The following is a 144179-nucleotide window of genomic DNA, read 5'->3' on the forward strand; positions in this document are numbered from 1 at the left end:
CAAATTTATATAACGTATGAAATAAGTAGGGCCATTCGATGCGATCGAATGCCTTCTCCGCATCTAAAGAAATCACAAGACCGTCTACTGACCGCTGTTTAGCAAACTGTATCACATTCAACAGGCGACGCATGTTATTGACAGAGTTACGTCCTACAATAAAGCCTGTTTGGTCATCCTTTATTAGAGCAGGGAGAAGGCATTCTAATCGTGTTGCTAATATTTTAGAAAGAATCTTCAGATCTACATTTAGCAGTGAAATAGGTCGATATGACGAACAGTCCTCCGCTTGCTTGCCTTTTTTCAAAATCAGGGATATATTTGCTTCTCTCAGGGACTGTGGCAAGTGGCCTTTTACAAATGAGTCATTGAGCATATTTAGCAAGGGGTCAACTAATAAATCTCTAAATTCTTTGTAAAATTCACAACTTAGCCCATCTGGTCCAGGTGCTTTTCCAGATTGCAAAGTCTTTATGGCTTCTAAAACTTCCTTTTTAGATATGGGAGCGTTAAGGGATGAGGTCTGATCCTCTGATAAAGTGGGTATGTTAAGGGTGGAAAAGAAGAGCTCTGTAGACTGTGTTGTATCCCCTTCTAATTCTGACTTATATAAATTTTCGAACCATTCTTTGAATATATTATTAATAGATAAGCTGTCCAGGAAGCGTTTACCGCTACTATCAACAATGGACAGGATAGACTGAGAGTCAGACTTTTTCTTCGTTAGATATGCCAAATATTTCCCCACTTTATCCCCATGTTCGAATATTTTCTGTTTAGCAAAACGTAATTTAACTTCTGCTTGTTTTGTTAGAAGAGAATCTAAAGCAGATCTAAGTGCAGAAATTTCCTTCATCTTACCAGGGGTTGGTTTTTTAATGTATAATCTCTCAGCATCCTTAAGCTTCGATTCTAAGATCTCTTTTTGTTTGGCTTGTCTGTGCCTTTTACTTAGTGTGTATGATATAATAAGGCCTCTAGAAAAAGCTTTGGCTGTTTCCCATAATAAAGGTGAGTCTTCAGTTGAGGCAGAGTTAATAGACATGAAAGAGTTAAACTCCTCTGTAAAATATGATATAAAATTATGATCAGCCAAAATGAATGGGTGAAATCTCCAGCTATTAGACTTAACATTCTGGTTCCCAAAAGAGTATTCGGCAAAAACTGCTGCATGGTCAGATATAGATATATTCCCTATATGACATTATATGCTGTAACATATTTTTTGGTGAAAAGAAATAATCTATCCTAGTATAAGAGCTGTGGACCCTAGAGAAAAAAGTATACTCCTGATCTGCAGGATAGCAAGCCCTCCAAATGTCTACATAGTCAAAGTCTTCACAGAGAGCCTTAACAGTTTTAGCCTGAGTTGATAATAATGGTTTACCCATTGGGAATTTATCTATAATGGGGCATAGATGACAGTTAAAGTCTCCCCCAATAAACAACGTCTTAACTCCCCACTCTGCTAATTTGGCAAATGCTGTAGTCAAAAAATCGCCCGGATGGCCAGGAGGCCAATAAATGTTCATGAAAGCAATTTCCTCCCCGTACAATAACCCCCTTACAATTAAATAGCGCCCTCTTGTGTCCTGTAAAATTTTAATTGTTAAAGATTATGTTTGTTGTTCAATGTATTATATAATGAGTGTATTTTGTATTGTATTTTTGGAGGGTTTTTTTCAGAGATTTTTTTAAAATATATTTTTTTAGTTTACCGTATGTTCTGACATTGTTTTTTAAAGATAATTTTTGTTGTTCAATTTAATATATTTCTTGCAGTTCAAAGCATCAAGTGTCTTGTATTTATCTTGTACTTACATTCATTTTTAATTTTTCTTAGATTGTTTCCTTAAATGAATGGTTGGGCTTACCTTGCATGAATTGCCCAGTTAGGACCAACATAAGATCCTTACAGAGCCCACTTTAAGCCCATATGGGCATTCACGGTTGAATCCTGGTGCAAGCCCACTTTAAACCCCTTTAGGCAGGTGGGGCCCAAATGGGTCTGGCACAAATTGCCCGGTTAAGACCCACATAAGACCCTTACAGATCCCACTTAAAACCCACCTGGGCATCCACGGCTGGCCCCCATGTGGATCCCGGGTGCAAGCCCACTTTAAACCCCTTCAGACTGGTGGGCCCCAAATGGGTTTGGCATGAATTGCCCAGTTAGGACCCACATAAGACCCTTACAGATCCCACTTAAAACCCACCTGGGCATCCACGGCTGGCCCCCATGTGGATCCCGGGTGCAAGCCCACTTTAAACCCCTTCAGACTGGTGGGCCCCAAATGGGTTTGGCATGAATTGCCCAGTTAGGACCCACATAAGACCCTTACAGATCCCACTTAAAACCCACCTGGGCATCCACGGCTGGCCCCCATGTGGATCCCGGGTGCAAGCCCACTTTAAACCCCTTCAGACTGGTGGGCCCCAAATGGGTTTGGCATGAATTGCCCAGTTAGGACCCACATAAGACCCTTACAGATCCCACTTAAAACCCACCTGGGCATCCACGGCTGGTCCCCATGTGGATCCCGGGTGCAAGCCCACTTTAAACCCCTTCAGACTGGTGGGCCCCAAATGGGTTTGGCATGAATTGCCCAGTTAGGACCCACATAAGACCCTTACAGATCCCACTTAAAACCCATCTGGGCATCCACGGCTGGCCCCCATGTGGATCCCGGGTGCAAGCCCACTTTAAACCCCTTTGGGCAGGTGGGGCCCAAATGGGTTTGGCATGAATTGCCCAGTTAGGACCCACATAAGACTCTTACAGATCCCATTTAAAGCCCATCTGTGTAGCCATGTTGCAAAGCCCACTTTGGAACCCTTTGGGCAGGTGGGGCCCAAATGGGTCTGACATGAATTGCCCAATTAAGACCCATGCAGTACCCTTACAGGTCCCACTTTTAGTACGTCTGGGCTTCCACGACTTGCCCCAATGTGGATCCCGGGTGCAAGCCCATAATGGGGCCCACATTTGCCGCCCATGAAGCCCTCATCTGGGCCCCACATGTCATTGCTGGCTGGGGAGGCATAAGTTTAAAGAAGACTGCTCGCCAATGTGTCCAAAATGTAAAACCGAGGAAGGAGATCTTAATCACTGTCTTTGGTTCTGTAGGGAGATTCAGAAGTTTTGGATTATGGTTGAACAAGAACTTAATGCTATTTTATCTATTAATATTGGTTACGGTCCAAAACACTTGTTGCTTGGAATATACGATGACATTATCGTAGACAAACATAAAAAGGCACTTTGTAAATTCTTAACATTCTGTGCAAGAAAATGCATTCTTTTAAATTGGTTAGTCGATAAAGCCCCTTCTAGGTCCCTATGGCACAGGGTTACATTGGAATATGTATCATTAGACTACTTAACCTGTGCTTCTTATAATAAAGATGTCCTCTTTCATAGAAGGTGGGACCCATTTTTGGTATATATGGGCTTAGATATATCCTCTATTCTTATTAGAGGGTTTGTTTAATGAGGTTTACATATGTGCGGCACATTGGAGCAAAAATGTCTAAGGTATGTTGTTTGTATGTTGATGTCATTCTTTATCTCATTTATTTCTTAAATTGATTTAATGAGGTGGTAAGCCCTTTTTTTTTTTTTTTTCCTCTTGTTCGATTTTAAATCTTGTTTTGAAATATTTAAAAATTAATAAATATACTTATTAAAAAAAAAACAATTTAAATTTTACAACGTACCGGTAAATAAATAAGAAATATATATTTTTTAAAAATGTCTGAAAAAAAGAAAACAAAACATCTCTCCAAAAAATACATCCAAAACAGTCATGGCGTTTGTGTTATCGATGTTCTTTTTTACCCATAGATATATGAGCAATATTACACTCGTAGCCGTGCGATATGGCTGTATATCAGCACGCTGTGATTCGTCCGTAGGTAATCACTGCGTGCTGATATACAGCCATATCGCACGGCTACGAGTGTGATATTGCGTTTATACAACAGTTCGACGGCACGATTTCGGTAAAGTTGGTTTTATATTCGCACATTCGGACTTATGATAAATTCAAACTTTCCAATAAATGTGCAATAAATTAATGTTTGTGAATTTTAAGCAGCGACATGATATTGACAACCAACGATTGTCAACTTACAACATTTTTCACAGCCGATCAAAATAGGCAAGTATTGTTTTAATGGCATATTTACTTGTGAATGTCCACTGAATGTCCAATGTAGTGTGATTAACAAGGCTATTGAATACGGATGTCTGAATGTGCGAATATAAAACCAACTTTACCCAAGTGACGGCACGAGTGTGTAAATAAATAAGAACAACAACGGAGTGTCTTTAAAACCCTCTTTTGTGCAGCACTACTTCCTTCCGCCACGGATTCATATCTCAAGTTGTCAGTTGGACCAAGCCTCCGTTACTAACTCTAAAACGTCACTTTAGAACTAGTAACGAAGGAACGTCGAGTCGCTTCATTGAAACACATTGAATTTTATACAGTATTAGAGAGAGAGAGTAGGCTATTACCTGTCTGATATATTGCATTACATTCATTCTTCAAGTCGATGTCCATAATATTATATCCATTATAAAAGTCCGTTTGAATGTCCTCTGAGGAAAGCGATCTTTGTATAACACCACAGCGCTAAAAACAACTTCCTTTGCAAAAGTTCCTTTCAATTTAAAAGTCTCTTGTGCTTCACTGACTCATTCCTCCTGTAAAGTGTTGCCGCCATCTAATGGCGTATTAATGTAACTTTCACTCAATCCATATTACTTACTAATGGACATATTTATATAAAATAATATTTATTGAACAACAAATAAGCACAATTGTACAGTTCAGTCAAACAAAGCACTAGTTATTTACAAAAAACAAAAACAAAACAAAAAACATTTACGCTTGTATGTGGGTTTTACAAATATTTAACAAATGAAAAGGATTTTAAAGAGCTTGTGACAAAACCTCTTAACTCCATTGGATCCTCAAACTGTCAATCAAACCTCATTACATTAATCCGCCTCCCCTCGTGAATGAAGTGCGCACGCAGTTTGGACATCTCCTCTATGCAATGCCAAGGTAAATAAAGATCTGATGTTTGAAAAAAAAAATTGTAAAGCGTTTTCTTTACTCAAAAAACCCTATGTTTATAAAGTTTAATGTTTTACGTATTTGAAGAGCGGAGAAGAGTCTTCGTCTGATATGTCCCGTCTAGTTGAAGCCAATATGCTAGCCTATATATAATGATGTAACATAACGTCGTTTATTATTATCAAATTTAACATAGCACAATTTGACTTGCTCTGGAACAAATAATAGATTAATAAAGACCAAAGATTGCCTGTTCTATGTACTCAAATTGAATAATGTCTCATGTTTAACCACTATAAGAGCCAGCGGCAAATCCACGAAGCACTGGCCGAGATTAAGCTGTTCTCGGCGGTTACAGAAGCACTGAACGGCCGCTGACGCCCTGGAGCTCACATCTCCGAAAACGTCAAAACAAGTTGTAAAATAGGCACTGTTATTAAATATGAGTCACATATTTCAGATCTAAACAACTACATTCTCGCCTAAAAATTATTAAAACTACAGTTTGTGGTACAACAAGTAGTATTTGTAAAAATTGCGGTTGATTTGGTCGGCCGCCATGACGGTCACTTCAAGCGGAGTGATACAAACGGTGAAAAGGTAGGAGGAGTGCTGTTATCGCTGAAATATCGCATGGCTATCAGCCAATCAGATTCGAGAACCAGACAGAACTGTTGTATAAATATATATATGACCCATATATGTGTTCCCAGTTCAAACCCATGCCAACTTGGCCCATAAATATATCATGCAAGACCCATGTATGTTTTCCCAGTTCAAACCCATGCCCACTTGACCCATAAAAATTCTATGCAGGACCCATATGTGCATTCCCAGTTCAAACCCATGCCCACTTGACCCATAAATATGCCATTCAAGACCCATATATGTATTCCCAGTTCAAACCCATGCCCACTTGGCCCATAAAATTTTTATGCAGGACCCATATGTGCATTCCCAGTTCAAACCCATGTCCACTTGGCCCATAAATATGCCATTCAAGACCCATATGTGCATTCCCAGTTCAAACCCATGTCCACTTGGCCCATAAATATGCCATTCAAGACCCATATATGTGTTCCCAGTTCAAACCCATGCCCACTTGACCCATAAATATGCCATTCAAGACCCATATGTGCATTCCCAGTTCAAACCCATGTCCACTTGGCCCATAAATATGCCATTCAAGACCCATATATGTGTTCCCAGATCAAACCCATGCCCACTTGGCCCATAAATATGTCATGCAAGACCCATATATGTGTTCCCAGTTCAAACCCATGCCCACTTGGCCCATAAAAATTCTATGCAGGACCCATATGTGCATTCTCAGTTCAAACCCATGCCCACTTGACCCATAAATATGCCATTCAAGACCCATATATGTGTTCCCAGATCAAACCCATGCCCACTTGGCCCATAAAAATTCTATGCAGGACCCATATGTGCATTCTCAGTTCAAACCCATGCCCACTTGGCCCATAAAAATTCTATGCAGGACCCATATGTGCATTCTCAGTTCAAACCCATGCCCACTTGACCCATAAATATGCCATTCAAGACCCATATATGTGTTCCCAGATCAAACCCATGCCCACTTGGCCCATAAATATGCCATGCAAGACCCATATATGTGTTCCCAGATCAAACCCATGCCCACTTGGCCCATAAAAATTCTATGCAGCACCCATATGTGCATTCCCAGTTCAAACCCATGCCCACTTGGCCCATAAATATGCCATGCAAGACCCATATATGTGTTCCCAGATCAAACCCATGCCCACTTGGCCCATAAAAATTCTATGCAGCACCCATATGTGCATTCCCAGTTCAAACCCATGCCCACTTGGCCCATAAATATGCCATGCAAGACCCATATATGTGTTCCCAGATCAAACCCATGCCCACTTGGCCCATGCCTGTCCCTTATGGGGCCCATGTAATCAGCTCATATGGGCTTCCTATGTGGGACTCGTACTACAAAACCTACATGGGACCCGCTGATTTCACCCAGCCAAAGCCCATGCCCACACAGTACCCATGGAACCCGTAGTTAACCCATCTGGGCCCCACGTGTCATTGCTGGCTGGGATTTGAATAGGAAATATACACATGATACATTTAAAATGTCTGATTCTTCAAGCACAGCTGCAGCTGAATATGAGTTTTCATTTTTATTTGATACTTTTGTACAAAGATTTTCTAAATCCCTGACTGATGTAAATAATGCTTTTTACATCAGTCAGTATGTTTCAGTCATGCATGATCCATGTTATATTTCTTCCGGATGGCTGGAGGTTGTATACAAAAATGTACAGGTCAGCCAATGTGGTTTCTTTTGGTAACAAATAAATACTTTGAGAAATTGCACAGGTTGTTTTTGATTCAGACGAAGCTTTCCTCCATGTTGGAGCACAACAGGAACGAGTCCACCAGTCTGGGCTTGATCAGCTGTTGATGGTCAGCAGGTCCGATACTGTCCGGACATTCAGCCGCAAGCCTCCTCAAAGCAGCCTGTCAAACATATACGTAATGATGAAAAGAAGTGTGTTCAAGAGTGCTATTAGTATACTTACTTTAAACTAAAAAAATAAGAAAGTATACTTTCAGTCTACTTTTTATGTACTTCTCAGAAATATACTTAAAACACACTTAAGTATACGTGACTTATACTGACAGTAAGATCTCAGTATATTTGGCCTGTACTTGTTTTGATCGAGATATACTTAAAAGTATAATGAAGTATTCTAAGTGTACTTGGTTTGTAAAAAATAAATAAATAAAAATTGAGTGTTCATCAGAGTGGTCAAAGACCTAAGGACTTTTGTCACACTTGAACTTGGAATATAACAGGGAAATGTTTATTTTGTTAATTTCTTCAAATAAAAATCAATCAGTCACAATGCAGACTGACACAGATATGGTTAGATTTGAACACATTTACAATGCAGAACAACCTTTTTATTCTGAATAAAAATCAGCATTTTCAAATCAATATCCGTCAAGGTTTTCCTTGCTGTCCACCTTACTAACTTGAATCTGGCAATTCAGTATAAAAAGAAAAACCTAAAAAAGGTGAATTTAAACTAAAAATGCTAAAACTTTACCAAAACAATGATTTTATAATGTCTAAATAGACACCTGAATGCACACTGAAGAAATAAACTGAAAAAGGACCCAGAAGATCAATTCATATAGAGCTATAAAGCCATCTAGTGGTAAGAGTCATGAAATACCATGTCATATTATGTTTCTTCCACAAGAGGTCGACAGAGACACCCAATGTGAGATTATTGAATTAATTACTTATTTTTACTTTTTACTGAGATTACTGAATTAAAAGTATTATGCATGAAATGGAGAGTTATTTTGAATTTAAGTTGAAAGAATGTGAAGAATGTGCATACATTATATTTATTATATTATTTATTGATAAAATCTAGTAGTTTAAAGGTAAATAAAAAAATGCATTAAAAAGTAGAAAAAAATATTATCAAAATGAAATGAAAAAAGGTAGAATTTTAGAATTTTTTTGGAAAAAAAATGTCATAAAAATTTGTAAACTATCAATATCAGTTCACATGTTGCACAGATGCAGTACAAAGTTTACTAGTGTTACACTTAAAGTATAGCCTACTTGAAAGTATACTTCTATACACTTAAAAAAGTGTGCCATTGTAGTCCCAAGCAGTACTGAAATTATACACTTATAAGTATACTACTAGTACATTGATATTAGTATACGTACTACATAATATATACTTATATGCTTAAAGGAGGACTCAGTAGAATTTCAATTACACAGTTTGCAAGTTAGTCGGGCCGACACCAACAACAAACGTCTAACCAATCAGCATCAGGGGTGTTTGATGGTCGAGGAGAGAGAACGAGTAAGAGGGAGATTTGAAAATAAGAGAAAAAAATGCAGAATGAGAGATGGGACAATACAAAAGAACTCAAAAGAATATCACTGGAATGAAGGTTTATGACTGGACAAGTGCTTTAGCATTTTTCAAAATCTACTGATCCCACCTTTCACTATACTTAATAAAATGAACTTGAAGTATACTTATTTTTTGTAAGGGTAACAACACATCCTCCAGTTCTGCTCAAACAGAATGTGTTTTCTGTTATTAGGATTGTATGGCTCTGGTCATGTTCAGGGACGCTAAGAAAGTTCAAAATTCATCTTTCCACATTACATTCAAGCAGTTTGTTTAAACCTTACTTTTAGGTACAGTTTACCTTAACAATGATTGATTTGAAGAACAGCTGTGCTTAATTGAACTTATCACTCATCTGCTTAACTCTACAGCCTTCTGGGATTTGACTTCTGATAACTGATAACACGGTCATGCAGGAATACTGAAGAATATTTGTACATTTACATGGCAACACATTTCAGTTCAGAATGAATATTAGTACAATTGTACATTTGAAAAAAGCTACCAGACAGGCGACGAGTACTGAATCACTGTTGTTCCTTTCGGCTGGTGAGCGACACAACTCAATGAGACGAGGAATAGCTGAGGAGAAGATACAAGATTACCATCTGCAGTCTGACAAACCTAAAGATCAGGCCACAGCATTAATAATCTCTTAATTGATAAGATACTAAACGCTAAAGAGATGCTGAGCATTATTTACTGTATGTTGTCTCATGTACAGTATTTGATTTACACATGGTTCCTCTGTGGGAACTTCAGACATCCAAGATCTGTTTTCTTCTCAGATAAGCTTGTGCAGTATTTGACACTTGCTTTGAGTTGTGTAACGATATCAGGTCTGGTTGTTTTGAGCATCGCTAAAGAGTTTTTCTCGTACCCCGGAGCTGTATGGCGGTCTGAGCGACCAGCGGGTCTCTGCTGAGACGAGCCAGTGTGACGGCAGCTTTCTGTTGAACACGCTCGCATGCGGCGCCCTCCGATGGACTGGAGGACGAGGGCTTCTCATTCAGCAACACCAACAGCTGCTCGATTCCTGAACACAGCACGTGTAACTCTCAGATGTTGTAGGACAGATAAAAACACTGACGGGTGATGTTCACATACCCTTCTCCTCCAGGACATCTGCGGTGCATTGCTCCAGAACTGACAGATTGGCAAGGATCGTCACAACCTGTCGGGATTGAAGCATCGTGTCATGTTCGTAACTAAACTCTGTGCAATGTGAGATGACATTTTATTAATGGAACCAAATTAACTCCTTTAATCGACAGCCCTAGTTTTAGCACAACACAGAACCAGTTCATTCAGGAAGAGGAACAGATCTGAGAAGGATAACTGCAGTAAACGACTGCTGTGTCTGTGAACGGAGAGATCAGCACCTGGTCTTTGGAGTACGCCGTGTCGACGCGCTGCCGGTCTCTGCAGGCCTGCAGCAGGATGTGAACGGCGTTGAGCTGCAGGAGGATTTCACAGGCCATGCTGTCGAAGAAGGTGATGTTCGCCAGCGCTCCCGAGGCCAACAGAAACACTTCGCCGCAGGACGCGCTCTCACACAGACCTGCAGACACACAAGAGGAGCGCTGAACTACCTTAAACCCAGCAGCTCCATCATGGCTTCAATTTCAGAGTTAATGGATCATTGAAATAAATCAAACTTCCCAATGTAATTTAAAACCAAGGCATTCTTCTCCGAAACACATTTCCAAGGCAAAACATATTACACTGACATGTGATGCAGTGTGGAGTGTCATGCCTTCAGCAAAATGATCCTGTAGCAGGGATGGGCAAACTCGGTCCACTGTCCTGCAGAGTTTAGCTCCAACCCTGATAGACTCACCTTTCTGTAGCTTTCTAGTAATCCTGAAGGCATTGATTAGCTGGTTCAGGTGTGTTTGATTAGGGTTGGAGCTGAACTCTGCAGGGAAGTGTCCCTCCAGGACGAGTTTGCCCATCCCTGTCCTATAGCATATGCACCCTGACAAAAACCAAGACAAAATATGATCAAAAGAGGAACAAGTGGTGTGAAGTGCAAATGAGCTGATGAAAAATCAAAGCGAGATGGAGCAGACGTCTTCCTCAATCTACTCAATTTGAAAAACATTCCTCATTTGGGAATTCTTGGATCACCAGCAGAATGAATTCTGTCAAGACAAACATGGACAACACTCCCAAATTGACAAAAAGCTGCTTGTCCCTTCAGAGAAAAGCCATGTCACACTCAGAAAACGACCTGCACACGTGTTATCGACAGAAGCTGTCTTATGACAGAACCATCAAGCCTCTCTGTGCCCTTCTGAAAGGTGAAGTGGTCAGGTTACAAACTCCTCAAGGGTACAACAAAGTGGGAAGCAAGGAAAAATAATCTGCAGGAAACCAAGATTGTTCGTGGTCGAATCAGAAGGGATTAGACACATCCTGATGAGTTCAACCCTACAGATCACCAGATCAAAGTTTCCTCTCAAACCACATTTTCTTACTTTTCTTAAATAAGACATCCTTGATGAAGTATTCAGCCTTCAAATGCGACCTCCAGAGGATGCAGCCTCCGAAATGAGACGCAGCTCCTGTCACCGAAAGGAGTGTGACTTACACACACACACACACCAACACGTTTTGTTGCATCAGATGCCTGTGTTTTGTTGGCAATCGGCGCACAAGTGCATATAATGTAAACAACACAAACGTTTTGTTCTTTTTTTTTGTATAATGATGTCCAGCTAGCAGACGATCTCTACACAAAAGCTGCACACGCTTGTGACTCTTTAGCTCCGCCCACAGCACTGACAGCAGACACGCCTCCAGGAGCTCAGCTTTTTCTGGAAAGACTCAGTTTAGTGTAACTATCTGTTATAAATATGATAAAACTAAAGACTTTTCGGAGATATGAAGGATGCATTAATACTCTATATTTACTCAAGATTAACATGAGATTGGCAGAAACTGTGTGTGTTACATTTTGAAAGTGGCTCCCTGATGTGTGCAAATATCTCTCAATATGAAAGTGATCTTAGGCTGGCTGTGTAGTTGTAACCTTCTCTTAGATCTGGGCTCTGTTTGAACTTTGAATATTGAGAGAGAACTTTGATTATTGTTTGCACTTAATAAGACTAAGAGAAAACTGTGTTATTCATTTTTATTTATACTGTTTTTATTTCTATGATCAGTTTGTGAAAGGAGTTCAGTTAGGAGGTCAAAGGTTGTAGAAGCTCATAAATCATGTACAGTAAGATCTGAAGAGACTGAAATCATACAGAAGAGAAGTCAGTCAGTTGAGTTTGTGGCTAAACCTTTTACTGTGCTTGAGTATTGTTGTCTTTTACGGCATATGATAATTCATACTTAAATTATGTTCATTACAAGATGATTAGTTGAAACATTTCAAATGCACCTGCAGAATATTTTTCCAGTCATGGTACGTGTTTTTTTCGCGTGCATATGATACGCACTTTATGGCGTGTATATGATACGCTCTTAGGATTGGGGTGGGGGTTTCGTACGTATAATACGCCATAAAGTGCGTATCATATGCACGCGAAAAACTGCGTACCATAAGCACGCCAAAACTCATTTTGGCGTATATTCTACGAGATTACAAACTCATACTATTGATACGCATTTTCGTGTGATCGGCCTCCTTTTTCCACATTTTGTTATGTTAGCCTTATTCCAAAATGGAAAATATGTCATTATAAATTCATTGTTTTCCTCAAAATTCTACAAATACCCCATAATGACAACGGGAAAGAAGTTTGTTTGAAATCCAAATTTATTAAAAATAAAACATGAAAAAATCACGTACATATTCACAGCCTTTGCTCAATACTTTGTTGACGCACCTTTGGCATCAGTTACAGCCTCAAGTCAGTATTTTCTAAGTATTTTAGTTCATACAATAATAAAATTCATTCAATCACCATGAGTTTTGTGATGTTATTGGCCATAAATACGACACGTTGTCTGCTGTAACACTGAGGTCGGGTCTATTTGGGGAAAAATCCTGGTCATTTTTTCCTCCTGATATCGGCGGATGGCCGTAGAGGAGATCGCTGAATCAGCTTGCTAAGGGGCAGCGAGACAATCTGCGCTGAAGGAGATTCTGATCTGATGCCGTGTGACTGATATAGGAGTGTGACAGGAGTCATTCTGGTTCAGCCACTTTCATTCACATGTTCTGGTCCTGCCCTGTCTTCCTTTTGGAGGCACATTTTCGTCTCATTGTCAGCCATTACCTCTGCAGATATTCACTCTGTCCAGTCACAGGTTTATTTGGGCTTCTCCTGTCTGGCCATTCTTTGCCTCCTCACTTTTCAGATTTTGTAGCCTTTCTGACTCTTTTAGCTAGGCGTTTAATTCTATTGAATGGGAAAAGCCCTCACCCTCCATCTTACACTCGCTGGATAAGAGATGTTCTTTATTTGATGAAACTAGAGAAAATGAGGTACTCTCTTCACCGACCTAGCACCATCTTCATCAAGCTTTGGCAACCCCTTCGTGAACATATCAAAACTCTCCAGCTTGACCCTGCTCTTTGTGTTTGATCCCCTTTCCCCACATCTATCACCAGTCTGGTGAAAACATGCTTACAGTGTATCACACAAACATCTGGAAGGAAATGACATGAATACAGTGTGCATTAGGCAGAATTTACACACCTCTGGTGTCTTGAATATAGACGTATAAACTTCCCTAGCGAAAAAATACATATACTAAAATGTATTTGAAATACATTTATTTTGTGTTAAGTATACTACAAATACATTTACATATTTACGTGCTTAATAAAAATACCCTGCGACTGTCTGCTAAATTGGGACGACTGAATTTGTATTTAATGAACTTTAATTGTGAATAAAACAAACTGAAGTATGTTTATGCTAAAGTTGCAAGAACACTTTAAATATTTAAAGACTGATATTATACAAAGATCATACAATCCTTATTAACAGGATATTCTGATTAAAACACTTTTTAGGCATAATATTAAGAAATGTGCACTAAAATAAAGTTGAATTATAATTTTACATCATTTAGTCTTCAGTGATATGTCACTAAATAAACATCTCAGTGGATTTGAAGTATAAATGTAATAAGTACATTTTAAAGAGATTTTGTGTAGGCTAGTCTACTGGCAGTGTACACAGGAGTTTACTTCAAATCTACTTTTACTCTTTCCCGCCTATGGCGGCATTTTAATGCCATTAATGACCGAGCGCACAATTGATGCTTGCGCGCGCAGTGCGAGAGGATAACAGATCTGCACGCGAGGAAACGGGAGCCCGCAAGCTCATTTTAAACCCGCGCGCGCGCATGACATCTCCTCTGCGCGCAGATCAAGCCCTCGCGTGCTCGGACAAGATTCGCAGCACGCGCGTCATCATTCCCCACACTCGCGCTCAATCTTCTATTTCGCTCGCGCGAACACTTTTGATTTTTGTCAGTCGTGGGGCGGGACTTTACTTATTTCAGTGTAACCTCAATTGTCATTGGTCAATTCAGTTTTTCCAGAAGTCTGTTTTGATTGGACGCCTGTTGTAAAATGATTAGACATGGCTTGGACCAGATGAAAAAAATACTATAGTAATTTATCGTAAATACTATAGTTTTTTTGAACCATAGTATAGTATAGTACTTTTATTTGCTGTGGTAATTCTATAGTTGTTGAGGGTAATATAAACAAATTACCCAAATACTATAGTTTTCTACAACTATAGGGTATATTACTACAATATACACTAGAGTTTACTGTAGTAAAAACTAAAGTAGCCTATACAGTACAGTTTATCAGTTCATCATAGTTAATACACTGTATACTGAAGCATTCATTAACAAAGTGTTGTAAATAGTATAATGTATACAGTATACTACACTTTACTATAGTATGGTCCAAAACACTTACTAGTATTATGCACGTGAGTTAAACTTTATTTATTGACTGACTGATTGATTGCATTATTATTATTATATGTCCTTATTAGATACTATATTAACTTGATTTATTATTTTTATGGAGCTGTAGCTGCTGGGGAAAAATGATAACACATAGCCTAGTAGTTCACCGCTACATTATCATTATCTGCGGTGAGTCCGACATAATGAATCCACTAACACAACACAGCGAATGCCGGTGGTAAACACTCGTGTTCTAATACTCATGCACAAGTTTTGGGAGGCGTTCCCTCGAAAGGAGAGGGGGTTGTTCTTACGCATGCGCTCATTTCAAAAACTCACTAACAGTCTTTGGTTTCTCAGTCGACGAAAAGATCCTCTTTATCACCTTTAAGTTTTTGTCCATCTAAGAATAATAAACATCACGCTGTTGGATAATTTAAACGTATATTACACTTATATTTAAATTTATATGAATATTTAATTTCTATAGGTATAATTGTTTTATTCTAGATGGACAAAAACTGTGTAATTTGTAAACAGTAAATCCCAATTGACAATCCCAATGCGTCTTGTGTTTGGTGAATTTAGGCAACAGCACCAATATATGCAGTGATAAACACTGCCATGCCTGTTATTCAGCTCTATCTAGATGAACATGCTGATATGCTTTACAATTTTCATCTTTAATTTTCTATCTATTAATGTCAATTCTATGGGCTCTGTGGTGGATTGAGGAAGTCAGAGCTAGAGAAGTCATTATCTGCTCTGATTCTGCTGCTGCTCGACAACATTTAAGAGCATGAAGATCTAAAGCTCGTCCTGTCATTGTAAATGACATCTTGAATGTGATTTTTAGGATTAGGTTTGATTGCGATATCAGTTTTATCTGGGTTCCCGGGCATGAGGGGAATGAGCAGGTGGATAACATTGAGCTTAGGAAGAGAAGAAGATGTTCATGTGTTATTGGGAGAGTGGAAATGAGAGAAAGAATTAAAGAGGACTTAAAAGCAATGGCAGATTGGGTGGGAAAAGGAAATTAGGAGTAGAATACTTTTTCTATAAACCTGACGATAAGAAAAGATGTTTCTGTACTTTGATATCCCACATGGAATTCAGTGAAACTGTGTGGATTGAGGTTGAGGCACTGTGGGTTAAAGTACACTTTATGTATAGCAGGAAAACATGTTTCTGGACTATGGGAATGTGGGAGTCTGGAAAAGGTGTGTTTTCCTGGAATGTAGAAAATATAGGGTAGAAAGAAATATATTATTTGTTAAACTAGCAGGACTTGGAGTTGAGGCTTTTTCTGTTTTATCTTTGTTTGGACACAGTAATAAACTGATCCCTGAGGAAGTTCTTCAGTTCTTCATGACACAGGACTGTGTGTGAGAATTTAGTTCAAACTTTGACCTGTGGAGGGCAGTAATACTCTTAGCAGTGTCTGCACTGCTGGAATCCTACAAGAAGAAGAAGAAGAAGAAAAAAAGATGTTTGTTTCTGTTTCTGTTTTGATTCGGAGCTTGAAGTGTCGGTGCTGAACTTCACATCAGTGAGTTTGACGGTAAGTTCAGTTATCAGCTTTATTTAATATCGTGTCATGTTGTTATATGATGTTGTTCTGTGTGTTTATATGATCGTGACACACTCTTGTTCACTGACAACAACAAACACTGACGACTCATGAATGGATGACGCCGGAAATGAAGGAACATATAACGGATCTGCGTCATTACTTTCATTACATTACTTTCTAATCTTTATCCAGATTATATCAAAACCGTAAAGATATTTCCACTGAAGATATATTTAGGTGATGTAACCTCTGTGAAATCATTTTCTTGTCTTCTGATAATTATAATGTTATATAGGGAACAAAGCAGGGTCGATTCCTTAATTTTGTTCAGGAAAAATGATTTTACTAAAGTTTACTCCTGCATATTTTGATGTATTTTGTTATTGTTGTAAATGTTGTGAATATTGTAGCTCAGATGTGTGAAATGTTCAGCTGTTTGCAAGTGTTTGTCATGTTCTGGTTTCCACAACTTTACCTCAGGAGGAGAAATCTGCCTTTATTTGAAAGAAATAAAGATTTGACATTTATCCTGATGATTATCAATATCCACTGATATGAAATATATGTGTCCCAGCTCTAGTTTAATTCATTTAATGATTCAGTTCTTTGTTGTGTTCATATTATCTTTGATGTTCACAGAGAACATCCCAAATAACAAGACTAATGTTCTCTCAAACTCATGAACAAACGTCTCTCCAGTAACTTTAATAGATGGTTTGTTATCTGTTAGATCGTGATATAATGAAAGTTATCTGTTAGTGTCAAATGTTAGATGAATGTCTCTTTTTAACTTCTACTTTATCAGGACATTCAGAAAACATTCAGATAGTAACGTTCCCTTAATGTTTCCAGAATGATCAAATGAAATATTCCTTTAGTGTTCACCTAACTAAGACACATTTTGATCGTTCAGAGAATATTTAGAAATAATGTTTTCATATCTTAGTATATCAAGACACTCTTAGAGCACATGTTGTTCACTGGGAAATGTGCTGAAATCAACACACTGTAAATTACTTGTGATTAAAGCATCTGCTAAATGCATCAGTGTAATATTAATGTAATGTTCCCAGTGTTTCCATATACAGGGAAGATGTCAGACTCTGAGACGAGGAAGAGATCTTCATCTCCAGATCCCAGCTGTGTGTCTCTGAAGAGCGATGGATCCATGAGTCTTCCTCTTAAATTCAGTGATGGAGCAGTGACCTCTGACCCCAGGTGATTATCAGCATTATTTAGCACACCTTCATTCTCTTTACAGCTGTGTGCGTTCTTTCCTCCCTTACTCCATATGATTATAATGTAAATCAGACGCTGACAGCTTCAAAAAAGACGCCAAGTGTGAACTTTGTTTATGCAATGTATTATAGAGTCGCGAGCTCAGGAGGGGGAGCACGAGCATTTAAAGGGGAAGCAGCCTGAATCGGCGCATTTATAATGATGCCCCAAAATACGCAGTTAAAAACAATTTTGTTCTAGGGCACCTTTAAAATTTGAGATATATATAATATTCGAACCCGCGTCGATCGCATCAAAAGCTACATTCATGTGCCCTACACCCTACAGCCTACACTACTACAGATGTTAAACAGTCTCCGTCTTTTTAACATTTAACTGAAAACATTCGATAGATTAATTACAGCTTACGCGCATTACATTGGACAGCTGTTGGTATTTTAAGCAACATGAGGTAAATTCCCTGTTTTGGGTTGACGCATGACTACTTACTAGCGTAAAAAGATGGGGGAGGAGTCAGCGAATGAATCATAGAAATATTGTAGAATGAGGTGTCATGATTCCACATTAAAATAAAGGTTTTAAATGTAGGCTAAAGGTGCGCTCCATTCGACCGTAAGTGAACTGCGAAATGGACTTCACAGGGTATTTTGCCATCTTAAGTTAGATTCCATTCCGAAGGGAGCGAAAATGTTCAGTTTGAAGGGAATAGACATAGGGAATAGGGGAACATCAATACATCACTTCACAGGAAGTAGAGAGGTAAAATCTCCCAACTGTCATCGCGCACCGCGTCACCAGTCAGAACTACGATGGAGCAGAGCCGTTGAGAGAGTTTTTAAACGAGTTTTTTTTGGCATCTCATCATAATTTCAAATCTATAAATCAAAATGTATTTCATTTATGAAGAAAAGGTTCAGCACCCAAGGCTCTGTCGCTATTGTCTCAGTGGTGTTCAGTGTCTTTGGGTGGATTAGGACTGTTTGTGATTTGGTCTTAGTGACTCAGGAGTCCTCTTGACTAATGTTTCACAGATTTAGGAGCTAGTTTTAGTGCTAAAATGCTTTGTGAAATACTCAAAAATTTAGGACTCCTAAAATTAGGACTGACACGGCCATTATTTTTAATAGTGTAGTCAAAAGTACCGGTACTTCAGTACCAAGTCGGTTCTGAAATTTTGAAAATGTGACGATACCCGCTTTTCTGTAGTACTGATAGAGCTGTGCCAGTATTTACGTGAATATGACACGAGTGAAGCACAAAGCTTTGTTTCCAAAAGAAATAGGCAAGTTAACAGTTAAATGTGAGATGCCATGGAAACGTTTTGGTTCATGCCGAATGACAGGGTACCTGAGTCCATATAAATTTAAGCTTTGTCGGCTTTGTATTCTGTTTTGCGAATCGCGATCTGGTCACCTGATTAGCAGAGAATTTAACAATATTCCATTAGTTATTCCACTGAATCTGTTTCTTTGCCTATTATATTCGCATTATTTACTGTGGTAAAGTAGAAAAGAAATGTAGGACGGAAACCTTTTTGCTTGCACGTCAGTTTCTATTTAACACAGTTTGTGCTCGTTATTAGACTTTATAAGGCGTGTCAAGTTTATTTATATAGTGTGTTTCACAAACGCTGGTGATTTTCACTTTCGCTTTCTCTGACAGCACTAAATCAAACATAGCCTGAATGTCTGAAGATAAAACTCGCTCTTCAGACCTTTTACAACAAGTGTCAGTTGCTTGTAACATCAGGAGATAACCAATACCATGAAAATGAAGAAATATTGGTACCGACTACTGGAATTTTGGTGACAACACTAATTTTTAAGAGTTTCTCCTAAATTGGCTACTTGGGAGCTACTTTTAGCCTTGAGATGTTTTGTGAATACGGCCCCAGGTCTCAAATGAAATTGTCCAACTAAGTTTGTTAATCATAAAAACCTGACATACCCTATGAATTTATGAACTTACCTGGTTTTGTTGGTTGTTGAGCCTTTCTATCCTAAAATTAAACTACTGTAAACAAACTGAACATGAGAAGTGTTACAGCTAGCTAGGTGTGTGACAGTGAGGAAATGGATAGCATCAGTTACTCTGAAAGCCTATCCGCCGATTATATTAAGAAATTAAAGTCCTCCTGAAATCAAAATGTAAGGTTTTTTTTTTTTAAGCTTTTAGCTTTTAGTATGAATCCACTTGTTAAGTCATGACGTAAGGAAGGCCATTTCCGGGTCCAAGCCTCGTCTCATTTCACATGAGAATGGCATCTCGACGGCCGTTTATGAGTGCTATTTTATTCATAATAAACATTAAACATTTTAAGTTAAACATTTAAAACACTTACAGTCTACACAACAGTCTCCGTGCTCACAGCATCACAGACATTAATATTTTAATGATTTATAAAAGATGAATCACTGTCTGGCCATCTGGGAGATAAAGGTTATTATTATAATTTTTGGAAGTATTACACCACAACATGTGTGAATATTAGCAGCGTTTGTTGTTTAATGACTGAGGCAAATCAGACACAATTATTGGTTAGTTAACCAATAGTTTTAAGCTCACTCTGGAGTCGTCCCCATCCCCTGGAAGTTTTCAGTTACAAGTTTATTGCGCCGAGGAATGTGGTTGCGCTGGAGAACAGAGTAGAGACACAGAAAATCTGACTTCCCTGCATTTTCACACAGACACAGACTTATGGCATTAATGTATAGACAACTGTGCTATAAACGAACCTTCTCAGGAAATGTATCCATTATTACTGTTGTTGTATTGTACCTTGTATTTACATGTTTGTGATTGTTAAATGTTATGACCTGCACGGTAACTTCAATTATGCCATGTTTGGTGTCTATGCATTCGTGTCGAGCAGATTTAAATGTTTGTGTATGAGGTATGTCCAACCTGCACAACACATAAGTGTTATAAGGATCTTTAATAGTCCTTCTGCAAAGCTCAACCAGTTTAATCTTGCTCGGTCATAAAAGACCAAGGGGAGGTGTGTGTCACCCGGAAACAACGCCTCATTGGCCCCCATCATTCCTAAGAGGTTGGCTTTGACCAGAGGTCAAAACGTTGAACAGGGCCACTCCTTCTCTTTTTTCTCCTTGCTTCTGACGACCGAATCGATCTCCTTGCGGCCGGCCTAGGCCAGGCCTGCAAGGCCTGTAGGCCTCGGCCTAAAATGAGCATGTGCTCCTCATCCAACATGGAAAAGACTGGCAATAACTTCGATAATCACCCAAGATCTCTCCTCAATGGCAGAGCCGATGCTCCTCAGCCTAAGGGCATCTTGCAAGTATCGTACATTTTAACACTAAACAGCGAGTTAGTATTAATTTGTAAGACTTACCTTGCTATTGCTGAAGAAACTGATGATTCCTTTCCAGATTGCCTTTGACATTTCATTAGCTCTAGTAACAGCATCTCTTCCGGTTCAACTCTATCATTACTCATTCTGACTTGCGTGTGTGTGTGTGTGTGTGTGTGTGTGTGTGTGTGACCCTTTATGTATGTTATGTTACGTGTTTGTTATTAGTTATGTGTTTGTGAGTTAGTTAATAAAGATTGTGCACAATACACGTTTGGTTCTGACCCCGTCTGCTAATGAATTGCCTCTTAAGTGATAGATCCGGACTACGTGCTCTGAGTAGTACAGTACAATAAGAAATATTATTTTTCATAACTTGGAAATTAACATTTCTTAGAATTAATAAACAATCAACACTGAGCGTTCACTGGACGAACAGGTTAACTGATTGTAATGTTAATTTTAATGTAGCTGCGTCCAGTTAATCTGATTAACGATTTGCATATTCATAATTAATCATAATTAATAATCATAATGAGTTATGAATAATTATTAATATTTCCCCTTTGATTAATTTTCGCTACATTGTTTTCTTGTGGTGTGAATTGAGCGTTTGGACCCGGAAGCGCTGCAGCGTGACGTCAGACTTAACAACCGAACATGTAGCCTTAAGGTTATGAATAAGCTGCTGTATTCCAAAACAATGACAAAGTTCACATTTAGGAGATAAAAGCATTCAAAACTTACAGTGTCTCACTTCTGCTAAAATGGATCACGGATTTTCATGACATACATTTCAGCTTCTCATCAAATCTTCTGTCCATCAAATGCTCTCTAGAATCTGAAGTCCCGCCCCCTCCTACACTATCAACAGCACTGGGGCTGCAGTCAGAGAATGCAGCATCTCTACAATCCAGTTATGTGTCTATGAAGAGCCGTCGATCCATAGATCACTATAGAGAATAGGGAACGATTTAGACAGTATAAATATGCTTTCTATTCAGACACGAGGGCACAGAGCGCATCATATCCATGAGTCGGCGTATGGAGGCCGCAAAGGGGGTGCTCATATCATGCTGGGTCATGATTTTAGGCCGAAAAAACTGAATTATCCGTTAAAGAATCACATCCCTGATATTACTGCTGCTTTACTGTGTATGTTGTGTTTTACTTCTGAATATGTTCAAGGTTGTTACATTTAAAATACACTTTATACTGTTGGTAGTTTAATGTACAACAGTGCATCATATTGTAAAAGACCATGTTTGTGTAGAGTTGCTGTCCTGTGAGGAAAAAACCTCAGCACTTTACAGGAATGTACTTCTCTACAGTCCACCACTGGAGATTTTACGAATGAAACTAACTCAATTTATTGTCAGGTTTAATATTAACTAACGGTCAGTAACTACAGCTGTGTCCCATATCAAAGGCTGTATCCGATGGACTCGGACCGGTCTAGCCTATGGAGGATTGTTCTTGTTGCCTAGCAACAGTGACAGCTGCCGTTGACGAGTGACAGTAACGTTTGTACTGGACTTTATTATATTCAACTGCCTAAAACCCGTCTAAATATGTTCACCACGGTCCGTTAATGTACATAATAATGAATAATATAATAAACTATATAAAATCACATTTTAGTAAGATACAAATCAACGTTTGAACCATTTTATATATACTGTATGTATTTTATATTTCTTTCATATGTTTCATTACATTATTCAAACTCAATACTTACATTTAAAGTGTAATTCAATAATTAAGGACACAGCTAAACGACTGACTTATACAAAAGATCATCTGAACTAACAGTATTGTGTTAATTACAGTGTAAATATGTGTATGAATTATTATTATTATAATATCTTTGTGTCACCAGCAGGGGGAGTCAGAGAGCAGCATCTCCTCAATCCAGTCATGTGTCTCTGAAGAGCCGTCGATCCATAGATCCTCCTGAATTCAGTGATGGAGCAGTGACCTCTGACCCCAGGTGATTATCAGCATTATTTAGTGAGTTTCCTGCTGTAGTGAAACTAGTTTGAGACACTTATTTATAAGAAAATACATGTACAATGTCAGTGTTTACTTATATAGGACAGGAATCTAAGAGACCAAAACTTCTACATAAGAGTCCAAATCAGACAAATATAAGATGCAGCACATTTCAGATGAGAGAAAATGTGACTTAAATTCCAGAAAATATGTTAAAGTTTAATGTAAATATGTGGAATATAACAGGAGTCTGTTAAACTGACACTTCTCTCTTAAATGTGTTGCTGTTCCTGTCATGATTTATTGATGAAGATGTTTTTATGTTTGTATTTTATCTCCAATCAGAGATGATCAGACTGGAGACCAGGATTCTCCTCAAGCAGTAGATGATGAACTCCAGAGAGTCAAAGAGCAGCTCAAAACCAGCATGAAGAACAAGTATGAGAGATTATTTGAGGGACTGAACCTCCAGGAGAATGAAACCCTCCTGAACAGGATCTACACACAGCTCTACATCATAGAGGGAGAGAGAGAAGGAGTGAATGAACAACATGAGGTTTTCCAGATGGAGAAAACAGCCAGAACACAACACTCACAAGACACTCCAATCTACTGCAATGACATCTTTAAAGCCTCACCTGAACCAGGACGTGAGGAGAAACACCAGATCAAGACTGTTCTTACTAAAGGCATCGCTGGAATCGGAAAAACCGTCTCTGTGCAGAAGTTCATTCTGGACTGGGCAGAGGGAAAAGCCAATCAGGATGTAGATTTCATGTTTGTGCTTCCATTTCGAGAGCTGAACTTGATCCGAGATCATCAGTACAGTCTTCACAGACTTCTGCTGGACTTTCATCCTGAACTTCAAGATCTGGACTCAAAGATTTATGAGGAGTGTAAAGTTGTGTTCATCTTTGATGGTCTGGATGAAAGCAGAATCACACTGATGTTTTCAGATGCTCAGAAAGTTTCTGATGTGACTGAGACTTCATCAGTGGGTGTGTTGATGTCAAAGCTCATGAAAGGAGATCTGCTTCCCTCTGCTCTTATCTGGATCACCTCCAGACCAGCGGCAGCCAATCAGATCCCCTCCAAATACATCAACCGTCTGACAGAGATTCAGGGATTCAATGAGCCTCAGAAGGAGGAATATTTCAGGAAGAGAATCAGTGACGAGCATCAAGCCAGCAGAATCATCTCACACATCAGAAGAGCAAGAAGCCTCCACATCATGTGCCACATACCCGTCTTCTGCTGGATCTCATCCACTGTGCTTCAGAAGCTCCTGGAAGAAGATCTGAGTGCAGAAATCCCTCAAACTCTGACTGAAATGTACATCCACTTCCTGCTGATTCAGATCAACATGAGGAATCAGAAGTATGAAGAGAGAGATCCAGAGAAACTCCTGCTGTCCAACAGAGAAGTGATTGTGAAACTTGCTGAAGTGGCTTTCAATCAGCTGATGAAGGGCAATGTGATGTTCTACGAGGAGGACCTGATTGAGAGCGGCATAGACGTCACTGACGCCTCAGTGTATTCTGGGATTTGCACTGAGATCTTTAAGGAGGAATCTGTGATTCATCAGAGGAAAGTCTACAGCTTCATTCATCTGAGCTTTCAGGAGTTTCTCGCTGCTTTCTATCTGTTTTATTCACATGTGATCAAGAACAAGAAACTACTGGATGAATTCAGAAAGTTCAGATCTGAGAAAGACTCTCTGGATGATGAAGTCTCTCTGTATGATCTACTAACATCAGCAGTAGATAAAGCCATTGAGAGTGAGAATGGACAGCTGGATCTGTTCCTGCGGTTCCTGCTGGGCGTCTCACTGGAGTCCAATCAGAGGCTCTTACAGGATCTACTGACACACACAGAGAACAGCTCAGAGAACATCAGAGGAATCACAAACTACATTCAACAGAAGATCAAACGTGAAGATCTCTCCACTGAAAGATCCATCAATCTGTTCCTCTGTCTGCTGGAAGTCAAAGATCAGTCTCTGTCCAGAGAGATTCAGGAGTTTCTGAAATCAGACAAACACTCAGAGGAGAAACTCTCTCCGTCTCACTGCTCAACAATCTCCTACATGATTCAGATGTCAGAGGAGCCGCTGGATGAGCTGAACACCATGAAATACAACACATCAGCTGAGGGGAGAAGAAGACTGATACCAGCTGTGATCAACTGCAGAAAAGCTCTGTGAGTGTTTAATCATTAACTAAAGTATCATATTTAATAATGAATCTGACAGCTTTAAAATACATGTTCCTAAATGAGAGATTTTCTCCTCAATAACAGGATCTTAAAGGGTCACAACACGCCTCTTTAATACAGCAGATAGTCACTAAAACGCCTGTTACCGCCGCGGGTAAACACAACACAGTCACGTGTGAAACTCGCTGGTGAAATCACCACCAGGTGGCGCAAAGGGACGGTCGACACCATTGATCTGTAAAGCTGGAACTGAGACATTTTCACTTGTGAATGAAGATAAAATGACATAAATTACTGCTAATATTAATAGCAATAATAATATATCATCATGACATTTAATCTTCAGTAATTATTCATCATAAATGCTTAATGTTCAGCTATTTGACGACTGTTACAGTGAACTATTACAGTGACGGCTGTGCTTGAAGTGTCTTACTTTTTACTGTACAGCACTAGCCAGTGTTTGACATTATTATATATTTAAAGAGGTGTGATTATGCCATAAAATAAATGAAACGATAGAGAAGGTGGATTACTGTGAATGGGAATATTATGAGTGATGAAGGTCTAGTTTTCTAACACATATTTACTCTGTCAGCATTGAGACTACATTAATGTCAAAATAAAAGATGTAACTTACATTTCAACAGGCTGTAAGGCCCGCCCAATCGGCCCAATGGCGGTTTCCCACAGGACGGGGAAGGTCTCTTGCGCGTTCGGTCTTTTCAGCGTGACAAAGTAGTTTAATTCCAAGTAAACTTTTATCTGACTCCATGTTATTATGACCTCGAATTTAGTTTAGAACGTCAATTGATTATTGGTCATTTGTATAATAATTTGGCTTTACATTTGAATATTCTATTTAACTCTTTACTCTTATTGTACTCGTTCATTCGGTTCTCAGTGTCGCACAGGGTCCTCGCACTGGCCATTCATTAATATGCGGGCCCACGATCACAAACTCGTCAGTCTTGGTCACTAGACAGAGGTAATTGACTATACTGTTTAGAAGGCCGCTTTCATGCTTGCTTTCTCTAAAAGTATTTGTGTAGTCCCCATAGATCTGTATACACTTGAATTAGAGTAACACTAACTCTAGTCAGAGGTCACAACCACTACTACAGTTAAGCCGACCAATATTACTTCTCTTATAGTAGCTTTGGTTTGGTTATGCCATGGTTTCCCATGTACACTTAGCTAGAGTAACATTACAATAAACAGAGGTAAGGCTCACCCTATTTAGGTTGGTCGATCAATATTTTGTTGTCCTAAACGGAAATTAACAGTCTTAAGTACACTTGAACTAATGCCAAGTGTTAGTCGGAGCTCTAAAATCACAGTTGGTGTGCCCTATGCTCCACTCAACTGGACTTTAGTCCGTTACTAACCTGACGCAGATTCGCGGTAACAATGGATACATCGGAATCCACTGAAGTCAATAATTTCAGAGTAAGTCAGAATAAATCAAATGTGACAGTTTATTAGTCAGGTAAATGTATCATGCCAATTACATAATCAATTCAAAGGTGATCTATACAAAACATCAAATGCTCAGAAATAGAGTAAGATGAATACTTGACATTAGGAAAATACACATTGCTGAGTGTCCTGGACATCTTCATCTGAATACAGAGTCGCCCCGAGCCTTTTGCAACATTTCTTTAAATACTCAGACCAAGACAAAACATCCCCCAATGTGGGGCATGAACTTACAATCAGAATTTGCATTGACTAGGGTCACAGACCTTGGGGGTTCGCACCTTGCTGTTGAACAGGAGGTAATTTAGATGAAAGACCCTGGGAAAGGGGCACACCCATGGTTGCAACTAAAGTATCTCTAAAACTCTCAAAACCTTTTAATACCTTTGGTTTACTTCCATGTAGACGAGACCATTGTACCAGTTGCACTGAGACATTTCAAACGATACCAAACATGTATAGCATTCTGTGATGATTGTTCGCATTAAACCAGATAGATTTTGGGTGAACTTTAGGTCATCTCTGCATGTAGAGAGAAGAGATGGGGGAAGAGGGTGAAGGGAGTGAAATGTAGATTAAGGCAAATGCTGAGGTGTGATTGACTCAGTGTGATTGCGTCTCGGAAGGGGATGCTAATTTTGCAAGAGAGAGTTCAAATGTTAATTTACTTTTTCTCAAAGAGTAGCCCTTTCTTGGTCCAGGCACTCTGGCATCAGTCTTACAAGGTCACACACATACATGAATTAGACACACATAAAAATATCTGCCAATGAGGGAAGAACAATAATCTTAATTTAAAGGGACAACAAGATTATTTTTCTTGCCCTTTGGCAATTTTTACTTTTCTTTCCAGAAAACAAGACTTTATATCATTTTTCTCCTGAAGTAAATGTATCTTGATTTAAGAATGTTTAGATATTTTTGCACAAAAGTCAAACATGTTCAAAACATGAATATCTCCACCCTCATTGTGAGCGTCTGTCAGAAACGCTCGGCTTATGATAAATGACGTCTGTTTTGATTGGCTGATGTCATTGCGTCTCTGTTTTGATTGGCTGATGTCATTGCGTCTCTCTGTTTTGATTGGCTGATGTCATTGCGTCTCTCTGTTTTGATTGGCTGATGTCATTGCGTCTCTGTTTTGATTGGCTGATGGCATTGCGTCTCTTTGTTTTGATTGGCTGATGTCATTGCGTCTCTGTTTTGATTGGCTGATGTCATTGCATCTCTCTGTTTTGATTGGCTGATGTCATTGAGTCTCTGTTTTGATTGGCTGATGTCATTGCGTCTCTGTTTTGATTGGCTGATGTCATTGCATCTCTCTGTTTTGATTGGCTGATGTCATTGAGTCTCTGTTTGATTGGCTGATGTCATTGCGTCTCTCCGTTTTGATTGGCTGATGTCATTGCGTCTCTCCGTTTTGATTGGCTGATGTCATTGCATCTCTCTGTTTTGATTGGCTGATGTCATTGAGTCTCTGTTTTGATTGGCTGATGTCATTGCATCTCTCTGTTTTGATTGGCTGATGTCATTGAGTCTCTGTTTTGATTGGCTGATGTCATTGCGTCTCTCCGTTTTGATTGGCTGATGTCATTGCATCTCTCTGTTTTGATTGGCTGATGTCATTGAGTCTCTGTTTTGATTGGCTGATGTCATTGCATCTCTCTGTTTTGATTGGCTGATGTCATTGAGTCTCTGTTTTGATTGGCTGATGTCATTGCGTCTCTCTGTTTTGATTGGCTGATGTCATTGAGTCTCTGTTTTGATTGGCTGATGTCATTGAGTCTCTGTTTTGATTGGCTGATGTCATTGCGTCTCTCCGTTTTGATTGGTTGATGTCATTGCGTCTCTCCGTTTTGATTGGCTGATGTCATTGCATCTCTCTGTTTTGATTGGCTGATGTCATTGAGTCTCTGTTTTGATTGGCTGATGTCATTGCATCTCTCTGTTTTGATTGGCTGATGTCATTGAGTCTCTGTTTTGATTGGCTGATGTCATTGCGTCTCTCCGTTTTGATTGGCTGATGTCATTGCGTCTCTGTTTTGATTGGCTGATGTCATTGCGTCTCTGTTTTGATTGGCTGATGTCATTGCATCTCTCTGTTTTGATTGGCTGATGTCATTGAGTCTCTGTTTTGATTGGCTGATGTCATTGCGTCTCTCCGTTTTGATTGGCTGATGTCATTGCGTCTCTGTTTTGATTGGCTGATGTCATTGCATCTCTCTGTTTTGATTGGCTGATGTCATTGAGTCTCTGTTTTGATTGGCTGATGTCATTGCGTCTCTCCGTTTTGATTGGCTGATGTCATCGCGTCTCTCTGTTTTGATTGGCTGATGTCATTGCATCTCTCTCCTCGTCTCCTCATTGCTCACCGCTGCTGTTCTGCTTTCAGAAGTGATCAGGAGGAAGTAGAAAAGAGTCGTTTTGGCAGCTTGCTTCCATCAAATACTCTTTTTGAGTGACAAGCAACTTTGTAATGATGGTAAACCCAGGAATAAGCACTAGTTGGCCACTCATTCTAGACATCTCTAAACTGTGATGTGAATCTCACTGAGTTTTAGGAATAACTCAGTCAAAAGAAAGAAGAAAAGCCCACATGTCCCAACTCTTTATTGTGTTCATCAAAATTAAAGGTGCCCTAGATTCAAAAATTGAATTTATCTTGGCATAGTTGAATAACAAGAGTTCAGTACATGGAAATGACATACAGTGAGTCTCAAACACCATTGTTTCCTCCTTCTTATATAAATCTCATTTGTTTAAAAGACCTCCGAAGAACAGGCGAATCTCAACATAACACTGACTGTTACGTAACAGTCAGGATCATTAATATGTACGCCCCCAATATTTGCATATGCCAGCTCATGTTCAAGGCATTAGACAAGGGCAGCCAGTATTAACGTCTGGATCTGTGCACAGCTGAATCATCAGACTAGGTAAGCAAGAACAACAGCGAAAAATGGCAGATGGAGCAATAATAACTGACATGATCCATGATAACATGATATTTTTAGTGATGTTTGTAAATTGTCTTTCTAAATGTTTCGTTAGCATGTTGCTAATGTACTGTTAATTGTGGTTAAAGTTACCATCGTTTCTTACTCTATTCACGGAGACAAGAGAGTAGCTATTTTCATTTTTAGACACGTGCAGACTGTATAATTCATAAACACAAAAGTTCTAGGGCACCTTTAACACAAACACAACAACAGCTAGTTCATTGGAGTAATTATACAAACAAAACAGCAAATGATTTACATTAGAATCGCAGGTTATCAGAATTATTCATGTTTGTGTCGTGGTCTATTAGAGCTGCATGATTATGACAAAAATCATAATTGTTGATTATTCCCTTAATTGTAATTGCGGTTATTAATTACAATGATCACAATTTACACTGAATGATGTTTTGAATATCTTTATGCCATTATTTGAAGCGACTGCAGGCCATATTGTTATTTCAAAACAAACAAGCTGAAAACCTTTTATTGCTTTTCTACAGCATTAAGCCTCACATGTCAAATATACATTGGTTTAGTTGCTTTAAATAAATAAAAATATAAATATGCATGGTATTGTTATACTAAAACTAAAATTAAAACACTGGGAAAAACCTTTAAGTTATCTTCTGTTATCTAACTTCAGTTATCTTACGCACACAGAATAATGTAAGTGGACTTTTTTTGTAATTGCGTCTTTGAACGATGACATAATTGTGGCATCTGTAATTATAATCAGGATTTCAAACTTGATTAATTGTGCAGCTCTATGGTCTTGAACAGTGGTTCCCAACCTTTTGTCCATGAAGCCCTCCCTCCTCCATACATATAAGAACCCCCCCCCCCCCCCCCACACACACACACACACACACAAAAGAAGGTGGAGCTTATAGAACAGCAGCAATACACTGCAAAAAATGCTTTACTTACTTAGTATTTAAATATCTAAAAAAATCAAGATGCTTTTAGATAAGTAAAATTACATAAGAGATTTTTTTCTTGTTTTCTGGGGAAAAAATCAAAATGATGTGAGATTTTGCTTAAAGCAAGCTAAATTATCTGCCAATGGGGTAAGACAATAATCTTGTTTCTGTTTGGGACAGTAACAAGAAACAAGATTTCAAACAAAAACAAGATTATTTGATTATTAAACAAGATTATTACATCCTTGCGGCATTCTAAAAAGTTGATGTTTTCATCTTGATGCACCTGGAAAACACATGAATTAAAACTATTAAAGGAAATTTATTTAATGTTTTTAAAGGGGAAGTGCATTTCTTTAGCTTTACCTTGTAGTTCACCCTCCGCCTGTGTGTGTGAGAGAAAGAGGAGGAGAGGTCACGTAGATCACCTTTTTATGTGCCTAATATTTATACATGCCATATATTTATAACGAAGAGCTGTGCACGTGCAAGTGACGGGATTTGGGGGATGAGAAGCATGTCCCATATCTGTCCTTTGTTAACGGCCACACAAATTACATTTTGGGAAATTATTGCAATGCATTTTGTGTGTAAGTCCGGGACAAAAAAAAACAGAACTGGCCGGTTCTGATTGATGGTGGATAGACTGGTGCATCTCTACTACTGGCAACAAAAATAAAGTACAGGGTATCTGCAGATATGAACAAGTTAAATTTAAGACTTTTTAAGACCTTTTTAATACCACCTTACATGAAATTTAAGATCAAACCTGCAATGGAAAAACACACACACACACACTAATATATATATATACACACATATATGTGTTAAATAATTAATTTAGATAATTGTTTAATTAAATAATTAAATAGATTTATGTGGAAATGGTGATATTTGTTAGTTTTCATTGAAAAATAGGAAGTTCAATGAACAGCATTTATTTGAAATTATATTACATGTATTTATCAAATATATTATTTATTAAAGTATTCACTAAATATAAATATTCTGTAACATTCATTCACTTTAAAGTATGACGAATTAAAGTATTAATTTTTCTATTTTTTAAATCTTACCACAAATGTTTAAATTGGATTTCCACAATAATTTAAAGCAGAAAAAACTACATTTTAAGCTTAATAATATAAATAGTGAATGTTTCTTGAGCAGCAAATCAGCATTTCTGAAGAATCATGTGACACTGAAACATATTTGTAAACAACAGAATTATAAACGATTCTAATGACGAATGTTGCATTTCCAAATGCAAATGTAAACGTCACAAACAAAGTAGCATTTACAGTGAATGGAAAATGAAAACACACAGTTACAGCAAACATGCAGCGCATCAGACTATTATTTATATAATTACATCACAGACGCTGCAAATTATATTCCCACCACCATTCATAATAAAGTTACGGAACACGTTTCAGCGCTGATTCTACTCGCATTTGGCGCGTTGACCCATTTTAACTCTTTTAGGGTCCGTTCATATGTCGCGTCTAAAAACGCATGGAAAACGCGTCGGCGCCGCTTTCTCCTTTCCAAAGCGCTCGGGCGCTGCGGTAGCGTCTGCCGTTACTAAACAACCATGAGCCGCGCTCTCCATGACGAGCTTGTTTCAGCAAAGGATATATGGATTTCCAGCACCGAAAATCACTTGCAGTAGCTCTGCCACAGCAGATTTATTTAAAAATGTGTATCCGTGTACAGATCTGATCACATATTCCTACATCTTTGCTGATCTTTGGCCTGCAGATGGCGCCACGCAGCGCTGGACCATTCCGTCGTTGACGTATTAGAAAACATAAAACATACATAAAACATTTTTGCGGAAATGCAACGAAAAATATTTAAGACCTATCCAATCTGAATTTAAGACATTTTAAAACTCTTTAAAGACCCGCGGATACCCTGAAGTAGTTTGATCCATACACACGTTTTGACTGCGTTATATAGTCTACACACCAGCCGCTGCTGGATTTTCATTTTTGCCGCGGCTTTCACAGTTGGTCTGAACAAGCTTGCATCTTTTGTGTCATAAAAAATGTGATCGGTTTATGTGATCAACAAACTGAGAGACCACATATAGAATCAAAGAAATTAATTGACAACATTTTCGGATAAGTGACCGATCATTTGGTGCATTCCTAGAAGCTATACAAAAAGGTTTTTCATATTCATGTTTGACCTCAAAGCATATAAACTCTGGCGCCCCCCAGGTTGGAAACCACTGGTCTAGAATAGGCAGGGCTGGCGCGTGACTATTCGGTTGTTAAGTCTGAGGTCACGCCGCACCGCTTCCGGGTCCTAACGCTCTATCTCATAGCTGAAGAAAACAAATGGTGATAATATATACACACACGCTGTGGTGTAATACTACAAAACAATTATAATCATAACCTTTATCTCCACACCAAAATTCCAGATATCCAGACAGTGATTCATCTTTTATAAATCGTTAAAATATTAATGTCTGTGACGCTGTGAGCACGGAGACTGTTGTGTACACTGTAAGTATTTAAAATGTCTGACTTTTTAAAATGAATGATTGATGTTTAATTTGAATAAATAGCACTCATAAATGGCCATCGATGGCATTCTCAACAGTGCCCAAGGAAGTTGACTGGAAGTTGAAGTCGGCCGCGTGCCGCCATCTTGTAGCAGAACTTCACTTGCGTTAGCATCCCATTGACTCCCATTCATTTTGGCGTCACTTTGACAGCTAATAACTTTACATCTGAGGCGTTTAAAGACTCCATTTGCCCATGATTTATTTCTAAAGATACACGACAATGTATAAAGGGCTCCGTTGCCTTCTATGTTACATTATGGCCCCGTAGAAACAGTTTTTGTAAAAATAGGCTAACGATTGCGTCATAACCACTCGACTCTCTGTCGCACAGTAGAGAAATTACCGTACAGACAGGAGGAGAAGCTCACAGCCAATAGTATGCATTAACTTAATATGGCGTACTGGCGTTACATTTTAAAATACTATACAAAATAATTAATCAGAATACTTACTCCTGCTCACTCACGCCAAAGAACTCCCCGCTCAAGCTCGCCGTCTCTGCAAGATTAACGATGGCAGTTTGCACGCACAGCTACTAGAAGATTTACATCTGTCAGACAGGTTGCTGACGTCATCAAGCTTAGTTTGAGTCTGCGCGTCAGAAACGGAAGTGCTAAAAATCGCTAAAAATGGGCTTCACTTGTCTCAATTGAGTTCCAATGGGGTCGCTGTGTCCATTTCTTTTACTGTCTATGATTCTCAAGTGAAATGAGGTTTGGACCCAGAAACAGCGTTCCCAACCCCTCGTTTACACTGCACGCGTGTGCGGCTCGTTACGGCCTCGGCAAGGTTTTGTTCCGTCTTCTGAGCAGTGTCAGCTCACACCAGAAGCATTTCAGAAGCGAAGCGGCTGGATTCGCGAGACCACTAGATTTGCCTGTCCGACGTTGTTTTCGTTGATTTTTTTCATGTTTTTAATGGCTAAATTGTTATATATTGTCCGGTTTAATTGTGTTTATTGCTATGCCATAATTTATTTTGCTGTAGCTATACAGATGAAGTTAATAATAATTTTACACTTAATATTCCAGTTATGGACAACAAAAAACAAAGAAATTTCAAGTTTTTCAACTTCGAATCTCTTGTCGTCAGTTTCTATTCGTAGTGAAGTGAAATATGAGCGGGAGTTTACTCAGGGTGATTATTTTGACTTTATTTTGTATTTGAGCTGCGCGTCTTGTACGCGGCGTCCGTCAAAAATAGGCGAGGTACCTATCTTTAGCGAAGCGGCGTGGCGAGCCGCTTCTGGGACGCTTCTCAAACGCATCGCGCCGCGGCTGGTGTAAACACGAGCATTGACTAGAGTGGCCGCGTATCAGCTCCGGTAGCCGCGTCGCAGCCGTAACGTGCCGCACACGCGTGCAGTGTAAACCCAGCCTTACGTTATAACTTAACAAGCGGATAGGAGAACTAGACAGAAAAAGAGGTATTTAGTTTTTAATTTAATTAATTTCGTTTGGAATTATTTCACTTCAATGTTATCACCCGATTAGTTATTTGAAATCTAAACTAACTTTCCTTCCTTCTACTTGGAAGGAACCCGTCCAACCAAGAGCAGCACATGATCTACATGTAATGTAGCCAATCACAGACATATCTGTTGATTTCACAATGGCCAATCAGAGGTGTTAGTACTGAACAGAAACTCCGGCGTTTTGAGCGCTGTGTGGTGTGTGGAGATTTGCTCAGCTTCATTTATTATAACAGAACTTTTACCCCTTTTCCACCGAGGCAGTTTGAGTGCTGGTTCGGAGCCAGAGCCTAGTTTCAAATCAGGTCTTTGTCTTTTGACACACAAAGCACCAGCTCCGAACCAGGAAAAGTGTTCGTGAGTAGCACAGAAACATTGCTGGAGGCGGGTTACCCTGACCAACAAGAAACTTGAGACCGCCATTTTTGAAATAGCAGCTAATCAAGCTAATAGCAGCTCGATCGTAATCTCCGTCTATATCTCCGCCTGTGTGTGTGAGAGAGAAAGAGGAGGAGAGGTCACGTAGATCACCTTTTTATGTGCCTAATATTTATACATGCCATATATTTATAACGGAGAGCTGTGCACGCGCAAGTGACGGGATTTTGGGCGTGAGAACCGTTGCTTCACCGCTACTACTGATTTGCCTTTTGTGTGTTTCTCATTGAACTAGAGACTTGTGCTTTGTGTGTTCAGTGTTAAACTGTCTTTATGTGGAAGTAGGCTACTGACAGCGTTTGCGTTTGCAGTGGTTGCGTTCTGCTTTTTCTGATGTTGCAGATTCAAAATTTCGAAAACATGCTTGTACATGCTTTTATTTTAGTGCAAGTTTATGAATAAACCAATAAATAAACCTCCAGTCTTTCACGTTCATCTCACAGATGGAGTTTAATTGTGAGTGTGAAGTGTGGGCGGCACGACGGTGTTTTGTCTCGAGCGTCAGTTGAGCTTGTGTTGCCTTTAGAGTAGGTTATTATGAAATCCTGCTGACAGTGCTGTTTTCAGTCTTTTACAGTGAATCTGACACACATCTCATCAGTGCCTCATTGAAACACGTTTATTGTGTGTAATAATGTGTATTTTGCCCAATTAATTTCTATGCACTTGTGAGAAAACTATACTTTAAATATTAATGCAGTCACTCACAGACATAAATTAATTTCCACAGAGCTATAAGATGACAATGACAATTAATAGTGAAATATATAGTAAATGTTAATATAATTTTGGGACTTTTAAACAAGTACTTAAAAGATCTTAAAGCTACAGTCCGTAAGTTTCGCCTCTCTGTCGCCATCTCTGATTGAAACCTGCAATAGCAGTGATTAGTGGAATTATCATCTTTACGTGGGTTGTGCTTCGGCACGGCTCCTCAGCGGATGAATCTAATGTTTTGAGGAGCAGCTGCAGCTATGTGTGGGGGGGCTGTCAGGAGTATTGGCAACACACCAGTGTGGATCTTCACTGTACATCGCAATTACTGATTCAACGTCTTGAATGTGTCCAAAAATAAGAAGTTTCACCAGAAAATGTCATCTGAAGAAGTAACTTCATCCACTTTTGTTCTGACAAACTCAAAAAAAGTTTTACAATAAATCGCGCTGCCAATAGTGCAAATCATTATACTTTGTTCTGGAATTGTTAATGTTAAAAACACAACTTTGCGTGACTGTGTATGTAGTTAGTATTATCGTTATTCATAACTATGGATGAAGTGAGAACATGTGCTACTGTAACCTTATTACCCAGTGAACAATTGAAATGTCTTCACCTGTCCAGCAGAAAAATAGCTTTATTACACGAGCCCGGTCACTTTCTCTTTTTTACTGGCTCTCTGCAGTCTGAAGTATTTTACTTTTTACCACAGTTGTCAGTGATGATTATGGTTTTGAACTTTCTGGATTTCAAGCCTCCATCCCAAGTTTAATCCATTCCAGCTGCTGTAAGAAGAGGCTACAAATGATGCGCTACAGGAGTATCCACCATATAGCCTACTAGCCAGGACTCCTTCCTGTTTACTGACGTGACGTAATGACACAAAGACAAACGTCAGCAAACTCGTATTTCCCATGAATTCCTGCCAGTATCAGTCAGATTATAAAACATTATTACAAGCTTACCGTTGTGAATCAAGATAAGGTAAGGAGAGAGTTTTGAACAGTGATTGTTTATGGCTTTGATCAATAATTCATTCTGGAACATTTTGGAACTTCAGTGTCTGTCAACATTTGTGGGCGGAGCCTGTGGCTAATGTGACGTCACACTGCCAGGGATCTGGAAACGGCTTGTTCTGAGACACTGCTTATGATTTATGGGGATTAAAAAGGAGTGGCTGGATTTTTATCACTATAGGGTGGTTGTGTACACACACTGCCAACACACATTTATGTCCAAACACCATGAAAAAGTTAATTTTGCATAATAGGTCCCTTTAAGAGCTCTTTTATTTTGTTAACGTAATTTTAAAGGATTTGATTTCCACATTCATGACTCAGTGTATTAATCTCTCTCTCTTCATCACTGTAAAGCTTAAACTACCGATCAAGCATTTATTCAACATGTCATCTTGAATGGTAAAAAATTGTATTGTGATTCAGTGTTCAGATCATGTCATCCTGAGGGCAGAAACCTGGAAACCCACTGTACATGTCTTTATTGATTTATTTATTTATTTTAATATTTCATCTCTTCCAGATTTTCTGGCTGTAATCTCTCAGATCAGCATTGTGAAATTGTGTCTTCAGCTCTACAATCCTCAAACTCTGTCCTGAGAGAGCTGGATCTGAGTAACAATGATCTACAGGACTCTGGTGTCAGCTTCATTTCTGATGGACTGAAGAGTCCAAACTGTCAGCTGCAGATCCTGAGGTATTTAAGAACATATAAGAGATCATTTACAGTCAGCCGATCACAGTGTTCATGTGTGTCTGTAGATGATCTGACTGTTGATGTGTGTTTGATCTGCTCTCTTTCAGACTTGCTCTCTGTAATCTCACTGCTCGGTGTTGTGACGGTTTGTCTTCAGCTCTACAATCCTCAAACTCTGTCCTGAGAGAGCTGGATCTGAGTAACAATGACCTACAGGACTCTGGTGTCAGCTTCATTTCTGATGGACTGAAGAGTCCAAACTGTCAGCTGCAGATCCTGAGGTATTTAAGAACATATAATGGAGAAAGTACAGTCAGCCGATCACAGTGTTCATGTGTGTCTGAAGATGATATGTGTGTGTGTGCGTGTGTGTGTGTGTCAGCAAATTGGGCAAAAGTCATGTACCCCCCTAGACTAGTAAACTACATTTTGTGACCTCTGTAATTATGAAACCCTGTGTACAGGCCCTGCTTCTGTTTTATCTAATGAAATATGAGGTAAATGTGTATTTCTCCAAATGTGCGCACATTGGGACTAAACGTTTTATGCACTGTGATCAAAAATAAATAGGAACAAACACGATTGAATGTAGAGGTTTGTGTCTTGTTAATCTATTTTAAAAAATCAACTACTGATTGATTTTTCATGATTTTGCATTCCTATTAGAAATTAAGAATTATTAGTGTCATTGTAAATAGTGGTGCAAATATCAAAGCTATCTAATCTGTCTAATACTTCAAAACTCAAGGTTAAATCAGAATTTTTTTTTTTTTTTTTATTGTAAATTATTTAATTTGATTGGTAACAGCCCATAGTGTCTTATTCTAATTGAATTTATTGAACAAATTTAAGAATGTAAAGATGAATCATACCATTTACATCAGTGGTCTCAAACTGCCGGCCCGCGGGCCATTTACGGCCCGCCCTCCCCCTCTATCCGGCCCGCAACTGATCTCAAAAATAAAACATAATCCGGCCGGCTAAATTATTATTATTCTCTAGTTGCCACCGGTCTGATGTGCAAAGAAAAAGTTGCCGTTCTAAGGGGCATTCACATATCGCGTCACATAAGCGGCAGCGCCGCATTCTCCTTCTTTCCAATGCGTTTTCGCTCCAGTTGCGTCTGTCGTTGCTATGCAACCATGAGCCGCGCTCTCAACCGCGTCGCTTCTATTATGAATGCGCTTGCCTAAATTACAGTAAAAGCACTCGACATTTAGTCACAAGCGTCGATTTAAACCACCGAAACGCGTCTGATGCAGCCATTAAACGTTGCCGATGTTCAAACAGCATCTTGGACAAATGCGCTGCCAGGTGTCTGTCAAGAAACAGAAGAGTGTACAAATGTATTCAGGGTAGGTATTTGTTCAGTACAGTGTTGGTCAAAATTTTAATGTTATTTAAGCTAACATGAAGTAAGGGAAAATACTTCCACTAAATATTAAAAACTAATAATGTATGACAATGAGAGATTTTTATTTTTTGGCAAAATAAAGTTGATAGGCTATATATAGCTCCAGTTTTTTGTTTATTTCTGACCCCTCCACGCCACAAGTGTTGATGGTTTTGTTCCTAAATTACTATTTTTTTTTTTTTTTTTTTTTTTTTTTTTTAAATCCATGCACCTTGTTGGATGTGAGAAGTTGCACCAGACTATTGCAATTAATAGTATATTAGTAGTATTATATTAGTATATTATATTATATTATATTATATTATTAGTAATAGTGTTATATTACACTCTGTAACAATGAGAGAGACACTGCTATTTACATTCAGTATGATAAATAAAATATTTATAGTATAGGTTTAAATATATTTTAGTAGGCAAATTTGATGTAAATCAGAAATAATGCAAAGGAAAGTAAATTTTCTGAAATGTTGCGCCTTCTTGCGCTTGAACGTTACTATGGCCCTCCTATAAGGTGTCAATCACAGAAACGGCCCCCCGCCAATTTGAGTTTGAGACCCCTGATTTACATGAATCGTACAGGATTGGGTGGGGGGAAATTGTTCTTTGTAAAGGTAAAAAAAAAAAAAAAAAAAATGCCCTCAGTGTAAATATCACAAATATGCACATTTATATATGTCAAAGCTGGAATATTCTGAAAGGATATTGCTTCAGAATACATTTATATTTACACCAAAAAAAAAAAAATATCCTGTTTTTTTTTTGTTTTTTTTCCAGACAAGCAACTGTTTTACTCTGTTTTACTACTGTTCTACTTGTGCTTGTCCTTCGGACAAATAATGACAAGGTTTAGTGTTGAGTCCTATATGTAGTTTTAATGGGCCACATTTCAGTCACCATTTCATATTGTCTGACAACAAAATAGAAAAATATATAGATGAAAGAATTTTATTGGGAATTTGGCTGTATTCAAATATGTTATGTGAGCACAAAGAGGTAGCAGCAGAGAAGCAAACAAACGTAAAGGGCTGACACTTGGCAGAATGTGAATGCAACTTAATGACATAATGAATATTCTGATTGCCGTATGACATCATCTATTGACATTTGACATTGACGAGATGATACATGGCATTGGCTAATTGATTGTTCTTGGTCCACTGGAACGCTCAGCTCCGGCTCGAAGGACCATGTAAAAGACTCTTAGGACACTGCTGAATCACAGGGGGAGCATCACAATGGGGCGTCAGTAAAAACACCTTGAGGAAATATCCATTTTAAAGGTTTATTTTCACCAATGACAGTACATAATTCATTTCATGGGTGCATCAGACTGGTTTATTTGTACACAGAACCATGTGACAATTTCTGAGCAGCAAAGACAAGGAAAGGAAGTAAACCACTTTACTGAAGCAAGCCTTCTTAAAGGTCGCTAATTTAAGTCACAGCAGGCTGCAGCTGTTGAAAGTGGACAGGGCTTCAATGACATCAACAGTCTCAGGGATTTTCAACATGGTCCGCCTGTGTGTTTTTATATATGATCTGACTGTGTATCTGTAGATGATCTGACTGGTGTGTGTCTGCAGGTTGTCTGGCTGTATGGTGACAGAGGAAGGCTGTGGTTATGTGTCTTCAGCTCTGAGATCAAACCCCTCACACCTGAGAGAGCTGGATCTGAGCTACAATCACCCAGGACAATCAGGAGTGCAGCTGCTCAACCACAAACTGGAGGATCCAAACTATAAACTGCAGATACTCAAGTATGTCAAACACTAATAATGACAAACTGAACGTGTGTGTGAATGACGCAGATCTACGTTAATGTATGTTTGTGTGTTTATAGTGTGGATCATGGAGGAGAGGTCATGATGACAGCAGGACTACGAAAGTGTAGGTCTACAAACACTCACACTCTCTCACTCACACACACACACACACACACACACAAAATGAGATGGCGTCACACATGAGTGTGTAGGCGTCATCTCTGTCACTCCGTCACAGCATCAGGTGTGTCATGAATGATGGAGAGTCTGTGCAGTTGGAGTGCAGATGTGCTGCTGGAGGTGGCTGAACGTGTGGGACATGAGAATATTGTTTCTGAATCCTGAATGAACAAAGCAGTGGTGGTTTTTCTCAAGGATGAACAACTAGATGAACAATTAGCGACAAGTATTTGAAACATGTGGAGTCATTTAGGCAACAAGTATTTATGTTTTAAGCTCACAGACTCTTAATGTTAATTCTTAATTCCTACTGAGAGTGTAAAGAAAGGAAAGACAAGGAGTTGACTTTTGAGAATGAGTGAATGGTTAAAGGTAGGGCTGTAACAATTTCTCAATTAAATTTGAATACTCGATTATTAAAAAATCCTTGATTTCAATTTGCCTGTGTCGAGTAACCAGTAAAATACCGGAAGTGGCGCTTTCCACAGATTCCATGAAATGCATTATTAGACCGTTTTCTAAGGCTGCACAATATTAAACCTGTTTAAAAATCATAATAAAGCATAATGCTACTGGAATTTACAAAGGCTGTGAATTAATTAAATAAATGTATTTGCTGCAGGTTTAATATATATGCGCTGTAATTTACATGCGTGTAGGTTATCTATGTGCGTCTCAGAGCTTCACATGAACTGTTATCATTTCCATGAGTGGCACGTCTCAAACTCAAACTAAATCGCATTGTAAAGTGTAAAAACAATCGTCAGGCCACTGGTGCCCTCTGCAGGCATTTGTTATACAACATAAAGAACATTAGTTGTACATTTCAATACATTATGTATTTTAATAGGTTTGTTCAATAAAACCATACGATTAATTACTTTTGATACTTTACATGAATCAATGATTGTTATTGCTGTTCTATATTTATTTTAAGTCATATGCGTAAGTGAGTGTGTTTTGTTGTGTAAGCACCTTTATTACCCCTTTTCCACCGAGGCAGTTTGAGTGCTGGTTCGGAGCCAAGTTTCAAATCAGTTCTTTGTCTTTCGACACATAAAGCACCAGCTCCGAACCAGAAAAAGTGTTCGTAAGTAGCACCAAAACATTGCTGGGCTAGAAGTAAGAACCCCTTGCGTCAGCAGCTGGGGCCGGGGTTACTGTGACCAACAAGAAACTTGTGACCGCCATTTTTGAAATAGCAGCTAATCGAGCTAATAGCAGCTCGATTGTAATCTCCATCAATATACAAATTACGGCGAGCTGTGTTTGGATGCCGATGTAGGTTTGCAAAGCCATGAGCATGAACAGCAGTGAAACATCCGCGATTGTTGATAGAAGGCTGTTCGAGATGCATCGGAGCAGCGCGGACCAATTCGGCGGATCTGCGGGAGTGTTTGTTGAGCATACAACTCCTTGTACTTTTGGATCATGCTCGCGGAGCTTTGATGTCATGCGCCGATCGCTTTGTGAGAAGCCAATGCATCTCAAACGAGCCTGGTGTGTTTGTGTTTGGCGCTAGCTTTGCTGTGAAATATGAGACATATACAGTGATGCAAGACCTGGCTCTGTGGTGGCTCTCTAGCCTGTGGAAAGGCAAACCGGTTTTTAGAAGGCTTGTCAGTTGAACCAACTCCGAACTGGCTCTAGCACTAGCCCTGAACTAGCACCCAGTTCGTGCTGGTGGAAAGGGGGTATATAATGATCACATTAGTAGTTGAGCTATATGTGCGACGAGCGCCGCCGTGTTTGTTTACGCCGCGGTCAGGAGAATAGATCTGTTGGATTTACAACTCGTGAATTCATCCACTTCTTTCAAAATGCACGGATGGATGTAAGTGTCTGGTGAATTGGGAGAAGAGCAGGGTAAACTTTATAGTTGCTTGCCTTAGACCATGTTCTAACCAGACGCGACGCCGCAACAAGTGATAAAAGGTATCTTTTCCATGTTAATCTGAGTTTTTGTCCTAACCTGCCATGATGGCGACACGTGAATATTCTATTTTAGAAACGGTTTCTATTTCTCCGCCACACGCTGGAACAGCAACACAAAGAAGAAGAATGATAATTTCAGCTACTGTTATGTGCTTTATTTGATGCTAAAAGCGTCTAATGTGAGTTTGAATCATTCAAGAACTCCCATTAGACGCTTCAAGAACGTTCAAACTGTGAACTCAATGCGAACAAACAAGTGTTAAATTTGACACCAAATTTTGATTTAGTTTTAGTCATAGTTTTTGACTAAAATGCCATTTAGTTTTAGTCATATTTTAGTCATCGGAAATTGTTTTAGTTTTAGTCTAGTTATAGTCGACTAAATCTACAGTAAATTTAGTCGACCAAAATCTAATTTAGATAAATTGTAATGCATTAAGCATTTGGCTAACAATACACAGATCCAATACACTGATAGATCTGATATTCCCCAAACTGTTTATGTTCACCAAACTGTACTTTGCTCCCCAAAGCGGACGGTTTTTGACTGTTCAAGTGCAAAAAGACAGAAAGAGCAAAAATCAGGACTTTTCAGGGATTGACACACTTATCATTGAGGTACTATTATAGTTTTCGTTTAAATTTTTTTTTTATTAGATTTCATTTTTAGTTTTTCTGCTTTCATTGTAACTTTAGTTAAAAGTTTTAGTAATTTGTGTTTGTCTTTTAGTTTTTGCTTTTAAATGTCTGTAAGTTTTTATTTCTGTTTGTTATTTCAATACCGCAGATTAAATGGATGATATAAAATAAGTTTACATTTTTTGTATATGTTTATTTTTTTATTTCAGTTAATGTTTATTTCAAGTAATGAAGATTTCTTTGGTTTTAGGTTTAGTTAACTATAATAACCCTTATACTAGTAAAATATATTGAATAATGTGTCAAATAATGTTCTTAATCTTACCTTCCTGTGACAGAAGATACAGTAGTTTACTCTGAATTAAATAGAAATTAAATTAAATACAGTTTATTGTGTAATAATCATAAACCATCCTGAAATACACGTGACTCTTATTCTGAAATGTCTGCAGTCTGCACTGTAGCTGCTCATGAGGGTGATAAATATGCATTCTTACAACCGTCTAAAACATGCTACCATATAAACAGTGTGTAGTAAACATTGACATAATTATGGAGCGTGTTTATTATGTTTCGTGGTCCAGGCTGCACCAGTTTGTTTTTACTGCCATTTTCGGAGCTTGTGGCGACTACAAAGACCGTGTTTTTTTACAGTGTGTTCAGGGGACAGGCAGCTAGCGGATAGTGAGGAGATGTTTGCTGTATGTGACAAAAAATGTTTTGGCCTAAAAACGAGTGACATCACTTAGAGCACCTTTAATTGCGCAGCAGTCAGATGTGCTGCTGCACGAGCCTGTAGAGGGCGCAACAGCGCCGCGTTTCCCGCGGTTAGATCAGCGCGTTACACTTCAAATGTGCGCATCTTCCACACAGGACAGCAGTCCTGACTGGATATCTTCCCAAATCGTCCCTCTCTTTCATTTACGTCTCGTTTTTATTCATTGACGAAAATTAGAGTAGATTTTAGTCATAGTTTTAGTCATTCAAAACGCATTTTTATTAAGTCATTGTCTCGTTTTCGTCTGTGAAAAAATGTTGTTGAAGAAAATTGACAAATTATTCGTCAACGAAATTAACACTGGAACAAACAAGTGTATTTTATGACGAAGATTGGATCAGTCACTCCGTCTGTACTTTAAATGATGTTTAAATGGTGTAATATTTATGAATTTTACTATGTACTTGCCCATTTCATTGTGTCTGCTGTGCTCTTGCCATGAGAGCCCGCCCACACTCTCCTCTGATTGGCTGTGGTTTTGATTGATTTCATCGCTTCTCATTGTCTAGTGTGGACAGTCAAATCGCTATATGAATATTATCGCATCGCGTCTGGTTAGGACACAGTGATACTCACAGTATGTAATATGTGTCTGATATGAAAATAGTCTAATTATAATGGACAGGATTATTATTGCAGCTTCCATAGACATCAGTGTATATTTTACAAACTCTAAATGTATTGTCATTAGTACTTATGTGCATTTAAATATCTGAAACCCCGAATTACTCGAGTAATCATTAAAATAATCGAACGATTACTGGATTACCAAAATAATGGTTAGCTACAGCTCTAGTTGAAGGAGATGCTGAAGTGCAGATCTCTGAAATAAACGATGTTGTGGGGATGGAGGGCCGGAGAAGCAGGGATTGTGTAGTGACAGAATCTGGAAGCACTGAAGATCAGAATAGAGTCAGGAAGGGAAATTCATGTCGGCCTAGAGAAAAACTACTAAAATTAGGTGAGGATGAAATGAATGAGGATGAGGATGGTGTTTATCTGATGGTTCAGATCTGTCAGATATTTCCCAGGTTGTGATCAGGTTTACTCTTTAGATGAGATCCATTATTTTTTGGATGAGACTTTAGGAAAGGTTGCTGACGTGAGGAATTTCTCCAGAATCCTAATTTTCAGTTCTACATTGTCAAAGGAGGGTAGGAGAAGATAAATCGAGTATGTGAAAGAGGTTTAGATTAAAAACACACACAGTTGTTTGACTATATTACTGAGCTCATCTCATAGACTTTAATTGTTTTTCTATCAGGTTAATGATATATTTTATGCCCCAAACAAACATCACAGAAAAACACTAGATTTACAGAGAAACATGATTTGTCCAGTTTATGAGGCGTTTTTAACTAGTTATCAGTGCAGGTCACCACCAGGGGCTCATTTTCTCTCAAAGATGATTTAAGGAGCGTATCACTACATAATGTGAACATAACTGTGCATTCAGCTTTAGAGGAGTCATGTGGGAATATCTTTCTATTAATACATGAGATTTATATTTATTTAATGTTTTGGACATCATGCAGTGATGGTAATGACATGTCTTGACTCGTGACTATTAATTCAGACACAATAAAAACGCCACGCTCTCGTCCACACTAGAGTTTACAAGTGTTTTCCAAAAGCTTCTCATTCACACTGAAACATCAGAAACGTTAAATTCACTTTACTGCACATGTGTGAAACAATAAAGCTCACTGAGATGATACAGACGATCAGACATAATAAAGTTTCACTCTATTCTTCTGGCAGGATCATTTTATTGATCAGAATATCTCAGCATTCACTGAAGCGTCCTGGTCGCTCTCAACATTATATGTTTGCTCTTAAACTCAACTGCGCTCATGTTTCGCCGCAGGACAGCGATTGTGAGTGAATTTTCTGTCATGTTTGCAGGACTGTGAAATGAAGAGTGAACAAAGTAACGTATCTTTAGCAACAGTGTGAAAGTGAACAGCTCATAACAGGCACAATACCGGCGTAAACACAGATATCTGTCGGTACAGTACGCGTCACATGACTAAACATGCGTCAGTGTCTCAAATAGCTCAGTTTTCACAGTCACACTACAACACGAACACAGCTTTATCAAAATGATCCACTCGTGAGAGCGTCTTCAGAAAGCTCAGTTTTCACAGGACAGAAACACCATCTCAGTGTGGACAGAAGGACAAAACAGAGAGAAAAAGATGAGATTCAAACCAAAACATGTTAGTGTGGATGAGACCTATGGCTTCAAATCAAAGATATCTGTCCAGAGCAGAAACATGACAAGAAGAATGGAGATTATTTTGTAATGGTTTCAATTCTTATCAGATTGTTTTTGTCCGTCCGTCGCTCTGCTTATGATCACAATGTCAATCATCACAGTTTCAGACTCAGTTCAATACGGCTGTAACTCCTGAAACTGTGTGATCTTAGCAGCATGAACAATAAAACTGTCACTCAAATTCTGAATGTGTTTGTTTATAATCAATGAATGTGATTTGATTGAGTTCAGCCGCAGCACAAACTCACTGACTGAGTGAAAACTGCTGTTACGATCATCACATCTGTCTCTATCTCTTATTGCCATCATGTTCACACTGTTGTTATAGAGAAACCATTGGAGAGTGCAGAGCTCACGCTGAACAAACTCTGGAGGATTGAGCTGATTCTGACTAAACCGTTGTGTTCACATGATCAACAAACATGCCTGTGATTGGCTAGAGTGATCAACACTGCAGAAACACACAGGAAATAGAAAGCGTCGAGGCTCTTCACACACAAACACACACAGGATCGTCTGTCAGCAGGAATGAGCCGAGCCGCTGCTGCAGAAAGCCTGCTATCATTACGCTTCACATTTAAGTGTGGCTTTGGTACTTTTGACAACACTAGTCTGCTCTGTTTCAGGCCTGACAGCTTTTTCACACAGTTGTGTTTAGGGCTCCAGAAGTCTAGGACCGGCACTGCTAGTGAGGTCTGAATCTCTAGTCTCTGTTCAACAGCTTTCACTGGATTAGTGAGGACATTTGTGAATCTGGAGGACATTCTGTCAAAGCTGTAAACACACACACACACACACACACACACGCACACACACACATCTTCACTGTTGTTCTTGATGTTTCTCTCTTCTTGTGTTCAGATGCCTGTGATCTCACGCTGGATCCAAACACAGCAAACCCTCGACTCGTTCTGTCTGATGGGAACAGGAAGGTGACGCGTGTGGAAGAGGATCAGCCGTATCCTGATCATCCAGAGAGATTTAATGTGTATCTTCAGGTTCTGTGTAGAGAGAGACTGACTGGACGCTGTTACTGGGAGGCTGAATGGAGCGAGAGAGGTGCTGGAATATCAGTGACATATGAAGGAATCAGCAGGAAAGGAGGGATTGATGACTGTGAGTTTGGATACAATGACAAATCCTGGAGTCTGTCCTGCTCTGATAGAGGATTCACTGTCTGGCACAAGAAGAGAGAAACTGTTATACCTGCTGTCCGTCTATCCTCTAAGAGAGCAGGAGTGTATGTGGACGTGTCGGCCGGCTCTCTGTCCTTCTACAGAGTCTCTGACACACACACACTCACACACTTACACACACTCAACACCACATTCACTGAACCCCTCTGTGCTGGATTTTCTGTTTATTCCTCCTCAGTGTCTCTGTGTGATATTAAAGGATAGAGAGACACTCTGTAAATCCTCTTTCTGATCTTCACACACACTCATCAAATCTCACTTCATCACATTTGTATTCATTCATTTTTAATTCATGTTTTTCATTGTTCATTGTAGAAGTTACACATCTAGATCAGACACACACACTGTTCTGAATCTGGAATAAACAGAGTAATAAAGTTGCTTTAATATTCATGTTGTAAATTGTTCATCAGATTGAATAAAAGCACATTTGAGACTCATTTAATCCTGAACTGGTTTGTGAATGACTGATGTGAACTGATGACAGTATGAATGATCATGAATGTGATTCAGATCAGCAGAATGAAGAAATCCCGTCGTCTCCTGATAGTGTGAAGAAGAGAGAGAGAGAGAAAAGTGAAAGTGCAGAAACAGATGTTTAACGTTCAAACTGAGCTGAAAATGACCGTATTTCCAAAGGACTAATGGACACTGTTGATCCACTGCGTCCGTTGGGATTTGACACAAATGATGATCGTTCATGGCTGATTTCAACATCTATTTCAGCATCAGCAACATCACTAACAGTGGTTTAGTTCAATAGCAGAGCTGCTCTATTTCTCCTCAATAATAACAGCTCTGAACTCTTTAACCCTTTAAGCCCTGAAGGCATTTTTAGAGACAAACAAAAGGAAACACTCATAACTCCAAAACTATAGCAAGAAGAGTCAAAAGATCAATATCGTTTGATAGAAACCTTGTTTACATTTTTGGAAGATTTTTTTTCACGTACAAAAACTCGCTCAAGTTTAATCAAAGCCTAAAACAATTACACTTGTATTCTACTCCGTACTAGAGCTATAAAATCACACCTATTTTGTGTTGATCAAGGCAGGAGTTTTGGAAAATATGATTATTAATTATTTCATAGCTAGGTGGCGCCGGCGGGCGGTACACTGGGGTTAGAGAGATGACTCTCAGCACTCCTTAAGAGACTTAAAGGGTTAAACTACACTCTCATAACTCTCTCACAGAAGTGTTTGTTACTGCAGCCGTCTGTTTATTTTCACAAGTAAGGTGTACATTTTCAAAACTCTTTGTACTAATATCACAACAGATCATCAAAAGTGCACTTTTTCAAACATTTCAGCATATTTTCAATTGTTTTAGTACAATGCACAAAATCAGAAAGTATCCTTTTCACAACACAAAATAAGTGTTTCATCTATACAAATGTTTCATTCACAGTAACTGCCTTTCATAATGCTATTACTATCAAACTTGTGATTTGCATCTCTTCTCTTTCAGTTTAATACATTTATCTATTATTTAATCCAACTGAACTTAATGGTTAATCAATGAATCATTTGGTACACCTATAGATTTCAGTAGTCATTACCCTGGGGCATGTGTCAAAAAGTGATTTATTGCTTCCGGTACCGCCCCCTTCCGGACCACCCATGTCGTCCCCCCTCCCCACATGACCTTGTGTCCAGCTGTGTCAACACAACCTTTGACCCCGATGTCATTGACCTATGACCTCCGGATATTAGGATGAATGTAATGTTGTTTGTGTTTGTCCATCTGGCTGTTGACCTGTGACCTTCGGATATTAGGATGAATGTAATGTTGTTTGTGTTTGTCCATCTGGATGTTGATATTAGGATGAATGTAATGTTGTTTGTGTTTGTCCCGTGACCTCCGGGAGTGAATGATCGTTTGACCCGGTTGTTTGAACAGATATTTCGGGGCTGTCGCATTCCGTCACAGGGTTATATAAATAGAGGTTCAGACATTCTGCAAAAATGAGAAGAGGAGCTATGAGCTACATAGACATGGCGCATTTAAACTCACCTAGAACTCCTGATATGGATAGCGATGATGACTCGATATATGACGGGCTGGAAATGGCACCAAAAAAACATTGCAGACATACGAGTATAACAAAGTTTCTCCATGACAATACGGATGTCGTGAAAAAGGAGAATATAATGTCCAATAAGCGGGTATTTGGCTACATCTTTCATAAAGCATCCAGAGTCGTGACTCTCTACACAGCAGATACCCTCGGTGATTTTTACCGGGGGGATCCGTGTGTGGTGTTTCATGAGAAAGACTGGGTGCTGTTTTACGGCCGTGTCTGGAAGGATCTGAATGACTGCCGGGGGATGCCGTTGTACATCTCTGAGTTTGACGGTGTGGTGCCGAATACCCGGTTCCGTGTGGTCGGAGACCATTCTATGAAGAATGACGACGAATATGTCTACATTTTCTGCTGCAAAGACAAGACAAAGCTCCGTGACCCACCCCGACGCCTTGTGGAAAAGGAAGAACACGACAAACTGTACGAGATGCAGTTTTTGTTCACGTGGCGTGATCTGGATCTGCTGAGTGGCTTTTTCTCGGCGATAAACAAGATGTTCAATTGGTGCAACATACATGATGGTTACAAGAAAATTAAAGTGGCCCTGTTCCACCCAGAGAGATGCCCCCGCAGCGACATGTACGAACTGCCGGCCCCGCCCATTCACTACAGCCATTAAAAGAGCGGGTAAGTCTAACCCACCAACACTTCTCATTTATAAGCCATGGCTCGAGACATGTCTCCACAGCAGATGCACTGCTTCATCAACTCATACAAATGCGATCTCGATCATCCTGATGATAATGCTACGGATCATGTTCTAACAGAAAACACTTCTGCAACGGACACTTTGAAAGAATGGTTGGATAAATTCTGCACAGAGCTCGGATACCGCAACCTCTCCTTCCTGACGGAACTCTACGCCGACACACCTTTCGCTACTAAACAGGATTTTGACGCGACAGACGGCTGCTTTACCGATATCGGATTCAAGACCGTGAAAGCCACGATCGCAGCGCTGCTGCAGCACATCATCAGCAACAAGTTGAAGGAAGACTGTGAGGGCTGTGCCATTGATCACCCCAGCCAGCTCCAACACTCCTGCCTGTTTGAACCACCTACATTTTTCTTCGATACTCACTTTGACGAACTGACCCGCAAGCTGTTTAAACCCAGCCTTCGCCGCGCTATCGCTCACGCGCTACAACGCTGCGGACTAAAGTCGCACCCTCAACGGATTCAAGGAACAACCGGAGCTATTCTGCATGAATTAAAAGAAGAGCCGTACATCGGCAGCAGGCTGCAAGCAATCAGGGACGAGCTTGTGGACGAATCGTGCAAGAAAGCAGTCTACGACGCGGTCGATATCTGGTCGGGTAAACCCCTTACGGATGGAGAGTAACCAAGAAACCGTCAGCAGCACCACCGACACTAACAACATGGGTCTGGTATATAGCCTAAAAGATTTTATGGGAAATATGTTCAAAGAACATTACAGAAGAGAACTCGAGAGATTGCTGGAAGAAGTGATCATATTTTCAAATTCTGATGATGAAGAAGAAGATGATGATGATGATGATGAAGATAAGCGTGTAAAGAATCTCAAGAAAGTAATGAAAAATGCTCGAGGAGTGATATGTACATGGGGTAAAATGATCACCGAATGTGCCAATAACGATGAACCGCTTTCTGTTTTAAGAAACGTTCTGGATATAGTGTGTGAAGCAGAGTTGCGTTTTGCCGACATCACATGTATCTGTGCCTTTGTAACTGATGTTTGTGAGGAGTTGGTGTTAAAAGATGCTGATTTCGATGTAAATCCTTTTATTGAAACAGCGGTTGATCATTTCTTAGATTGTGATTTAAAGACATGTCGTGAATTTCTTTTCTGGTTAGAGTGTATCTAACAAAATTTTACTCTTCATACTCTGCATGTAATACCTTGTCTTTCTTATTTTATTGTCTTATTACTCGGAGATAGCTATCATATATCCTATCATGTATATTTTCTTGTTTTATTACTTTGAGATAGTTGTCATTATCATATATCCTATCATATATCCTGTAACGATTTTTAATAAAAAGTTTAACGCATACCAGCCTTTGTCTTATTCTTTTGCAAAAGGTTGAGCCGATAACATGGCAGAGCTCATGAAAGATGCTTATTATACACCTTCCAACCCCGGATCATTAGGGGGGAAAAAACGCCTAAAAGACGCGGTCTTTAAGGATAGTGGCGTCCGTCTAAGCGATAAAGAGGTTTCAGATTGGCTTGCCGGTGAGGACGCTTACACATTACACAGAACCGCGCCTGTGAAATACAAACGCAATAGAGTTGTGGTTTATGGTATCGACGCGCAGTTCCAAGCGGATCTCGTTGATATGACTGCGTATTCCAAGGATAATGATAATAATAAATATTTGTTGACTTGCATCGATGTATTTAGCAAGTATGCGTGGTGTCGTGTACTAAAGAATAAAAGCGGTGCAGAGGTCACTAAGGCGTTTGAGTCTATACTCAAAGAGCGACGTGTACCGCAGAAATTACAGACTGATCAGGGGACGGAATTTTTTAACAAGCGTTTTCAAGACTTAATGAAAAAGCATAACATCACTCATTTCGCAACGGCTACGGATTTGAAAGCTAGCGTCGTGGAGCGTTTTAATCGAACATTAAAAAGTCGTATGTGGAGATTTTTAACGGCCACAAACTCCCACCGGTACATAGATGTTTTACAAGATATTATGGAGGGGTACAACAGCAGTTATCACCGGAGTATTAGGATGCGACCTTTGGACGTCAACAAAGAAAATGAGGCGAGTGTGTTTCAAAACTTGTACGGTGATATAAAGAAGAATGAAAAGGTTTTATTTAAATATAAAGTCGGAGATCTTGTTAGGATCTCTAAAGTGAGAGGGCCATTCGCCAAAGGGTATGAGCAGAACTACACGGAGGAATTTTTCACAATATCCGCATGCATTCCTCGTCAACCACCTGTCTACAGACTATCTGATTACGACGGTGAGATCATCGACGGAGTTTTTTATGAAAAAGAGCTACAAAAGATCATTGTGAGCAAAAACAAGTCGTTTAAGGTGGAAAAGGTTTTAGGGGAGAAAAAACAGGGGAGGTCTACGCTCGTTTTAGTGAAATGGTTAGGATGGCCGTCGAAATTTAATAGCTATATTGACAAAAAAACTCTGGTGGATTTGCAAAAGCCTTAAAACGCGTAAACTCATTACGGATCGGTTCATTCATGTAAAGGCTACTATCATGGAAGATCAAGGTTTCTATGTTACGTTGCCGTGCAACGCATCTTTGGACGTCTATCCTGAAAACCGTATATCTAGTTACAGAACGAGGCTATCTACAACCATCAACTTGAAAGGAAAATGGGATGTTGCGCTTGCTGAAATTGAATATCCTAAAAGTTGGTACACCTTAAGTGATAAGGATGGGGGTTTCACGCTTTACAAGGCCCCACTCCCGACGGAAAAGGAAGGAGATAAACCGGGGGAAAAGAAAAAGATTAGAAAGATATCGGGGACTACTGTAAGGAAGGAATTAAAAATAAATGGTGGATACTACGCGACCATTTACGATGTAATCCTTGAGGTAAATAAGGTTCTTGCAAAGAACGGAGAACTGCGTTATGATGAATTGAGAAACAAGGTGTATCTAGTGGCAATACGTAACATAGCGGTAGGGTTCTATGGAAAACTCGCCACTATTTTAGGGGTGAAGCCGGATGATCCTCTCGGACGTGCGGACTACCATGCTGAAGCTGATTTTACAACGAGTGTTAATACATACGCCCCTTATCAGGCTGATATTAACGCGGGTCTCTATACGATCTACGTTTACACAGACATTATCCAATATCAGGCCGTCGGGGATTCGCACGTCCCCCTTTTGAGATGCGTACATATATCGGGTGAAAACAAGGAAACGGTTAGTGTTAGATACGACAAACCTCATTACGTACCGGTCAACAAGGAGCTCATCACGGACATTGTCGTGGAATTGAAGGACGATCATAACTGCGAAATACCATTTTCTTACGGAAAAGTTGTTGTAAAACTTCACTTTAAACCGTCGAAACATTCTATTCTTTAAAATGAATTATTATAACCCCCGTGAGACGAACGCTGCGGAATATGTCAATTATTACCGAAATCAGGCCGGCGGAGGTCTGCCAGGATACGCAGGGGGCGGAGTTATGTATGGGGCCGGTCTTGGTGGATTGTTCAGAGGTTTGTTTAGGATGGCCATACCATTTCTCAAAAGAGGGTTCAGCATTGCCAAACCTCACCTAAAATCGGCAGCCAAAAATATAGTGACAGACGTAGTCTCGAACGCTCTGTCGAGATCAAATAACGACGACTCTAAACCGCAAGGCGGATCAGGCTTGATGGTAATGGCACGAAAGAGTCTATCTAAACCTCCGGGTATAAGGAGGCGTGGTCGTACCGTGACAAAAAAGAAGAAAACAGCCCGTTCCTTCAAGAAGTTAGCAGTCGGTAGTAGAAAGCGTAAGAAGTCTGTGAAGCGTAACGTATCAGTTAAGCGAACCATTTTCTAACATGGCCTTACTACACCGCATGTCAGGCGAGTGCATCAAGTCTGAATTGGACCTATTCACGGTCCCGCTAACGCAAACTGTTATTGAGAAAAACAGCTATTTAGAAGTTCCTCCATTATCGGCTATATCGGACTCTGCTCCGTTGGAGTTTTTTATCGCCGGAACCGGCGAGGATTATTTGGACCTAAATAACACCTTGGTGTATCTACGGCTTAAAATCACAGCCCCTGATGGCAGCGACCTAGCGGACGACGCAAAGGTCGGTCTAATAAATTACCCCGGAGCAACTATATTTTCGCAAGTCGACGTCAGTCTTGGTGATCGGCTGATATCTCAGAGTTCGAGTACCTATCCATACCGGGCCATAATCGAGAGCCTCATTAATTACGGTAAAGATGCGCTGGAATCACTCTTCTCCGCGGGGCTGTTTTACAAAGATACAGCCGGTCAGATGGACGTGGCGGATCCCGCGGGCGCTAACGCCGGCTTGACAAAAAGAGCTCGATACACAAGCGAAAGCAAGACTGTCGAGCTACTTGCGCCGATTCACAGCGACATTTTCTTTCAAGAAAAATTAATGCTGAACGGCGTTGACATTAAAATTCGCATGATCAGAGGCAAGGATGAATTCTGTCTGATGAAAACTGGTGACCCCGCTTACAAATTAAAAATCATGACTGCGTCACTGTTTGTCAAGAAAGTGTCCGTATCACCATCCGTTAGACTAGGACACGCGCAGGCCTTACTCGGGGCTACGGCCAAGTACCCTATAGACAGGGTATGCCTAAAAAATTTCTCCATACCGGCCGGCAGCCGTGTTTCAAATCAAGAAAATTTGTTTTTAGGAACACTGCCAAAATCTTTAGTTCTGGCTATGGTTGATAACGATTCATTCACTGGAAACTATGGGAAAAACCCCTTTGCATTTAAACATTATGACTTGGAGTACCTGGCAGTCTACGTCGACGGACAGCAATTCCCTGCAAAGCCGCTGCAACCCGATTTTGCAGCGGGGCTGGCGGTACGTGAATTTTACCAGCTGGCTATGGCAACGGGTAGACATCTTAAAAACCAACCGTTATCTATCGACCGCGATGATTTTCTGAACGGATACGCGCTTTACGCCTTTAACCTCACACCTGATGAAGACTGCGGTCAGCACATCTCCCTCGTCAAGTCGGGTAACATCAGACTCGAAGCCCGTTTCAAAAACCCACTGCCGCGCACTATTAATTTAATAGTTTACGCAGTTTTTGACAGCATCGTGGAGCTCTCTAACCGCAGACAGGTTCTGGTCGATTACTATTGAAATGAACACGGTACAACTCACCGCCGTCATGGAAAAAATCATGTGCAAACCACATTTTATCGGTGTTCTACCGTGTGATCAACTCCCTACGGTACCGATAACGAACTTACCTGCAATGACGATAATTAATACGGATCCGGCCCACATGCCGGGCGAACACTGGACCGCTGTTTATTTGGATGAGGACGGACCTAGTTGTTTTTTCGATAGTTATGGCAACCCTCCGGACAGTGATCTCTTTCCACCCACCATCAAAACATTTCTAACAACCAACTCCGCTACCACCCTATATTCAGCCAGACGAGTCCAAGATTTTACATCGGATGCGTGCGGACAGCACTGCGTGTTTTTTCTGTACCACATGGCCAGAGGTGTCGACTATGACAATGTGCTGAGGCTCTACAGCGACGATTATATTAAAAATGATAAAATGGTCAGGCTCTTTGTGAAAAGATTAAGGCCGAATGTTTGTAATGAAAAATTAAGTCTGTGTATTCAATGTGTACAATCTTGTAATACTTCTACGGACTGTGGTTGATTGATCAAATTAACAATGTGATTGTTTAGTATATAAACGAATAAAAACGCTTAAACGGGAATCTTTCTCTTGTCTTTTATTTTACATGCAAACATCCGGTACATGAACAGTGCATTTAGTTATTCCAATATTAACAAAATAAAGAAACCTTAAAATTCTAACCACTGTCCACGATCGAAAGAATGCGACTTAAACGATGAATCCTCTGATCGCGGAGACGATGAGTGGGGGAATTTTTTCTTTTTTGGCTTTTTAGCTTGGGGACCATACTCAGTGCCGTCGGCGCGTGGTTTACTCTTTAAAGAATTAATCGTTTGTCTAACATGATGATTCGGCACTGTAGAAAATGGAATGTTTAATTCCCCAAATGCTTGTAGAAACTTGGTCCATCCTACGGGTCTTTGGTCATCCCGTACCTTGTGCGGAGCAGTGATATTTTTTATCAAATCAAACATGTGTGACCCCGGTATAACTTTACCCTTGAACACAAACTCCCCCGACTCGTTCCAATCGCTGATCTCTTTAGCTTTAGACATTTTGTCTAATATGTAGCGCGTATTTTTCGCGCTCCTTGATGGTACATTCTTCAGAACTTCGGTCGCGACATCTTCCACATTGCCGTTGTGGCCATCGTCGGTAGGACCGCGGTCGTCTTTATGGGTGGGCTCGGAATGAGGTAGTGAAAGGGTTAAAACGCTACTCTCACGATTGCCTTGTTTAACGAGTGCCAAAAACCTGCTCAGGGTGTTTGTATAGAGTTTGGCTTTTTCGTATTGATTCAAATCAGACCTCTGTAGAATACTTCTTATGGTTGTATCCAGATCGTTCTCAACGGTCTGTTGAATATTCTCACGAACATTTTCATTTCTCAGCTTTTCCAGTTGGTGTTGAGGCACTAAATACATCTTCTCGGCGTATTCCATCGTCAGCCCTGTCTAGACGCTATTAAGCTTGAAATAAAGGGCACAGCGACACTCAGGAGAGGTAAAAGAAAACCGCCAGTCTGGTTGAAAATGCGCTTCTTGGCAGATATACCAATTTTTTTATTGGTAACAAATTTAATTTCCGATTTCCTCCTCTTCAGTTTTTCGTACTGCTGACGGTTGATAGGAATCGTGCCATAGAGTATGTTAAGAGCGACTTCGCACAATGTTAAAATGAGTTCGTCGGATGCCGATTGTAAAATAAGACGGCGTTGTTTAGGCGTCGATTTATGTAGCAGTTTTAATAGCGGGAGATGTTTACAAAGTCTGGCCGACATAGCGACTGTCACGTCCTTCGTTTTTTCTGGAGATAAACCACTTGGTGGTTGGAAAGCAACCCCGTTCTGAGGCGAAATTGTTCAGGAGTTTTTGCTTTATAGTCTATCATTAGATAGCCGAAAGGTTGACTCGTAGCATCTTGATAACACTCCATGAAGTATTTGGCGTTTCCGGGGTACATCTGCCGTCCTAGCACAGCCACTTGATTGGCATCCCGCGGGTTTTTAAACAGAATTAAGTAATTTGTGTTTAAGCTAATGGTCCTGCTGGATTTACCTTGGACAAATAAGTTTTGAGTGATGTATATAACGCTGAGATTGCGGTGGTGCACAAATTGCGTAAAGGCCTTTTCGACAGACTTGTTCCCGCAGGCCACTCCCATCAAATCATCCAAAATGAGTAGGTTGGTTTTACTGACAGGTAGTAAATCATCATCATCCAGACACGGGGGAATTCCTTCCACAAATTTAATGTCATACAATTTAAGTAATTCATCGTACAATGGTTGCCAGCAATCATACAAAAAAACAATGTTTTCAATTTTTTTAGAAATCAAATTCATGCCATTTTCCAACAGTTTTTTTACAAAATAACTCTTCCCTGAATTTGAAGGTCCACTTATCACACAACTGAATGGGAACTGAAGTCTGAAATCAAAATCAGAAACATCCCGGGACCCTCTGTGCATCGTAGGTTCAGTAGCCATAAGGAAGGGTGGTGAAGTCGGACAGAAGTCTGCGCTTATTATACACCACCTTAAACCTTTTAACGACTGACTTGTTATGCAAAGTGAGCGTCTTTTTATTCCTCACAATGTTTTCAGTGTGAGCCAGGATGTATTGCGTATCATCAGACAAAGTCACATAACCGTCAACCAGACCGATAAGGCTATCCAGACAGATGGCTTGGGAATTTTTAGCGTTCAACGTTATACCCTTAGCTTTCATGCACACTTTACCTTTGGCCGTGCGATAACCGTAAGATTTTGGGCCGCTGGAGCAAAACTCTGTGATATAATCACCGTCATCTATCTCATTTGTCAGCTCCCCCAAATAATCACCCAGAGGTGGCTCCCAGTCACCGTCCCTAGACACAAAAATGACGCTGTCTGTGTCGGAGTACAAGAGACGGTCGCCTAGTTTACGGCTGCTTTACCGATATCGGATTCAAGACCGTGAAAGCCACGATCGCAGCGCTGCTGCAGCACATCATCAGCAACAAGTTGAAGGAAGACTGTGAGGGCTGTGCCATTGATCACCCCAGCCAGCTCCAACACTCCTGCCTGTTTGAACCACCTACATTTTTCTTCGATACTCACTTTGACGAACTGACCCGCAAGCTGTTTAAACCCAGCCTTCGCCGCGCTATCGCTCACGCGCTACAACGCTGCGGACTAAAGTCGCACCCTCAACGGATTCAAGGAACAACCGGAGCTATTCTGCATGAATTAAAAGAAGAGCCGTACATCGGCAGCAGGCTGCAAGCAATCAGGGACGAGCTTGTGGACGAATCGTGCAAGAAAGCAGTCTACGACGCGGTCGATATCTGGTCGGGTAAACCCCTTACGGATGGAGAGTAACCAAGAAACCGTCAGCAGCACCACCGACACTAACAACATGGGTCTGGTATATAGCCTAAAAGATTTTATGGGAAATATGTTCAAAGAACATTACAGAAGAGAACTCGAGAGATTGCTGGAAGAAGTGATCATATTTTCAAATTCTGATGATGAAGAAGAAGAAATGATGATGATGATGATGAAGATAAGCGTGTAAAGAATCTCAAGAAAGTAATGAAAAATGCTCGAGGAGTGATATGTACATGGGGTAAAATGATCACCGAATGTGCCAATAACGATGAACCGCTTTCTGTTTTAAGAAACGTTCTGGATATAGTGTGTGAAGCAGAGTTGCGTTTTGCCGACATCACATGTATCTGTGCCTTTGTAACTGATGTTTGTGAGGAGTTGGTGTTAAAAGATGCTGATTTCGATGTAAATCCTTTTATTGAAACAGCGGTTGATCATTTCTTAGATTGTGATTTAAAGACATGTCGTGAATTTCTTTTCTGGTTAGAGTGTATCTAACAAAATTTTACTCTTCATACTCTGCATGTAATACCTTGTCTTTCTTATTTTATTGTCTTATTACTCGGAGATAGCTATCATATATCCTATCATGTATATTTTCTTGTTTTATTACTTTGAGATAGTTGTCATTATCATATATATCCTATCATATATTCTGTAACGATTTTTAATAAAAAGTTTAACGCATACCAGCCTTTGTCTTATTCTTTTGCAAAAGGTTGAGCCGATAACATGGCAGAGCTCATGAAAGATGCTTATTATACACCTTCCAACCCCGGATCATTAGGGGGGAAAAAACGCCTAAAAGACGCGGTCTTTAAGGATAGTGGCGTCCGTCTAAGCGATAAAGAGGTTTCAGATTGGCTTGCCGGTGAGGACGCTTACACATTACACAGAACCGCGCCTGTGAAATACAAACGCAATAGAGTTGTGGTTTATGGTATCGACGCGCAGTTCCAAGCGGATCTCGTTGATATGACTGCGTATTCCAAGGATAATGATAATAATAAATATTTGTTGACTTGCATCGATGTATTTAGCAAGTATGCGTGGTGTCGTGTACTAAAGAATAAAAGCGGTGCAGAGGTCACTAAGGCGTTTGAGTCTATACTCAAAGAGCGACGTGTACCGCAGAAATTACAGACTGATCAGGGGACGGAATTTTTTAACAAGCGTTTTCAAGACTTAATGAAAAAGCATAACATCACTCATTTCGCAACGGCTACGGATTTGAAAGCTAGCGTCGTGGAGCGTTTTAATCGAACATTAAAAAGTCGTATGTGGAGATTTTTAACGGCCACAAACTCCCACCGGTACATAGATGTTTTACAAGATATTATGGAGGGGTACAACAGCAGTTATCACCGGAGTATTAGGATGCGACCTTTGGACGTCAACAAAGAAAATGAGGCGAGTGTGTTTCAAAACTTGTACGGTGATATAAAGAAGAATGAAAAGGTTTTATTTAAATATAAAGTCGGAGATCTTGTTAGGATCTCTAAAGTGAGAGGGCCATTCGCCAAAGGGTATGAGCAGAACTACACGGAGGAATTTTTCACAATATCCGCATGCATTCCTCGTCAACCACCTGTCTACAGACTATCTGATTACGACGGTGAGATCATCGACGGAGTTTTTTATGAAAAAGAGCTACAAAAGATCATTGTGAGCAAAAACAAGTCGTTTAAGGTGGAAAAGGTTTTAGGGGAGAAAAAACAGGGGAGGTCTACGCTCGTTTTAGTGAAATGGTTAGGATGGCCGTCGAAATTTAATAGCTATATTGACAAAAAAACTCTGGTGGATTTGCAAAAGCCTTAAAACGCGTAAACTCATTACGGATCGGTTCATTCATGTAAAGGCTACTATCATGGAAGATCAAGGTTTCTATGTTACGTTGCCGTGCAACGCATCTTTGGACGTCTATCCTGAAAACCGTATATCTAGTTACAGAACGAGGCTATCTACAACCATCAACTTGAAAGGAAAATGGGATGTTGCGCTTGCTGAAATTGAATATCCTAAAAGTTGGTACACCTTAAGTGATAAGGATGGGGGTTTCACGCTTTACAAGGCCCCACTCCCGACGGAAAAGGAAGGAGATAAACCGGGGGAAAAGAAAAAGATTAGAAAGATATCGGGGACTACTGTAAGGAAGGAATTAAAAATAAATGGTGGATACTACGCGACCATTTACGATGTAATCCTTGGGGTAAATAAGGTTCTTGCAAAGAACGGAGAACTGCGTTATGATGAATTGAGAAACAAGGTGTATCTAGTGGCAATACGTAACATAGCGGTAGGGTTCTATGGAAAACTCGCCACTATTTTAGGGGTGAAGCCGGATGATCCTCTCGGACGTGCGGACTACCATGCTGAAGCTGATTTTACAACGAGTGTTAATACATACGCCCCTTATCAGGCTGATATTAACGCGGGTCTCTATACGATCTACGTTTACACAGACATTATCCAATATCAGGCCGTCGGGGATTCGCACGTCCCCCTTTTGAGATGCGTACATATATCGGGTGAAAACAAGGAAACGGTTAGTGTTAGATACGACAAACCTCATTACGTACCGGTCAACAAGGAGCTCATCACGGACATTGTCGTGGAATTGAAGGACGATCATAACTGCGAAATACCATTTTCTTACGGAAAAGTTGTTGTAAAACTTCACTTTAAACCGTCGAAACATTCTATTCTTTAAAATGAATTATTATAACCCCCGTGAGACGAACGCTGCGGAATATGTCAATTATTACCGAAATCAGGCCGGCGGAGGTCTGCCAGGATACGCAGGGGGCGGAGTTATGTATGGGGCCGGTCTTGGTGGATTGTTCAGAGGTTTGTTTAGGATGGCCATACCATTTCTCAAAAGAGGGTTCAGCATTGCCAAACCTCACCTAAAATCGGCAGCCAAAAATATAGTGACAGACGTAGTCTCGAACGCTCTGTCGAGATCAAATAACGACGACTCTAAACCGCAAGGCGGATCAGGCTTGATGGTAATGGCACGAAAGAGTCTATCTAAACCTCCGGGTATAAGGAGGCGTGGTCGTACCGTGACAAAAAAGAAGAAAACAGCCCGTTCCTTCAAGAAGTTAGCAGTCGGTAGTAGAAAGCGTAAGAAGTCTGTGAAGCGTAACGTATCAGTTAAGCGAACCATTTTCTAACATGGCCTTACTACACCGCATGTCAGGCGAGTGCATCAAGTCTGAATTGGACCTATTCACGGTCCCGCTAACGCAAACTGTTATTGAGAAAAACAGCTATTTAGAAGTTCCTCCATTATCGGCTATATCGGACTCTGCTCCGTTGGAGTTTTTTATCGCCGGAACCGGCGAGGATTATTTGGACCTAAATAACACCTTGGTGTATCTACGGCTTAAAATCACAGCCCCTGATGGCAGCGACCTAGCGGACGACGCAAAGGTCGGTCTAATAAATTACCCCGGAGCAACTATATTTTCGCAAGTCGACGTCAGTCTTGGTGATCGGCTGATATCTCAGAGTTCGAGTACCTATCCATACCGGGCCATAATCGAGAGCCTCATTAATTACGGTAAAGATGCGCTGGAATCACTCTTCTCCGCGGGGCTGTTTTACAAAGATACAGCCGGTCAGATGGACGTGGCGGATCCCGCGGGCGCTAACGCCGGCTTGACAAAAAGAGCTCGATACACAAGCGAAAGCAAGACTGTCGAGCTACTTGCGCCGATTCACAGCGACATTTTCTTTCAAGAAAAATTAATGCTGAACGGCGTTGACATTAAAATTCGCATGATCAGAGGCAAGGATGAATTCTGTCTGATGAAAACTGGTGACCCCGCTTACAAATTAAAAATCATGACTGCGTCACTGTTTGTCAAGAAAGTGTCCGTATCACCATCCGTTAGACTAGGACACGCGCAGGCCTTACTCGGGGCTACGGCCAAGTACCCTATAGACAGGGTATGCCTAAAAAATTTCTCCATACCGGCCGGCAGCCGTGTTTCAAATCAAGAAAATTTGTTTTTAGGAACACTGCCAAAATCTTTAGTTCTGGCTATGGTTGATAACGATTCATTCACTGGAAACTATGGGAAAAACCCCTTTGCATTTAAACATTATGACTTGGAGTACCTGGCAGTCTACGTCGACGGACAGCAATTCCCTGCAAAGCCGCTGCAACCCGATTTTGCAGCGGGGCTGGCGGTACGTGAATTTTACCAGCTGGCTATGGCAACGGGTAGACATCTTAAAAACCAACCGTTATCTATCGACCGCGATGATTTTCTGAACGGATACGCGCTTTACGCCTTTAACCTCACACCTGATGAAGACTGCGGTCAGCACATCTCCCTCGTCAAGTCGGGTAACATCAGACTCGAAGCCCGTTTCAAAAACCCACTGCCGCGCACTATTAATTTAATAGTTTACGCAGTTTTTGACAGCATCGTGGAGCTCTCTAACCGCAGACAGGTTCTGGTCGATTACTATTGAAATGAACACGGTACAACTCACCGCCGTCATGGAAAAAATCATGTGCAAACCACATTTTATCGGTGTTCTACCGTGTGATCAACTCCCTACGGTACCGATAACGAACTTACCTGCAATGACGATAATTAATACGGATCCGGCCCACATGCCGGGCGAACACTGGACCGCTGTTTATTTGGATGAGGACGGACCTAGTTGTTTTTTCGATAGTTATGGCAACCCTCCGGACAGTGATCTCTTTCCACCCACCATCAAAACATTTCTAACAACCAACTCCGCTACCACCCTATATTCAGCCAGACGAGTCCAAGATTTTACATCGGATGCGTGCGGACAGCACTGCGTGTTTTTTCTGTACCACATGGCCAGAGGTGTCGACTATGACAATGTGCTGAGGCTCTACAGCGACGATTATATTAAAAATGATAAAATGGTCAGGCTCTTTGTGAAAAGATTAAGGCCGAATGTTTGTAATGAAAAATTAAGTCTGTGTATTCAATGTGTACAATCTTGTAATACTTCTACGGACTGTGGTTGATTGATCAAATTAACAATGTGATTGTTTAGTATATAAACGAATAAAAACGCTTAAACGGGAATCTTTCTCTTGTCTTTTATTTTACATGCAAACATCCGGTACATGAACAGTGCATTTAGTTATTCCAATATTAACAAAATAAAGAAACCTTAAAATTCTAACCACTGTCCACGATCGAAAGAATGCGACTTAAACGATGAATCCTCTGATCGCGGAGACGATGAGTGGGGGAATTTTTTCTTTTTTGGCTTTTTAGCTTGGGGACCATACTCAGTGCCGTCGGCGCGTGGTTTACTCTTTAAAGAATTAATCGTTTGTCTAACATGATGATTCGGCACTGTAGAAAATGGAATGTTTAATTCCCCAAATGCTTGTAGAAACTTGGTCCATCCTACGGGTCTTTGGTCATCCCGTACCTTGTGCGGAGCAGTGATATTTTTTATCAAATCAAACATGTGTGACCCCGGTATAACTTTACCCTTGAACACAAACTCCCCCGACTCGTTCCAATCGCTGATCTCTTTAGCTTTAGACATTTTGTCTAATATGTAGCGCGTATTTTTCGCGCTCCTTGATGGTACATTCTTCAGAACTTCGGTCGCGACATCTTCCACATTGCCGTTGTGGCCATCGTCGGTAGGACCGCGGTCGTCTTTATGGGTGGGCTCGGAATGAGGTAGTGAAAGGGTTAAAACGCTACTCTCACGATTGCCTTGTTTAACGAGTGCCAAAAACCTGCTCAGGGTGTTTGTATAGAGTTTGGCTTTTTCGTATTGATTCAAATCAGACCTCTGTAGAATACTTCTTATGGTTGTATCCAGATCGTTCTCAACGGTCTGTTGAATATTCTCACGAACATTTTCATTTCTCAGCTTTTCCAGTTGGTGTTGAGGCACTAAATACATCTTCTCGGCGTATTCCATCGTCAGCCCTGTCTAGACGCTATTAAGCTTGAAATAAAGGGCACAGCGACACTCAGGAGAGGTAAAAGAAAACCGCCAGTCTGGTTGAAAATGCGCTTCTTGGCAGATATACCAATTTTTTTATTGGTAACAAATTTAATTTCCGATTTCCTCCTCTTCAGTTTTTCGTACTGCTGACGGTTGATAGGAATCGTGCCATAGAGTATGTTAAGAGCGACTTCGCACAATGTTAAAATGAGTTCGTCGGATGCCGATTGTAAAATAAGACGGCGTTGTTTAGGCGTCGATTTATGTAGCAGTTTTAATAGCGGGAGATGTTTACAAAGTCTGGCCGACATAGCGACTGTCACGTCCTTCGTTTTTTCTGGAGATAAACCACTTGGTGGTTGGAAAGCAACCCCGTTCTGAGGCGAAATTGTTCAGGAGTTTTTGCTTTATAGTCTATCATTAGATAGCCGAAAGGTTGACTCGTAGCATCTTGATAACACTCCATGAAGTATTTGGCGTTTCCGGGGTACATCTGCCGTCCTAGCACAGCCACTTGATTGGCATCCCGCGGGTTTTTAAACAGAATTAAGTAATTTGTGTTTAAGCTAATGGTCCTGCTGGATTTACCTTGGACAAATAAGTTTTGAGTGATGTATATAACGCTGAGATTGCGGTGGTGCACAAATTGCGTAAAGGCCTTTTCGACAGACTTGTTCCCGCAGGCCACTCCCATCAAATCATCCAAAATGAGTAGGTTGGTTTTACTGACAGGTAGTAAATCATCATCATCCAGACACGGGGGAATTCCTTCCACAAATTTAATGTCATACAATTTAAGTAATTCATCGTACAATGGTTGCCAGCAATCATACAAAAAAACAATGTTTTCAATTTTTTTAGAAATCAAATTCATGCCATTTTCCAACAGTTTTTTTACAAAATAACTCTTCCCTGAATTTGAAGGTCCACTTATCACACAACTGAATGGGAACTGAAGTCTGAAATCAAAATCAGAAACATCCCGGGACCCTCTGTGCATCGTAGGTTCAGTAGCCATAAGGAAGGGTGGTGAAGTCGGACAGAAGTCTGCGCTTATTATACACCACCTTAAACCTTTTAACGACTGACTTGTTATGCAAAGTGAGCGTCTTTTTATTCCTCACAATGTTTTCAGTGTGAGCCAGGATGTATTGCGTATCATCAGACAAAGTCACATAACCGTCAACCAGACCGATAAGGCTATCCAGACAGATGGCTTGGGAATTTTTAGCGTTCAACGTTATACCCTTAGCTTTCATGCACACTTTACCTTTGGCCGTGCGATAACCGTAAGATTTTGGGCCGCTGGAGCAAAACTCTGTGATATAATCACCGTCATCTATCTCATTTGTCAGCTCCCCCAAATAATCACCCAGAGGTGGCTCCCAGTCACCGTCCCTAGACACAAAAATGACGCTGTCTGTGTCGGAGTACAAGAGACGGTCGCCTAGTTTGTCCATGAGTTGGTACAATTCCAACCGAGCGTGCGCGGTTGTAAACGCACCTACAAATACATTAATGTCACGAGTCTCAACAACGTCTCCCTTTTTAGGACGATGTTGGACAAGCGCTACGTCGTCCGAGACAAAAGTGAAATATGTCATGGTCTCGGTTTCGCCAAAAACTATTCTGGTGAAAAGTTCGGGATCGTTCACGAGCGTGGTTTGAGGTAGCCCCTCCCTCATCGAGAACCTCCCCCAAAGGCTGTTTAACAGTAATTTGTTGATGGACCTCTGTGCGGGGTTATGATTGATATGTTCAGGATCAAGTTGTATCCCCTCTTTTTCAAAATAACTCTGAATGTAAGTCTCTTTGTCACTGTCTGTGACAACGTTTGACGGGTACCCCGATGCTTGTTGTTTCAACCGCAAAAACGTCTTTACGTATTCGCTAAACAATGTGTCTGATTGTTGCGGAAAGTGCCATACCTCGTCTATTTTCGCGACGACGTACCCCTTCTCGATGGCTTTTAAAAGTTCGATACTGACCCAACACCCCTCGAGCGCCCTCTCCTCGTCGTTGTGGTCGCAGTTTGTTGTTTGGTTTTGATCGCAAGCGCATGTGCGACATAACGGGAACATCAGTTTACCGTTGCATCTGTAAGGGAGAACAGGATGCAATAATTTGCGCGGAGGGTAGACGGTAGCTTTTATTAAACCGTAATAATTTTCGATAGGTTCAAAATCTTTGAAAATGATTTGAGGATGACCGATCGGATAGCTTTTTCTAGCCTGACAAAACGGGTATAAACTGGTAAAATCCAAGTAACTTATTTTCTCAGTTTCGCGCGTTTTGTGGTAGAGTTTATATGCGTTCGTACGTCCGCCGAACAACGCCTCTCGCGGCTTCAACCTCTCTGGGGCGGAATAAGTGCTCATAAATTCCATCACAGCAGGGTCAGTCTTTTTCATCTTGTCCCATTCGCATTCCCAGATCACTTCCATCTGTAAACCGTATGCGTTCTGCAGAATTTCAACCTTGTCGTCAAACCTGTCTCCTGAGAACCCCATAGGTTACACCCGACAGGGGGTGTCTCTGATGAGGTTCAAAGCGACACGAATGTCCATGGTAAAAACATCCGTTGTATTCCAACCCATGCCTAGTCCCATTTTGCTCAAAGTAGCCGTCTAAAAAATAACGACCGACCGACACTTCGCCGTGGTTTAAAGCGTGATGAATGTCGACGTTTCGAGTCTTTTTTACAAACTCTAACCATTCGATCGATGCGCTCGAGTACGTCTTACTCTGTTGAACGTATGCATTGTTATGCGTCAGAGCCAGCGTATCTTTTTCGAGATAGTGTGTTTTGAAGACTCCCATACTACAGCTTGCTAACGTCGTGAATCCGAATGGATCGAGCTTGGTGCACTCTATGAATGCCTCGCGGTATTTCATACACCCTTCGCGCAGCAAAACGACGTCATTCACGCCGTAATCGTACAACTCGTTCTTAAAGTTAAACACTTTATCAGTAGTTGTGCCGTACCACGCGTCAAACTTTGCCTGATCCTTATCGGACATGTTATCGTAGTTGTAGTACTTCTTGTCAGGGTAGGGGCCGACATAACTCTCATTTTCGACTCTGTTGAAAAGATGTGGGAAGTAGCCTTTTTCTACGGTGCTCAGGTTTAACGCAGAAGGCATCTTTGAGAGGGCCATTGGGATAAATGCATAGCTGTCAATATACCGCTGGTCAAAAGCGTCATCATACATGAAGATTAATTTACATCCCTGCATTATGACGTCGAGCTTAAGACCCGCTTTGCAAAAATACTCCAGAATTAGAAAGGAGTCGAATCTAGACGCGTAATGGGCAATGAAACAGTACCCTTTATATCTGGGTTGCCTGAATCGGGTGATTAGCTTCGCGATGCAGTCGACGCCTTCGGCTACAAATCTCTTTCCGTTAAAAGTGATTGCGCAAACAAAATTGGCGACGTGTTTCCCATTTTCATAACGAGTTTCGAAATCGTAGAAAATGTAATTTGTGGAGGGTTGCTTGGGTGTAAGAGGCTGTATGAAACAGTTATGTACACCGAGAGGTTGAAGAACTTCGTGACAATGTACACATCGATGAGGGGCGCATTCGTGCGGTTTTCTAGCAACAGTGTATCGCCTGTTGCATAGTTTGCAATATTTTATAACATCGCACGGAGGATTACCTCCATCTGGGGTAGGTTTTTTATGCATTTCGTAGCAGTAAGCGGAGTTACAGAAACGCAGGCAATCGGGACAGTGCACCGGTTTTTTAGGGAATCTGTGACATTCGGGGTCATGACACACGTTACATACGTAGTTACAATGATGATCTCTGCGATTTGTGTAACCTTTATAACAAAATTCACACACGTAATCAGCGCCTATGAATGCCGTCAAATTCAGTATCATGTAGTAATGAGCGTCATGCAGATAGAGGCATACTGTTTTAGGATGAGGTTCATCCTGATTTTTGAATGTTTCTATCGTACCGGCGGTCGGTCTGTAAAAAACGACGATTTTGATACCTAACAGGGTTTCGAACGACGCTATGTTGTCCAGTCCAATTTTATTGTGGATGGAGAACCCCGCATTGTTGTGGATAATGGTCGCCATTCTTTCTAGTTCGCTCTCGGGTAACTGGGGGTTGAGAAAATGAGCGAGACAGATGGAGAAACATAGATTATTCGAGATGTTTAACGGGCAGAATAACGACATTTTTTTACGCTTAATCACCTCGTGACAAGCCAAATCGGTGAGTTTGCGACGTACCCGACCACCGCCTTGTCTGTTAATGGCTATGTTCGCATCAATCTCGACCGAGTCATCCGTCAATATCTGGTCGTCACTCTGTAAAACTTTTTCAAATTGATCCAGAAACATACCGACGTCATAATTACTCCCTGATGTTAAAACAGTATTAATGGGAGTTCTCAAAGAAGGAGCGGACATGGATAAATTGATAACACACCCGTCTCCACCAATATCTTCGCGCAAACGTCACTATATCGCTGAAGGTATTGTGTAAAAAATTATGATATGAGGCCAAATCATTAGAGTTGATTTCTCTCAGATTCATCGTCCTACGCAATTGTACGCTGTTGAAGCGTGGTCTTGGTAAAACATGATATCCGTTTACGGAACCACCGTGTCTAATCAGTGCGTCAATGTCGGGACGTTGTGTCTGAGGTCTATCGGTAATACTACTGGACGGGAGTTCAACAGCCTGATTACCTGTTGGGCGAGCTGAGTTGTCAGACGTTGGCTGATCAGAATTTTCGGTACCGGTAGGGGTAGCATCACCGATAGATGATGGAGGGATATTGCCGCCGCTATCTGTGGAGAGTGTAGGATCATTACATTTTGAGCCATTATTTAGACCAGCACCATCTTGTACGTTGGGTATGGAGTTGTCATTTAATAAACTCTGTAATCGATCACACAGGTCAACGGTGTGTGATTGTGCTACAAACATTTCTAAATCATCCAAATTATAAGAACGTTGTAACGAAACATCATTTAAAGACATTTCTACAGATTCTGGATACATATTTAACATCTGTCGTAATCTATCACACCTTTGGTCAGAGTTATCAGTATGCAAGTCAAGCTCACGCTGTAACAGCTCTGTGAGAGAATGGTCTGGTTGACAGGAATGCATTTTGTCTCCACAAAAACATTTCTCATCGGCCATTTTAATATTTATTTTGTTCAAAAACAGTAATGGTATCAAAACGGTTTGCTACAAAATATAAAAACATTCAGACGGAAATTTTAAAATTCATAACAGGTGAAAGAATATACAAATCATAGTGTAATAAAACAGACAAACATTCAATTGTGAAAATGTCTGATCTCTTGTACACCTCTGTGAGTTGCACATAGAAGATCCACCATCAGTCTTTTCTCTCTCAGATTTTCATTACCGTTAGATAGTACACACCCGAACCCTCTCTCATTCATTGTCATCTGCTCATTTAAAAGGCGGATAATATCATCCAAACGGGTTTCAATTCCATCCATACGCGTGTGTATTGCCAGCACTTCGGTAAGGGTATGATTGAGCGTTGCTTCAATGCGCTCACTGCGCTGGTGACCTCGAGATGAACTATTGCTCGAAGCCACTGACACGTTGCCGTCTTCTCCTTCTTCTTCTTGATCTTCTTGGTCTTGTTCTTGTTCATGTGTGTGTTCGTGTGCAGGTTCTTGGTCTTGTTCTACTGGTTCTTCTTGTGATGGATACGGGGTTTGGCCGCCTCTCGTTGGTGCGTCATCTTCGCTTGCCCATGACGCCTGGTCCCAAGCATTTAGCTGTGAATCAGACCATCTTAGTACACTCGCCGACGTTTGTCTTTCTGTAAAAATAGCAGATAACGTCAAGATTTTCACCTATACTTCATATTTTCAGGATTATTTCAGTCAATGAACCTAAAATAATGAATAATGTTCTTTACCGTCATTTACCGAGGGTATATGTATCCTCATAGGGGTGACGACACCAATGATTCTTTTCTTTGCGGGTGGTTCGTAGTCATCACCCTGAAGATCTTCATCTGAAGTAAGGTCTATTGCGTCTGCGTTAGATATTACAACGTCATTGTTTCTTGATGACGGCGTTATAGGCGGGGTACCATTTCTTAATACGATCTCACTGGGGGTGGCGCCCTGGTCCTGCCTTTCGGCCCCTCCTTGCTCTTGTGTGAGATCTATAAAGCCTGGTTGTGTGACTAGCTGGATTAATTCTAAATTAAAACAAAACATATTATCACATATTTCAATTACTTTCAAAATAGATATGAAAATTTGACATGCTGATTTGACATAAACATTACTAAAACCATATCACATGAGAGCATATATTTACCATTGTCTGAGGTTTCTGCAACAAATGCCTGGTCTGATACTGCAAATAAGACAAATGCCAATTGTAATTTTTATGATTTACATATTACGTGAGAACATGTATTTACCCGGTTCTGCGCCGCCTATGTTAAATGTTGGTGTTGTTACTGTAAAATAAGACAGATGACATTTGTAATTTTGTAATTTACATGAACAGAAGTAAAAGTAATAATGTTTACTCACAAAAGTCAATTGAATCAAAAGCATTCAGTTCGATGTTTGAACCTACGGGGCAAATAGACCTGTTAAAACGGTTGATTCAATGTCAGACTAATTTCACATATTTATGCATATTATTATTATTATTAAGAACTAGCACAACATATGCAGAAATGCCTGTATTTAGCATCCAAAACCAGAATTAAATTTACTGGGAATCAAACAGGTGGCAAAATGGCTCCATCTTGTGCCCAAAAAGTGAATAGCACTCCCGAAAAACATTAAACATTTACATATCATGTTAAAGCATGTACAGTAATCCAAAATACAATATAATATGTTTACTTTTAAAAATGTAGAAATACCAAGAACACAGCACATGCAGAAATGCCTGTATTTAGCATCCAAAACCAGAATTAAATTTACTGGGAATCAAACAGGTGGCAAAATGGCTCCATCTTGTAGCCAAAAAAAAAAAAACATTAAACATGTACATATCATGTTAAAGCATGTACAGTAATCCAAAATACAATATAATATGTTTACTTTTAAAAAATGTAGAAATACCAAGAACACAGCACATGCAGAAATGCCTGTATTTAGCATCCAAAACCAGAATTAAATTTACTGGGAATCAAACAGGTGGCAAAATGGCTCCATCTTGTAGCCAAAAAAAAAAAACATTAAACATGTACATATCATGTTAAAGCATGTACAGTAATCCAAAATACAATATAATATGTTTACTTTTAAAAAATGTAGAAATACCAAGAACACAGCACATGCAGAAATGCCTGTATTTAGCATCCAAAACCAGAATTAAATTTACTGGGAATCAAACAGGTGGCAAAATGGCTCCATCTTGTAGCCAAAAAAAAAAACATTAAACATTACATATCATGTTAAAGCATGTACAGTAATCCAAAATACAATATAATATGTTTACTTTTAAAAAATGTAGAAATACCAAGAACACAGCACATGCAGAAATGCCTGTATTTAGCATCCAAAACCAGAATTAAATTTACTGGGAATCAAACAGGTGGCAAAATGGCTCCATCTTGTAGCCAAAAAAAAACATTAAACATTGTACATTACGTTTAAAACATTTGTGTAAAATCACATCAAACACCACTATTTATGTTTGAATCGTACTAAAACCGTAACAGAAACTGATCAGAACCAAAAATCATTACTTAAAACCAAGTTGATAACGGCATAACCCGGAACAGGAAAACGGCATTGACCGTAAATAAAAGTCTGCGCATGCAGTTATGTTTTAATTATTTGATCATGATATATTTGTAATGTAGAAAAATACAATCACGCTATATTGAGGACAAAAGTAAAAAGCTTTTAAAAATTCCTATATCGCAAATCCTCGTAAAGTAAAAATGAACGATGCAATTTCAACACACTAGTGATGGGTTTTCGCGAACGAGTCGGCTTGAGCCGGCTCTTTTACGTGATCGGGAGCCCTATATGAAGAGCCGCTATTTTAAAAATAAACTATAGAAACCATTATGTAATGAATGATTTTAATTTTATTTCGACTAATAATTAAAGAACAACACAAAAAAATATAAAAATGAACGATATTCCGGCTCTTTCGCAGCCGGCTCGTTTGATCAGCTTGAAAAGAGCCAACACATACAACACACCAAGACAGCAAAATTAAAAGAAATATTCTTACCTCGTAACATTTTCTTCTGGACAACGAAGTAGCTTCTGGAAGACTTCTGGCAGAGTTTCAATAAAGATGTGAAAAGACTGTGAAAGTCGGACTCGGATGACCCGCTTTTAACCCCAGCTGGGGCTGTAGGGGTGGGCGACCCCGTGTTGCGTCACGAAATTACTCAAATAATGAAAACATTTGACAGAGTTTTTCATATAACTATAAACAAGCATATATATATATATATATATATATATATATATAAGATAGATAGATAGATAGATAGATAGATATTACCAAATTCAAAATTCAAAATTACAAATAACTTATAATTGTGATTGCTTATAGTATTATAATTTACTGTTTTTATATAATGGCAGATCCGTTGGGAGATTGATCACAGAGCCTATATATATATATATATATATATATATATATATATATATATATATATATATATATATATATATATATATTGTTAAAAATAGATCAGATTATACCTAACATTACGTTTCGCTCAGACTGTCCTTTTCATCAGTGTCCAAAAGATGGCGCCAGAGGTCCGTGCAAAACTCTCTTGGTAGACCAGCTGGGTTCACGTGTCTCATGTGAGAACAGCGCTATGTAAATATCTCAGCGGTGTTAAACAGTTGTATTGGGATGTTTGTGGTAACAAACCATAAACATTTTGTCCTATTGTATTGGGATGTTTGTGGTAACAAACCATAAACATTTCTCGGCATCCTTAAACATACAACCATTGTATTGGGATTATTGTTCTAAAAAGCCATAAACATTTTCGGCATCCTTGAACAGACAAGCATTGTATTGGGATGAATATGAGGCGGTCTATTGGAACGATGTGTGTGTGTGTGTGTGTGTGTGTGTGTGTGTGCGCGTGTGCGTGTGTGAGAGAGAGCGAGAGAGAGAGAGAGAGAGAGAGAGAGAGAGGCGAATTATAAGTATTAAAACTTCATGATGTTTAAAGGAATTACATTTCCTGATCCCTGGAAATGTAAGATATTATTATTTTCATCCAGCTAAAACTATATTATTATTATTTAGTAAGATGTGTAAGATATTTTTTATATTTTCATCTAGCTAAAACTATATTATTTAGTAAGATGTTTGATTATTATTATTCAGTGTAATGTGTGTAAATCTCATCCCTAATGTTCAGCCCTAATAGGGTATGTCCATCACATAGAGACTTTATATCTGGAATCATTTTAAATCAAATCACTCAATATTCCTAGCTCATTTTTAAACATACAGAGATTTATTTTAAGCATCACCCTTATAGGAAGATTTATTAAAACTTTAAAGATTTTTAAGAACATATTTAAACATTTTGAACAGTTTCTCTGGAAAAGGTAACAGACTAAGTGTCCCATAGAATGCAGCATGGACCATTGTTGTCACTGCCTGGCTGGGTGTGAGCTGCTCACTTGGAAAGACAGAGAGAGAGTGGGAGAGGGTTTGGATTGTTCCAATGTTGTTCATTATTCAGTTTAATATATTATATAAATATATTTTCATTTATTTTAAATAGATCTGTATTACGTGTGTGACGAGAGAGAATGTCCACATACAAAAGCCCCTGTGACGGAATGCGACAGCCCCGAAATATCTGTTCAAACAACCGGGTCAAACGATCATTCACTCCCGGAGGTCACGGGTCAACATCCAGATGGACAAACACAAACAACATTACATTCATCCTAATATCCGAAGGTCATAGGTCAATGACATCGGGGTCAAAGGTTGTGTTGACACAGCTGGACACAAGGTCATGTGGGGAGGGGGGACGACATGGGTGGTCCGGAAGGGGGCGGTACCGGAAGCAATAAATCACTTTTTGACACATGCCCCAGGGTAATGACTACTGATTTCTATAGATATTGATTTTATAGGCATAGTTTTATAGAACATATTTGCAGTTTACGTTATGGATAACCAAATGTAACGAATTCTTTTCACATTATAAGCAATTTATCTCAGATTTACCTAGATGATAACCACAATTTTCAAAGTGTGTGTGTTTGTGTGTATGCGTGTGTGTGTGTGTGTGCGCGTGTGTGTGTGTGTGTGTGTGTGTGTGTGTGTGTATGCGTGTGTGTGTGTGTGTGTGTGTGTGTGTGTGTGTGTGTGTGTGTGTGTGTGTGTGTGTGTGTGTGTTTGCGTGTGTGTGTGTGTGTGTGTGTGTGTGTTTGCGTGTGTGTGTGTGTGTGTGTGTGTGTGTGTGTGTGTGTGTGTGTGTGTGTTTGCGTGTGTGTGTGTGTGTGTGTGTGTGTGTTTGCGTGTGTATGCATGTGCGTCTGTGGTCCTGGTAAACACTGCGTTGTGAACCAAATGTTCCCATGAGGAAAACAGCTTATAAATCTTATGAAATTAAATTTTTATAAAATGTAAAACTGCAGAAAGTTTTCTGTGATTGGTAGGTTTATGGGTAGGGGATAGAATATACCATTTATAAAGTAAAAATCATTATGTCTATGGAAAGTCCCCATAAAACATGGCAAACCAACATCATTTGACATTATAGAATGCCATGTGATGCTGTAAAAAGAGGCATTACCATGGCAGAGAGTGACACATTACTGTAACTCACCCTCCATCAGTAAAGATCAACTACAGTATAGATTCAGTCATGTGGTACAGTGAGAACTTGCAAGAGCTGCAAATCTGGTGCTGTCCATGAGGATGAGATGCTGCCGCATCAGACTTTCAGATACTCTGTTGATCAAACGCCTGTGAAATTTGTTCAGTTTATGTCTCAGTTGTTGAATCTTTTTGTTTGTACTGAAGGGGTGGATTCTGGAATCCACTGCCGCTTCAATATATATCTTTTAAGTTATTAATCTCATTTATATTTCTGTTAAATTATTTGAATGACTTCTTCAATGTATGTTAAAGCATCTATTTTCCTCTGTACCTCTCACTGAGAAAAGAACATGTTATCAGTATGTTTTGGGAAAGTTTCCTGCTCAGAGCAGATCTCAGATCAACTTCAGCCTTGAAGAAGCTGTGAATCATGTGTATCTGTGTATGTGCGCTAAGTGTTTTGTGCAGGTCCCTTTGTACTGGACAACTGGCATTCTGCTTGAGACCAGCAGACACCACATCATGACAACAAAAGGACATCCGGTACCTAAATCCAGGGTCCCCCTCGTCATCACCTTGACGAATGGAGATATGCTTCTTAATATCTGTCCACGTGTGGAAAATTTCTAATCTTGTCTATCTTCTCTTAACCAATCAGAATTATTTTTACCTTAGTAATGACGTAGTTAGTTGACTCTGTTAGAGTATAATTGTTGTGGAAATGTGAATATACACAGAGCGGCCTACGAACTCTTTGTGAGACTTGAAGCTGGCTTCTGCTGATGAAACTGCAAACTATTCTTCATTAAATTTTTCTTCAATTTATTAATTTTTTTAAACTTTGACTCCAGGTCTTTATTCAACATATCTGGTCTCAAGGGTCCTAAACTGTTTTTCCCCAGCAGTACAAATATTTACATGTTAAAAAAAAATTGCTGGAAAAACAGTTGAAAGTGAAAAACTCAAAAAAAACAAACAAAAAAAACAACTCAAAAAAATAAAAATAAAAGATGCTGCTTTGCAACAAAAATATGTGACAAATAACATCAAGTGTGCATTTACTTGTTGGACTATAACGATAATTTGTCGTGATATCCAGGAAAATATTTTTATTAGGCCACAGATACATTTGTAGAGGTTTGTTTCAAGTTGTCAACACTATGCAGTAGCCTGTAGTCAGACATGGGCAGTATTTCAATTAAACGTATTTTAAATATGTATTTAATTACTTTAGTGTATTTTGTAATTTGTATTTTGCAGGTGTGGAAAAAATAAAATGTAGTTTGTAACAAAATATTTTGAGGGAGTGTATTTAGAGTATTTCAAATACTTAAATACTTAAGAAAAATCACCATATGCTTATCACCATGATTTTGCCATATTTTCGGTCTGATGTTGGCAATGGCAATGTCCAGGTTAGATGCACGAAAATCACGTGACACCCTTAACAGCTCTGGGGTCTCATTTATAAAACTCTGCGTAGGATCCCTACTAAAAGTGTACGCGCAAAAGCTAGATTCTGCGTACGCACAAAAAAAATCAGATTTACGCCAGAACCTGCGCACAAATCCTTTTATAAATCCCAGTCAGCGGAAGATTGTGTGTACGTGCATCTCCACCCTGTCTCCTCCCCGAAATCACCATATATGGAGCTTACGACGCCTAGTTTTACTATGCATAACCTCATCTGCATATCATTTCCATACATATTCCCATCCACGTGACATCCACGGTTAACACCGTCAAAGGTACAAGACATTGGAAAATATTAGTTATGGACTATAAATGCCATTTGTGCCACACATTATATTGATAAAGATCATCCAGTATCCTCTTTATGTTTTAGAATAAATATATCAAAATATCCATAAAAACAAAATTGTATAAAATACTTCAGATAAAGGTTTTAGAATAGAGTTGATTCATTCATTTCCACTGGCCAAATAGTATTTTAATAGTTTTAAACAATTCAAATCAAATGTATGCAGTTTTGCTGATGAGGTGAACATATCTTTTAGGAAGTTTATAGGCTATTTTTAGTGGAAACAGATCGGCCTACTTATTTATTGCAGTGTAAATACAATTGTCTGACTCAGCGCGTCACTGACAAAGTATTTTAAAAAGAAAACATGCAAATCTTACCGTTTTCCTCAAATTATATTCTTCAAATGGTAATTGTTTGAAGATCCTTCACACGACATCAACACCTCCTGCAGCTGTGGCTGTACAGTAAGATATCATTGGACCTATTTAAACTGGACAACGGACCGTTCGACCACCGAATCCAGCAGTGTCTTCCATAATATCGAAGTTAAGTGTGCATCACTGATCGTCATTCTCAAAAAAATATTTTGTCATAACATCTGCAGTTTAGAGGAATTATTGTGCTCCCAGCGCTCCTCGCTGTCATAAAACAGCGTGTACTGGAAAAGTGATCGAAAGTAGCACATCTACTATCTCAATTCATATCACTTTTGTCTCCAGAATGTGGCTCAAAGTTTGCTTAAAGGTGCGCACATTCTCCCGTCAAGTATGTTTTTATAGATCACAACCTTTGCGCGGGAACTGGCGTACGCACGCTTCCAGCCCCGTTTTGTGCGTACGCACGCTTTATAAATGAGACCCCTGGACCGGGCTCCCTCCAAGAACTGAACAAGTTTTGAACACAGAAGAAGTGGCGCTGCCGCGCTGCTCCTCTTAAAAACGGCATTAAGGTAAAGTGTTTTGTGAAAAATATACAGTCTACACACATATTGCACACTGAATGGCATTATAGAGAAAACTGTGCCTTATGAGATTGTTGTAAGCTCGTTACTCCACTGAAATCTCCATGCTAAGCAAGCGTTCACAATATAAAATCCATCTTCAGTTTTACACGTTTTTAAACGTATTACATATGAGAAATATTGATATTCCTTCGGATTTTGTATAAAATAATCATCAATCCCATTGTTTTTCAATAATTGCGCACGCAGCGCGATTCTACTATGGAAAAGGCATACGCGGTCAGGGCAGGTAGAGTGTCGTGTGTAAAACAAACCCACACATATTATGATTAATGTGTACCTTGTAAAATGTTTTTTACAATGTTTTATCATTCATGTAAAATGTGTACCTTGAATGCAATGTAAGTCGCTTTGGATAAAAGCGTCTGCCAAATGCATAAATGTAAATGATTAATCATATATATTATGATTAAAATGGAATTTTGATTTTGTGACAAACATTCTCAGTCGGTTATTTTTTCCCCCTGGAGTACTAGCCCATTTTCTGCAGTAATGTTAGTTCTCCACTGATAAGAGCTAATGAGCTGATTACCTAGTGAGGTAGGGGTCTTGGGAGAATATATATATTTACCACTCTCAAAATCTATTTTAAAGGTCAGGCGATAGGCCTACTGTAGTAGGCTTAAAGACATTCATTTAATGTACATTCAGTAAAGCAATATGGTGTGAATTTTCCTGTATTAATTATGAAGAAGTAATTGATTTAAAGTGAATAGATTTCACTAAATGTTTTATTAATAGAGCTTATTCTTTGGTGTGTAGTAATTTGAGTTATGGCTGTGTAAATTGCAACTGATAATCTAACAATAATATTTTTTACCATTTAGTTTGAAATGCAAGACATCCGAGATGAGTAAAGATCACAACCCATCAGAACTGTGCCAGGCTGCCACAGCAACAGATGAAGGTACCACAGGGATAAAGTGTGCCATATTGGATGGGACATTCTTCAAAATAGTATCTCATATTCCAAGTGGAAAGATAGAAGCTGAGTGTCAGCTGTGCACAACCAAAAAAGTAATCATATGTGGCTCGCATCAAGCAACATCAAACTTTAAGACACATTTGAGACGGAAGCATCCTGAGAAATTAAGGGAATTTGACGATTACAAAAAGGAATGTACCGGTGGACAACAAAAGAGAGCCAAAAAATCGTTGACACAGACTACTCTGTTTGGTCACGTTGGCCTATCAGTACCACAAAGTAAAATTGACTCCCTTGTGACATCCTTTATTGTCAAAGGAATGTACCCATTAGCCACGGTTGAACAGAAAGAATTTACAGACTTAGTGCAGGGACTTTGCCCGGGTGCTGGTGTCATGTCCAGAAGAACTCTCCGAAGACGAATTGATGATGAATTTACTGCAAAGACAACAAACCTGAAGGAGACACTTAAAACCTTAAAGCATGTTTGTACAACTGCTGATATCTGGTCAACAAAAAAGACCAGTTATATGGGTGTAACTGTACACTGGATACATAGAGATACACTTGAAAGAGAATCAGCTGCTCTTGCGTGCAGACGCTTTCCCAGCCCTCATACATACAGCCGTATAGCAGAGCTTTTGGAGGAAATTCACACAGAGTATGGACTGACTACAGAAATGATTGTGGCTACAGTTACTGATAATGCCTCCAACTTCGTAAAGGCATTTGAAGAGTTTAATATCTGTATACTGTCGGATGGACAAGATGAAATTGAAGAGCAGGAACGTGATCTGTCCTACGTCATCATAGATCCCGAAGAAGAAGAAATGTCAGGGTGTTCTATAATTTTACCACCTCACATCAGGTGTGCCACACACACACTGAGTTTGGTCTCAACAACTGATGCTAAGAAATCAATCAAAGAGCATCCAGCTCTCTCTAGACTGAATCACTCAACCATGACAAAGTGCTCAGCCCTATGGACTGCATCTGGCAGACCAAAGAGTGCTGAGATGCTAAGCCAACTGATTGACCAGCAACTCAAGACACCTTGCATTTGCAGGTGGAATTCTCTGTATGACTGCTTGAGTCAGTTGGCATGTCTTCATGAGAAGCTTCCTGGGATCATGACTGCCTTGCAACTTCCCTTGTTTCAGAGAAGTGGAACTTGACTTCATTGATGAATATTGCAGAGTGCTGAAGCCTATTGCTATTTCGATAGATCGCCTTCAAGGGCAAAATGCATGTTTCTGTGGTGAGATTTTACCGACTCTCTTTGCTGTCCGAGCTAAATTACAAGACCTGCAAGCTTCAAACCTGCGGTACTGCTCACACATTTTGCAAGCTACCTTAGCTGGCTTTGAGAGGAGGTTCAGCAACTTCCTGCAGCTGAAGACGGATGTAAACGAAGCCATCCTTGCTACAGTAACACATCCATTTTTCAAGATGAGGTGGTTGCCTTTGAGACTAACATGTGAGAAGAAGAGGATACATCAACTCATTCTGCACGCAGCTGAAGAGCTTGGTCTTCTGTCATAGAGTGATGCTGCATCAACAAGCACCACTGAGAAGAATGAAGATGAATTCTTTGTCTTCTCTGATCAAGGTAAGGAGAAAATGTATCCACTTCAGAAGGCTTGTAGCAAACAGCAATTTCAGGTGTTAATCATTAAATGAGAAGTTATTCATATGTCATATTGTTACCTTGTGTATGAAAGTATATGAATAACAATGTTTGTTTTTTCTGATTCTATTGTCTTCACTCTCAACAGGAATCGACAACCAGATGGACACAGAGGTCTTACCTAGCCACAGCAAAGCAGAGTTAGAGACCCTTCACTTCCTGGAGGACCCCAGAAAGGACCTGGCTTCACTGGACTCGCATCCACTAATCAAGCTGCTCTTTGTGAGATTCAACACCACTCTGCCATCATCAGCACCAGTTGAGCGTCTCTTTTCTTTTGCAGGCATGGTCTACCGCCCTCATAGAAGGGGATTAACTCCTGAATTATTGGAGAAGTTGGTTGTACTTAAAAACAACTAGCCTAAATGACAATGGTTTAGTTTTCTCTTTTGTAGCATAGTTGTGTTATTGCTACTATTTTGGGATAAAATTAAAATTATATGGCCAAGACATAGAAAGAGTTTCTTGTTTTAAGTTTTTAGGGGTATGGTTTGATGAGAAACTTACATTTAAAATGCATATTGAGAAAATTATTGATAAATGCCAGAAAGTTAAGAATGTTATGAGGTGTTTAGTGGGTAAGGACTGGGGGGCTGAAAGGTTGGCATTGAAAAGTATATATACTGGATTAATGCGATCAGTGCTTGATTATGGTTGTATAGTATTTCAATCTGCTGCTACAAGCAGGTTGAAGGAATTGGACAAAATTCAATATAAGGCATTAAGGTTATTAACAGGGGCTATAAGATCCACTCCAACTGCAGCATTGCAGATTGAAACAGGGGAAATGCCCTTAGAACTTAGGAGAGTGCAACTGTCTCTGAATTATTTGGTCAGTATTAAAGGACATGTTATAGACCATCCAGCAAAAGACGTGATAAAACCATGTTGGGAAAAAGAAAAGTCTGAAATCAAGAGTTTTGGGTGGATGATACTTAGAGTGGCGGGAGAAATGGAAATAAATGAGATGGCCATTAGTCCAACTGTTCCATGGTCAGTAATTCCCCAGTGGTTATTACCACAGCCCAAAGTGGACATGTCACTGCTAGAGAAGAGGGACAAGGACCAAGGGGATGGCTATAATGCTCGAATGGTGCAGACATATATTCAATCTCATTATTTTAGTTATGTCTTGATTTATTCAGATGTATCTAAAAATATAGAAAACAGAGTAGGCGTGGCATTCACAGTTATAGATTTTAATGTCAAAGTTAACAGAAGAATCTCAGATAATCTATCAGTATACACTGGAGAAATGATTGCAATTTTATTGGCACTACAATGGGTTGAAGAAAATAGACCATTGAGGACACTTATATGTTCTGACTCAAGTTCATCATTAATGACACTAGAAAGTGGTCAATCTGAGAGCAGATCTGACGTATTGATCGAGATCCTTCAAACATTATACAGGATTCAGATGATGGGTTTAGAAGTATCTTTCTGTTGGGTACCTGCTCATATAGGAGTAAAGGGGAATGAATTAGCAGATGAATGTGCTAAGGAAGCCACAGGAAAATCAGATATAGATATAAAAGTAAATTATAGTAAGGCTGAGATTAAGTTTTTAATCAAACAACATGTGAAAAATAGATGGCAGAAACAATTGGAGGATGAAAGAACAGGAAGATGGCTTTATAACATCCAAAGAATTGTTGGTAAAGGCAGAATAACAAGGAGAAATAGAAAAGAAGAATCAATTATATCTAGACTTAGATTTGGACATACAGCACTTAACAGTACTCTAAATAAAATAGGGAAACACCAGACAGGAGCATGTGAGTATTGTAATCAAGAAGAAACAGTGGAACATGTTATAATGAAATGTCCAAAATATAATAGTGAAAGGAGAGTATTGATTTTTAATTTAAAAAGAATTAAGATGAAGTTTAATTTGACAAATTTATTGCAAAGGAACTCACATGAGGAGTGTATTGATTTTTTATTACTATATTTAAAAATGACTGATTTAGATAAAAGATTATAGGTGTTTAGAAGTTGATAGGTAAAGGTCCTTGCGTTCTTGGTCCACACTCCTAACCAGCAGGTGGCGGTAATGCACCTTGAAGTTGTATGCCAACCGCCATAAAATCAACAAGAAGAAGAAGAAGTTTGTTTCTGTTTCGTTTTGATTGGATCTTGAAGTGTCGGTGCTGAACAAACATCAGTGAGTTTGACGGTAAGTTCAGTTATCAGCTTTATTTAATATCGTGTCATGTTGTTATATGATGTTGTTCTGTGTGTTTATATGATCGTGACACACTCTTGTTCACTGACAACAATTTTGTATTGCCAAAGCATTTAACCAACATGGAAAAATATTTAGAACAACAGAACATCTGAGTAAAGTCTATGTAGACAAAATAATAAAATAAATAAAAATAATTTTAGTAACAAAATAAAATAAATGATTATTAAAAAAAATAATAATAAATAAAGATTATAATACGGAAATCATGTAACAACTGAACTTTTTTGAACATTAAATACATTATATACATGTGTGTAGGTCTGATGGGTGTGTTTACTGGCTGTTTATTTCTGGTTGTCCCTCAGGAGATGGCAAGACGCTACAAATCTTGCAGCTATGTTGGAACATTTGGCTTCTTCGCCAAGAATGTAACATAGTTTTTGGATTGGGCTATAGGAGTTAAATTGGGGAAATATTTTATTAATTTTGGGGAAGTAGTGGTCTCTGATTTCTTGGTATTTTGGGCATTCTGTGAGGAAGTGCAGCTCCGTCTCCGTCACTCCCAGGATGCAGTGCGAGCAGAGTCTGTCCTCACGGGAGAGCCAGGTCTGTCTGCGCCGGCCCGTCTCTATGGCCAGACTGTGCTCGCTGAGTCTGTACACCGTCAGTGTTTTCCTGAGTTTCACATCACTCACTGTGCTCAGGTAGTTCGCAATAGTGTATTCTCGATTTAGTGCCCAATAGCATTCCAGTTTGTGTTGGTTTTTAATGGTGTTTGTCCAATGGGTGATGCACTTGTTTATAATTTGTGTAAGCCGAATGTGTGTGAGTGTGTGTGGGTCCTGAGGCTGGTGTGAGGTCAGTCAGTCTCAGCACCAGCTGGCACAGGGGACTCTTACTTACGCTCAGCTCTTGGTGTTTTAGGGCTTTGTAATGGGATGTGTTGGGGTTGCTTGTTTTTAGGTGTTTCCAGAATTTGATGGCTCTTTTTTGGATGTTTAGAAGGAGAGGGTATTGGCCTAATTCTGCCCTGCATCCATTGTTTGGCGTCTTTCTTTGGACTTTGAGTATTCTTTTACAGAATTCTAAATGTAGAATTTTCATCGGATGTTTTTCCCAATTTAAGAAATCAAATTTTATAGAAGGACCCCACACTTCACTGCCATATAAAACAATAGGTTCAATTATAGATTTGAAAAGTTTGAGCCAAATTTGGATTGGGATGTCAATTTTAATTGATCTTTTAATGGCACAGAAAGCCCTTTGAGCTTTCTCTTTGAGTTCATTCACAGCCAAAGTAAAGTTACCTGTTGGAGTTATTTTCAGGCCGAGGTAAGTGTATTTTTTTGTGCTTTCAATGGTTCTGTGTGATAGTGTGAATGTGTGTGTTGGTCCCTGAGATCTGGAGCGTTTCTGGAACATCATGATTCTAGTTTTTTGGAGGTTGAGTGTCCAGGACTGACAGTAATCCTCCAGCAGATTCAGGCTGTCCTGAAGCCCCTCTTTAGTGGGCGACAGGAGCACCAGGTCATCTGCGTAGAGAAGACACTTTATTTCTGTGTCATGTAAAGTGAGACCTTGAATGGGAGCGTTTTCTATTATATTGACCAACTGTTTGATATAAATGTTAAAGAGGGTGGGGCTTAAACTGCAGCCCTGTCTCACTCCACGCCCCTGGGGAAAAATTCGGTTCTCGTGTTTCCAGTTTTAACCGCACATTGGCTGGCTGTGTACATTGATTTGATCAAATCATAGAATTTTCCCCCTATTCCACTGTCAATAAGTTTTAGGTATAATCCTTCATGCCAGATTGAATCGAATGCTTTTTTGAAATCAACGAAACAAGCAAAAATTTGTCTTTTGTTTTGATGTACATATTTATCAATTAGTGTTTGTAATGTAAAAAAGTGATCGGATGTGCGACATTTTGGAAGAAAGGCAATTTGACGTTTACTCAAGGCATTGTGCTTCATAAGGAAGTCTAGGAGTCTGGTGTTCAAGATGCTGCAGAAAACCTTCCCCAGGTTACTGTTCACACAGATGCCTCGGTAGTTGTTGGGGTCTGATTTGTCACCGTTCTTGTGGATGGGGCTGATGAGGCCCTTGTTCCAGATCTCAGGGAAGAACCCGACACTCAGAACATCATTGAACAGTTTTAGCATGGCCAGTTTGAAGCTTTGGTCTGTGTGTTTCAGCATCTCGTTCAGGACGCTGTCAACACCACAGGCTTTCTTGGACTCAAGGATCCTTAATTTGTCTTCCAATTCTTTTATTGTTATGGGGAAATCTAAGGGGTTTTGATTTGCTTTAATTGATCTTTCCAAATTGTCTAGTTTATTTATTATTTCATTTTGATTAGAATTTAGAATTTCAGTTGGGCTATATAATTCTTGGAAGTGGTTTTTCCACTTCTCCCCATCTTGGATTGCCAGAATTTCTTGATTTGGTTTGTATAGTAATCTCCATTTATCCAAAATTTGTGTGAATTTATAGACTTTTCGATTTCTTCAAACTGGTTTTGCAGAAACTGTGCTTTTTTCCGACGGAGTGTGGCTTTATATTGTTTTAGTGCCATCACAGTAATGAAGGCGGAGGTCGGGATTATCTGGTTGTCTGTGTTTGATTTGATACATTTCTGAGTTTTTTTCTCAGAGCCTCACAGTCCAAATCAAACCATTTGTCAGTTTCTAAATATTTTTTCTTTGATTTAACAATTGTCAAATTACTTTTTCGTGCTGTTTTGTAGAATATGTTGTTTAGATCTTGTACTTCCTGATTGATGCCGAATTGATTTTTAGGGTATACCTGTATTTGGAATGAATGTAAGAGGGACTGAATTTCTGAAGATTCAACAGCATTGATGTAGTTAGTGGCACTGTTTCCTGTCCATTTAAATTATGTTATTTTGTTCATTTGATATGGTGTTTTAATTGGTTTGGGTGATGTTTCAGATTGCTTTATATAAAGGGTGATTTGGTTTTAATTATCCACCCGTGTATTTAAGAATCGGTAAATGACGGACGCTTTAGTTAACATCCCTCGTTATGTCGAACTAACTTCTGTTCTTGGAATACTCGATTCGTTTTGCTCTTATTGGTCCTTTCTATTCACTGTCAACTGTTTTCTATAAATATGTTTCTATTGGCTAACCTTTAATCAGCGAATGTTTGTCTTGTTCAAAGACAGCAGCACGTTACAAATAGAAACCCTTTTTCCTGTGGGATTTAGTATCATATTTGGATATTGGAATAATAAATTATTTTAAATGAATCACATGTAAACTCAATGTTTACTGTTTTCTAAGGGTTTCTTAATTTTAGACTAGTTTTCATTACAAAAGCTGTATAAAACACTCGACTGTCAGGTTAGTTGTATGTAAATATAGCCTAGGCTACTTGAAATTGCAAACAAAATTTATTAGTTCATATTAAATATGAATGCGATTGAACTTGTGGTTGTCAGTTTGTATAAGCAGACATTATGCAATGCAATATTAATCATGAATTAAAAAATGCTTTTGAGCAGGTGTAGTGAAATTTTTAATTGTCAAATTAAAAAAAAACTTTAACAGCCAAAATTAAATTTACGAAGATGTGTGTGTGTGTGTGTGTGTGTGTGCTTTGTGTAAAATAAAAATAAAATAAAATAAAAAATCTCATATAAAACATATATAAAACCCCACGTCCCGTCACACTGGTACTCAAAATTTTTTTTCAAGGTTGGCAGGTCTGCATTTACACTATTCTGACCACTAGGGGTCACCGTGGAGACGGGTGTCAGATTGTTTCGAAGCCTCGACACATTACGGCACATTTGCTTTTACTGCTTCAGTGTTTCACGAAGCCTCGCTCTGCCCATCACTACATACCAGTGCTGTTACCGTGCTCTCTCCTATTGCATCTTTGATTTTGAAATTAGCTGATGATCAATGAACTGCAGCTCTTTATTGTTGCTTTTGGTGACGTGAACTCCATGAAATCTGCATATATAGTGCGGGAACTGAAGATTGGATTTATATTCTGTTTTGCGGAGACGCATGTATGTGTAAATGCAATAATTTTTATAAATCATATAGCTATCCAATCAGAGAAAACGCATGAAGTGACCAGGTGTAAGCAGGCTCGTGACTGAAACAAACCAGGTATAAATAGGCAGAAACAAATGACATGATTGATAACAGCTGTGTGCAATATCAGTAATGAGTACGGGAAGTGGGTGATGGGAAATGGAGTCTGTGATAGTGACAATAGTCCGGGGTGGAGTGCCCTCTAGTGGCTATCAAGACCACTTCAACAGGTGATCATGACAAGTGACTTTGTGTTCATATTAGACTTGTGCCGATATTCGGTAATGCGATATATCATGATAATGAATATGCACGGTATTGTTATCGTGGGCATTTCAAAATACCATAAATAATAATTTGTTATGAATTATTAACGTTTTTATTATGCATATAAGAATACTTTCCCCATCAAACTGTATAAAATGCACAACACCGCTGTATTCTGCGTCAAATGGGACAGGCGCTCAGATGTAAACAAGCCCAGCGTGCATGAGAAGCACATGGAGGAACGAGTGAAGGAGACGCGCTGAATGAAAGTGCACGTTCACTGTCTGACAGCAGAGGGCGCTGATGGAACAGCAGAAATGCAGCGGTTACCCCAGAAACCCCACGACTCTCCAGTAACTTTAATAGATGGTTTGTTATCTGTTAGATGGTGATATAATGAAAGTTATCTGTTAGTGTCAAATGTTAGATGAATGTCTCTTTTTAACTTCTACTTTATCAGGACATTCAGAAAACATTCAAAAGTAACGTTCCCTTAATGTTTCCAGAATGATCAAATGAAATATTCCTTTAGTGTTCACCTAACTAAGACACATTTTGATCGTTCAGAGAATATTTAGAAATAATGTTTTCATAACTTAGTATAAGACACTCTTCAGAGCACATGTTGTTCACTGGGATATGTGCTGAAATGAACACACTGTAAATTACTTGTAATTAAAGCATCTGCTAAATGCAGAAATGTAATATTAATGTAATGTTCCCAGTGTTTCCATATACAGGGAAGATGTCAGACTCTGAGACGAGGAGGAGGAAGAGATCTTCATCTCCAGATCCCAGCTGTGTGTCCCTGAAGAGTGATCGATCCATGCATCATCCTCCTGTTAGATTCAGTGATGGAGCAGTGACCTCTGACCCCAGGTGAGACACTGTCCTGTACTGGAGACAATAGACTGACTTATACAATCAGCATTTGAATTAATTATATTATGTTAATTACAGTGTAAAGATGTGAATATGAATAATAATAATAATAATATAATAATATCTCAGTTATCTTCAGGAAGAGGAAGAGATCTTCATCTCCAGATCCCAGCTGTGTGTCTCTGAAGAGTGATGGATCTATGATAATTCCTCCTGTTAGATTCAGTGATGGAGCAGTGACCTCTGACCCCAGGTGATTATCAGCATTATTTAGAGTTTTGTCACTTGTTTATAAGAAAATACATGTACAATGGTCCGTGTAACGCTTCACAATTAAATTTTCAGACCATACAATGCAAATGCAAAAATGAAAAACTGAAACCAGACGTTCATTTTTGCTGTTTTTCGGTTACATCATCAATGGATATTTGCCATTTTTTCCCCCTTTTCTCAATTTCAAAATGATGACTTAAGAAACAATCATTTGAATAAATGAAACTAACCGATTGTCTATTTTTCCATTTTCTGTCTTGTAATTTGCGGCGTGGGCTGTAGCATTAGCGCGGGGGTGTGGCCGCGGACTGCTGTCGTCTCACTAATGTAACTGCTTTATTTACACTGACTGCATGTTGAGGAGTAGTTTAAAAGAATGAACATAAAGGATGATCTTTTCACTCTATCATTTTTATTATTAATATAATAACTGTGCTAAATATAGACAGTCCCGGATTGGCCATCGCGAGCAGCTGGGAAAAGTGAAATCCCGGTGGCTTGGCTGATTTGGCACATTGCCCAGCTTGTTTGTATTTACAATTACTTATTCGTTATTACTTTATTTTATTAATATACAATACCCTTGGTCAGGGGGTGCATTTTACTTGTACAACCATGAGATCCCAGTTCATTTCCAGAGGGATAGACAGCAGACGGAGGGCAGCTCGAGCAGCGCTTGCCAAGATCCTTCACGTCAATATAGCATGAAAGATAAAAAGACTACCAAGCGAAAATATACAAAACATTTATAAAAAATACACAAAACATTGTTAAGTTTTTAGCTCTTGTTTGTAATACAATATTTGTACAGTAAACATGCAGATGTTTTCTTTAGCGAGCTTCTCGTTCTCTTAAAATAACCTTAAATCCAGCACAGTTATTAACTCTGTTTATTAGCTAGATGCGGTTCGCCGAAGATGAGGCGAATCTGATCTATGTGACGCAAGTCAAGAGCACTATGATTTATTTTCAATGATTAATTTTAATAAATAAATACAAATGCTTTGATTTGGCACATTGCCCATCTTGTTTGTAGTTATTTATTGACCTATTCGGCATTATTTGTTGCCTGTGGTGTACCCAAATGATTACTGCAAGAATCCAGCATTCGATAATGAACAGAAATAAATCGTATAAGTCTATCTTGACAGCGCTATAGCTAGCCTATATAAAATATTTTTGGCTAGGCTAAAAACGAGAGCTAAAACCTAACAATTTTTTAAATGATGCTCAGTTTTTTTATATATTTTCGCTTGGTAGTATTTTTATCTTTCATATAGACCTATTGACGTGAAGGATCTTGGCAAGCCTGCCCTATCCCACTGAAAATGAACTGGGATCTCGTGGTTACTGTAGTCTACCAAGTAAAATGCACCCCCTGACCAAGGCCATAATGTATATTAACAAAACAAAGTAATAACGAACAAATAAATACAAACAAGCTGGGCAATGTGCCAAATCAGCCAAGCCACCGGGATTTCACTTTTCCCAGCTGCTCGCGATGGCCAATCCGGGACTGTCTATATTTAGCACAGTTATTATATTAATAATAAAACTGATAGAGTGAAAAGATCATCCTTTATGTTCATTCTTTTAAACTACTCCTCAACATGCAGTCAGTGTAAATAAAGCAGTTACATCAGTGAGACGACAGCAGGCCGCGGCCACACCCCGCGCTAATGCTACAGCCCACGCCGCAAATTACAAGACAGAAAATGGAAAAATAGACAATCGGTTAGTTTCATTTATTCAAATGATTGTTTAAGTCATCATTTTGCAAAAGTGAAATTGAGAAAAGGGGGAAAAAATGGCAAATATCCATTGATGATGTAACCGAAAAACAAGAAAAATGAACGTCTGGTTTCAGTTTTTCATTTTTGCATTTGCATTGTATGGTCTGAAAACTGAATTGTGAAGCGTTACACGGACCTACAATGTCAGTGTTTACTTATATAGATAAATATAATGAAATGTTCAAATATGTTACAGGTCTGAGCAGAAAGCAGAATTTTAGTTGTCATGGAAACAGTTACAGTATTTTCCAGAAAATAAATCACAACTGACTGTAAGTCTCAACGGGTGAAAAATTACATTGTTGAGAGGAAAACATGCAGATGTTAAATCTGTGCATAAGTCATATTTTATTATTATTATTATTTCAGCTATAAAGCAGCTCTACAGAAGACAGTCGTGTCAGTATTCAGCTCAGTTCAGTTCATGTTTTGTTCTCATCTGATAGTTTCAGTGTGTCATATCAATAATATTTCTGAATATTAAGTGTCTTTTAAAGCCCAAGTATCAAGACAAAACTAGGACAGGAATCTGAGAGACCAAAACTTCTACATTAAGAGTCCAAAACAGACAAATATAAGATGCAGCACATTTCAGATGAGAGAAAATGTGACTTAAATTCCAGAAAATATGTTAAAGTTTAATGTAAATATGTGGAATATAACAGGAGGCTGTTAAACTGACACTTCTCTCTTAAATGTGTTGCTGTTCCTGTCATGATTTATTGATGAAGATGTTTTTATGTTTGTATTTTCAGAGATGATCAGACTGGAGACCAGGATTCTCCTCAAGCAGTAGATGATGAACTCCAGAGAGTCAAAGAGCAGCTCAAAACCAGCATGAAGAACAAGTATGAGAGATTATTTGAGGGACTGAACCTCCAGGAGAATGAAACCCTCCTGAACAGGATCTACACACAGCTCTACATCATAGAGGGAGAGAGTGAAGGAGTGAATGAACAACATGAGGTTTTCCAGATGGAGAAAACAGCCAGAACACAACACTCACAAGACACTCCAATCGACTGCAATGACATCTTTAAAGCCTCACCTGAACCAGGACGTGAGGAGAAACACCAGATCAAGACTGTTCTTACTAAAGGCATCGCTGGAATCGGAAAAACCGTCTCTGTGCAGAAGTTCATTCTGGACTGGGCCGAGGGAAAAGCCAATCAGGATGTAGATTTCATGTTTGTGCTTCCATTTCGAGAGCTGAACTTGGTCCGAGATCATCAGTACAGTCTTCACAGACTTCTGCTGGACTTTCATCCTGAACTTCAAGATCTGGACTCAAAGATTTATGAGGAGTGTAAAGTTGTGTTCATCTTTGATGGTCTGGATGAAAGCAGAATCACACTGATGTTTTCAGACGCTCAGAAAGTTTCTGATGTGACTGAGACTTCATCAGTGGGTGTGTTGATGTCAAACCTCATGACAGGAGATCTGCTTCCCTCTGCTCTCATCTGGATCACCTCCAGACCAGCAGCAGCCAATCAGATCCCCTCCAAATACATCAACCGTCTGACAGAGATTCAGGGATTCAAGTGAGCCTCAGAAGGAGGAATATTTCAGGAAGAGAATCAGTGACGAGCATCAAGCCAGCAGAATCATCTCACACATCAGAAGAGCAAGAAGCCTCCACATCATGTGCCACATACCCGTCTTCTGCTGGATCTCATCCACTGTGCTTCAGAAGCTCCTGAAAGAAGATCTGAGTGCAGAAATCCCTCAAACTCTGACTGAAATGTACATCCACTTCCTGCTGATTCAGATCAACATGAGGAACCAGAAGTATGAAGAGAGAGATCCAGAGAAACTGCTGCAGTCCAACAGAGAAGTGATTGTGAAACTTGCTGAAGTGGCTTTCAAATCAGCTGATGAAGGGCAATGTGATGTTCTATGAGGAGGACCTGATTGAGAGCGGCATAGACGTCACTGACGCCTCAGTGTATTCTGGGATTTGCACTGAGATCTTTAAGGAGGAATCTGTGATTCATCAGAGGAAAGTCTACAGCTTCATTCATCTGAGCTTTCAGGAGTTTCTCGCTGCTTTCTATCTGTTTTATTCACATGTGATCAAGAACAAGAAACTACTGGATGAGTTCAGATTGTACAGATCTGATAAAGACTCTCTGGATGATCTACTAACATCAGCAGTAGATAAAGCCCTTGAGAGTGAGAATGGACAGCTGGATCTGTTCCTGCGGTTCCTGCTGGGCGTCTCACTGGAGTCCAATCAGAGACTCTTACAGGATCTACTGACACACACTGAGAACAGCTCAGAGAACATCAGAGAAACCACACAATACATTAAAGAGAAGATCAAAGGTGAATATGAAGATGAAGAACAAGATGAAGTTCTCTCCACTGAAAGATCCATCAATCTGTTCCTCTGTCTGCTGGAAGTCAAAGATCAGTCTCTGTCCAGAGAGATTCAGGAGTTTCTGAAATCAGACAAACACTCAGAGGAGAAACTCTCTCCGTCTCACTGCTCAACAATCTCCTACATGATTCAGATGTCAGAGGAGCCGCTGGATGAGCTGAACCCCATGAAATACAACACATCAGCTGAGGGGAGAAGAAGACTGATACCAGCTGTGATCAACTGCAGAAAAGCTCTGTGAGTGTTTAATCATTAACTAAAGTATCGTATTTAATGAATCTGACACCTTTAAAATAAATGTTCCTAAATGAGAGATTTTCTCCTCAATAACAGGATCTTAAAGGGTCACGACACGCCTCTTTAATACAGTAGATAGTCACTAAAACGCCTGTTACCGCCGCGGGTAAACACAACACAGTCACGTGTGAAACTCGCTGGTGAAATCACCACCAGGTGGCGCAAAGGGACGGTCGACACCATTGATCAGTAAAGCTGGAATTGAGACATTTTCACTTGTGAATGAAGATAAAATGACATAAATTACTGCTAATATTAATAGCAATAATAATATATCATTATGACATTTAATCTTCAGTAATTATTCATCATAAATGCTTAATGTTCAGCTATTTGACGACTGTTACAGTGAACTATTACAGTGACGGCTGTGCTTGAAGTGTCTTACTTTTTACTGTACAGCACTAGCCAGTGTTTGACATTATTATATATCTTGATCTAAGAATATTTAGATATTTTTGCACATAAAGTCAAACATGTTCAAAACATGAATATCTCCACCCTCATTGTGAGCGTCTGTCAGAAACGCTCGGCTTATGATAAATGACGTCTGTTTTGATTGGCTGGTGTCATTGCGTCTCTCTGTTTTGATTGGCTGGTGTCATTGCGTCTCTCTGTTTTGATTGGCTGATGTCATTGCGTCTCTCTGTTTTGATTGGCTGATGTCATTGCGTCTCTCTGTTTTGATTGGCTGGTGTCATTGCGTCTCTCTGTTTTGATTGGCTGGTGTCATTGCGTCTCTCTGTTTTGATTGGCTGGTGTCATTGCGTCTCTCTGTTTTGATTGGCTGATGTCATTGCGTCTCTCTCCTCGTCTCCTCATTGCTCACCGCTGCTGTTCTGCTTCCAGAAGTGATCAGGAGGAAGTAGAAAAGAGTCATTTTAGCAGCTTGCTTCCATCAAATACTCTTTTTGAGTGACAAGCAACTTTGTAATGATGGTAAACCCAGGAATAAGCACTAGTTGGCCACTCATTCTAGAGAACTCTAAACTGTGATGTGAATCTCACTGAGTTTTAGGAATAACTCAGTCAAAAGAAAGAAGAAAATCCCACATGACCAACTCTTTATTGTGCTCATCAAAATTAATACAAACACAACAACAGCTAGTTCACTGGAGTAATTATACAAACAAAACAGCAAATGATTTACATTAGAATCGCAGGTTATCAGAATTATTCATGTTTGTGTCGTGGTCTAGTAGAGCTGCATGATTATGACAAAATCATAATTGTTGATTATTCCCTTGAAATTGTAATTGTGATTATTAATTTCAATGATCAGAATTTACTCTAATTTACTTTAAGTGGTCTTTTTTTTGTAATTGCGCCTTTGAACGATGTAATTGTGGCATCCGTAACTGTAATCATGATTTCAAACTTGATTAATTGTGCAGCTCTATAGTCTAGAATAGGCAGAGCCGGCGCATGACTATAGGAGAACTAGGCAGAAAAAGAGGGATTTAGTTTAATTTAATTTATTTATTTTTTGGACATTCGTTTGGAATTATTTCAGTTCAATGTTATCACCCGATTAGTTATTCGAAATCTAAACTATCTTTCTTTAGTTGGCGCCGATAGCCTAGTGGTTAGTACGCCGACATATGGCGCAAATGTGTTCACGGCAACCCGAGTTCGATTCCCGTCTCGAGGTCCTTTGCCGATCCTGCACCCCTCTCTCTGCCCAATGTCTTCCTGTCTGCTCTCTACTGTCCTACAGGCCCATAAATATAAAAAAAAAAAACTATCTTTCTTTAATTCTACTTGGTATCAAAACCCGCCCAACCAAGAGTGGCATATGATCTACATGTAATGTAGCCAATCACAGACATCTGTTGATTTCACAATGGCCAATCAGAGGTGTTTGAGTCAGAACTGAACAAAAACTCTGGCATTTGAGCCCTGTGTGGTGTGGTATTACCCAGTCAACAATTGAAATGTCTTAACCTGTCCAGCAGAAAAATAGCCATCTCCCTTTGGTCACGCCACCTTTCAAAAGCCCTGCCGACATTTACTCTTTTACTACACGAGCCTGGTCACTTTCTCTTTTTTACTGGCTCTCTGCAGTCTGAAGTCTTTTACTTTTTACCACAGTTGTCAGTGATGATTGTCGTTTTGAACTTTCTGGATTTCAAGCCACCATTCCAAGTTATATATATATATAGAGAGAGAGAACATGAGAACAGGTTAGTTCAATTACGGTTATAACTTATAATGTCTTCTTGTTTTTATCCACTATATTAGTACAAGCCTGTTGTACCATCCGAATGATGGCCAAAACTTTACAGATGAGTTGTATAACATTAATTGTACTTCACACAAAAGATGAAGCGTCTGTTTTCACTCTAGAAGATCACTGTAAGTGCTTAAAACACAGTGCAAGTGTGCATTAAAATATTATCCATAAACTTTCTTTTTTTCTCTTTTTTTCAGTCTCTGTTTTGTATTGTCCCATTGTATTGATATTCGTTCACAAAGCAGTCCGGTGTGAAATTATTTGTGCAGACATAAACAAATTCTCATTGTATTGTGATTCAGTGTTCAGATCATGTCATCCTACGTTCCTGAGAGCAGAAAACTGGAAACCCTCTTTTTTTTTTTTTCATCTCTTCCAGATTTTCTGGCTGTTATCTCTCAGATCAGGATTGTGAAATTGTGTCTTCAGCTCTACAATCCTCAAACTCTGTCCTGAGAGAGCTGGATCTGAGTAACAATGATCTACAGGACTCTGGTGTCAGCTTCATTTCTGATGGACTGAAGAGTCCAAACTGTCAGCTGCAGATCCTGAGGTATTTAAGAACATATAATGGATAAAGTACAGTCAGCCGATCACAGTGTTCATGTGTGTCTGTAGATGATCTGACTGTTGATGTGTGTTTGATCTGCTCTCTTTCAGACTTGCTGGCTGTAATCTCTCAGATCAGCATTGTGAAATTGTGTCTTCAGCTCTACAATCCTCAAACTCTGTCCTGAGAGAGCTGGATCTGAGTAACAATGACCTACAGGACTCTGGTGTCAACTTCATTTCTGATGGACTGAAGAGTCCAAACTGTCAGCTGCAGATCCTGAGGTATTTAATAACTTTGATTCGCTGTCGCAAAATATGTACATTGGTGTGATACACACACAGAACCAGTTTAGTAATTGGCATCGGCCGGTTTGGACAGCGGCGGGCTGGGATCCTGGAGACGGAAGGCTGCTTCAGTGTTGCCAACTTGGCGCCTTTTCAAACCCTTTTTGCGACTTGTTTTTTCCAAGAAAGCGCATTGTGATGAATACAGTGACTTGTTAACCTGATCTAACTTCCGAGACCCCGCATGAGAACAAGAACTGCCGCACGAACACGAGATCTTGCTTTCCTGCCGGATCCGGCTTACCTCTCTCTGCATCTGCTGTTCAGTGACTGGCTGAGAGTATCAGCGCATTCAGTTGAGGTTGTGCAAGTGTGCGCTCTGTCAGAGAACAAATAAAATAGATATTATTGCTTCTAACCTGAGTGATCATTTTACGTGTATACAGGGTGTGATTTGTGGGGGGGCGGGATTTCCCCACTTTTGGCCTATGTATCCCTGCCTCTGCTGAATTATTATTATTATACCAAAAATAAAAATATTTTTAAAACATCGGCAAGTAAAACGCGTTTATATGGAACTGTCTCTTTACAACCACAACAAACTTTTCAGGCGCACATTCTTTCTTCGCCTCAGTGCCAGGCACAAGTCAAACGAGTGCGGAAAAGATAGGTGAGGACGAGGGAGCTTTACTTGAACAATAGTGGACTGTGGTCAGATGAGATGATGTCAAGCTATGTCAGTAAAACTCAGAAAAATGAACATGACTGTCCAAACAGCAGTTATACTGTGCTCGCGGCGCGCACTCAAGAATTGCATGCGCAAATGTGCCGGCGCGCACTGCATAATTATTTTAATTACAGCTTAAATAAAGCACAAAAGAAACTACGAGCATGCACCATCGTTCTTCTGTTGTAAATTAAGTCATGAAATTACCAAACATGCGATTAAAGCTGCCTCAAAACTGCATGCATAGGCTATTTTTTTATATTGTTTCAAAGCTATTTTTATCCAATTTGTTGGCCATAAAACATCTTTAAATGCACATGTCTACACCAAGGAAATCAACATTTTTTCGGGGGAGCATGCCCCCGTACCCCCCTGGACTAGTAAACTACATTTTGTGACCTCTGTAATTATGAAATCCTGTGTACGGCCCTGCTTCTATTTTATCTAATGAAATATGAGGTAAATGTATTTCTCCAAATGTGCGCACTTTGGGACTAAACATTTGTGTATGCACTGTGATGTTTGTGTCTCGTTATTCTATTAAAAAAAATCAACTAATTGATTTTTGCATGATTTTGCATCACTATTAGAAATTAAGAATCATTAGTGTCATTGTAAATAGTGGTGCAAATATCAGAGCTATCTAATCTGTCTAATACTTCAAAACTCAAGGTTAAATCAAAATATTTATTGTAAAAATGTTTCTGTAACAGGCAGCTGCCAAAAATTTGTATATAGCTCCACTGTGGTTTGTGATTTACTTTCAAAAGGGAAAAAAAGACCAAAAAATAGACAAAAAAAAAAAAAAAAGGGCTGACACTTGGCAGAATGCAAATGCAACTTAATGACATAATGAATATTCTAATTGCTGTATGACGTCATCTATTGACATTTGACATTGACGAGATGATACATGGCATTGGCTAATTGATTGATCTTGGTCCTTTGGAACGCTCAGCTCCGGCTCAAAGGACCATGTAAAAGACTCTTAGGATATTGCTGAATCACAGGGGGAGCATCACAATGGGGCGTCAGTAAAAACACCTTGAGGAAATATCCATTTTAAAGGTTTATTTTCACCAATGACAGTACATAAGTAATTTCATGGGTGCATCAGACTGGTTTATTTGTACACAGCACCATGTGACAATTTCTGAGCAGTAAAGACAAGGAAAGGAAGTAAACCACTTTACTGAAGCAAGCCTTCTTAAAGGTCACTAATTGAAGTCTGCAGGCTGCAGCTGTTGAAAGTGGACAGGGCTTCAATGACATCAACAGTCTCAGGGATTTTCAACATGGTCCGCCTGTGTGTTTTTGTAGATGATCTGACTGTTGTGTGTCTGTAGATGATCTGACTGTGTGTGTGTCTGTAGGTGATCTGACTGTGTGTGTCTGTAGATGATCTGACTGTTGTGTGTCTGTGGATGATCTGACTGTGTGTGTTTTTGTATATGATCTGACTGTGTGTGTCTGTAGATGATCTGACTGTGTGTGTCTGTAGATGATCTGACTGTTGTGTATCTGTAGATGATCTGACTGTTGTGTGTCTGTAGATGATCTGACTTGTGTATCTGTAGATGATCTGACTGTTGTGTGTCTGTAGATGATCTGACTGTTGTGTATCTGTAGATGATCTGACTGTTGTGTGTCTGTAGATGATCTGACTGTTGTGTATCTGTAGATGATCTGACTGTTGTGTGTCTGTAGATGATCTGACTGTGTGTGTTTTTGTATATGATCTGACTGTGTGTGTCTGTAGATGATCTGACTGTTGTGTGTCTGTAGATGATCTGACTGTTGTGTGTCTGTAGATGATCTGACTGTGTGTGACTGTAGATTATCTGACTGTTGTGTGTCTGTAGATGATCTGACTGTTGTGTGTCTGTAGATGATCTGACTGTGTGTGTCTGTAGATGATCTGACTGTTGTGTGTCTGTAGATGATCTGACTGTTGTGTGTCTAGATGACCTGACTGTGTGTGTCTGTAGATGATCTGACTGTTGTGTGTCTGTAGATGATCTGACTGTGTGTGTCTGTAGATGATCTGACTGTGTGTGTGTCTGTAGATGATCTGACTGTTGTGTGTCTGTAGATGATCTGACTGTGTGTGTCTAGATGATCTGATTGTGTGTGTCTGTAGATGATCTGACTGTTGTGTGTCTGTAGATGATCTGACTGTGTGTGTCTGTAGATGATCTGACTGTGTGTGTCTGTAGATGATCTGACTGTTGTGTATCTGTAGATGATCTGACTGTTGTGTGTCTGTAGATGATCTGACTGTGTGTGTTTTTGTATATGATCTGACTGTGTGTGTCTGTAGATGATCTGACTGTTGTGTGTCTGTAGATGATCTGACTGTGTGTGTCTGTAGATGATCTGACTGTGTGTGTCTGTAGTTGATCTGACGTTGTGTGTCTGTAGATGATCTGACTGTTGTGTGTCTGTAGATGATCTGACTGTGTGTCTGTAGATGATCTGACTGTGTGTGTTTTTGTATATGATCTGACTGTGTTTGTCTGTAGATGATCTGACTGTTGTGTGTCTCTAGATGATCTGACTGTTGTGTGTCTGTAGATGATCTGACTGTGTGTGTTTTTGTATATGATCTGACTGTGTGTGTCTGTAGATGATCTGACTGTTGTGTGTCTGTAGATGATCTGACTGTGTGTGTCTGTAGATGATCTGACTGTGTGTGTCTGTAGATGATCTGACTGTGTGTCTGTAGATGATCTGACTGTGTGTGTCTGTAGATGATCTGACTGTGTGTGTGTCTGTAGATGATCTGACTGTGTGTGTCTGTAGATGATCTGACTGTTGTGTGTCTGTAGATGATCTGACTGTTGTGTGTCTGTAGATGATCTGACTGTGTGTGTCTGTAGATGATCTGACTGTTGTGTGTCTGTAGATGATCTGACTGTGTGTGTCTGTAGATGATCTGACTGTTGTGTGTCTGTAGATGATCTGACTGTGTGTGTCTGTAGATGATCTGACTGTTGTGTGTCTGTAGATGATCTGACTGTTGTGTGTCTGTAGATGATCTGACTGTGTGTGTCTGTAGATGATCTGACTGTTGTGTGTCTGTAGATGATCTGACTGTGTGTGTCTGTAGATGATCTGACTGTTGTGTGTCTGTAGATGATCTGACTGTGTGTGTCTGTAGTTGATCTGACTGTTGTGTGTCTGTAGATGATCTGACTGTGTGTGTCTGTAGATGATCTGACTGTTGTGTGTCTGTAGATGATCTGACTGTGTGTGTGTCTGTAGATGATCTGACTGTGTGTGTCTGTAGATGATCTGACTGTTGTGTGTCTGTAGATGATCTGACTGTTGTGTGTCTGTAGATGATCTGACTGTGTGTGTTTTTGTAGATGATCTGACTGTGTGTGTTTTTGTAGATGATCTGACTGTATGTGTCTGTAGATGATCTGACTGTTGTGTTTCTGTAGATTATCTGACTGTGTGTGTTTTTGTATATGATCTGACTGTGTGTGTCTGTAGATGATCTGACTGTTGTGTGTCTGTAGATGATCTGACTGTGTGTGTCTGTAGATGATCTGACTGTGTGTGTCTGTAGTTGATCTGACTGTGTGTGTCTGTAGATGATCTGACTGTGTGTGTCTGTAGATGATCTGACTGTTGTGTGTCTGTAGATGATCTGACTGTTGTGTGTCTGTAGATGATCTGACTGTGTGTCTGTAGATGATCTGACTGTGTGTCTGTAGATGATCTGACTGTGTGTGTTTTTGTATATGCTCTGACTGTGTGTGTCTGTAGATGATCTGACTGTTGTGTGTCTGTAGATGATCTGACTGTGTTTTTGTATATGATCTGACTGTGTGTGTCTGTAGATGATCTGACTGTTGTGTGTCTGTAGATGATCTGACTGTGTGTGTCTGTAGATGATCTGACTGTGTGTCTGTAGATGATCTGACTGTGTGTCTGTAGATGATCTGACTGTGTGTGTCTGTAGATGATCTGTGTGTGTCTGTAGATGATCTGACTGGTGTGTGTCTGTAGATGATCTGACTGTGTGTGTCTGTAGTTGATCTGACTGTTGTGTGTCTGTAGATGATCTGACTGTGTGTGTCTGTAGATGATCTGACTGTTGTGTGTCTGTAGATGATCTGACTGTGTGTGTCTGTAGATGATCTGACTGTTGTGTGTCTGTAGATGGTCTGACTGTTGTGTGTCTGTAGATGATCTGACTGTTGTGTGTCTGTAGATGATCTGACTGTTGTGTGTCTGTAGATGATCTGACTGTGTGTTTTTTTGTATATGATCTGACTGTGTGTGTCTGTAGATGATCTGACTGTTGTGTGTCTGTAGATGATCTGACTGTGTGTGTCTGTAGATGATCTGACTGTTGTGTGTCTGTAGATGATCTGACTGTGTGTGTCTGTAGTTGATCTGACTGTTGTGTGTCTGTAGATGATCTGACTGTGTGTGTCTGTAGATGATCTGACTGTTGTGTGTCTGTAGATGATCTGACTGTTGTGTGTCTGTAGATGATCTGACTGTGTGTGTTTTTGTATATGATCTGACTGTGTGTGTCTGTAGATGATCTGACTGTTGTGTGTCTGTAGATGATCTGACTGTTGTGTGTCTGTAGATGATCTGACTGTTGTTTGTCTGTAGATGATCTGACTGTGTGTCTGTAGATGATCTGGCTGTGTGTGTTTTTGTATATGATCTAACTGTGTGTGTCTGTAGATGATCTGACTGTTGTGTGTCTGTAGATGATCTGACTGTTGTGTATCTGTAGATGATCTGACTGTTGTGTGTCTGTAGATGATCTGACTGTGTGTGTTTTTGTATATGATCTGACTGTTGTGTATCTATAGATGATCTGACTGTTGTGTGTCTGTAGATGATCTGACTGTGTGTGTTTTTGTATATGATCTGACTGTGTGTGTCTGTAGATGATCTGACTGTGTGTGTCTGTAGATGATCTGACTGTTGTGTGTCTGTAGATGATCTGACTGTTGTGTGTCTGTAGATGATCTGACTGTGTGTGTCTGTAGATGATCTGACTGTTGTGTGTCTGTAGGTTGTCTGGCTGTATGGTGACAGAGGAAGGCTGTGGTTATGTGTCTTCAGCTCTGAGATCAAACCCCTCACACCTGAGAGAGCTGGATCTGAGCTACAATCACCCAGGACAATCAGGAGTGCAGCTGCTCAACCACAAACTGGAGGATCCAAACTATAAACTGCAGATACTCAAGTATGTCAAACACTAATAATGACAAACTGAACGTGTGTGTGAATGATGCAGATCTACGTTAATGTGTGTTTGTGTGTTTATAGTGTGGATCATGGAGGAGAGGTCATGATGACAGCAGGACTACGAAAGTGTAGGTCTACAAACACTCACACTCTCTCTCTCACACACACACACACACACACACACACACACACACACACACACACACACACACACACTGAGATGGCGTCACACATGAGTGTGTAGGCGTCATCTCTGTCACTCCGTCACAGCATCAGGTGCGTCATGAATGTTGGAGAGTCTGTGGAAGATGTGCTGTTGGAGGTGGCTGAACGTGAACAATTGGGTATTTAAAACATGTCATTTAGAATATTGTTTCTGTTAATTCTTAATCCTGAATAAAGAAAGGAACAAAGCGGTGGTGGTTTTTCTCCGATTAAAGAATACTCGATGAACATTTGCCCACTAGATGAAGTGGTGCAATTAGCGCATAATAAACAAGTATTTAAAACTGTGAATTAATTAAATAAATGTATGTGCAGGTTTAATATATATGTAGTAATTTCATGTGTGTATTTAGGCAGCTTCACAAGTATTTATGGCACGTTCAAACTCAAACTAAACTTAATGTTAATCAGGCGGCTCTTAATTCCTAAAGACATTAGTTGATTCCGACGTCGCTGTGGAACAGCAACACAAAGTAAAGAAAGTACTGATGTGCTTTAAGCTAAAACTAATGTGAGTTTGAAATTCTGTGTTCCCAGAGTGAAAACAACACTGACAGATGTTTTTGAGTTCAAATGTCAACTCAAGCGTATTTTATAACAAAATGGTTGTCTATACTTTAAAGATGTAGGTAATATTTATGAATTTTACTGTACTTATTTCATTGTGTCTGCTGTGTTCGATAGAGCCGCCCACACTCCTCGATTAAATTCGAATACTGGATTCAAAATAATGGTTAGCTACATTATGAAAATGCTGAAGTGCAACCTGGAGGGCCGGAGAAGCGATTTCAATTGGAAGCACTGCAGAATAGAGTCAGGAAGGGAAATTCATGTCGGCCTGAAAAACTCTAAAATTAGGTGAGGATGAAATGAATGAGGATGAGGATGAGGATGGTGTTGTATTACAAATTTAAGAATCTGTTTAAGATCTGCGGTAAAATGGCAGGACGAAGTACAGCAGGTGTCTCTATGATAATGTAAAGGTATAGGTTTGCCAGATTTATTAGACCTATGCATTTGAATGACACAGTTATGCTGATTAGATCATGGCTGGGAAATGTAGGCAATGATCTGATTCCTGTACTGCATTTGCATCCTTTTGTTTAGATTGTCCACACCTCTACTCTATGTATCCCTCCCCCTTGAATGTAATGAACTACCAAGTCACTGCCTTAGTTGATTTTGGATGACCACAGCGATGCACAGCGTGTTTCTCAATAAAGAGTAACTTCTGCTTCAAGAATAGTCTCCTGGTCTATGCTTCTGAGATTTCCAACAGTTTTGGTGCCGTACCCGGATAGAGCTACTGATTGAACTTCAAGCACAACAAAGATTACAAAAGAAAAGGCTGAATTTTCCTGTACACCCAAGGGTTGGTGTGAACTCTTCCAAAAGAAATTAAATAAATGTATTTGCGCCGCAGAGAGGAGTTAACAGACAGCAGGGTTTGGTTTAATATATATGTATCCTCTGTAGGCAGGGAATTAGCATACATGCTAATAATTGTATCCTCTGTCAGGCAGGGAAGAATTAGTTATCTAATATTTGTGTGTCCTCTGTTTTATCAGGGAAGGTGGTGTGTTCAGAATAGACTTTGCTTCATCCTCTGTTAATCAGGGAAGGTTATAACTGTTACTGTTAGTTGGTTCATTTCCAGAGAATGAATACATTAGTGGTATTAACTAGATTAACCTCTGCTCGTCAGGGAAGTGTTGAAGTGTATTGTTGTCAAACTCAATGTTGAGAAAAACTAGAAAAATCACTGAGAAAGGTGGACTGCTACCCCTTTAAAGTGTAAAAATTGTTAGGAAAGCACAATCAATAGTCAGGCAGATTGGGCAAAGAAATTTGGATTCATCCAGAAAAAGTTTGGCCATTGAAGAATGCAAAAAGGTCTTGGTGCTTGTATTTGGAAGAAAAATATGAAGGCATTTGCCACAGAGAATTTACTCTATCCATTGCACAAGAACAAATACTACATAGAAGAGCAGAACAAAAGATCATGTCTCGTCTTTCAGAAGTTAACAAGGTACAATTCCGCCACGTCGCTGCTGGAACAGCAACACAAAGTATGAGAATGATGATATCAGGTACTGTTTATGTGCTTTATTTGATGCTAAAAGCGTCTAATGTGAGTTTGAATCATTCTGTGTTCCCAGCTTTAGCTGTAATGAAAACAACACTGGCTAATTCACCTCAGATGTTGAAAATAAATAAATCGGCACAAGAACGTTCAAACTGTCAACTCAATGCGAACAAACCAGTGTATTTTATAACAAAGATTGGATCAGTCACTCCGTCTATACTTTAAATGATGTTTAAATGGTGTAATATTTATGAATTTTACTATGTACTTGCCCATTTCATTGTGTCTGCTGTGTTCTTGCCATTAGAGCCCGCCCACACTCTTACTCGAGTAACTATTAGAATAATCGAAAGATTACTGGATTACCAAAATAATGGTTAGCTACAGCTCTAGTTGAAGGAGATGCTGAAGTGCAGATCTCTGAAATAAATGATGTTGTGGGGATGGAGGGCATCGGAGAAGCAGGGATTGTTAGAAGAGTGACAGAATCTGGAACTGTGGAATTACAAATTTAAGAATCTGTTTAAGATCTGCGGATCCTACATCCTGACCATTTGGCAGGACAAGCTCAAGATACAGCAGTGCTTTTGTCTCTATGATAATGTAAAGGTATAGGTGATACTGCCAGACTGATTGGATTAGCACCTATGCATTTGAATGACACAGTTATGCTGATTAGATCATGGCTGGGAAATGTAGGCAATGATCTGATTCCTGTACTGCATTTGCATCCTTTTGTTTAGATTGTCCACACCTCTACTCTATGTATCCCTCCCCCTTGAATGTATATGAACTACCAAGTCACTGCCTTAGTTAGATTTGGATGACCACAGCGATGCACAGCGTGTTTCTCAATAAAGAGTAACTTCTGCTTCAAGAGATCCCAAAGTCTCCTGGTCTATGCTTCTGAGATTTCCAACAGTGTTTATCTGATGGTTCAGATCTGTCAGATATTTCCCAGGTTGTGATCAGGTTTACTCTTTAGATGAGATCCATTATTTTTTGGATGAGACTTTAGGAAAGGTTGCTGATGTGAGGAATTTCTCCAGAATCCTAATTTTCAGTTCTACATTGTTCAAAGGAGGGTAGGAGAAGATAAATCGAGTATGTGAAAGAGGTTTAGATTAAAAACACACACAGTTGTTTGACTATATTACTGAGCTCATCTCATAGACTTTAATTGTTTTTCTATCAGGTTAATGATATATTTTATGCCCCAAACAAACATCACAGAAAAACACTAGATTTACAGAGAAACATGATTTGTCCAGTTTATGAGGCGTTTTTAACTAGTTATTTTTTTCATTTTCTCTCAAAGATGATTTAAGGAGCGTATCACTACATAATGTGAACATAACTGTGCATTCAGCTTTAGAGGAGTCATGTGGGAATATCTGTCTATTAATACATGAGATTTATATTTATTTAATGACTGTTTTGGTCATCATGCAGTGATGGTAATGACATGTCTTGACACGTGACTATTAATTCAGACACAATAAAAACGCCACACTCTCGTCCACACTAGAGTTCACAAGTGTTTTCCAAAAGCTTCTCATTCACACTGAAACATCAGAAACGTTAAATTCACTTTACTGCACATGTGTGAAACAATAAAGCTCACTGAGATGATACAGACGATCAGACATAATGAAGTTTCACTCTATTCTTCTGGCAGGATCATTTTATTGATCAGAATATCTCAGCATTCACTGAAGCGTCCTGGTCGCTCTCAACATTATATGTTTGCTCTTAAACTCAACTGCGCTCATGTTTCGCCGCAGGACAGCGATTGTGAGTGAATTTTCTGTCATGTTTGCAGGACTGTGAAATGAAGAGTGAACAAAGTAACGTATCTTTAGCAACAGTGTGAAAGTGAACAGCTCATAACAGGCACAATACCGGCGTAAACACAGATATCTGTCGGTACAGTACGTGTCACATGACTAAACATGCGTCAGTGTCTCAAATACCTCAGTTTTCACAGTCACACTACAACACGAACACAGCTTTATCAAAATGATCCACTCGTGAGAGCGTCTTCAGAAAGCTCAGTTTTCACAGGACAGAAACACCATCTCAGTGTGGACAGAAGGGACAAAACAGAGAGAAAAAGATGAGATTCAAACCAAAACATGTTAGTGTGGATGAGACCTATGGCTTCAAATCAAAGATATCTGTCCAGAGCAGAAACATGACAAGAAGAATGGAGATTATTTTGTAATGGTTTCAATTCTTATCAGATTGTTTTTGTCCGTCCGTCGCTCTGCTTATGATCACAATGTCAATCATCACAGTTTCAGATTCAGTTCAATACGGCTGTAACTCCTGAAACTGTGTGATCTTAGCAGCATGAACAATAAAACTGTCACTCAAATTCTGAATGTGTTTGTTTATAATCAATGAATGTGATTTCGACTTGAGTTCAGCCGCAGCACAAACTCACTGACTGAGTGAAAACTGCTGTTACGATCATCAAATCTGTCTCTATCTCTTATTGCCATCATGTTCACACTGTTGTTATAGAGAAACCATTGGAGAGTGCAGAGCTCACGCTGAACAAACTCTGGAGGATTGAGCTGATTCTGACTAAACCGTTGTGTTCACATGATCAACAAACATGCCTGTGATTGGCTAGAGTGATCAACACTGCAGAAACACACAGTAAATAGAAAGCGTCGAGGCTCTTCACACACACAAACACACACAGGATCGTCTGTCAGCAGGAATGAGCCGAGCCGCTGCTGCAGAAAGCCTGCTATCATTACGCTTCACATTTAAGTGTCGCTTTGGTACTTTTGACAACACTAGTCTGCTCTGTTTCAGGCCTGAGAGCTTTTTCACACAGTTGTGTTTAGGGCTCCAGAAGTCTAGGACTGGCACTGCTAGTGAGGTCTGAATCTCTAGTCTCTGTTCAACAGCTTTCACTGGATTAGTGAGGACATTTGTGAATCTGGAGGACATTCTGTCAAAGCTGTAAACACACACACACACACACACACACACACACACACACACACATCTTCACTGTTGTTGTTATTGATGTTTCTCTCTTCTTGTGTTCAGATGCCTGTGATCTCACACTGGATCCAAACACAGCAGACACTTATCTCGTTCTGTCTGATGGGAACAGGAAGGTGACGCATGTGGAAAGAGGATCAGCCGTATCCTGATCATCCAGAGAGATTTAATGTGTATCCTCAGGTTCTGTGTAGAGAGAGACTGACTGGACGCTGTTACTGGGAGGCTGAATGGAGTGAGAGAGGTGCTGTAATATCAGTGACATATGAAGGAATCAGCAGGAAAGGATGGAGTAAAGACTGTGTGTTTGGATTAAATGACAAATCCTGGAGTCTGTCCTGCTCTGCTGGAGGATTCATTGTCTATCACAATAAGAGAGAAACTGTTATACCTGCTGTCTGTTCATCCTCTAATAGAGCAGGAGTGTATGTGGACGTGTCGGCCGGCTCTCTGTCCTTCTACAGCGTCTCTGACACACACACACTCACACACTTACACACACTCAACACCACATTCACTGAACCCCTCTGTGCTGGATTTATTGTTTATCATTATTCCTCCTCAGTGTCTCTGTGTGATATTAAAGGATCGAGAGACACTCTTTAAATCCTCTTTCTGATCTTCACACACACTCATCAAATCTCTCTTCATCACATTTGTATTCATTCATTTTTAATTCATGTTTTTCATTGTCATCTAGAAGTTACACATCTAGATCAGACACACACACTGTTCTGAATCTGGAATAAACAGAGTAATAAAGTTGCTTTAACATTCATATTGTAAATAGTTCATCAGATTGAATAAAAGCACATTTGAGACTCATTTAATCCTGAGCTGGTTTGTGAATGACTGATGTGAACTGATGACAGTATGAATGATCATGAATGTGATTCAGATCAGCAGAATGAAGAAATCCCGTCGTCTCCTGATAGTGTGCTTTATTTCTCTGTCTTCACTACAAACACTCACAGTGTCGCTGCTGAACACCGTTGGTAATTCAGTCTTTCAGGAGCTTCAGAGCTTCAATCTGCTGCCTTGATCACTAGAAAATCTCCATCAGCATCTCTTCTTCTGCTTTATTAGGTCTCCACGAGCTTTATATGACAGGAGCAACACACCAGCCTCTGAGCCGCAGCTCTCGCTGAAATATCTCCAGAAATCAACACTCACTTTTCATCTGCTCACAAATATACATCAATATACAGTGGTGTGAAAAAGTGCTTGCCCCCTTCCTGACTTTTTATTTTTTTGCATGTTTGTCACACTTTAATATTTCAGATCATCAAACAAAGATAACACAAGTAAACACAACATGTATGGCGTTATTAAATTATCCTTTGCGTGGAATCTTATTGGTTCAGAAATGAGTCATTTTCTGATCTTGTTTCAATAAAAGAGAAACTTGAATTCATGATCCCTTTAAAGGCTGAGGTTTATCATTATACACAACTTTTGTCAACTCATAGCCTGGAAAGTTGTTTCTAAACTCTTGTGTCTCCGTCTCCCTCACACTCTTAGGCTAACTCAGGGAAGAAACATTCAGCACAGACCCAGCAGAGTTTAGCTTTATTCAGCACATGCTTCTTTACCAGATTCTTAAATAGTTTTCAGCACTATATAGGCTGCAGTATCAAACATTCATTTACATTCATTTGAATAGGAAATATACACATGATACATTTAAAATGTCTGATTCTTCAAGCACAGCTGCAGCTGAATATGAGTTTTCATTTTTATTTGATACTTTTGTACAAAGATTTTCTAAATCCCTGACTGATGTAAATAATGCTTTTTACATCAGTCAGTATATTTCAGTCATGCATGATCCATGTTATATTTCTTCCGGATGGCTGGAGGTTGTATACAAAAACGTACAGGTCAGCCAATGTGGTTTCTTTTGGTAACAAATAAATACTTTGAGAAAATTGCACAGGTTGTTTTTGATTCAGACGAAGCTTTCCTCCATGTTGGAGCACAACAGGAACGAGTCCACCAGTCTGGGCTTGATCAGCTGTTGATGGTCAGCAGGTCCGATACTGTCCGGACATTCAGCCTCAAGCCTCCTCAAAGCAGCCTGTCAAACCATATACGTAATGATGAAAAGAAGTGTGTTCAAGAGTGCTATTAGTTTTAAACTGAAAAATATGAAAGTATACTTTCAGTCTACTTTTTATGCACTTCTCAGAAAACACACTTAAGTATACGTGACTTGTACTGACAGTAAGGTCTCAGTATATTTGGCCTGTACTTGTTTTGATTGAGATATTCTTAAAAGTATTATTAAGTATTCTAAGTGTACTTGGCTTGTAGTTGTGACCCAAAATTAATTTTAAAAAATAAATAAATAAAAATTGAGTCAAAGACCTAAGGACTTTTGTCACACTTGAACTTGGAATATAACAGGGGAAATGTTTATTTTTTCAATTTCTTCAAATAAAAATCAATCGGTCACAATGCAGACTGACACAGATATGGTTAGATTTGAACACATTTACAATGCAGAACAACCTTTTTATTCTGAATAAAAATCAGCATTTTCAAATCAATTTTCGTCAAGGTTTTCCCTGCTGTCCACCTTACTAACTTGAATCTGGCAATTCAGTATATAAAGAAAAACCTAAAAAAGGTGAATTTAAACTAAAAATGCTAAAACTTTACCAAAACAATGATTTTATAATGTCTAAATAGACACCTGAATGCACACTGAAGAAATAAACTGAAAAAGGACCCAGAAGATCAATTCATAAAGAGCTATAAAGCCATCTAGTGGCAAGAGTCATGAAATACCATGTCATATTATGTGTTTTCCACAAGAGGTCGACAGAGACACCCAATGTGAGATTATTAAATTAATTACATATTTTTACTTTTTACTGAGATTACTGAATTAAAAGCATTATGCATGAAATGGAGAGTTATTTTGAATTTAAGTTGAAAGAATGTGAAGAATGTGCTTACATTATATTTATTATATTATTTACTGATAAAATCTAGTAGTTTAAAGGTAAATAAAAAAAATGCATTAAAAAGTAGAAAAAAATATTATCAAAATGAAATGAAAAAAAGTAGAATTTTAGGGCTTGGGGTCATTTTGACCCGCGAGAGAATGAGGTTATAATTTGCGAGGAGAGAATGAAGGTTAAATACTTTTTCATATAGTTTTACAAAATGTAAAACTTGCATTAGTTCTAAATATTTTAGAGATGCACCGAAATTTCGGCCGCTGAAAAAAATGTCATAAAATGTGTAAACTATCAATATCAGTTCACATGTAGCACAGATGCAGTACAAAGTTTACTAGTGTTACACTTAAAGTATAGCCTACTTGAAAGTATACTTCTATACACTTAAAAAAGTGTGCCATTGTAGTCCCAAGCAGTACTGAAATTATACACTTATAAGTATACTACTAGTACATTGATATTAGTATACGTACTACATAATATATACTTATATACTTAAAGGAGGACTCAGTAGAATTTCAATTAGACAGTTTGGAAGTACACCAATAAAATGAACTTGAAGTATACTTATTTTTTGTAAGGGTAACAACACATCCTCCAGTTCTGCTCAAACAGAATGTGTTTTCTGTTATTAGGATTGTATGGCTCTGGTCATGTTCAGGAAAGTTCAAAATTCATCTTTCCACATTACATTCAAGCGGTTTGTTTAAACCTTCCTTTTAGGTACAGTTTACATTAACAATGATTGATTTGAAGAACAGCTGTGCTTAATAGAACTTATCAAACATCTGCTTAACTTTACAGCCTTCTGGGATTTGACTTCTGATAACTGATAACACGGTCATGCAGGAATACTGAAGAATACTTGTGTATTTAAATAGCAACACATTTCTGCTCAGAATGAATATTAGTACAATTTTACACATGAAATAAAAAAAGTTACCAGACAGGCGACGAGTACTGAATCACTGTTGTTCCTTTCGGCTGGTGAGCGACACAACTCAATGAGACGAGGAACAGCTGAGGAGAAGATACAAGATTACCATCTGCAGTCTGACAAACCTAAAGATCAGGCCACAGCTTTAATAATCTCTTAATTGATAAGATACAAAAAGTTAAAGAGATGCTGAGCATTATTTACTGTATGTTGTCTCATGTACAGTATTTGATTTACACATGGTTCCTCTGTGGGAACTTCAGACATCCACTCTAGCTAAGATCTGTTTTCTTCTCAGATAAGCCTGTGCAGTATTTGACACTTGCTTTGAGTTGTGTAACGGTATCAGGTCTAGTTGTTTTGAGCATCACTAAAGAGTTTTTCTCGTACCCCGGAGCTGTATGGCGGTCTGAGCGACCAGCGGGTCTCTGCTGAGACGAGCCAGTGTGACGGCAGCTTTCTGTTGAACACGCTCGCATGCGGCGCCCTCCGATGGACTGGAGGATGAGGGCTTCTCATTCAGCAACACCAGCAGCTGCTCGATTCCTGAACACAGCATGTGTAACTCTCAGATGTTGTAGGACAGATAAAAACACTGACGGGTGATGTTTAACACACATACCCTTCTCCTCCAGGACATCTGCGGTGCATTGCTCCAGAACCGACAGATTGGCAAGGATCGTCACAACCTGTCGGGATTGAAGCATCGTGTCATGTTCGTAACTAAACTCTGTGCAATGTGAGATGACATTTTATTAATGGAACCAAATTACCTCCTTTAATCGACAGCCCTAGTTTTAGCACAACACAGAACCAGGTCATTCAGGAAGTGAAGGGAAGAGGAACAGATCTGTGAAGGATAACTGCAGTAAACACTGTCTCTTCAGTCGACTGCTGTGCCTGTGAACGGAGAGATCAGCACCTGGTCTTTGGAGTACGGCGTGTCGACGCGCTGCCGGTCTCTGCAGGCCTGCAGCAGGATGTGAACGGCGTTGAGCTGCAGGAGGATTTCACAGGCCATGCTGTCGAAGAAGGTGATGTTCGCCAGCGCTGCCGAGGCCAACAGAAAGACTTCGCCGCAGGACGCGCTCTCACACAGACCTGCAGACACACAAGAGGAGCGCTGAACTACCTTAAACCCAGCAGCTCCATCACGGCTTCAGTTTCAGAGTTAATGGATCACTGAAATAAATCAAACTTTCCAATGTAATTTAAAACCAAGGCATTCATCTCCAAAACACATTTCCAAGGCAAAACATATTACACCGACATGTGATGCTTCACAGTTTTGACTTGGAGTGTCATGCCTTCAGCAAAATGATCCTGTAGCAGGGATGGGCAAACTCGGCCCACTGTCCTGCAGAGTTTAGCTCCAACCCTGATAGAGGCCATGTCCACACTAATACGTTTTCGTTTGAAAACGTATATTTTTCTCTCCGTTTTGCCCGTCCGTCCACACTGAGACGGCGTTTTAAGTCAACGAAAACATAGCTTTTGGAAAACGCTCTCCAAAGCGGATAAATTTGAAAACGCCGTCTTCACGTCGTAGTGTGGACTGTGGAAACGGAGGCTTTTGAATACGATGACGCATTTTTAGTCATGTGATGCAGTCATGACCAATTCGGCCAAGACACGTCTCCCAGTCTACATTCTCGCTTGCTTTGGCCACTTTATACTCCTGTGTTACTCGCAGCAACAATTTGGATTTCATCACTGATCTCCCTGTCTCAGAAGGAAATACCACCATCCTAGTCGTTGTGGATCGTTTCTCAAAGTCTTGCCGTCTAATTCCACTCCCAGGATTACCCACTGCCATGGAGACCACCGAAATACTCTTCAACCAAGTCTTCAGATATTTCGGAATACCAGAAGACATAGTCTCTGACCGAGGACCCCAGTTCATATCCAGAGTGTGGAGATCGTTCTACTCCCTCCTAGGTGTGGCCGTCAGCCTGACTTCCGGATACCACCCACAGTCGAACGCGCAGACGGAAAGGAAGGTACAGGAGATTGGCCGCTTCCTCCGTACCTTCTGTCATGACCGCCAGGACTCTTGGAACCAGTTCCTGGGTTGGACCGAGTACGCCCAAAACTCTCTCCGGCAGTCGACTACAGGGCTCACACCATTCCAGTGCGTACTCGGCTACCAACCCCCACTGTTCCCCTGGACTGGGGAACCCTCCAACGTACCTGCAGTGTATTAGTGGTTCCGAGAGAGCGAGAGGGTCTGGGACTCAGCACACCATCAACTGCAACGAGCCCTGAGCAGACGCAGGATGGCAGCCGACCTTCGACGCTCCAACACTCCAGTCTTCCAGCCTGGTCAGATGGTTTGGCTGTCCACCCGGGATATCAGACTGTGTCTGCCCTGCAGAAAGCTGAGTCCCAGGTTCATTGGCCCATTCCCCATCGTCAAGCAGGTCAACCCAGTCACCTATCAACTCCGACTTCCACAAGGGTATCGTATACACCCCACTTTCCACGTGTCACTACTGAAAGCTCACCACCCTTCTGTTCTTCCCACAGGACCTGACGTGGCTCCCGCCGAGCCCCCCCTTCACTCATCCTGGAGGACGGAGCTGCATATGAGGTTCATGAGATCTTGGACTCCCGGCGTCATGGTGGTCAGCTGGAGTACTTAGTGGACTGGGAAGGATACGGCCCCGAAGAACGCTCATGGGTCCCAAGAAACGACATCCTGGATCCCAGCTTACTCAAGACGTTCCACGACAGTCACCCTGAGAAAACGGCACCGCGGGGAAGAGGACGACCACCACGGCGTCGGGGTCCTCGGCCCTCTGGAGCGGGCCGTGGAGGGGGGGTACTGTCACAGACACGTCAGGTTCCAACGTCACCCAATCACAACGCACGCTGTCTCCTGAGTACTGATCACCGCCACCTGCACCTCATCACCTCACTCATCAGCAGCACTATATAACACACACGCACACAGCACTCTATGTCCGGTCTCGTTCGCATATACTTCCTGTAATGCTTACCTCAAGGACTCCTCTTCGTATACTCACCTGTCTCCAGCGTCTCTCCTTCCCTTCGTGTGCCCCGTCTGCTGTGTGGGTGTGTGTCAGCCAGCTCCAAGTAACTCCAGCGATCTCCAAGCTCCAACGTATCTCTACCTGCAACAGAAAGGACAGTAACTATTCCTCATATCATCAGTTCTATACCATCTATCACCAGTTCACTCACCTGTTTGTTGTCTCCTGCTCTACTGTGGTCAATAAAGCTACCATTACCTGTTACATCTGTGTCCGTCTCCTGTATCCCGTAACATCATCATTTGTCTCCATATTCATTGTTTAAATTAGATGGAAATACATACTCCAGCCACTGTATTTAAATTATGATAAGAAGTTGTTTTTCATCATTAAGTCTCTGTTGATCCAGTCAGTGCTGTAAAGTGTTGTTCTGATGAATCAAATAAACATGAGCTGAGAAGAGAAAGCTGCTTACAAATCTGAACTGACTCATAAAATCACATTTATATATCTGACACTTATCAATCCCACATACTTCAACATCTTTATTAATATCTATTATGAATGTTTTAATATGAGATGTAGTAAGAACACTGAGCTCACGCAGCTGTTGATCTGATGTCTCGTGATCTGATGTCTCGTGATCTCTCTGTGTGATTGAACAGATTCAGATGGAGTGGAGAAAGAAAATCACACATCCAGAAAACTGCTGGAGCCTCAGAAATCACAGAGCAGCAGAAAACAAGAAGACCGAGAGAAAAATGGAGACACAAACCAGTGAAACACAAGAGGAAAGAGAACTGAGACTTGACAGATGTGACAGTATGAAGAGACTGAAGCCATATTGTGAGTGTTTTTGTATTGCAGATTGTGCGGTTCCCTCCCTCAGCCTAGCATGATCAGATCAAGGAGAGCAGCGATAACCCCTCAGGGTAACACAACAGAACCAACACAAATATCATTCATGTTCAATATTTTAAATGTACAACATAACTTAAGAAGAATGAGTTTGATTCAAAGAGCAATATCAGAAGGTCAGATCCTGACGGGAGGACAGGAGGGTCATTAACACTTGATCATGATATTTTAGTTTTGTTAGATTTACTAATCAAACTCTTCAGACTTTCTGCACTTACAGACTATTGAAGCTTTTCACAGATGTGTGATCAAGAACAATGTCCCATAAATTCAATATATTTGTGATTTCTCGTGTCATGTGATCCAGACGAGCCTGTAAAGATTGATTCTGATGTCAAAAGTGAGGAGAGATTCTCTCATCAAAACCTTCATCACTGACGTCCATCAGCAGCTGCTGAAACCTGAACATCACCATCTTCATCATCACCATCTTCTTTACCACCATCACAAACATCATCTTCATCACTGACATCCATCAGCAAATGCTGAAGACCTGAACATCACCATCAACACCGTCTCCATCATCATCTTCATCACCACCATCATCACCATTACAATTGTCATCACCATCTTCATCATCATCACCATCTTCATCACCACCATCCTTATCATCACCACCATTTATCATCACTGTTTTCATCATCATCATCTTCATCACCACCATCACAAACATCATCATCATCATCACCATTATCTTCATCATCACCACCATCTTCATCACCACCATCTTAATCACCAGCATCTTCACCATCATCTTCATCACCACCACCATCTTCACCATCATCTTCATCATCACCACCATCTTCATCACCACCATCTTCACCATCATCTTCATCACCACCACCATCTTCATCACCATCTTTATCCTCATCTTCATCAACTTTTGAAAACGGGTTTCAAAGTGCAAGTTTGTGAAAGCGATACCGTTATCATCTCCGTGTGAACTGAAAAAACGTGAATCTGTAAAAACGTTGATGTCATGCACGTTTAATCTCTCCACATTATTTTCAACCCTGAAATAAGGTATTTTCTGTGAATGTGTGAGACTTCTGATTTATTATCCGCTACAGGGAAATAACGAGAAGAACATGAAGGAGCAGTAAACTGTAAAAATAAGCTGGATAGATGTGTGTGTTTGGAGTGAGTGCTCTGTAATGTGTATGCGCAGGCGCGTAATCTTTCTTTACAAAGTGACATCGCCATCTACCTGTCTGGCATGTGTAATACAGTGTTTTTAGTCATTTTTGTCGATCCGTGTGAACAGATAGTTTTGATAATGTTGTCATCTGTACAAAGAAAAAACATTTCTGTTTTTAGTACTTCATTGTACCCTCAGTCTGAACTCTCATTGTTCTCCATCAGTAATCAATAGTATTGATCTACTGTAAATATGTCACTGCCTCTGATGATAGTGATTGATGATGTACTGTACATAAGACAGAAAGAAAGACTCTCAGACATTCAGACTCTCTCTCACTCCTACAAACTGCTCAGCAGGAGTTTGATCGTGCGAAACTGAAGGAAACCCCAAATACACGAGGAGAACAAGCAAACTCCACACAGAAGTTTAAATAAATGTCTTTTAAGAGCCTCTGAAAAACATCAAAACACCTGTTTATGATTTAAAGTGTGTTTTTCAGAATAAACATATTTGAATGGCTTTGAATATGGAGATGCAATGGAGTTCTTGAACCAACGTAATATTTTACACATGGCATTTATAGTTCAGATCACTGGGTTGTCTTTTACAATTAATTATAAAAATATATAAAAATATATAGATTACATTGTGCAGAAGTAATACAGGGCTATGTATTATTTGATCTAATATTTGCCTGTTGTGTCAGTGATATATTAATGTTTCATGTGTTTGAAAAGATGAATCAGTATCATCATCATCAACATCTGAGAAATAAACCAAATCCAGATGTAATATTGTAAAGGAATTGATCCATTTCTCTAATAAACTGCAGTATACAGGTGCTGGTCATATAATTAGAATATCGTGAAAAAGTTCATTTTTTTATTGTAAATTATTTTAAAAAATGAAACTTTCATTTATACTAGATTCCCTACATGTAAAGTAAAACATTTCAAAACTTTTTTTTTTTTTTTTTTTAATTTTGATGATTAGAGCGTACAGCTAATGAAAGTCCAAAATCCAGTATCTCACAATATTAGAATATTTACATTTGAGTTTCATTAAATGACCATCCCTACAGTATAAATTCCGGGTATCTCTCGTTCTTTGAAACCACACTAATGGGGAAGACTGCTGACTTGGCAATGGTCCAGGAGACAATCATTGACAGCCTCCACAAAGAGAGTAAGTCACAGATGGTCATTACTGAATGTGGTGGCTGTTTACAGAGTGATGTATCAAAGCATTTTAAATGCAAAGTTGAATAGAAGGAAGAAATTGGGTAGGCAAAGGTGCACAAGCAACAGGGATGACCACAAGCTTGAGAATACTGTCAAGTAAAGCAGATTCAGACACTTGGAAGAGCTTCACAATGAGTCAAATGAAGCCGGAGTCAGCGCATCAAGAGCCACCACACTCAGACATCTTCAGGAAAAGGACTACCAAGCCGCTTCTGAAACAGAAACAACGTCAGAAGCATCTTACCTGGGCTAAGGAGAAAAAGAACTGGACAGTGAACAGTGGTCGAAAGTCCTCTTTTCAGATAAAAGTACATTTTGCATTTCATGTTGAAATCATGGTCCCAGAAACAAAAGGAAGACTGGAGAGGCACAGAATCCAAGCTGCTTGAAGTCTAGTGGGAAGTTTCTGAAGTTAGTAATGATTTGGGGGGCCGTGACGTCTGCTGGTGTTGGTCCATTGTGTTTTATCAAGTGCAAAGTCAATGCAGCCATCTTCCAGGAGATTTTGGAGCACTTTATGCTTCCATCTGCTGACAAGCTTTATGGAGATGCTGATTTCCTTTTCCAGCAGGACTTTAGCACCTGCCCACAGTGCAAAAACCACTTCCAAGTGGTGTGCTGACCATGATATTACTGTGTTTTATTGGCCAGCCAACACGCCTGACCCCTGAATCTATGGATATTTTCAAGAGAAAGATGAGAAACAGTCGATCCAACAATATACAGATGATCTGAAGGCTCAATAGTGCCTCAGCAGTGCCACAGGCTGATCACTTCCATGCCACACTTCACTGATGCTGTAATTTGTGCTAGGAGCAAGTCATTTGCTGTAATATGTGCTGCCGACCAAGTATTGAGTGTACAAATGAACATACTTTAAAGAACTTGAACTTTTTTTTTTTTTGCAAATCCATTTTTTGATTGATCTTAGGAAATATTCTAATATTTTGAGATACTGGATTTTGGACTTCCATTAGCTGTACACTCTAATCATCAAAATTTAAAAAAAAAAAAAAAAAAAAAACTTTTGAAATGTTTTACTTTACATGTAGGGAATCTAGAATATATGAAAGTTTCATTTTTAAAAATAATTTACAATTAAAAAATGAACTTTTTCACGATATTCTAATTATATGACCAGCACCTGTAGAGTGAGATCAGAGCTCCTGTAATACAGTGAAGTGTCTCCCTCTACTGGTGATCATCAGAGTTAAAGGTCCTGTTCTTCGTGATCCCATGTTTCAAACTTTAGTTAGTGTGTAATGTTGTTGTTAGAGTATAAATAAAATCTGTAAAATTTTAAAGCTCAAAGTTCAATGCCAAGCGAGATACTTTATTTAACAGAAGTTGCCTACATCGAACGGCCAGTTTGGACTACATCCCTCTACTTCCTTCTTTAATGACGTCACTAAAACAGTTTTTTGACTAACCTCCGCCCACAGGAATACACAAAAAAGGGGGCGTGGTCTTGTTGCGCTCCCACGGAGAAGAGCAAGAGTTGTGTTTGTAGAGTGTCGTCGAAACGGTGTTATTTTCATCCCGCAGTCCAATCACCTTTGTTTGGCCTTCCCAGGGACGCTGTACTTAGAGATCAATGGTTACAATTTATGTTTAACTCGGTTCCCGAAAATGATAATTGTGGTATCCTTACTGCAATAGTTAATGTTGGACTGCAGTGCACATAATGGCCACAAGAGGGGACTATGTTTATGTATATGGCTGTTTTCCGTATGAGGTACTCTTCTGAGTTCGTCGGAGTGATGAGATAGTTAGCAGGTTATCATCACTCAATGGCTGGCTGTCTAAGTGGTGTCCCCAGAATAATATAGGTTTCATAGACAATTGGAAAAGCTTTTGGGGCAGACCTGATCTGTTGAAAAGAGATGGTATTCATCCCTCCCGGGATGGTGCTGCTCTTCTATCTAGAAATTTGGCAAATAGTCTTAGAGCTGAAACATGACAAACCAGGGCCCAGATCAGGACGCAGACAAACTGGCTAAACCGACCGTCTGCTAGCCGCCTCACATCACAGAACTCAGATAATTCACAGCACATAGAAACTCTTTCACCTAGATATTATCACATAGAGACTGTGTCTGTACCTCGAACTAGTAAATACAAAAAACGTCCGAAACCTTTTAAGGGTAAAAATTTAATTGATGTTCAAAAAATGAAAATCACAGATAAATCAGATAAACAAATGATAAAGCTTGGGTTACTGAATATTAGATCTATTTCTTCAAAAGCACTTATTGTAAATGAAATTATCACAGACAATAAACTAGACTTGCTGTGTTTGACAGAAACCTGGCTAAAACCAGACGATTACATTATTTTATTTTTTTTGTAATTCAGTGTTTATTATTTTTGAGAAAACATACAGAACATTATGCAACATTATAAAGAAAACTTATTAGACCTCTATTACCCCTATACCCTCCCCCTTCCCACACCCATCCCGTTGCACTCAGGACTTAGATGGATAAACATAATACAAGATAACAGCAGAAGCAGTAGCTGCAAATTAAGTATCTAACATTTCTTTGACTGTAGATATCCAATTCTTCCAACTAGACAAAGATACAGGTTTAGCGTGAGTAGTCAGTGCAGATGACAGTTCCAGATATAGTATCTCCAGTAAAGAGTGCAGCCAATGCTTAAAGGAAAGGTCATGAGGTGGTTTCCAACGTTGAACAAGTAGTTTTTTTGCAGCAGTCATGGCAGCTAGCCAAAATTTCCGTACTTTCTCACTTAGAGGAAATTGAGAGTTGTCATTCAACAATAAAATAACCGGATCTTTGGGAAAACGAACCCTAGAAGCTTTGTACAACACATCAAGCACCATATCCCAGAATTTTTGCACGTCAGGACAGTCCCAAAGCATATGCATCAAAGTGTCCAGGCAACCAGGACCACAAAAATTACAATATGGGTGGGATGATAGGCCCATGGCATGTCGTATACGTGTAGTTAAATATGCCCTGTGAATAACTTTAAAATGAATGAATTGGTGGTTAGGGTTTGTGGATGCATGGAAAGTATTATCCCACACTGTATCCCATTCAATGATTCTATTAGAAATGTTCAGGTCCGATAACCAAGCTCTGGCTTTAGGGACCTCATCAGTGTTAAGATTTAAAAAGCAAAAATAAAAATATGAGACAATTCCTGTGCTTGGTACATTGCAAATCCAGTTCACCACAGGGTGAGTTTGCAGGTTTTTACCCCAAGGTACCTTATGGGCTTTTAACACGGCACGTAATTTAAAATATAGAAATAAAGTGTTATGTGAAATGTTAAATCTTTCAATTAAGTCTCGAAAATCCAGGATCGAATCCTCTCCTTTTATGTCATTTAACGTTAGAATACCTTTTATAGCCCAGGATGGCTGTACAAAAGGTTGTCCGCCAGAAAGTAATTTCAAATTATGCCAAATAGGAGTATGGGTATGCCATATAGTTTTAAACGAAAAACAGGCTTCTATCTTTTTAAATATTTGGAGAGTATAGGAAAGTATAGGGCCATAATATAATGAACACTTCCTAAGTGAAAGGCCTGAAAATAAAAAATCTTGCAAACGAATTGGTGAAATGCGCTCTTTAGGGGCCAAGCCCCGAAGGGGCTGTAGCCCCTATTGTAATTGTACGTTTTCTTATTATTATTATTAGGGGCTAAGCACCGAAGGTGCTATAGCCCCTATTGTATCTGTTAGTTTTATTATTAGGGGCTAAGCACCGAAGGTGCTATAGCCCCTATTGTATCTGTTAGTTTTATTAGGGCCCAAGCGAAAATTCGCGCAGGGCCCTCTTGTTCTTCTAAGGATTATTAGGGCCCAAGCGAATTAAGCGCGCAGGGCCCTCTTGTTCTTCTAAGGATTATTATTATTAGGGCCCAAGCGAATTAAGCGCGCAGGGCCCTCTTGTTCTTCTAAGGATTATTATTTTTTTTTTTTTTTTTTTTTTTTTTTTTTCCGTCTTCCGGGGCTTTTTGGGGGCCTTAACATGCTCAAAAACTCTTGAAAATTGGCACACACATTGGAATCCGCGGCCATTAGGACGCCGGAGAGGCTGGTACCCGGGCGTGGCAGGGGGGCTCGACAGCGCCCCCTTGAAAAAAGTCAGAAAATTTGGTCCATATATTGAACAAACTTGCACGTATTAGTATGAAACTCGGTACACATATAGACCTCATCGGGCCGAACAACTTTCGTGCTCTAAGTTAAACGCCACGCAAACAGGAAGTCAGCTATTAAGGGTTGTTTGAAAAACGCATGCTCTGGAATTTGATATACTCCTCCTAGACGATTAATCCGATCGCCACCAAACTCGGTCAGCATGAAGTCAAGACATTGATGATTAAAAATTGCCAGGGGATTTTTGATATCTCGAACGGTTTGGCCGTGGCGAGGCAACGAATTTATGGCGAGAAAAAGGAAACAGGAAATGTGTTATAACGTCTGCATACATATATTGATCTTTATGAAACTTCACGAGTGTGTTGCTTGTAGTAGTCCGATCACATGGATGTGACTATTGTGAGTCAAAGTTATAGCGCCACCAACTGGCAGCAGGAAGTGTATCACTTTTTGAATTGCTTTGAGATCACCCTCTTATTTTTACCTGATTTGCTTCAAACTTCATCAGTGTAATGTCAATACACAGCAGATGTAGACATATGACAGGATTTTTGATATTTGAAATATTGTTGCCATGGCAACAGGTCAAACTGTAATAATATTCTTGAGTGTTTTTGAGGCTCTTAACATGCTTCAAATTGCATGAAACTCGACACACACATCAATATTGTCAACCAGTAGACATGGACAAAGCCATAGAAATGGGTCTGGTGGAGGGGCTCAGTAGCGCCACCTTTTGACAAAAGTGGGGGGGTTAGTTTTTCCTACAGTCACCAAACTCGGTACACATATTGTTCTCATCAAGCCGGACAATTTTCTAATTTACATTCATTAGCTCCGACCAACAGGAAGTCAGCTATTTTGGTTTGAATGTTAATTTTTTGAAAAAACAGGCTATGAATTTTATACTACTGCTCCTACAGGGTTTATCCAATTTACACCAAGCTTTTTTTAACTTGTTGCTAACACATTGAAGTTGTTTAATTGCAAACGGATTTTGGATATCTCAAACGGTTTGGCCGTGGCGAGGCAACGAATTTATGGCAAGAAAAGGGAAACAAAGTGTTATAACTTCTGCATACATTAATTGATTTTGATGAAACTTCGGCTTAGTCTTCGTTGTACAAGGCTGATCACATGGATGTGACTATTGTGATTCAAAGTCATAGCGCCACCAACTGGAAGCAGAAAATGTGTCACTTTCAGCATACATTGAGATCACCCTCTTATTTTTACCTGATTTGCTTCAAAATTCATCAGAATAATGTTAAAACTTGGCACATGTAATCCTTTGAAAATGGGCAGGGAGGAGGGGCTCTATAGCGGCACCTTGTAGTGCAGTAAATGTGGAGTGAATTTGACATAGTCCTTTGATGTTTAACCGTTTTAAGTGCCTATTGCCCGCTGTGCACAGTTGCCCTGAAGCCACCGGGGTGGCGGTGCCACCGGGCTTGGGCCCGCCATCGCTGCTCGCAGCTATATTTTTTTTTTTTTTTTTTTTTTTTTTTTTCCGTCTTCCGGGGCTTTTTGGGGCCTTAACATGCTCAAAAACTCTTGAAAATTGGCACACACATTGGAATCCGCGGCCATTAGGACGCCGGAGAGGCTGGTACCCGGGCGTGGCAGGGGGGCTCGACAGCGCCCCCTTGAAAAAAGTCTGAAAACTTCGTCCATATATTGAACAAACTTGCACGTATTAGTATGAAACTCGGTACACATATAGACCTCATCGGGCCGAACAACTTTCGTGCTCTAAGTTAAACGCCACGCCAACAGGAAGTCAGCTATTAAGGGTTGTTTGAAAAACGCATGCTCTGGAATTTGATATACTCCTCCTAGACGATTAATCCGATCGCCACCAAACTCGGTCAGCATGAAGTCAAGACATTGATGATTAAAAATTGCCAGCGGATTTTGATATCTCGAACGGTTTGGCCGTGGCGAGGCAACGAATTTATGGCGAGAAAAAGGAAACAGGAAATGTGTTATAACGTCTGCATACATATATTGATCTTTATGAAACTTCACGAGTGTGTTGGTTGTAGTAGTCCGATCACATGGATGTGACTATTGTGAGTCAAAGTTATAGCGCCACCAACTGGCAGCAGGAAGTGTATCACTTTTTGAATTGCTTTGAGATCCCCCTCTTATTTTTACCTGATTTGCTTCAAACTTCATCAGTGTAATGTCAATACACAGCAGATGTAGACATATGACAGGATTTTTGATATTTGAAATATTGTTGCCATGGCAACAGGTCAAACTGTAATAATATTCTTGAGTGTTTTTGAGGCTCTTAACATGCTTCAAATTGCATGAAACTCGACACACACATCAATATTGTCAACCAGTAGACATGGACAAAGCCATAGAAATGGGCGTGGTGGAGGGGCTCAGTAGCGCCACCTTTTGACAAAAGTGGGGGGGTTAGTTTTTCCTACAGTCACCAAACTCGGTACACATATTGTTCTCATCAAGCCGGACAATTTTCTAATTTACATTCATTAGCTCCGACCAACAGGAAGTCAGCTATTTTGGTTTGAATGTTAATTTTTTGAAAAAACAGACTATGAATTTTATACTACTGCTCCTACAGGGTTTATCCAATTTACACCAAACTTTTTTTAACTTGTTGCTAACACATTGAAGTTGTTTAATTGCAAACGGATTTTGGATATCTCAAATGGTTTGGCCGTGGCGAGGCAACGAATTTATGGCAAGAAAAGGGAAACAAAGTGTTATAACTTCTGCATACATTAATTGATTTTGATGAAACTTCGGCTTAGTCTTCGTTGTACAAGGCTGATCACATGGATGTGACTATTGTGATTCAAAGTCATAGTGCCACCAATTGGAAGCAGAAAATTTGTCACTTTCAGCATACATTGAGATCACCCTCTTATTTTTACCTGATTTGCTTCAAAATTCATCAGAATAATGTTAAAACTTGGCACATGTAATACTTTGAAAATGGGCAGGGAGGAGGGGCTCTATAGCAGCACCTTGTAGTGCAGTAAATGTGGAGTGAATTTGACATAGACCTTTGATGTTTAACCGTTTTAAATGCCTATTGCCCGCTGTGCACAGTTGTCCTGAAGCCACCGGGGTGGCGGTGCCACCGGGCTTGGGCCCGCCATCGCTGCTCGCAGCTATATTTATTATTTTATTTATTTATTTTTTTTTTTTTTTTCCGTCTTCCGGGGCATTTTGGGGGCCTTAACATGCTCAAAAACTCTTGAAAATTGGCACACACATTGGAATCCGCGGCCATTAGGACGCCGGAGAGGCTGGTACCCGGGTGTGGCAGGGGGCTCGACAGCGCCCCCTTGAAAAAAGTCTGAAAATTTGGTCCATATATTAAACACGCTTGCACGTATTAGTATGAAACTCAGTACACATATAGACCTCATCGGGCCGAACAACTTTCGTGCTCTAAGTTAAACACCACGCCAACAGGAAGTCAGCTATTAAGGGTTGTTTGAAAAACGCATGCTCTGGAATTTGATATACTCCTCCTAGACGATTAATCCGATCGCCACCAAACTCGGTCAGCATGAAGTCAAGACACTGATGATTAAAAATTGCCAGGGGATTTTTGATATCTCGAACGGTTTGGCCGTGGCGAGGCAACGAATTTATGGCGAGAAAAAGGAAACAGGAAATGTGTTATAACGTCTGCATACATATATTGATCTTTATGAAACTTCACGAGTGTGTTCGTTATAGGAGTCTGATCACATGGATGTGACTATTGTGAGTCAAAGTTATAGCGCCACCAACTGGCAGCAGGAAGTGTATCACTTTTTGAAATGTTTTGAGATCACCCTCTTATTTTTACCTGATTTGCTTCAAACTTCATCAGTGTAATGTCAATACACAGCAGATGTAGACCTATGACAGGATTTTTGATATTTGAAATATTGTTGCCATGGCAACAGGTCAAACTGTAATAATATTCTTGAGTGTTTTTGAGGCTCTTAACATGCTTCAAATTGCATGAAACTCGACACACACATCAATATTGTCAACCAGTAGACATAGACAAAGCCATAGAAATGGGCGTGGTGGAGGGGCTCAGTAGCGCCATCTTTTGACAAAAGTGGGGGGGTTAGTTTTTCCTACAGTCACCAAACTCAGTACACATATTGTTCTCATCAAGCCGGACAATTTTCTAATTTACATTCATTAGCTCCGACCAACAGGAAGTCAGCTATTTTGGTTTGAATGTTAATTTTTTGAAAAAACAGGCTATGAATTTTATACTACTACTCCTACAGGGTTTATCCAATTTACACCAAGCTTTTTTTAACTTGTTGCTAACACATTGAAGTTGTTTAATTGCAAACGGATTTTGGATATCTCAAACGGTTTGGCCGTGGTGAGGCAACGAATTTATGGCAAGAAAAGGGAAACAAAGTGTTATAACTTCTGCATACATTAATTGATTTTGATGAAACTTCGGCTTAGTCTTCGTTGTACAAGGCTGATCACATGGATGTGACTATTGTGATTCAAAGTCATAGCGCCACCAACTGGAAGCAGAAAATGTGTCACTTTCAGCATACATTGAGATCACCCTCTTATTTTTACCTGATTTGCTTCAAAATTCATCAGAATAATGTTAAAACTTGGCACATGTAATCCTTTGAAAATGGGCAGGGAGGAGGGGCTCTATAGTGGCACCTTGTAGTGCAGTAAATGTGGAGTGAATTTGACATAGTCCTTTGATGTTTAACCGTTTTAAGTGCCTATTGCCCGCTGTGCACAGTTGCCCTGAAGCCACCGGGGTGGCGGTGCCACCGGGCTTGGGCCCGCCATCGCTGCTCGCAGCTATATTTAGGGCCCAAGCGAAAATTCGCGCAGGGCCCTCTTGTTTTTCTAAGGATTATTATTAGTATTATTTTTTTTTTTTTTTTTTTTATTTTTTTTTTTTTTTTTTTTTTCCGTCTTCCGGGGCTTTTTGGGGGCCTTAACATGCTCAAAAACTCTTGAAAATTGGCACACACATTGGAATCCGCGGCCAACAGGGCCGGGCAGAAGCTGGTACCCGGGCGTGGCAGGGGGGCTCAACAGCGCCCCCTTGAAAAAGGTCTGAAAATTTGGTCCATATATTAAACACGCTTGCACGTATTAGTCTGAAACTCGGTACACATATAGACCTCATCGGGCCGAACAACTTTCGTGCTCTAAGTTAAACGCCACGCCAACAGGAAGTCAGCTATTAAGGGTTGTTTGAAAAACGCATGCTCTGGAATTTGATATACTCCTCCTAGACGATTAATCCGATCGCCACCAAACTCGGTCAGCATGAAGTCAAGACACTGATGATTAAAAATTGCCAGGGGATTTTTGATATCTCGAACAGTTTGTCCGTGGCGAGGCAACGAATTTATGGCGAGAAAAAGGAAACAGGAAATGTGTTATAACGTCTGCATACATATATTGATCTTTATGAAACTTCACAAGTGTGTTCGTTATAGGAGTCTGATCACATGTATGTGACTATTGTGAGTCAAAGTTATAGCGCCACCAACTGGCAGCAGGAAGTGTATCACTTTTTGAAATGTTTTGAGATCACCCTCTTATTTTTACCTGATTTGCTTCAAACTTCATCAGTGTAATGTCAATACACAGCAGATGTAGACCTATGACAGGATTTTTGATATTTGAAATATTGTTGCCATGGCAACAGGTCAAACTGTAATAATATTCTTGAGTGTTTTTGAGGCTCTTAACATGCTTCAAATTGCATGAAACTCGACACACACATCAATATTGTCAACCAGTAGACATGGACAAAGCCATAGAAATGGGCGTGGTGGAGGGGCTCAGTAGCGCCACCTTTTGACAAAAGTGGGGGGTTTGTTTTTCCTACAGTCACCAAACTTGGTACACATATTGTTCTCATCAAGCCGGACAATTTTCTAATTTACATTCATTAGCTCCGACCAACAGGAAGTCAGCTATTTTGGTTTGAATGTTAATTTTTTGAAAAAACAGGCTATGAATTTTATACTACTACTCCTACAGGGTTTATCCAATTTACACCAAGCTTTTTTTAACTTGTTGCTAACACATTGAAGTTGTTTAATTGCAAACGGATTTTGGATATCTCAAACGGTTTGGCCGTGGCGAGGCAACGAATTTATGGCAAGAAAAGGGAAACAAAGTGTTATAACTTCTGCATACATTAATTGATTTTGATGAAACTTCGGCTTAGTCTTCGTTGTACAAGGCTGATCACATGGATGTGACTATTGTGATTCAAAGTCATAGCGCCACCAACTGGAAGCAGAAAATGTGTCACTTTCAGCATACATTGAGATCACCCTCTTATTTTTACCTGATTTGCTTCAAAATTCATCAGAATAATGTTAAAACTTGGCACATGTAATCCTTTGAAAATGGGCAGGGAGGAGGGGCTCTATAGTGGCACCTTGTAGTGCAGTAAATGTGGAGTGAATTTGACATAGTCCTTTGATGTTTAACCGTTTTAAGTGCCTATTGCCCGCTGTGCACAGTTGCCCTGAAGCCACCGGGGTGGCGGTGCCACCGGGCTTGGGCCCGCCATAGCTGCTCGCAGCTATATTTATTATTATTCTTCTTCTTCTCCAAAGTAAATCGCATTTTAGAGGGCCTAAACGTGCTCGAAAACTCATGAAACTTTGCACACGCGTCAGAAGTGGTGAAAATTTACATCTGTTATGGGTTTCGGAATTGGGCGTGGCAAAATGGCTCGATAGCGCCATCTAACGTACAGCCCCGCTCGCTACATAACACTAGGGGTTTGAAATTCGGTACACACATTTATCAGCCCAGTACCTACAAAAAATTCTCTTGGAGCGAAATCCGAAACCAAACAGGAAGTCAGATATTTTGAATTAATTCACCATTTTTTGCATTTTCCAGATGTTGTACTTTAACGAACTCCTCCTAGAGATTTAATCAGATCAATGTCATTTTTGGTCAGTCTAATCTAAAGGCCTTTGTGACGTTAAATTGCGAAGATCTAGAGTTTTCGCTGAAGGGCGTGTCCGTGGCAGCCTGACAAAGTTTGATGTTTTCGCCATGAAAAAGGAAGTTGTTGTAACTCAGACAAACAATGTCGGATCTGCCCCAAACTTCACATGCTTTATTAGAGTCCTGACCTGAAGACATCTTCATAACAATATTCAGTTACAGTCATAGCGCCACCTGGGGGCAACAGGAAATGACATGTTTTACACTGTGATTAACTCCTCATGGAGATTTAACCAGATCAACATCATATGTTGTCAGTCTAATCTTAAGACCTTAGCGATGATATATCAAAGATCTTGAGTTTTCGGTGAAGGGCGTGTCCGTGGCGGCCTGACAAAGTCTGATGTTTCGCCATGAAAGAGGAAACTGTTGTAACTCAGGCATACAATGTCCGATCTGCTCCAAACTTCACATGTGTGATAAGAGTCCTAGCCTAAAGACGTCTATATGATAATATTCAGTTAGTCATAGCGCCACCTGCTGGCAACAGGAAGTGGCATGCTTTATACTGTAATTCACTACCAGATTAACATTTCATCATGCCACGAAGTACCAGACATTCTAGAAACACGTTAAATCATGCAACACTTGGCTGAGTGCTAATGTATGCGATTAACGCCACGAAAGAAACAGGAAGTTGTTGTAACTCAGGCATACAATGTCCGATCTGCTTCAAACTTCACGTGTTCAATGATAGTCCTGGCCTGAAGACATCAACATGGCAAAATTCAGTTACGGTAAAAGCGCCACCTGTTGGCCGCAGGAAGTGTGGCATTTCGAAATGACTTTGGCATAATTCTCCTGTATTCACTCACTTAAATGCATGACGCCCACTGTTCACTGTTTTCCTGAGGCCAACGGGTGGCGGTGAGCCCGGGTGCGAGGGCCCTCTCAACGCTGCTTGCAGCTTTAATTCTTCTTCTTCTTCTTCTTCTTCTCCAAAGTAAATCGCATTTTAGAGGGCCTAAACGTGCTCGAAAACTCATGAAACTTTGCACACGCGTCAGAAGTGGTGAAAATTTACATCTGTTATGGGTTTCGGAATTGGGCGTGGCAAAATGGCTCGATAGCGCCATCTAACGTACAGCCCCGCTCGCCAAATAACACTAGGGGTTTGAAATTCGGTACACACATTTATCAGCCCAGTACCTACAAAAAATTCTCTTGGAGCGAAATCCGAAACCAAACAGGAAGTCAGATATTTTGAATTAATTCACCGTTTTTTGCATTTTCCAGATGTTGTACTTTAACGAACTCCTCCTAGAGATTTAATCAGATCAATGTAATTATTGGTCAGTCTAATCTAAAGGCCTTTGTGACGTTAAATTGCGAAGATCTAGAGTTTTCACTGAAGGGCGTGTCCGTGGCGCCCTGACAAAGTTTGATGTTTTCGCCATGAAAAAGGAAGTTGTTGTAACTCAGACAAACAATGTCGGATCTGCCCCAAACTTCACATGCTTTATTAGAGTCCTGACCTGAAGACATCTTCATAACAATATTCAGTTACAGTCATAGCGCCACCTGCAGGCAACAGGAAATGACATGTTTTACATTGTGATTAACTCCTCATGGAGATTTAACCAGATCAACATCATATGTTGTCAGTCTAATCTTAAGACCTTAGCGATGATATATCAAAGATCTTGAGTTTTCGGTGAAGGGCGTGTCCGTGGCGGCCTGACAAAGTCTGATGTTTCGCCATGAAAGAGGAAACTGTTGTAACTCAGGCATACAATGTCCGATCTGCTCCAAACTTCACATGTGTGATAAGAGTCCTAGCCTAAAGACGTCTATATGATAATATTCAGTTAGTCATAGCGCCACCTGCTGGCAACAGGAAGTGGCATGCTTTATACTGTAATTCACTACCAGATTAACATTTCATCATGCCACGAAGTACCAGACATTCTAGAAACACGTTAAATCATGCAACACTTGGCTGAGTGCTAATGTATGCGATTAACGCCACGAAAGAAACAGGAAGTTGTTGTAACTCAGGCATACAATGTCCGATCTGCTTCAAACTTCACGTGTTCAATGATAGTCCTGGCCTGAAGACATCAACATGGCAAAATTCAGTTACGGTAAAAGCGCCACCTGTTGGCCGCAGGAAGTGTGGCATTTCGAAATGACTTTGGCATAATTCTCCTGTATTCACTCACTTAAATGCATGACGCCCACTGTTCACTGTTTTCCTGAGGCCAACGGGTGGCGGTGAGCCCGGGTGCGAGGGCCCTCTCAACGCTGCTTGCAGCTTTAATTCTTCTTCTTCTTCTTCTTCTTCTTCTTCTCCAAAGTGAATCGCATTTTAGAGGGCCTGAACGTGCTCGAAAACTCACGAAACTTTGCACACGCGTCAGAAGTGGTGAAAATTTACGTCTGTTATGGGTTTCGGAATTGGGCGTGGCAAAATGGCTCTATAGCGCCATCTAACGTACAGCCCCGCTCGCTACATAACACTAGGGGTTTGAAATTCGGTACACACATTTATCAGCCCAGTACCTACAAAAAATTCTCTTGGAGCGAAATCCGAAACCAAACAGGAAGTCAGATATTTTGAATTAATTCACCGTTTTTTGCATTTTCCAGATGTTGTACTTTAACGAACTCCTCCTAGAGATTTAATCAGATCAATGTCATTTTTGGTCAGTCTAATCTAAAGGCCTTTGTGACGTTAAATTGCGAAGATCTAGAGTTTTCGCCGAAGGGCGTGTCCGTGGCAGCCTGACAAAGTTTGATGTTTTCGCCATGAAAAAGGAAGTTGTTGTAACTCAGACAAACAATGTCGGATCTGCCCCAAACTTCACATGCTTTATTAGAGTCCTGACCTGAAGACATCTTCATAACAATATTCAGTTACAGTCATAGCGCCACCTGGGGGCAACAGAAAATGTCATGTTTTACACTGTGATTAACTCCTCATGGAGATTTAACCAGATCAACATCATATGTTGTCAGTCTAATCTTAAGACCTTAGCGATGATAAATATCAAAGATCTTGAGTTTTCGGTGAAGGGCGTGTCCGTGGCGGCCTGACAAAGTCTGATGTTTCGCCATGAAAGAGGAAACTGTTGTAACTCAGGCATACAATGTCCGATCTGCTCCAAACTTCACATGTGTGATAAGAGTCCTAGCCTAAAGACGTCTATATGATAATATTCAGTTAGTCATAGCGCCACCTGCTGGCAACAGGAAGTGGCATGCTTTATACTGTAATTCACTACCAGATTAACATTTCATCATGCCACGAAGTACCAGACATTCTAGAAACACGTTAAATCATGCAACACTTGGCTGAGTGCTAATGTATGCGATTAACGCCACGAAAGAAACAGGAAGTTGTTGTAACTCAGGCATACAATGTCCGATCTGCTTCAAACTTCACGTGTTCAATGATAGTCCTGGCCTGAAGACATCAACATGGCAAAATTCAGTTACGGTCAAAGCGCCACCTGTTGGCCGCAGGAAGTGTGGCATTTCGAAATGACTTTGGCATAATTCTCCTGTATTCACTCACTTAAATGCATGACGCCCACTGTTCACTGTTTTCCTGAGGCCAACGGGTGGCGGTGAGCCCGGGTGCGAGGGCCCTCTCAACGCTGCTTGCAGCTTTAATTAGGGCCCGAGCACCGATGGTGTGAGGACCCTATTGGAATTGCTCAGCCAGTTATTCTTCTTCTCCAAAATGAATCGCATTTTTGAGGGCCTAAACGTTCTCAAAAACTCATGAAACTTTCCACACGCGTCAGAAGTGGTGAAAATTTACATCTGGTATGGGTTTCAGAATTAGGTGTGGCAAAATGGCTCGATAGCGCCACCTACAAAATTTAAATTAAGCGCCCTTCGTGCTACGTTTCACGTACAGTTATGAAATTCGGTAGACAGATGTAACAGCCCAATACCTACAAAAAAGCCCCTGGTGCAAAGTTTGTAAACCCAACAGGAAGTGAGATATTTTGAATTTTCTCTACAAAATTTTGGCAGTTTTTGCCATTTCCACATGTTGTACTTTAACGAACTCCTCCTAGAGCTTTAATCAGATCAACATCATATTGGGTCAATCTAATCTAAAGGCCTTTGAGACGTTAAATTGCGAAGATCTAGAGTTTTCGCTGAAGGGCGTGTCCGTGGCGGCCTGGCAAAGTTCAATGTTTCGCCATGAAACAGGAAGTTGTTGTAACTCGGGTATACAATGTCCAATCTGCCCCAAACTGCACATGTTTTATTAGAGTTCTGACCTGAAGACATCTATATGACAATATTCAATTACAGTCATAGCACCACCTGGGGGCAACAGGAAATTACATGTTTTACACTGTGATTAACTCCTCATAGAGATTAAACCAGAAGCACATCATATATGGCCAGTCTAATCTTAAGGCCTTTGAGATGTTAAATTGCAAAGGTCTTGAGTTTTCGTTGAAGGGCGTGTCCGTGGTGACCAACAAAGTCTGATGTTTCGCCATGTAAGGTGAATCACTTTTTTGAGGGCCGAAACATACTTGAAAACTCATGAAACTTTGCAGATGCATCAGAAGTGGTGAAAATTTACATCTGATATGGGTTTCAGAATTAAGTGTGGCAAAATGGCTCGATAGCTCCACCTAAAAAAAATCAACGAAGTGCCCCTGACACTACGTTTCACGTACAGGTATGAAATTCGGTACACACACCTAACAGCCCAATACCTACACAAAAGTCTGTTGGAGTGAAATCTGAAAACCAACAGGAAGTCAGATATTTTGAATTTTCTTTGCAAAATTTGTGCAGTTTTTGCCATTTCCAGATGTTGTACTTTAATGAACTCCTCCTAGAGCTTTAGTCAGATCAACATCATATTTGGTCAGTCTAATCTAAAGGCCTCTATAACGTTAAATTGCGAAGATCTAGAGTTTTCGCTGAAGGGTGTGGCCGTTGCGGCCTGCCAAAGTTCGATGTTTTGCCATGAAACAGGAAGTTGTTGTAACTCAGGCATACGATGTTGGATCTGCCCCAAACTTCACAAGTTTTATTAGAGTCCTGACCTGATGATATCTATATGCCAGTGTTCAGTTGCAGTCATAGCGCCACCTGCCAGCAACAGGAAATGACATGTTTTACACAGTGATTAACTCCTCAAAGACATTTAATAATAACATCATCATATATTGTCAGTCTAATCTTAAGGCCTTAGCGACATTTAATTGCAAAGATCTTGTGTTGCCATGATGTACCAAACATACTAGAAATACGTTAAATCATGAAACACTTGGCTAAGTGCAAATGTATGCGATTAAAGCCAAGAAACAGGAAGTTCTAGTAACTCATGCATACAATATCCGATCTGCTCCAAACTTCACATGTTTGATAATAGTCCTGGCCTGAGGACATCAACATGGCAATATTCGGTTACGGTCAAAGGGCCACCTGTTGGCAGCAAGAAGTGTGGCACTTTGAAATGACTTGGCTATATTTCTCCTGTATTTTCTCGCTTACATCCATGTCACCCACTGTTCACTGTTTTCCTGAGGCCAACGGGTGGTGGTTAGCCTGGGTGCGAGGGCCCTTTCATCGCTGCTTGCAGCTTTAATTAGGGGCCAAGCACCGAAGGTGCTTAGGCACCTATTGTTATTGTTGGCGTTCCGTACGCTTATTATTCTTCTTCTTCTTCTTCCGCTCTTGAAGTCTATGGCAGCCCATAGAACCGCTTGCGGGAAAGTTGTGAAATTTGGCACACAGTTAGAGGACAGAATGACCTTTGTCCATAGCAAATTTGGAGTCTCTAACTCAATCCCTCTAGCGCCACCAGCTGTCCAAAGTTGCACTTATGTTTATGCTAATAACTTTTGAACCATAAGGGCTAGAAACAAAATTCTTTTTTCCTATGATTCCTTGGGTCAAGACGAATCGATTGCATCATATGACGTCATTTTCCGTCATGAAAATTTTTCCGCCATTTTGAATTTTCTGAAAAACCTACTTTTTCGAACTCCTCCTAGGCCGTTAGTCCGATTTTCATGAAAATTGAACCAGATCATCTTCAGACCATGCTGAAAAAAAGTTATGGAATTCAAGTCGATTGCTCAAACCGTTTTCGAAAAACACACGAACGAATTGTACGTAGCGCTTGCGAAAATAGAAGTAAGGCTGTATCTCTGCAACACTTTATCATATTCAGACCAAACTTGGTACATGTCTTCACAAGCATGACCTTAGGCACCATGCAGTGTTTCGGCTCAGCGCCACCTACTGGTGCGGAGATATGAAAAATGGATATTTTTGCTTATAACTTCTGATGGGTTTGTCCAAAAATCATAAATTTGGTCTTGTTGGATTCGGGGTATCATGCCGAGTCAAATGATATCCAATTTTCCCATATCGGACATTTTGGCCGTCGGCTATTTTGAATTTCGTGCTAAAATGCTGTATTTTACGAACGCATTAGCGTATCGTTACGAAACTCGGTATGGGTCCCCAGCACAATACCCTGAAGGAGCCTGAGAAGTTTCAGCACTGCGCCACCTTGTGGTCAAAAGTTATAACAAAATTTACAGAAATGCTAATAACTTTTGACTATATTGACCGATTGTAATGGAACTTGTCTCAGTAGATTCCTTGGTTCATGCTGAGAACATAGATATCAAATTTGCCATAGTCAACTGAACTTCCTGTCCGCCATATTGTTTTTCTTTAAAAACCTACTTTTTCGAACTCCTCCTAGACCTCTGCTCCGATTTTCACCAAAATTGAACCGTCTCATCTTCAGACCATGCCGACAAAAAGTTATGGATTTCAAGTCGATAAGTCAAACTGTTTTCGTATACCGGAGCAAAGAATTTGAGATATGCTGCAAAAATTACTCTTGAAGCTGTATCTCTACAATGCTTTAACATATTCAGACCAAACTTGGTACGTGTCATCACAAGCATGACCTGAGGCAAGATACAGTGTTTCGGCGCAGCGCCACCTACTGGAGTGGAGATATGAAAAATGGTTATTTTTGCTTATAACTTCTGATGGGTTTGACCAAAATTCACAAATTTGGTATGGGTCATCAGGACAATGCCCTGAAGGAGCCTGAGAAGTTTCGGACCAGCGCCACCTTGTGGTCAAAAGTTATAACAAAATTGACAAAAATGCTAATAACTTTTTTTTCTAATTGCTCACTGCTGCTGTTGGTCTGATGCTCCCAGCCATGTTGGCTGGCTTCTTGTGCTGTTTTTGTGCTTGGCCCCGTAATTGCTGCTTGCAGCTATATTTATTATTATTATTCTTCTCCAAAGTAAATCGCATTTTAGAGGGCCTAAACGTGCTCGAAAACTCATGAAACTTTGCACACGCGTCAGAAGTGGTGAAAATTTACGTCTGTTATGGGTTTCGGAATTGGGCGTGGCAAAATGGCTCGATAGCGCCATCTAACGTACAGCCCCGCTCGCTACATAACACTAGGGGTTTGAAATTCGGTACACACATTTATCAGCCCAGTACCTACAAAAAATTCTCTTGGAGCGAAATCCGAAACCAAACAGGAAGTCAGATATTTTGAATTAATTCACCATTTTTTGCATTTTCCAGACTTTGTACTTTAACGAACTCCTCCTAGAGATTTAATCAGATCAATGTCATTTTTGGTCAGTCTAATCTAAAGGCCTTTGTGACGTTAAATTGCGAAGATCTAGAGTTTTCTCCGAAGGGTGTGTCCGTGGCGCCCTGACAAAGTTTGATGTTTTCGCCATGAAAAAGGAAGTTGTTGTAACTCAGACAAACAATGTCGGATCTGCCCCAAACTTCACATGCTTTATTAGAGTCCTGACCTGAAGACATCTTCATAACAATATTCAGTTACAGTCATAGCGCCACCTGCAGGCAACAGGAAATGACATGTTTTACACTGTGATTAACTCCTCATGGAGATTTAACCAGATCAACATCATATGTTGTCAGTCTAATCTTAAGACCTTAGCGATGATAAATATCAAAGATCTTGAGTTTTCGGTGAAGGGCGTGTCCGTGGCGGCCTGACAAAGTCTGATGTTTCGCCATGAAAGAGGAAACTGTTGTAACTCAGGCATACTATGTCCGATCTGCTCCAAACTTCACATGTGTGATAAGAGTCCTAGCCTAAAGACGTCTATATGATAATATTCAGTTAGTCATAGCGCCACCTGCTGGCAACAGGAAGTGGCATGCTTTATACTGTAATTCACTACCAGATTCACATTTCATCATGCCACGAAGTACCAGACATGCTAGAAACACGTTAAATCATGCAACACTTGGCTGAGTGCTAATGTATGCGATTAACGCCACGAAAGAAACAGGAAGTTGTTGTAACTCAGGCATACAACGTCCGATCTGCTTCAAACTTCACGTGTTCAATGATAGTCCTGGCCTGAAGACATCAACATGGCAAAATTCAGTTACGGTAAAAGCGCCACCTGTTGGCCGCAGGAAGTATGGCATTTCGAAATGACTTTGGCATAATTCTCCTGTATTCACTCACTTAAATGCATGACGCCCACTGTTCACTGTTTTCCTGAGGCCAACGGGTGGCGGTGAGCCCGGGTGCGAGGGCCCTCTCAACGCTGCTTGCAGCTTTAATTATTATTATTATTCTTCTCCAAAGTGAATCGCATTTTAGAGGGCCTAAACGTGCTCGAAAACTCACGAAACTTTGCACACACGTCAGAAGTGGTGAAAATTTACGTCTGTTATGGGTTTCGGAATTGGGCGTGGCAAAATGGCTCGATAGCGCCATCTAACGTACAGCCCTGCTCGCTACATAACACTAGGGGTTTGAAATTCGGTACACACATTTATCAGCCCAGTACCTACAAAAAATTCTCTTGGAGCGAAATCCGAAACCAAACAGGAAGTCAGATATTTTGAATTAATTCACAGTTTTTTGCATTTTCCAGACGTTGTACTTTAACGAACTCCTCCTAGAGTTTTAATCAGATCAATGTCATTTTTGGTCAGTCTAATCTAAAGGCCTTTGTGACGTTAAATTGCGAAGATCTAGAGTTTTCACTGAAGGGCGTGTCCGTGGCAGCCTGACAAAGTTTGATGTTTTCGCCATGAAACAGGAAGTTGTTGTAACTCAGACAAACAATGTCGGATCTGCCCCAAACTTCACATGCTTTATTAGAGTCCTGACCTGAAGACATCTTCATAACAATATTCAGTTACAGTCATAGCGCCACCTGCAGGCAACAGGAAATGTCATGTTTTACACTGTGATTAACTCCTCATGGAGATTTAACCAGATCAACATCATATGTTGTCAGTCTAATCTTAAGACCTTAGCAATGATAAATATCAAAGATCTTGAGTTTTCGGTGAAGGGCGTGTCCGTGGCGGACTGACAAAGTCTGATGTTTCGCCATGAAAGAGGAAACTGTTGTAACTCAGGCATACTATGTCCGATCTGCTCCAAACTTCACATGTGTGATAAGAGTCCTAGCCTAAAGACGTCTATATGATAATATTCAGTTAGTCATAGCGCCACCTGCTGGCAACAGGAAGTGGCATGCTTTATACTGTAATTCATTACCAGATTCACATTTCATCATGCCACGAAGTACCAGACATGCTAGAAACACGTTAAATCATGCAACACTTGGCTGAGTGCTAATGTATGCGATTAACGCCACGAAAGAAACAGGAAGTTGTTGTAACTCAGGCATACAATGTCCGATCTGCTTCAAACTTCACGTGTTCAATGATAGTCCTGGCCTGAAGACATCAACATGGCAAAATTCAGTTACGGTAAAAGCGCCACCTGTTGGCCGCAAGAAGTGTGGCATTTCGAAATGACTTTGGCATAATTCTCCTGTATTCACTCTCTTAAATGCATGACGCCCACTGTTCACTGTTTTCCTGAGGCCAACGGGTGGCGGTGAGCCCGGGTGCGAGGGCCCTCTCAACGCTGCTTGCAGCTTTAATTATTATTATTATTCTCCAAAGTAAATCGCATTTTAGAGGGCCTAAACGTGCTCGAAAACTCATGAAACTTTGCACACGCGTCAGAAGTGGTGAAAATTTACATCTGTTATGGATTTCGGATTTGGGCGTGGCAAAATGGCTTGATAGCGCCATCTAACGTACAGCCCCTCTCGCTACATTTCACTAGGGTTTTGAAATTCAGTACACACATTTATAAGCCCGATACCTACAAAAAAGTCTCTTGGAGCAAAATCCGAAACCGAACAGGAAGTCAGATATTTTGAATTAATTCATCGTTTTGTGCATTTTCCAGACGTTGTACTTTAACAAACTCCTCCTAGAGCTTTTATCAGATCAATGTCATATTTGGTCAGTCTAATCTAAAGGCCTTTGTGACGTTAAATTGCGAAGATCTAGAGTTTTCGCTGAAGGGCGTGTCCGTGGCGGACTGACAAAGTCTGATGTTTCGCCATGAAAGAGAATGCTGTTGTAACTCAGGCATACTATGTCTGATCTGCCCCAAACTTCACATGTGTGATAAGAGTCCCTGCCTAAAGACATTTATATGACAATATTAACTTAGCTATAGCGCAACCTGTTGGCAGCAGGAAGTGTGGCACTTTTATATGATTTTGCTATAATTTTCCTTCATTTACTTGCTTACATGCATGTCGCCCACTTTTCACTGTTTTCCTGAGGCCAACAGGTGGCGGTGAGCCCAGGTGCGAGGGCCCTTTCATCGCTGCTTGCAGCTTTAATTTTCATTGTTTTTTGTTTGTGTGTTTACATTACAGTATATTATGCTGTATACATTTTCTTTTTGTGAATGATAATGGTTACAATTTCCTTGGCAGTATGAGTGCATTGTGTGATGTCAAACCTTGGAGGCTATTTTGCCCTAAAATCCTATTTCTTTTTTTCAGTTTTATACACAATTGTATTCTGTTAGCTAGACAAAAAACAGTACAGTAACCATTGTCAGTGAAGGACTGGGCTAAGACTGAAAGGTGGACATGAGGGATATTTCAATGGTCCTCTTCCATAGTGACAAAACATCTAAACATTTTGACTGGTCCCACTTTATATTACAGTTTTTCTCCATTGGTTTGGCTCATTTCTTGAAACAGAAATTACATTCTCAAAACAACATGGACAAATCTCCAAACCCTTTGGCAATTGTTCACAACAGAATTGAATTTTTCATTCATTTCATCAAATTGCAAATGTCTAAGTACATGTCTCAATGTCTCAGTACATCTTTGCAAATGATTAAGTAAAGGTAGCCTACATTTAGCACAATTTCCAAGTGAATAGATCTTGTTGATCTAAACTGATTGTTGATTCTCAGTCTAATGGCCGTTCGCTCCAAAACGTGTCAGCATCATTTCATTGTATAAGTCATCACGTGCACAATAGTCTGTTCAATTGTCAAAATTAGTCAAGAACATAATACCATGAATACCATATATGAATTCTTGGAACATTTGATAAATTTATTACAGCAATTGACAGTCAGGTGAAACTAGAACTTGACTAACGAAGGAGGCGAGGGGGCAATATAACTATGTGTGCTGGCATATCTGAGAATGGTGTGGTCACTCACATCCCCAGACTTGGCCCATACAATACACAGAAGCTCCTCATCTTCTTGGGCCGCCTTCATTTTGATTTGAACCCTGAAAATGAGAGAGGTCTCGTAGGGCCTCACCTACCACAATATGTCATTGTATGGGACAATGTGAATTTCCACCGTGGCCCGCTCACCTGGTTCACTACTCATTCAAGGATGGTTATGGTGTTCCTACCACCTTACTCTCAATCCTATTGAGGAGTTTTTCTCTGCTTGGATGTGGAGAGTGTATGAGCATTGGGCTCAAGATCAGAGATCCCTGCTCCAAGCAATGGACACTGCGTGTGAGGATATTACAGGAGATCATTGTAGGTAAAACAACTTTCGGAGCACAGAAGTGCAACTGATGAAAATTCTTATTTTTTGGGAAAAGTAACCCTTTTACATTTTTTTACAATGAGAACTTATGTTGCAGGTGTTGTAGAAGTTACTGGCATCATCACCAAGCAGGATAGGTAAGCCCCGGAGCACAAGAGTGCGCATTGCTGTCACATCTGCTTCTTTCTGGAAGTAGACAGAAAAAAAAAAGATCAAGTTCATGATCATGAAACTTTAAAGCTACAGTAAAAATAAATTTGCTTCACCCAAAGATTTAAAGGTGCTAAAGAGGTTCTTTTTGTCGACTGAGTTTTTTAAATGAGCGCATGGGTAAGAACAACCCCCCTCCTTCACAGCTCATTTAGAGGGAACGCCTCCCAAAACTCGTGCACGAGAGTGTTTAACACCGGCATTCGCTGTGTTATTAAGCCGGGCACACATTTAACGACTAGCTAAAACATTCTGACTGAGCTCAACATACAGCGATTGTTTCCTGCTCCTGAAGCAGATTTATATACTTTCACATGGAATTTGAACACCGACTGTAATCGCAGACTGAAAGTAACTGGCTCTGACTGGACGCGTTTAAGCGCGATCAGTCATAAGTATCAATTTACATTCATAATCGGCCTTACAATCGTTAAGTGTGTGCGCGACTTAAAGCCACGCACACACTTAGTGGATTCATTATGTCGGACTCACCGCAGGTAACTCATAATCTGCAGTTGTTACTCCTGTCTCCTGACAAAAACATTGCATGTGGCGCCTGTGGAGTGTGGAATGTTACTAGAGCGCGCAGCCGCGCGTCTCTCACATGGATCGTCATGGCAGTGATTGACAAGCCAGAGGGCCAATCCGTGCACGTCTCTCACAAGGAACGTAATGGCAGTGATTGACAAGCCAGAGGGCCAATCGTTTACGCGATGATCGCGTAAACGATTGGCTGATGTTTTTAAGGCCCTACCTCGTGCACAGATGATGTATATTAATATTATTACTTTCAGTGCACCTAATAAATAGTCTTTTATCAGTTATTAAAGACAGTTTCAAGTAATATTGCAAAAATGTATAAAACAAAACATCCTCTTTAGCACCTTTAAATTCTGTCATTAATTATATTAATTCTGTCACAGAATAATAAACAAAATTAAGGCTGCAGTAAACTCACCCCTGTATTCATTTGCTGCATAAGCTCATCCAATTTCTCTCCAACGGTCCCTTTCTTGGATTTGATGATTGTGACAAAGTGTGGTGTGTAGCGATCCACAGCACCATAAAAGTTACTCTGCAGATCTGTGGTGACTATCCTGTTAAACTCCGCAAACACCTACAACACATGCAAAAAAAAAAAAAAAAAAAGACTGAGGGTTGGGACAGTGTGGACATTTGTTAATGCATGGTCAGGCCTACAGGCCAATTCTAAAGACAAACCTAAACAGAATGCAGTTTCTCATGGCTGAAAAAGGAATATGAATAAGTACTTGTCTCTCGGTAAAAAGTGCTGGCCACCGCTCCATCAAAGTTTTCACTGGAGTTTCTGCATCCACAATCTCATGTCTTCGCATTGAGAAGGTCAGGTCCATCTTTGATTCAATGAAAGTTCCATTAGGGTTCACTTCACAGGGATGTTTGCTAATGAACGCTAGTGCCACAGAATTAATACACTCTTCATTTGGATAGGCATCAAACTTGGAAATGGTTTCAGCAAGCTTTTCTAAAATACTATGCTTCATGTCTCTTGTTACATTCAGGTACGTCTGGTCTCGTAGATATTGAAGATTAGCCTTTTACTCGGTAGGCAGATAAGGGGAAAACATCATTAAGCTCAGACAGATGGGTCACTGTAAGATACCCTGCCCCACCAAAGCACAATTCATAAGAACACAAATGTTCAATGTACCAGGAGCTCAAAATCCTGCAGACCAACAGAATTTCTGTGTTGATAACAACAATGTGTGTTATTTGTCTAAACTCTGGAAGACCTGAGCAACTGCCAACAGAGACGATCATATCTGCACAGTATTTCACACCATGAACACATGCAGAGGATGCAACCAGCACTGAAGATTGCTTGCCATTTTGCTGATGCAGTGAACTCTGAAGATTCTCAGGGAAGGATGTGACCATAACTGATCTCACTTTATCAATTTCCAAAGGAGGCTTGAAGAATGTTGAGGAATCCAAATGGAAGGCCATCATTTTCTGCTGTCTTACAGCTAAGGTATGTGCTACATTCTTGAAATTGCATGTGTCACGCACAACTTTCTTGAAACATTTGTGCTTCCCTTCAAACCTCATTGTCCACACATCTACTAGAGGGCCAAAGATTTGTATCATTTGAGGATAGTGTTCAACGAAATGATGTTTGGGACGAAGTCTGTAGTTTGGAAAAGTTTTCTGCAGTAACTCATGATGTTCTGAGATTTTGCTGTCCAAGATGTGTATTAAATACGCAGTTCTATAAATATGTATTTGTGACTTCAGTACAGACAATTTTAAAACAGTGTTTCCTCTGATTACTTTCAGACAGTAATGGTGTGCCAGCATGAAAAAAATTATTGAAAAAGAAAACATTCATGTGATATTAAGATTGCTTAGTTTAACATCACTTAACATTAGTAAGTTTCTTATCATGTTAGAAGATGGCTCATTATATCAGCAGTGATATAAAGCAGTTGAGTTTGAGTAAAGAAACATTTTACAGTGCTTGTATTATATTCTTAATTTACTGAATTTAAAAATAATAGTATAATGCTACTGTGAAATCACAAAACATGATAAAAAAAAAAAATCACAAACGTCATCTCTGCATAAGCTGCAGGTTACATATAACTGTAAATGTCGCCATTTCAACAGATTTGTAAGGTTAATCATTTATAAACCAAAGCCAACAGAGGAGAATGCATCAGGGATAATGGTAAAATAGAAAACCATAATTCATATTTTAAGCGATTAAATTTTTTTTTTTTTCTATTTTTTAGTCAATCCAGGAACCGTTGTGGTACGTGATAGTTTTATATGTAAAAAAACATGTCAAACCATATTCTTCAAGATCTGGGGCCGTATTCACAAAACATTTTTCTTATCACTAAGAGTTCTCCTAAATTTCAGTAGAAGTTCTTAGCTAAGAGTTTTCTCTTAAAACCTATTCACAAAGCTGCTGAGACAAACTTTTACTAAGGAATAGAGAGAAGTCTTAAGCTAAGAGTAAAGGCG

At 39.9% G+C, this 144179-nt stretch overlaps 7 protein-coding genes and 1 pseudogene across 11 annotated transcripts; 5 read left to right on the top strand and 3 right to left on the bottom strand.

Annotated features, from left to right (window-relative positions):
* Nucleotides 1-9651: 9651 nt before the first annotated feature.
* LOC125247883 (protein inscuteable homolog) lies at nucleotides 9652-10661 on the bottom strand. The gene is made up of 3 exons (XM_048159425.1): nucleotides 10411-10661; nucleotides 10136-10202; nucleotides 9652-10064 (listed from the first exon to the last, which is right to left on the bottom strand). Exons 1-3 carry the CDS (start codon nucleotides 10507-10509, stop codon nucleotides 9889-9891), a joined length of 342 nt encoding a protein of 113 aa, XP_048015382.1. The 5' UTR covers nucleotides 10510-10661; the 3' UTR covers nucleotides 9652-9888.
* Nucleotides 10662-16411: 5750 nt separating this feature from the next.
* LOC125247878 (NACHT, LRR and PYD domains-containing protein 3-like) lies at nucleotides 16412-48194 on the top strand. Of its 4 annotated transcripts, none has more exons than XM_048159414.1 (9): nucleotides 16412-16481; nucleotides 17567-17711; nucleotides 22922-23032; nucleotides 23380-25233; nucleotides 37393-37566; nucleotides 37674-37847; nucleotides 40564-40737; nucleotides 40821-40867; nucleotides 47415-48194. In XM_048159414.1, exons 2-9 carry the CDS (start codon nucleotides 17587-17589, stop codon nucleotides 47951-47953), a joined length of 3198 nt encoding a protein of 1065 aa, XP_048015371.1. In that variant the 5' UTR covers nucleotides 16412-16481; nucleotides 17567-17586; the 3' UTR covers nucleotides 47954-48194. The 4 variants fall into 4 exon arrangements, with proteins under 4 accessions (XP_048015371.1, XP_048015372.1, XP_048015373.1 ...); XM_048159415.1 differs by having other exon boundaries at nucleotides 16430-16481; nucleotides 17582-17711; XM_048159416.1 differs by lacking the exon at nucleotides 16412-16481 and having other exon boundaries at nucleotides 22925-23032.
* Nucleotides 48195-54356: 6162 nt separating this feature from the next.
* On the top strand, nucleotides 54357-55664 carry LOC125247044 (uncharacterized protein F54H12.2-like). Its single transcript, XM_048158206.1, has one exon. It carries the CDS (start codon nucleotides 54357-54359, stop codon nucleotides 55662-55664), a length of 1308 nt encoding a protein of 435 aa, XP_048014163.1.
* Nucleotides 55665-62229: 6565 nt separating this feature from the next.
* On the top strand, nucleotides 62230-63537 carry LOC125247045 (uncharacterized protein F54H12.2-like). Its single transcript, XM_048158208.1, has one exon. It carries the CDS (start codon nucleotides 62230-62232, stop codon nucleotides 63535-63537), a length of 1308 nt encoding a protein of 435 aa, XP_048014165.1.
* Nucleotides 63538-67521: 3984 nt separating this feature from the next.
* LOC125247881 lies at nucleotides 67522-73370 on the bottom strand. 2 transcript variants are annotated; one of them, XM_048159422.1, is made up of 5 exons: nucleotides 73256-73370; nucleotides 71587-71628; nucleotides 71366-71404; nucleotides 70966-71243; nucleotides 67522-70856 (listed from the first exon to the last, which is right to left on the bottom strand). In XM_048159422.1, the coding sequence occupies exons 1-5, from the start codon at nucleotides 73263-73265 to the stop codon at nucleotides 70830-70832; spliced, it is 396 nt and encodes a 131-aa protein (XP_048015379.1). In that variant the 5' UTR covers nucleotides 73266-73370; the 3' UTR covers nucleotides 67522-70829. The 2 variants fall into 2 exon arrangements, with proteins under 2 accessions (XP_048015379.1, XP_048015378.1); XM_048159421.1 differs by having other exon boundaries at nucleotides 70956-71243; nucleotides 73256-73346.
* Nucleotides 73371-80727: 7357 nt separating this feature from the next.
* On the top strand, nucleotides 80728-83937 carry LOC125247879. The gene is made up of 2 exons (XM_048159419.1): nucleotides 80728-83418; nucleotides 83796-83937. The coding sequence occupies exon 1, from the start codon at nucleotides 81754-81756 to the stop codon at nucleotides 83224-83226; it is 1473 nt and encodes a 490-aa protein (XP_048015376.1). The 5' UTR covers nucleotides 80728-81753; the 3' UTR covers nucleotides 83227-83418; nucleotides 83796-83937.
* LOC125247876 lies at nucleotides 83679-108570 on the top strand (annotated as a pseudogene).
* A 722-nt stretch (nucleotides 108571-109292) lies between these two features.
* On the bottom strand, nucleotides 109293-112805 carry LOC125247882 (protein inscuteable homolog). The gene is made up of 5 exons (XM_048159424.1): nucleotides 112566-112805; nucleotides 112266-112332; nucleotides 112034-112189; nucleotides 111650-111726; nucleotides 109293-109817 (listed from the first exon to the last, which is right to left on the bottom strand). Exons 1-5 carry the CDS (start codon nucleotides 112662-112664, stop codon nucleotides 109689-109691), a joined length of 528 nt encoding a protein of 175 aa, XP_048015381.1. The 5' UTR covers nucleotides 112665-112805; the 3' UTR covers nucleotides 109293-109688.
* Nucleotides 112806-144179: the final 31374 nt, after the last annotated feature.

Source organism: Megalobrama amblycephala, linkage group LG15 (genome assembly GCF_018812025.1).
Source record: "Megalobrama amblycephala isolate DHTTF-2021 linkage group LG15, ASM1881202v1, whole genome shotgun sequence".
NCBI lineage: Eukaryota > Metazoa > Chordata > Actinopteri > Cypriniformes > Xenocyprididae > Megalobrama > Megalobrama amblycephala.

What these genes read in the sequence shown, in the direction of transcription:
- LOC125247883 (XM_048159425.1), bottom strand. Translation starts at nt 10,509, where the DNA reads ATGGCCTGTGAAATCCTCCTGCAGCTCAACGCCGTTCACATCCTGCTG. An exon ending in CGGCGTACTCCAAAGACCAG is followed by an intron (nt 10,203 to 10,410) that starts GTGCTGATCTCT and finishes CAATCCCGACAG; the next exon opens with GTTGTGACGATCCTTGCCAA. An exon ending in AGATGTCCTGGAGGAGAAGG is followed by an intron (nt 10,065 to 10,135) that starts GTATGTGAACAT and finishes TGCTGTGTTCAG; the next exon opens with GAATCGAGCAGCTGTTGGTG.
- LOC125247878 (XM_048159414.1), top strand. Translation starts at nt 17,587, where the DNA reads ATGTCAGACTCTGAGACGAGGAAGAGATCTTCATCTCCAGATCCCAGC. An exon ending in TGTCAGCTGCAGATCCTGAG is followed by an intron (nt 37,567 to 37,673) that starts GTATTTAAGAAC and finishes GCTCTCTTTCAG; the next exon opens with ACTTGCTCTCTGTAATCTCA. An exon ending in TGTCAGCTGCAGATCCTGAG is followed by an intron (nt 37,848 to 40,563) that starts GTATTTAAGAAC and finishes GTGTGTCTGCAG; the next exon opens with GTTGTCTGGCTGTATGGTGA.
- LOC125247044 (XM_048158206.1), top strand. Translation starts at nt 54,357, where the DNA reads ATGGCCTTACTACACCGCATGTCAGGCGAGTGCATCAAGTCTGAATTG.
- LOC125247045 (XM_048158208.1), top strand. Translation starts at nt 62,230, where the DNA reads ATGGCCTTACTACACCGCATGTCAGGCGAGTGCATCAAGTCTGAATTG.
- LOC125247881 (XM_048159421.1), bottom strand. An exon ending in TTTTGATTCAATTGACTTTT is followed by an intron (nt 71,405 to 71,586) that starts GTGAGTAAACAT and finishes TCTTATTTGCAG; the next exon opens with TATCAGACCAGGCATTTGTT. An exon ending in TGCAGAAACCTCAGACAATG is followed by an intron (nt 71,244 to 71,365) that starts GTAAATATATGC and finishes GTTTTAATTTAG; the next exon opens with AATTAATCCAGCTAGTCACA.
- LOC125247879 (XM_048159419.1), top strand. Translation starts at nt 81,754, where the DNA reads ATGCATATTGAGAAAATTATTGATAAATGCCAGAAAGTTAAGAATGTT.
- LOC125247882 (XM_048159424.1), bottom strand. Translation starts at nt 112,664, where the DNA reads ATGGCCTGTGAAATCCTCCTGCAGCTCAACGCCGTTCACATCCTGCTG. An exon ending in CGCCGTACTCCAAAGACCAG is followed by an intron (nt 112,333 to 112,565) that starts GTGCTGATCTCT and finishes CAATCCCGACAG; the next exon opens with GTTGTGACGATCCTTGCCAA. An exon ending in CAGTACTCGTCGCCTGTCTG is followed by an intron (nt 109,818 to 111,649) that starts GTAACTTTTTTT and finishes ATGGTTTGACAG; the next exon opens with GCTGCTTTGAGGAGGCTTGA.